The 144,179-nt window shown below is 42.8% G+C and overlaps 3 protein-coding genes across 3 annotated transcripts; 2 read left to right on the top strand and 1 right to left on the bottom strand.

Moving 5' to 3' along the window:
• Positions 1-37,097: 37,097 nt before the first annotated feature.
• Positions 37,098-38,575, top strand: LOC117732392. The gene has a single exon (XM_034535309.1). The coding sequence runs from the start codon at positions 37,210-37,212 to the stop codon at positions 38,221-38,223; it is 1,014 nt and encodes a 337-aa protein (XP_034391200.1). The 5' UTR covers positions 37,098-37,209; the 3' UTR covers positions 38,224-38,575.
• Positions 38,576-56,518: 17,943 nt separating this feature from the next.
• Positions 56,519-128,045, bottom strand: LOC117732355 (A disintegrin and metalloproteinase with thrombospondin motifs 20). Its single transcript, XM_034535254.1, has 39 exons — positions 127,955-128,045; positions 127,425-127,786; positions 123,554-123,722; positions 113,595-113,848; positions 111,404-111,487; positions 110,765-110,889; positions 110,633-110,673; positions 110,293-110,398; positions 106,772-106,918; positions 103,131-103,272; positions 102,642-102,746; positions 94,181-94,326; positions 93,713-93,894; positions 92,810-92,946; positions 92,521-92,638; positions 89,526-89,621; positions 87,255-87,421; positions 86,937-87,066; positions 86,016-86,142; positions 85,685-85,895; positions 84,769-84,933; positions 84,421-84,591; positions 83,368-83,487; positions 82,132-82,236; positions 80,339-80,503; positions 79,473-79,745; positions 77,642-77,803; positions 77,249-77,425; positions 65,697-65,864; positions 62,102-62,278; positions 61,081-61,251; positions 60,547-60,753; positions 60,268-60,397; positions 59,337-59,431; positions 59,148-59,242; positions 58,875-59,008; positions 57,262-57,353; positions 56,882-56,986; positions 56,519-56,608 (listed from the first exon to the last, which is right to left on the bottom strand). Exons 1-39 carry the CDS (start codon positions 128,043-128,045, stop codon positions 56,519-56,521), a joined length of 5,742 nt encoding a protein of 1,913 aa, XP_034391145.1.
• A 9,376-nt stretch (positions 128,046-137,421) lies between these two features.
• LOC117732425 lies at positions 137,422-140,128 on the top strand. The gene is made up of 6 exons (XM_034535360.1): positions 137,422-137,731; positions 137,907-137,994; positions 138,454-138,759; positions 138,857-139,126; positions 139,494-139,605; positions 139,702-140,128. Exons 1-6 carry the CDS (start codon positions 137,720-137,722, stop codon positions 139,826-139,828), a joined length of 915 nt encoding a protein of 304 aa, XP_034391251.1. The 5' UTR covers positions 137,422-137,719; the 3' UTR covers positions 139,829-140,128.
• The last annotated feature ends 4,051 nt before the right edge of the window (positions 140,129-144,179 follow it).

Raw genomic sequence — 144,179 nt, 5'->3', positions numbered from 1 at the left:
GGGACGTGCATTTGGAAAACGCACGTTTTCCGTCTCTATTTAACGCCTCAAGCCACCAACAGTAGTGTAGTTATAACCTTGGTTGCCAGGTTGAGTGAGGACATTTGCCCCAGTGTTTGTGTGGTCTTAATTAAGCTGCTCGCCTTCCATGTTTGCTCTACTTTTGTATGTGCTCCTGCATGTTTGCTTGGGCCCATAGTGAGTCAACCAATTTAGCTGAGATTGTTAGATTTAGATTTGAAGTTATGACTAGTCTAACCTACTATTTGCATATTGAAATATATATGTGAAATATATGTGTAAGAGTGTCTGTCCCATACACATATTCCATACAGACAATACAGAAAATAAATTCACATTGAGGGTCATTTAAACAATTGAGAGGGGATTCTTTCTTTAAAAGGATCTAGTTTCTTTGAGTTGACACAGGATATCTCTACTCCAAACAACGGCAGGAAGACAAACAAACAAGGGACCAATCGACACAGCAGCTGGACCTCTTGACCAGTCACCCGGCTGCTGTCCATGCTCAACAAACACTGGTGACCAATTAAGGACCACTGGTCAACCCCTGAGCCCCAACTTCACTCAGTCTGTTGACTCGATTTGTTGTCGGGCAGCTTGTCACAGATTGACAAATGGGATCACATTACTAACACAATCACGTTAATGCGTGAGCTGCAGATACAGCGGTTCAGTCCGGTCCTGATTGGTCGCCACGGTTTCTGTAGAATTCCGTAAAGAAAGGCGAGCAGCAGACTAGAGGGCCGACATGAGCTCCTACAATAACTTTATGCCATTGGTGTTTTGTTCAGTTTGGTGATCGAGCGTTCTGTGAATACCAGACAATTATAATTGTTATGCTACACTTTAGCTTTTGTAGTCTCTAATTGGCTCTTGTTCAAGCACTCCTAAAATAACTACAAACAGCCACTGAAACAAGAGAAGGCTTGTTTGCTGACAGCAATGCTAATTATGGAATTGTTACAGGGTGGAAGTGGCAACCCACTGCTCTCGGTAGTGTTGGGATGTTTTCTGGCCTCCGTCCCTGTATTTCTATTGGGGTTTGCTCTCATTGTTTGTTAATGGTCTGCAGCCAGAGTAGGAGGCAGAGGCTTTTTATTTTGCCAGAGCACATCTCCCCTATGGATCGAAATGTAATTACGTACGTTAGAGATCTTTAGTAGTCTGAAAACCTGCAATGTGTTGTTTCTACACTTGAGTTTATGCAGATATGACGCATTAGTTAGTGAGCTTTTAAGTGTTGGTAGTTGGATCGTGTTCATTCAGAGCGCGGTGAGCTGCTTCCCCTTCGCTTCCAGTCTTTGTGCCAAGCTAAGCTAAACGTCGTCTGGCTCCACCTTCATATTTACCATAGAGCCATAAGAGTGGAATCAATGGTCTCAGCTAACTCTTGAAAAGAACAAGAATTAAGCGTATTTCCAAAACTATCAATTTTCTCAAGAACACAGATGACATTCTAGTGCACATTGGGTTGGAGAGGCTCCTTTCAGCAGTTATTCAAAATTAATGTATTTTCCTGCCATTGTATCTGCCATCTGCAATCATACTTCTACTTTTCTCCCCAACAGTCATTTATGAAAGAGCTGCATTCACGAATATTTTTAATGAAGGTTCCACTTTATGATTTAGGTCTATCCCGAAGGAAATGTACATATGCAATAATAATCCTGCTACGTGAAGCAAATATTCTTTAACAGAGTTATATTTTGAAGCTTCAGATAACGCTTGGTGCGCTTATTAAATTAGCTTTTTAAAGGTGTACCAGTCATACAACCATCCAAAGGCTGGGGCGGAGGTGGCGCTTCTGCATCTGAACAGGACTTTGATCTTTGGCCAATTTGTAGGGATTTATTTCCGTGTATTTCAGCCGGGAATGTGTGTGTGTGTGTGTGTGCAGGTGGACGAGTATGAGTGATTGCACTGGTTGACGTACACAGTTGCTCTCCCAGTCCGAGTCCCACTGACTGAGGAAGGTTTGTGGGCCTCAAGACAGGAGAACCAGCGAGCGGGAGGGGGGGGGGGGGGGGGGGGAGCAAAAGACAAACAGAGGACAGATCTCAGTTCAACGCATTATCTTCCCTCGTTTAACAGTTTGGTTTTCATATGTGTTAGTGTAGGCGAGCTTCCCTATCTTTGTGTCCTCCCTGAGCCTTTCATTCTTATCCCAGACAGCGCAATGCTTCTGCTATTATTTCCCCAGCTGTGGATTGAAGCTCCTTCAGGCATGCTGCATTCCCCAGTCCGGTCTTCTGTCGCCTGTGAGATAGCACAGAGCACACAACCTGCACTATTAAGATTCCTTATGCTACCCAGATAAGGGAACCTCTGCTTTTCTTCTGCCTCTACTTTGTTTTCGTCTCTCTAAAGTCTTCCTTCCGCTTCCCTGTCTTTCAGGACCACTGATGCTCCTGTATTTGCTTCATCTTCTCCTCCCTGTCCCCGAGTTTTCAGACCTTGTCCAATCATAACCAGCAGGCCGGCTCCGGTGTTCGGTTTCTGTATCACTGTTGGTGGCTCTTTGACACTCTGCTTTTCTGGCACCCTAGACTGTAACCAACACCTCCCCAGGGATATCTCCCCCAGCAGTTATCCTCTTGTCAAAAGAACTATGGAAGACTGACATAACACTTCAGGCAAGATTTCATGAAAAGATATAACACAAGTGTGTGATTGCATGATTGCAACTCCAGGGGAGAAACCGATGAAGAAATTCACACCTTTATACACTCGGCACAAGCTTGAGATTTGCTGTGGTCGAGAGAGATGCCGCCTGGGAGATATTTGTATAATTTCTTTCCCTGCAGTATATAATCCCCTTCCAGCATTATCCTCTCTTTACTTGGCAATGGAAACCATTTGCAAAGGGCCGACCCGATGGATGGTGTCTGTTTCCCTCATAACGGGGGCTGTGCATCTTCAACAGCAACCCTGTGCAGCTTTCAGCAGCACTGTAATTTAATGTGGGCCCGTGGAATTCAGTGTCGGGTCATATTGCTTCAGTAAAATACCATCAACAGCTTTGTTCCGCCACAAAGAAAATACATTAACAAAATGAGGTCAGCCGCATTTCTGGGCGACACTTTACGCACTTCCCATTACTTCTTACAGACTTGTTGGAGGCTGAAAAAGGCCAGATAACCAGATTTACACCACAGGTTTAAGTATGAGCACTAGCAGGCGTAGGGTTCTGAAATTTAATTCAACTTCACCGCGATCGTGGAATTTGCTCTGATGACAGGCGTCTCTCCATGCAGATCAGTATCCTGAGGATCATCAACCTGGGGCTGTGCCAGTACAACTCTGTCTGCACCTCTGCCAGACCGACAGGCTGATGGGGGAATGTTTTTTTTTTTGGGGGGGGGGGAGTCTCTTGGAAAGGTAGTCTAATGGTAGCAGTCTCTCAGAGGAATCTGCACCATTCCCTACATTCCTAGGAAGGCAACCTGCTTCGGAGGAACATGTTTCAATTGGAGGTGCTTGCTTGCCGTTGAGTTTTCCTGCAATTTTGGAAAAACTAAGGGCCCCTGCTTTTTGCACCCCTTTCCACAATCGCTTAAACTCTCCTTTCTCCCTCTCCCTCTCTCTCTCTCTCTCTCTTTCTCTCCCTCCCTCGTTCCAACCCTCTCTCTCGTGGAAATGCGCCATTGACAGATCTTTATCAGCAGCCCCCATCCCTGCTCGGGCTCGTCGCTCGCCTTTGTTTTATTTCACCGACCAAGCGCTGAGCCAGGATGAGGGATTTGTGCGCGCTTCCCTCTCCAGCTCTGCTGCCCTAATGTGAAACTGGTGTATTTGTGGTTGTGACAATCCTTTTCCACTCCACGAATGTTGCTCTGGATGATAATAACATGGGTCCGTGCCTGGGGGACAACGCGGTGTGGTCGGGGTCAGCCACAGATGGTTGTGCCTGTGGAGGATATAAACAGCGGAAATGTCAAAACAACCCTCGGACAAGTAAAAAGGAGAGGAAGCAAAATACTGAGAAAGTGAGACAAAAAGGGGGTAGAAAAATGTGCCAGTGAGCAAGTTAAAGACAGATGGAAACAGGCATTACAAAGACGAAGACTCTGAATATCGCACGTGTAGAAGACAAGAACTGCCCGCTTGTCCTTGTTGGTGTGATTAGATGGTGGAGATGAATGGAAAGACTGTGGGCAAAGGGGTGCCACCTTTCCTCCCCCAGGGGACAAACAGGCTGCATGAGTCTCCAGAGAGAAGCAATTCCACTCAGGCCATGTCAAACTATACTAGATAACCCAGAAGGCACGGCCACCAAAGGCTTCCAAAGGTTGGAAGAAAAAAGTGTTAATTAATTTCAGCTCTCTCTATTGGCAGCAACTAGATGACACCATATGAGAAGCATGTGTGCTCGAGATAAAACAATGTTTTTGTCCTTTTTCTTACTCTACCAAACTATAGAATTAACTATATCTGAGCACCAAAATAGGCCCACATGTCACTTTAAGGACAGTTGTCACTGTCGACACTTTAAATAAGCGCATTCAACTCGAACAAACTAATGATGCTGTTATTTTTCTGATGAGCATTGTCTCCATAAAATATGTTTCAAAAGTCTTGATGAGCAGTCTGGTTCCTTCATAATGGTCGAGTGCCTTTTCTCATATTTGATTTTCGTGATGTGCTTTTTGCAAACCGAACGCCGAAGACCAGATGCGTGATTTGAAGGAAAGGAGCCCAGAATAGAGACGTGTGACACAGCCCATCGCACCATCTTTCAGTCTGGTGGCAGCAACTGCATGAATGTCTCCTCACAAAGACGGCTCGCCTGTCAATCAACGCTTCCCTAATTAGACACACTGTATCTTTGAATGCCGTCTGGTTTCATTTGATCCTCTTTGACTTCAAAATGAGATCTGCTTCCCTCACTTTAATGAGGTGGGGCACAATGAAAGAAAGCTGCATCATGTGCTACTCTTAATGACCCAGCTATTACTATTGTCGCAGCACATCGTTACCATTCCCAATGTGTGATTTCTATTCTACACTGTGCTCATTAAACGTGTCACAGGAGAGATTTCCCTTCTTAAGCCTGAAATAAGCAGACTTTGAGAGAAGGATCTATGTAATTAGCACAGAAACAGGATTTCCCCCTGAGATCAACCTCTAAACACACACTCTTGACTTTTTGGAAAAACAATTCAACACCTGTGCCAGGCAGGGAATTGAATCTGATATCCAAAGAAGCAATAATGTGATCTCGCATGTGTTTGTGCATTTGTGTTTAGGTGTAAATGGAAGGGTTTGTATGGCAAGAGGCCGGCCACATACACAGACACACACACACACACACACACACACACACACACAGGACCAATAACCTCCAGACTTATGTGACATTCAGAGACAAACACTATTGTAATATTTATCACTTATTTTAAAAAGCTGCCATGAGACGTAGATGACTGAGGCAACTTTTTTTTTTTTGTGACAATTTTGAATCAATCACTGAATATTACTCATGCAGTGCAGCCTGCAACAACATGGAGGCGTTGCTTCAGAGAAGCTGCGGTTGATTCTCTTTAAACAGAGCTGATTGTGACCTAATTATTTGTTGTTTCACACTTCAGATGAATAATGTTTTTTTTAAAATGTTTTCCTTAGTTTGAGTCCAACCTTGACAGTAAGCTGAAAGTCAAGGTGTGTCGGCATGTACATGACAGGGTGAATTGTCTTTTTGTATCCGCCAAACCTGCAAAATTACGTTTGCATATCAATTAAAACAATCACAAAATGAAAAGTCATAAAAGGTCAAAGAAAACTAATTAAGTTAACATTAACTGGGAACACAACGTTCTCCAACAATCACTCGCTCTGTGATTCAGACTATATGTAATAAGCTGTGAATCCTCGACAGGGGGGTTTGCTGTTGTTTCTAATAACTTCAATGTGATCGGGTCAGTCCTGCTGTACTTTCCCTGCTCAGTCTTTATAAATGATGACCCTGAATTTCTACATATTCATACTTACACTTCACACCTTGGATTCATAGAAGACTGCAATTTACCCGCCGGTTCAGCCGGTTCTCATTCCCATGGCGTCAAATACCTACACTTAGTCACGCCCCCTCTGTGTCTGATACCAACGCACAAGGCGCCCCTTGGTGTCCGTATGAGACGCATCGGGCTTTCACGTAAAGGACGAACCCATCGAGTCACTATGACACGCTCAGGGAGTGTGATGACGTAGTATAAGGAACAGCAGATAGATAGGGGTTGAGTTATTTTGATGTCACGTGTGTGTGTTTTCCAAACTAATGTTAAATTGTTTATATTTGACCTATTTGACCTATTTATTTGAAGGCCAACCATTATGTTTTTTCCTAAAACAATGTTAACCACGTGTCAACTACGACATGCACCTTGCGCTTATGTGTGAAAGTGGGTTGGGACGAGTTGGAAAGAGAACGTGTTGTCGGGTCACAATAGTGCTGGTGGCAAGAAGTAGTTTAAAAAGGAAAGTTCACCCCAAAAATCAAAAATACATATTTCTTTGAGCTGTATTGTTTTGGTGTGAGTTTTCCTAGTTTTGGAATACATAGCACTCCTGTATTTGTGCTCAAAGCGCCCCAAAAAGATGAGAGAGTGAACTGTCCCTTTAAGATAGCCTTATGTGTCCTGTGACAATTAACAGAAATCACACATGCTCACTAAAGCTTTGCTCTACATTACCACAATAGACACACTGCGTAGTTGTGGAATCAACCTTCAAAAATCACTGACCCTGAGTTTTTCTTTCATAAGCTCGTCATACAAAAGAGGCAGCAGCCACTTGGAGATCAGTTATAGCGAAGTCTGAAGAGCTGTCATGGTAACAAAGGGTGTTGCCACTCAGAGGGTGTACCATAACCTTTGTGTATACACTCCTGTCAACTGCCCTCTTTCTCTTGTTCAAGTGCTCATCCATCAGTTTAACCCGACACTCCCTCACTGTCTCATTCATAATCAGCGCGGTGAGGAGTGATCCGAGCCCCGAGGCGACCAAAACAGCCGCGAGCAACGGAGAGTGTCATCGCCCTCCGATGTTCATACTTCAGGCATGAGGCCTTTAAGACACTGCGCTATGGATCATATATGCACGGTCTCACACACACACGCACACAGCTACATGCTCTCAGGTCAGTGAGGTGACATTTGGAGTGTCGGGGCGGTGTCCATCACTGTGGATATAGTCTGTCACCGCCATAATGGCTTGGGATTTTTTAACATGCGCCCGCAAGAGAGAGAGGAGGGGATGGAGCCGGCTTGTTTCAGGGTTCACATTTTCTGCAGGCAATTTTTATGAAGACAAATTATCCTCTTTCAGCCAGCACAGAAACGGCAATTGAGTTGGACAATGGGGCCGATCAGGCCAGTATGAGGATATAAATACAGGGTAAACTAAGAGCATAATTCATTGTCGGGCCATACATATTGCTCTGGGTTATATTAGGCGACGGTTGAATCCAGAAACTGAGCGCAGGCCAAGAGAGGATCACGCTGCACAAAACATCCGTCTTTGAAAAGGCAAATATTCTTTTGAAAACCCATTTGATCACCCATTTTCGTCACTTGCTTGAAGGGAAACACTATTTTTAGACCAAGTCCTACATAAACTCACTTATTTGGCTCTTTTTGAAGTCCTACAAATTCCAAAAAAAAGCAAAGCAGTGCATCAACTGAGCTTCAAACTGGGGCAGGAAGCTTTAAAATCAAATCAATGATTTTATAATAACAATGGCTACGTGCAATGTCAAGTGAGTTGCTTATAGGGATACATGATTGTATAAAATGATCACTCTGCAGTTCTCCTAGTTTCCCGTGCAGGTAAGCGTCTTTTAGCTCATCGGTTAGTTTCCCCCGCCAGCATTGCAGTGATACTCATGTCTTAACAGTTGCTGAGCTGCACATAAAAAGGAGACTCTTCAAGTTCAAGCCGATGTGAACGGCTATTCATGACTTCCCTTCAGGGCAGTTAAACTCTGGTGAACATTACAATAAGGCATAAGAGTAAAATGAGACTGGTTCCAGTCTGTTATTATGGTTGTACCACAGAACAATGCCAGACAGATGTCACTGGGGATGAGACAAGCTATGATGAGAAGATTGAAGCCGTGTCATGAATGACATCGTTTAAGAGACATGAGTCACTCTGCAGACTGTTTTCCTCACTGTTGTTTCTCAGACTCAGCCATCCGACTGGCTCCTTTGCCCCAATAACATAGTTCTGGGCTGGCAGGGTATGAAAAAATGCTGAAGTAGTGAGTGTGTGTGTGTGTGTGTGTATGTGTGTGAGAAACAAAGACAGCAAAAAGAGAAAAGCGTTGACTGTGTCTGAACTGAATGTTTGTTCAATCTTCCTGATTAGATTGCACCACAGTGTGAAGAAAAAAAATACAAAAAAGGTTGTAATTTAAATCCAAATTAGCAAAAAAGTAGCAGCCGCTTGCTAACTTTTGGAAATGAGTCAGTGAATTTCTTTTGATGAGTAAACTTAAGTCATCCCTGCTGTTGCAAACCCTGCAGGATCTTTCTGGTTGTCCATAATAAAAATAAATATCAAGTGCACTGTGTCATAAAGCCAAATTGGAAACACAAGAAGGTCTGACACTTTAGATTTATGTTGGGTTCGTGCTCAGAGGATTTACACCATTTTGCTTGAGCAAAAGCCACAGCTGAAATAACTCCAAATGGTCCAAACCCTCAACCCTCAAGCCGTCAGCGCCACTTTAAGTAGTGCAAGAAAGTAGCATGAATTATACGGAACATTCACTTTTAATGTGCTGTATTGTATGAAGAAGACAAAAAAAGCCCCCCCCCCCAATTTTTTTTGAAATGACGATAAATACAGAAATATGTTGAATTATTCTACTATTGAGACACAACCAAAAGAGGGTTTATGTATTTTGTGTTTTACCAGTGATGCTTGATTCTACTGATCTTTGTCAGAGCCCGCGGCCTGTCCACCAGCTGTGTCCAAACAACCCACACCCAACCCGCTCCTTGTGTCTGGGAGCATTGACTCGAGCTGGAGGTGGTGGGAGGGAGGCGAGGGTGTGGGTCATCTCAGCGTGGACCAAAAGCTCCCCCTATCCACGCTACAGTAACTTCTGCCCTGAACTCATCCATCCTCCCCGGCTATTCATAAGGTAAACATATTTTGAGTAGGCCTGCTGCTTTAGAGTCATAATCTGTGACATTCTTTTTATTTATAGAAATGTCTTTCTTGGCACAGAAAAGCTCCTGTAACACTGGAGTCAGTCTTGATTCCCAAACCCAGCAGTAACACTGGGTTTCTAAAATACAGCTAGCACATAATACCCAGAACAATGGCATCAAGGTACTAGCCACAATATGTGTTCTGCAAAAATACTGGAGCAACAACAACTATTCAGCAAAAGTGTCATAGTGGAAAAACAAACTCCTGAAACTCTTGGTTTGGTCACTCTTTGACTGTCTTTGCAAAGTTAAATAGGCTTTGCACGTTGAGCGATATAATAAAAACAATCCTCAGTGTGCAAGATGGCTGGATAACAATATTGTTCCAGATCCTGGCCTCAATAAGGAGCCGGGGGAGCGACTGAAGGAGAAATATGGGAGAAAGAAGAGAGATGTTACAGTGCAGATGGTGTGTCTTAATAGATAAGGGATCAACTCTACTTTGAGAACAGGCAATACCCACTCAGGGGGGTGTGCAGCATCTGCAGCCAGACACTAATAGATGACTCCGAGAAATACGTTGACAAATTGAATGCCACCGATGAGTAATGGCAAGAGACTTGTAAGAGAGAGATCATGACAGGAAACTACACACTCAATTGCTCCCAAATGCACTGGTGCATGTGCACAGTAATAGAGAGGGGGGACGTACCTAAAATACTGAATGCCAAATTTTTGCTTTGCAATTTTGGTGCTGCAGAAAAATATTTGTATCCAAGAATTAGCAGCAAAGGTTTTATGACTATATTTTTGGAGAAAACTACTGTGTACGTTGTAGTGTATTTTAGAAAACCTTTTTTTTTATTCTGTTGAAATTCTGTTTACATCCCAACAGCAATCAATAAATCAAATTCTCACTTGACGACTTTCTTAAAGCGGCCATAGCCGATATCTTTATGTTGACAATACAATCATCATCGAATGCCAGTGTGAAAACTAGCGTATTTTAAACAGGTTGCTCATAGTGATGCACCTACAGAGAATTATCACCGCTCCTCTCGGCTTTACAAAGCTTTAGAGCAACGTCCAGCCCACAACTTAACTGTTTTGATTCTCACTCAGTCGTGTCGTTTTCAACCACAGCAGGAAGCTTTTTATTTTCTATTAAAATATGGAGGGAAAAAGATAGAAAAACCCTCATTACTGTAGCGTAGATGTTTGGTGCTGAGCAGGTAGACGTATGAGAGTGGTATAGTGGCCACGGATATTCAGATTTTGCACAGGCCCATGTAGTGCAGACCCCCTCTGGTCATGCATCTGCTAAAGATGCATGGTGGCTTTGTCCCTCTATGGTGTTTGACAGTAATCTTTCAACGTCTTTGTAAACTATGTAAACACAGAAAGTTGTGGCTGTGAATGGGCAAAACGTGGTCTGAGTCTAATCTCTCCTCACACTGGGATCTGGCGATACTGTATTGACAACTAAAAAGAAGCAAAAGGACCGAGCTCAGCTTTTCTAAATATGCAAAGACCATAAGAACCTTTCAGTCGGCTGCGTGATGAGAAATGTTCAGTTTTCCCCCCCAAACACCTTTCTCCCTGACTGCCGATGTTGCAGCTAAAAACATAGCGAGGCATTGAGTCATATGGTTTCACTTTCAGCAATATACTTTCCAACATGCTCTCTGAAAAAGCTCCTGTTTCCATTGGTGTAGGTGCGGTCTTCTATTTAGGTCACAACAGAACTCAGAGGAGAGGAATTCCCTGTGCATTCATGTGAGGGAGGGTTTTAATGAACTGCACTGAGATTGATATGGAGCGACTGTGACTGCTTCATTTTGGGAACAAAAGATACTTGACTGGGTACATCATACTTAAAAGAAATAGAGGGAAATTCTCCAGAGAATTTGATGATATTCATTGTTGAGAAATTAAATGAAATCTCTGTTTCAAAGCTGAGTTTATCCAATTGAACCAACCATGCTCAACTCTTCATCGGGTTATCATAAGCTACATACCAAATAGTTTTTCCTCAGTGCAAAAAAAAAGCATGTGCGGAAGACGACGGTGGAGGATCCATGAGTTAAGGCCAGTCAGTGTACTTGCAGTCCAGCCAGAGCTCCCACTCAAACCTCATGGACAGCTCTCTCCGCTGAATAAAAAGGATGCTTTATGGCCTGCCGGGTTGGCCGTCATGCACTGTGGCAATGTAGCTTATTCCAAAACAGAAGAGAGCAAGTCTCATTAAATGAAAATGGTTTGTGAGCGAGTTTGTTACATTATACCACAGTCACAGTGGCATTTAAAAGAACCCTGCATGTGTTCTTGTCTGTTCCTCTGTGGGTGAAACACGTGGGATTTTTACCAGCTGTGACAGCGAGTGGCTGGTATCGTTTCCACCTTGTGAGTCTGTGTGTGTGTGTGTGTCATCATGGCGATACGCGGTCCTGGAGATGCCTACTGTCGTGGGAACTACCACAGAAGTGGGTTTTGAGTCTTTCTGTGGACAGATGTTGTCAACGCAAAAGCATCACGACCGTGCAACATGCAATCATTATACTTTACAAGTGGGTAGATGAGATTGCATAAAGGAAGAGTTCGAAAGATGGGTGTGGTCCGAGCAAGGACGCAAGAAGTGGGGGCTAGGAAGTGGGGTAGGGGCCATTGCCTGAAAACTGGCCTCATCCAGATTGTTATATACAGAGTGTTGGGTATCTGTATCATTTCTAAAAATTGACTTATTTTTCTGAAAACTAAGTCGGAACTGGAGCTGTCAAAGGATTGTAGTAGAGTAAAACGTGCAATATTTTCCTCCAAATAGTACTGGGGTTGAAATATATGAAGTATCACAAAATGAAAATACTTGAGTAAAGTACAAGTACCTCAATACATTATTTGAGTACATGTACTGCCTAGTTTGGGAATTATTAAATTAGCTTAAAAAAAGGTTTTTGTCACATTTTGACCCCCATACCATTGGACTGTTTTGAGCAGCATTAGCAGTTTTCTGGGATGTTTGCGCATGAGTGGGCACTTTTCTGCGTGTATGCATATGCTTGTGTTCGTCCGAGCCGGGTGAGTGGATTAGGTCTGGTCTCTGGCTCTCGTCAGCACATGCCGGACACGGCGCTCTGAGGCCCTGCATTCATTCCATGTTGTTTTCATTCCCCCACCTTCGCTAGGTGCACAAAAAATGTTTTCTCAAGACTTTGCATTCCAGCCCCCCCCCCCCCCCCCCCTCCAAAAAAAGTGCTAGACCATTTACTTTTACACACTCACACACACACACATCTGGCCTTTCATTTGATAACCAACTTTTTTCAATTATGCAGCACAGCCGAACAATTATGAACCATTTCTTCTTTTGTGCTAAGCTGTTTTGGCGCAGAGGCAAACAAACTGTAGGTGAACCTTGATTAACCGCATATTTCCGAATCCTTCATTTATCGGAGAAATCTACATTTACCTTGGCCATTAGTGTTGCTGAAAATAACTGTATGAACATGATTTTCACTCACAAAAGGGGCCCTATCACTCTGTTAGCGCGGTAAACTGGAGGAGGAAATATCAAGGCCTGTAATTACAGTCAGATACAGAAGGTAAGGAAGTGAACAAACATTCCTGATCAGAGGGCAGCCTGGATAGACGACACACGAGACTTCCTCCAGTACACATTCATTTATTAGCTTTTCATTAGTGAATCACCCTCGGTTTTGATCCTTCCCCAAATAAAGCTACACAGATTTTCCAAGAAGCAGTTTTACGGTTTTCTTTCTCCTTTGTAGACAACCTCGGGTCACGATTTGAACCTTTAGGCTTTCAGTGTAAAGCTAACGAGAACACTCGCCACACCACCATGACCAACCACTCTATAAACACACACATCATGGTTTCATCAAGCGCGGCATAACATTGGTATTCCATGTTGATGCTAATGACCCTTCAACGGCCTTTTGCTTTGATCCTTTGACATTCTGGGACTGGGCAGCCGACAGGAAGCAGTTGGCATGCTCTGGCACATCCCGAGTCTGGCTTGCAGCTCTGCAGATGGTTTGAGCTGAACGTGTTGTGTCATCTCACAGCCCTTTTTTACCGGAATGAGACTTGGCTGAACACCTCCTGCCCTCAGCAAACCGTACCATCATATATTAACCGTCGACAATTACAGTGTCATTCTGTTTTTTTGGGCGAAGCCCGTATTGCTTTTGGGAAATGTATGTTATGCATCTGTCTGTTTAATTTGCGTTACTTTTAATCACACATGTACATTTCTTTGTACAGATATATAATGTTGCCTCCAAAATTCTGATTGTGAGTCATCTATATATATATAACTTCTCTGTGGGTTTCAATATTCAACAATGTGAGTAACATTGTGGGTTTAGTTTGAGTTTGATCAGCTTATATTATCAGAAAAGCGCCATCAGCCTTTTTACCCTCACACTTACTTCCATCGTCAGTTTAAGCACCACAAATATGCAAATATTTATAATATATAAATTTTTACCCCACAGTTGCTAACTTATCTGGCACAACATTTTGAACAGACTTGCATGGTTCCCAAACGATGAATCATAAGACCGTTGGTGATCTCCTGACTTTTCCTCTAACAGCACCACGAGCACGACATTTGTGGTTTTAAATTAAAAAGGTCTCGATTGCTATCAGATGGATTGCCATGAAATTTGGACATGCATGTTCCCCTCAGGATGCATTATGAAAACGGTGGTGGCCCCAGACTCTCCATGTAGCACTACTATCGGGACAAAAACTATGTCTGCAATGCTGCATCGTGCTGGCGTCGTCATTGTAAGCAAGTTAGCGTGCTTATGTTACAATTCAGCTCATATGCCTTTGTGCTGAATTACAGCTTCACAGAACTGCTATGGTTGTAGATTCTTAGTCTTCTTATGTTATACGCTCCTGGAAGCATAAGTATACAATTTTCCTCACGTTGGCATATCATCTCTAGACGTTGGGGGGATATTTCCTATCATACATTAATAGCATCAATGATACATGATTGTAGCTCTTCTCCACTGGATAACTTGAGTTACTTTAAAACATACTTACTTTCTAAGCATTTGTCAACCATTCTGATTATTAATCTACTTCAATCTAGTTCACTGGATAGAAATACAAAGGTAACCTCTAAGTAAAGCAGTTACATCCTTATACAGCTGACCACAAACACATGAAAAGACAACTACTCAATGGGTAATTGTGTTGTCATACGTTTGTGTTACACAAGCATATTTACGGAATGATTTTGTATGATTGCTGGTGCGATAAAGAAGTAAAGCCTTTTCATATCACATTTCCAAAAGCATGGATGGCTGTCTCATCGCTGGGTATTTGCCCCTATGACACCCAGGATCACACAGACGACCTCATACCAGAGAGATGCGCTGTACTGGCGTGGAGCTGAGATTCTAGCACCAAACAAACAGCCCTGAACAGGCTTTCAAAACAACGCTGCCAGTTCCGTTTCCCTTTACTGATGGTGTGATTTGCGTATGAGTTGTCTCCACTGTACCAGCAGGGAGATTGAGGCCGCGGCAGCCAGACTTTAACTGTTACACAGCACATTGGTCTTCTTCCACTGGTCTTGTCTCCACTTTTCCATTTTCTCCAGAAGCCCCCGAGCGTGGCCAGTTTTCCACAGACCTTTGAATAGTCCAGTTCTGGGAGCTGAAATACATTCCCTTCTTGCAAGATCTTGATATGATTCACAGCTCAGTTTCCAGCGGATATGTGCTAGCACGGTTTTTGCTGGAGTATTGGCCTTTAAGCAGGAGGCCCTACAGTGCTTTGTTGCGGTGGGAAGCAGCGCTGCTATCCCAACAGAAATCTCTGTCACATGGATTTCGGATGGCAGGAAAGCCAACAAGAGGGGCTTTCATATGAAATCCCCTGAACGGGTTGCTACTGCACCACCGTACTTCCCCCTATACCTTACCCGGCGGAAACGGATCCTATCTTTCCTTATCGTTGGGGTAACTTAACCCATATTTATTTAATTCCACCTGTTGACTGTTTGCAGAGGCAACAGTGACTCACATCATTACATCATATGAGCAGATGGAGAGAGATACATAATGCAACTCATAAAAGCTGAAACCTTCCCACGCACCAAGATAATACACCACAACACATCCAAAAGACTTTGGATGGACTAAAAAGGAAAATACTAAATGGCGAGCGGGGAAAGACAAGCATTTCAAACACTCACTTGACTCCATGAGTTGGACAAACTGTTGAAAGCCAGCTGAAGGCTAAAGCGGCAGCTCGGAATGAAGGGGAAATGATTACGACCGCACAGACGTTGGCTTGGACGTGACTGGTTGTTTACTGCCAAGAACAGCAACTCAGCCGAGGAAACGAGATCATTCTGACGCTCTATGAACGAGTCCCCTGCTCTCACGGAGCGAGCTACTTGCTGACCAACTTGAATTGAGAATAAATTGAAGTTTTACGTGATTGTAACGTGGATGAACACAGTGCAATACTCGCGGAACATAAGTCACTGGAAGGGAGGCCTTGCCATATGATATTCTCCCATAAATATGAACGCTGTGCTTTTGACAGGATAAAATCGGAAGCACAGACATGAGTTTGACGGGTTGCGTAAGGGCTCAGATAAACATCATGATGCTGGAGTTGGCTCGCCTTTCAGTCAGCAACACTCCCTGTGCAGCCGCGAGAGAAACGGTTGACCTCCTATTGAGATATTTCCGTGTCTCAGCAGTGTTGAACATGTGAAAGGTTCGAGCTTGTTGCTAACCTGATGTTTATGTAGTCCTGACTCCTATGGACACAGAAGCTCATGTCTCCCCCGGGCCCTTGAGGCGTCTGCCTGGTTCCCAACCAGTTGTGGAGGTTCTGCCCTCTGAGTCACAAGGTTCACCACTCAGTGAACTCAGTGTCTAGGGGTCAAGGGTCAAGAGCCCAGGGACAGGCCACAGCCTCAGCAGCTGACAGTTTTGCTTCAAGATCATACTCAGGAGGCTGATTTGTGAGAGGTTAACGTAGAACATGGGCGGGACTGTCAAACAAAGCCGTTTATGGCCCAAGTGTTTACCTGTGCCCTGCCCCTAGAACATAATTCATAGTCAATTTTAATACGACAACACACAGGATATTTAACAGCGATGACAGGAAGTTTCGGGTAACCAAGTTACAGAAAAGTGACACAATATTTTCAGATTTGCATAACAGCCTTTTCAATACACAAGTATCTCCAGGTCATGAAAGATGCACATATAAGTAAAGCTTTTAAACTTTTTGAAACTAGCTATGGTGAAAATCTAATTATCTCATAAAGAGGGACAACTAAGTGGTTCATTGCAAATCTTGTCAAGGCTTTTTGAAGAGCCCTCATAACGCCTGCTGACCCCGGGGTAGAGTAAACATTCCATTTGGCCTTCATGACTTGCCAGTAATTACCCACAGTGCCCCAGGGCCTTTCTCGCTGCCTGGCTAACTGGCTGGCTGGCCGGCTGAGTTTACTAGCAAGCAGACATACAAAGAAACATGCATGCATTTGCTAACTGGTTTACCATATATTTCTCCATATTAATGAATCAAGGTGCATTCACAAGGGGCTTGTAAACTCACCTTTATAAAAAAAAAAAACACTCAAAGCAGGAAAACAGCTTGTATGTGTTTTAATGGATGTGTGCAGATGTTTCCATTCTTGTGCAACTATACTCTTGCATGAGAAATGTCACCAACCCAGATGTGTCAACTCAGTGAATTGCATTATTGGAGCTTCTGCGCCTCCTCGCATACATTCATGAAGGTCTGTTGACCGCTGAAGGCTGATGTCGGTTGCAGTCTGCCAGCCTTGATGCTGGATTGACGCACCGATTTTGCCCATGTGCTTACACACTTTCTTGCACACACACACACACACACAAACACACACTCACACAGGTCTGATTGTCCTCTGTCCGGCACCACTCCCTCATTATCTGTATAACTGCATGTCTGAGACATTTTTGCAAAGCGACCAAGTCTCCACAATGCGGACAAACATCCCAGCCATGATAATTCACTTTTGGGGCATGCGTCTTTATCTGCCCTCACTAGTTTGGTGAAGATGGTGATCTTTTTCTCTTGTTAATTAAGCTTAGGAGTCTCATAATACTCTGGGAATCAAATCTGTCTAATCAAATGTTGCTTTATTGTCATGACTGCAATTAAGTAAAGTTAGCATGTTGTGCAAGGCTCACAATCATTTTAGGAGTCCCAAGATCCTGACTCCGTTTGAGCAGGTGATTCACAGTGGGGGATTGGAACAACGAATGAATGAACCTGGAAAGATGATACTAAGTCTGGGTGGCCGAATTAAAATGCACTGAGGATTTCAATTTTTGACGAGGCAGGGCTGTACAGAAAACCAATTATTATGAATGTGCCTAATCTGCTAATCTAATGTCAGAAAATGAATGCAATTATTATGATAAAATGTAGCAAAGACAAAAATGAAAACTTGACAAGAAAAAGAAAACACAAAGGATAAATGATGGCATAATAAAAACGTTTCAATTAAATGCGACTTGAGCCCCCACTACAATAACAACGCCATACCTCAGTTTTTTTCTTCTTCAGATTTACCCCATTTCAGCTCATCAGAGTGACCCGTTCTTCAGCCTAAAAGGTAAATGAACGCGTTGTTAGCTTGATGGATGTGCGTTTCCTGAGAGCCAGCACTCGTCCTAACTTAAAACCATACATCATTTTTAATTGGCTGTGGTAGACTGGAACTTGGATGGTGACAATTAAAAGGTACAGTCCCCGCAAATGATCTGCTACTCCGGCAAAGCCCCACAATCCCGTTACCTTAAGTTCTATTAGTGTTTTACGAAATAAACTAAGCGCGTGTGAGCCTTTAAGCATGTTAACTATCTGGAGAGGAGCTGGAAAAAAAAAGAAGAGAAGAAGAAGAAAAGAGTTTAATTCCTCGTAAGAGTTGTTTAATTCTAAAACGTTTAAATAAGCTTAACAACTCTTCAGAATAGGTTACCACGTGCTGTAGCAAGTGGTTTAAAAAGGACTAGGGGGAAACTGCTGAGCTGAATGCAGGTACTGTTCACGCAAGGCCCTCTCTAAATACATGTTTACTCAACCGGTCACATGGTCAAATCTAAGCAGAAAAAAAAGCCATATTACCGTTTCCAGACAGATTAACCCTAAAATTCAGGTTAACAGCCCTCAAGCGTAGGAAAGTCCTGCTTCACGTGCTATGAGGGACTTGTCGTTTCAGCGTTTGCCGCAATATGAATTTGGATCTGAGCTGTAACGACCTCTGTGAAGGTACATTTAATGTATATGAAATCAAATCAGTCGTTAAAGTCTTACAGACCGGAGAGTTCCTATGGTGTTTGGCAACATGTCAGACATTTGTCATTTCATATATGGTTTCAATACTGACCCCCACACATGCTTTCACAACCCTTTTTACTGCCTGTTTAAAAATAAAAAAACGTAACCTTGTGTAAATCGTGTCCATCGTCTGGTACAAAATTGAGAGGAAGGGGATAAGAAGAAAAAAATATTGCAGTGCTTGGCTGTGCCACATTAGGGGTGTTCGACAGTAAACATATTCCTGGAACTGGTGAAGAAAGTCTGATAGGGTGGATTTTCCATGCTTGTGTGCACCAGAGTCTGCGTAAATAAAAGGGCTGGTAGGGATCTCTCAAGGCTGTGCTCTCTCTGCTCAGACCTTATAAGGAGGCTCGCTGATCAACAGAGCAGTCGCTGGGACATTTGATCTACAGAGACAAATGGAGAGCACTTGCACTGGAAACAGTGGGCAGACTGTCTGGGGGAGGGGGAGCTATCATGGTTAACCATCCTGAAGGTGTCACTGACATTTCTTAAGGCGTTTTCCAGTAACTTTACTCTGAATGCATGGAGGGGTGACTGCATCTGGAAGATACGATGTGTATTAAATATAGTATTAATCTTTTCGTTGTTGTTGTGAAAAGAAAGCTCAATGAAGAAGCACATGAACATCTTTCTCAGCTGACTCTGCAACATGCAGGATCAGCTTACTTTGCCCCACAGGCAACAGTTGCTGATTCACTGAAGCTGCCGGGATGAGAAAGGTGCTGCAAATCTCACGGAGACTTCAAGATGAAAGGGGAAGAACATGTTCATTCCCAAGAGCCGTTGACAGCAGAACTGACTTCCAGGTTAGAATGGGTAAGGCTCATCCACGGGGTCCAGACCTTTTGCGGTATCCGCCAGGAAAACAGCTGGTCCTGGGCTCTACTTCCAGCCATTCTCCGTCACTTATCCCATCGAGCAAGTGCTGAGTCAACTCCGTGAAGTGCACACTCCCCTCACCGCCAACCACAATCCCAGACAGTTTACTGTTATCTCAAGCTGACACCATCAATGGGAACTTTGACAGTCTTGGATGATTGTAGGGTGACTGTGAGAGCCTACGTGAGGGAATTCTCAGGACATCTGTTTGTGAGAAACCCCCACTGTCGGTGGCATTTTCTTGGCCGTATGTTGAACCAGAGAGAGTGACGGTGAATGGCCTGATCATGCAGGCGCATGCGGGGTCTCTGGTGGCACAATAGATGTGAGGTAGTGAGAAAAGTCGAGCAAAAGGTGTAGGAGGTAAGGAAAGGGAGGTACACCAATAGCACCAGGCGAAACAATACACATGAGCTCCGTCGCCTTACATCGAAGCGACCCGGCACCCTATTCAGTGTGTGTTTTGATCACCGATCACTCAGTGTAGCCCCCGCGGTTTCCACATCACATGAGCCCAAGGGGGTGCATACCTGTGATGCAGAAACACTCCTAAGACATGGTGTTAAGTGAGCGACCGTGCTGGGCCTGCAGCTGCGTGGCTGACGAGTCCAGAAGGCAGGTGTGAAGACCAGACCACCTACAGTTGGAGCTGAGAGGACACACCGTTGAACATTCCCCCTCCCAGTGCCCTATAAACAGTGCAGGTGTACCAAGACTCAGCTCCAAGTCGTGTGAATTCCTCCCATCTCCTTCTGCCCTCTGTTTCTCTCTTTCCGTCTTCACATCTCCATGTAACACCCAATTATTAAACGGGTTTTGTACAAGCGTGTGGGTAAAGAGCAGTGTTTCCAAACCATTATGGCATGTGACCACTCATGCTGCAGGGCATTCTCATCATGTCATTTAGACCATAATTATAGGAGCGGGTGAAACCGTTCATTTGACTTGAGTTGGAGATATTGGCGATTTTGGACAGCTACAGTATTTCCCACTTGGTAGAACTGAGAAAGGGTCAACACATAGTAAATAAGTGGCTGCAAAGGCTTCATCACTGCCAGTGACATTGACATATAATCCAATATGTAAAAGGGACTAAACACAGTTTGTATCTGCTTTAACTTCTTAACAAAGCAATTATAAACAAAGCTACTTGCAACCCCTCGTCTATCCATATGTTTACTGGATGTGACCAGTTCAACCAAAAATATGTGTTTTTCCTGGTTTTCTTTGAATACATTTGAGATGTAACACGACCCAGTTCCTACTGTAGATTTTGGGGGAGTGGCTTTGGAAGGAGGCCTGAAACGACGCGCTGTCAGTGTTGCTGACTTGATGACTTTCTTTCTAGATTTAGGAACTTTTGGAGCAAGTGCTGCTAGGTACTTTTATTGAAAAGAGTTAAAAGTGGGTTGGGTTTTTCAGTAATATATTTTTTGTAAACTAGCGTACTCTTTTAGTTTTTTAACATTAGCAACCCTAGCTTTAACATGTCTTATAATAAATACTGATATATGCTGTTAGAAAGTGTAGGAAACTGTAGTTGTGCGTTGAACTTTGCATGTGGTTGGGGAAAAAAAGCACATTAAGAAGATTGAAAGATTGTGATTTTGGTTAAATGTTTATAAAGTAAAACACATAGTGTCTCATGTTCCAAGTCCATTTGGACTTTGTAAATATTTAACCAAACTATGTTTCTAACTTTAACCAAGTGCTTTGAGTGTTTAGACATAACCATAAGAAACGTTAATCATGCTTTAGTAGCAATGATATAAAAAAATGAAATACATTGTGAAGATAATGTATTCTCGTGGTTTAGGACACCAAAAATAAATCACAAGAATAATAATTCAGGTGGGATTACCATTCTCTTACAACACGTTGGCTGTTGCAGATTAGTAGTGCGGGCGTAAATTCTAGGAGACAGCATTAAGAGGCGATTGTTAAAGCTAATGGGGATCAATAAACAATAAACAACAAATTATTCTGCCTTGTAAGTTTTAGTCTCGTTTTAAAGATAAGAAAATAATTGAATGTTGTTGTTTTTTCTCGCGTAAAGCCCTTCTCTGCCCTGACGTTGTGATTTACACAGCAAGAGGCCCCTCCGTAAACAGAGGGAGCAGACGCACTGCTCAAGGGCTCCTCATTCATCTCGTCATCCCAAGGACACTGACAGCTGGCCTTCGTGATGGGACAATGAGTCCGAGAGGAGCTCCAGCAGAGAGACGCTGGCTAAGGGCCTTTTCTCACTTTCTCTCTGAAGGGGTTAGGGTCTTAATCCTCCTCTATTCTCTATGGCATTAGGATTAGCCAGACAAAGTTAATATGCACACCTTCAGGTTAGGGACTAGAGGAAGATCCCTGCTCTGTGGCTTCGAAGCCTGTCTGTTGTTTACGAACAACATGCGCCTTCACTGACCTCATTGGCTGTGGACATTCTGACCAGAGGATGACCACCCCTATTTCAAAGCCCTTTATGGAGAAAGAACAGATTGTTTGACTTGTCCATCTGCCCTTTACGCATATGCATTTCGTCACCACTTAACCCCTGGAGCTAGGTCATGATTGAAAAAGAATTTGCATTGATTCACCATGAACATTTTGTAAGAGTTGTGTCAACAAGCGCATAAATAGCACAATTTCACAGCTCACACTGCTGACCCTCAAAAGGGCGTTTGTTTGCCGCTGCTCAGCAGTATATAAATATTCAATTGCCTGTTAGCCACGGCTGCTGCTAATCCTCAGCAGAAGTCGCTGCCAAGTTGGAACATATTTGAGGGCAGCTGGATAATAAATCATAAGGACTCGAACACAGAAATATACCAAAGAGCTGGCTGTTTACGCCTTTTGTTCTGGAGCGATGATGGTTGTGACAGCGTGCTCGTGAGACACGACTAAATCCACCAAGAACATCGGGCTCTATATGGTCCGTGCGTGCTCTGAAGCAAGCGAGATGAAAGGAGAGCGCCACTCATTGCACAACAATGCATTTATTGTGGAATGGACAGTGTGTAATGATCTAAACATCATTCATATCTGCTGTTATGAATGATGTTTACTTTTGTTTATCAGAGTGAATCACTTTTTAAAGCTCATGCTCCAACATTTTTTTCAGAAGAGCAGAAAGAATGAAAGGGGGACTATTTAGCAGATTATTCACTTTTGCACAGTTTAAAATGGCTTTTTAAAATGGTTTAATACTCATCACCATGATTGACCGGTGCTGCATTGTCTATTCAAATGAGTAAGTAGCAGCCGTTCATTTCTCCATTCTGTGTCGTTCATGTCCGCACCACGATGGTCGTAAAATGACTTTATGTGTTAAGATTTTTAATACAAAAATCAGAGAGGTGGAAAATGATTACCATTCACAAACACTAAAAGGAAAATTGCATTCCGACTGCTCCAACTTTTACGGTACAACAATTCACTCAATCTGTTTATTGGCTGAAGCAAGTGGATACTGGTATGTTGTGTAAGTGAAAACAGGTGTCCAGAGCTGTGGCTGGTATTGTCTACATTATGTCTGTATCTATGCATGGAGTGTATTTAGCAGATTCTCTTTCTCCATCTACTGTAACTCAATCTCTTACTATTGCTTACAGTACACTATGCTTTACTTTATAAAAGTTTGGGAAATTGTTTGATCTATAATCTTGACCAGCGTTACTGTAGGTATCATACAGGAGATATTAACAAATATTTACAATAGACAACTTTGGTTAATGTGACACAGATAGACACAATATTCCACAGAGAAACATTGTGACGACCCTCAGGGTATTGCGGCATTTTTGTGTGACATTCTGAGTTGTAAATTGGCGCTTGTGCTCACACCACTACTGTCAATCATATCAGAGGGCCAGCGAGTGAGCATGCGTGTCTTCTTCAATAACATGTTTACACTGTGGAAAGGAAAATCTATATGGCTTTGAGAGAGAACTGGCTTGTTTCACTGAAAGATTTGTGATTGATGAGCAGCTTCAAACTTTGAATAAAAAAGATTTGGCTGAATGTGAATGTGGTCAGTACTACTTTGTCCCTTATTCATAGAGTTACAAACATTGGGAGTTTCCTATTACAACCCAGTCCTCCTCCAATAAACAGCTCTGCTGAAGCAGTTGAAGGTCCTGTCACTTTTTCAAGGCCACCTATGGAGAAGGGACAGTTACACTGTTTCAACACACTCACGTTATAATGAAACATGTCACAATTCATAAAACACTGCATTGTAAGCGAAGTAGGTAGAAAAAGAGTGGTGGCTACGGTCACAACACATCCTATAGAAAATGGCAGGCATGATCATTATCAATTTTCTCAAAAGATCACAGCATATACTGGCAGGAACTTTATCATATGAATCATAATTTGAAGTTGTGAGTCAAAAGATGGTATTTATGACTCATTAGACATCTTTAACCAAAACAATCAAATCAAAAAAGCATTGGTGCCCTTTTTCAGAAAAATGTGAGTTGCGTCTCAAAACCACCGGAGAGCTTTTCACTGGGAAAACCTCTCCATCTCCATACCTTTGCTTTACATAACCATACTTTCCCAGTTATCAGTGGAATCTCTGGAATGGCTAAACTGTGTGTTGAAGTTCCGATGAGATTGCCTTGATCCATCTGTAATCCCACTCAGAGAACATGTGTCCAACCATCTCAGGTGATAAAAAGAATAGCTCCATTCATCTTGCCAATGAGAGGGATACTGTGTAAAGCCGCGAAGTCCCTCTGCTGACCACAGTATCTGTCATTGGTCATTAGGATAGGAGTCGCAAACCAACATGGCTCAGATCCAGGTGAGACTTGATTGCTGATCGAGCCGTGCGGGGTATCAATAAAGTAACCAGAGCTTTGGACGGCTGCCTCAATCCACAGTGAAACCAGAGCGGCCTTTCTCACCAAGCCTTGTTTTTTATTACTGAGGGGCTTAAGGTATTGCTAGGTTAAGAGCAACTTTGATCATGACTGCTGGCTCCTGGAACGCACAAAGGCTCGAGCATAGGCCAAGGCAACAATTACCAGCCGACAGAGGGTCATTAGACAGAGGGCTGCTGCCCACGTTCCAGACACCCCAACCCCCCCCCCCCCCCCCCCCCCCTGACCCCAACCAACCAGGACCTTTGATAACATCAAACCCACTTCCACTTCTCCAAGCTTTGCCACAATCACGCCATGCAAGGCTGCCTAAGTACAACTCTCCTAGACTCCACTGAGAGCCAGCATTCCCCACAACTAAAGGAGAGAGGAGTGGCCCAACAGGAAGTGTCCAGGGTGGGCCAAAGTGGGAGGCTGTTGGCCTGCGGGTGGGTAGGTCTTAGGAGAACTGCTCGGATCTGGTTCAAATGCAATGATATCTCTCTGCAGTGCATTGCTTGAATTTATTTAGCTCTTATTGTTTTTCCCAGGGGACAGACACTTCCCCCCAAATAGCTGCAGGTTGAGTAGTCTTGTTGTAGATGCATTACAGATTTACTGTAAATGTGATATTTATTGTTATCCCTAAAGTATTATCTAATTGAACTTTAAGTGCACTACCTTTTTTCTGTAAATGGAAGATTTCACCCCAAGGGTTGTAAATGTGTTGATTTGATATTTTTTTTGTAATTTTAGGAGGATATAAGCTTTGTTTGATTACAAAATGAGTTGAATTAATTTTTACAATACACAAATTACATAATGCAACTTTAAATGTTGACAACATATGGTCACGGTTATGATTCCATCATTTTCTGGCTGAACAGCAGCCAAAGCTGGATTTATACTTAACGCATTTATAGATCAATGTCAAGTTTAATCTATTAATAGCACTGTAACACTACACAAATGTTTTAAATATGGTCAGAATGCGCTTTAATTATTTACCCACAGGGTATTTCAGTGCCACTGAAAAGGCGAAGAGAAGAGTCTTTCTTCAATGCATATAATTCAATTCAATTCAATTCAGTTTATTTTGTATAGCCCAATATCACAAATTACAAATTTGCCTCAGAGGGCTTTACAATCTGTACACATACGACATCCCTGTCCCAGGACCTCACATTGGATCAGGAAAAACTCCCCAAAAATAACCTTTGACAGGGAAAAAAGGGAAGAAACCTTCAGGAGAGCAACAGAGAAGGATCCCTCTCCCCGGATGGACAGAAGCAATAGATGTCATGTGTACAGAATATACTGTGTGTAAAGAAATTAACATTTAAATACACCCACTATTTACCACACCTTCATGCCTGTTCACACGTATTCCATCTTAAACATTGTTAAATGGGTGGACTGTGGTTATTCTTTAGCTTCCTGTGAAGGAACACACTTTTAAATACTTTAAAAGAGGAACAGCATAAATGTGTGAGCTAATGTACCAGTGTTTCAGATTAGCTTCTCTCGAGTAGGACCCTGTAACATCATCTTTGTGACCCAATTAATTTGCTTAGAGATAAACTACAGTTTTACACATGGTGGGTCACAGGCCATCCTAGAAAAGAATCAGAGACAAGTTTGCTTAAAGTTTACTTTCTGGTTATCTCCAATCATAATATGGGTGTGACAGTCTAAATTACAGCATGAAATCAACATGCTGACCTTTGACCCATCTTCCTTGACCCCATGTAAACTGAAGCTACTCACCAAATGTCTGCAAGGTCAGAGCAGGGTCAATGTACCTGTAAACATGGAAGTGGAATGGATTGCATGGCCGAGCTTAAGAGCCAGATAACATTTGACTTTTATTAGAGTGGTGAGGGTCAGGCCACTGAAAATTGAGGGGAAACCCTGCTATCCATTTTGATGTTATGCTTCAAGATTAGTTTGTGCAAAGTATGACTGGGTCTTAAACTGCCACCAGCTGTGTTGAGTTCAATACATCCTGCCAAGTTTGCTTGCTAATCAACCAGCTTGTGGAGCATGTTTCTTCTGTTAAATATGCTTGTGTAAGATATGTAGTCTCCCATAAATCTCTGAGTCGCCTCTCAAAATTCCGACTCGGCAGTGTTTGTCAGTGAATACGCAGCATCGACATAATCAACAACACTCCCTTTGGGTCTGATTATGCCGCAAAAGTATTTACCAGTCCCTAGAATGTTTTCCACTCGGAGTTAGTGCTTTCAGCTGGCCGATCATCATTGATCCTCATAAAAAAATGCTTATATCGTTCATACAGCAAGCAGACCAACAGTATTTGGTTAAACTCACAAAGATGACTGGCAGGAAATATGTAAATAATAGCTCTATATTTCCCCGGGTCTCCCACAGAAGCCACAAAAAGTTGACATTTTGGCAAAATTGGGATGTAAATATAGAAAGTGTTTGTTGACAGCGGTTCATCTGCGACTGCATGAGTAAACATCTTGCTATAGTTCTCATAATGGTGGGCGAAAAAATAGGGGATTTTAGTCCAAATATATTGAGGTATGATATTCTATCCTCCCACACCTTTTCAGTGAATAATTGGTGGGGTTCATCGCATCCTGCCCTTTTTTTTATGATGACAGGCATGTCACTCCACCTCCAATGGCCATTTGAAAAAAGCTACTTCCATCCTAGCTACAGACAGAAAATAATACAATAACAAATGTGGTAAAAAAAACATGTTTCCTAGTATGCAAGCAGAATGCTCGAATTTAAATCAAATTTGATGTGGGTACAAAAGTAAAATGGTGGGTTTATGACCAAAACAAGCATTTGGCTTCATATTCCATTTGTCCAAAACGTTCTCATTCCCAACTCGTTTTGACATCTCACAAAAGTACTTGGATATGTTCTGGCAATAAAACTACTTGATTTGACTTTGTTATAGATTGTTTGGGTGAAACTAGTTGAAATAACTCCACGCCGAGTTTTGTTTTCACACAGGACATGAACAGAAGTCTTCTGAGTGAAGGTCCTTTGTTTGTTTGTCCTGCTCACTCGCAGCGGACTAATCACCCTTGGTTCTACGTCACCAGACATTGTCCATTTACAATAGGGCTAGTTGAAACCCCAATGCGCCACATACAGATGCTAAAGGACGCCTTGTCAGAAAAAGGTATCTGACCCTCTGGTAATAAGACTAGAGTGAACCCCATCTACTGCTCTCCAGTATATTCTTCCTTCACTCGGTCATTAACTGATTTGATTGCGGTTCATCCACTTCCTATGACCACATCTCACAAGTTCCACAAGCTGTCCTCGACACCACCACATGGAAAGACCTGTAGTCATAGCAAGTGCAGAGGCATTAGCTTGCAGTGTAGTATCGGCCAACAGTTTGCAAGCCTTTTATAAACAAGCCAAATTTGATTGCATTTTGAGTATGCTGAGATCTTTGACACTGTCCAAAGAAAAACACCAAAACATTTACTTTCAATCGCTATAGGCAGATTTTGTAACTATAAGCGATATTTTGTCAAGGCTTTTGTGAATGTTATCACAAACAAAGCACACTGAGAGTTCATAAAACCTCTGCTATCCGCAGATTATCCTTGAACTCTATGTTACCTGTGGTTGGTAAGCTATACTTAGCAGCCATGCTTGACACTGAGATAGGTCATGTGACAGGCATTGTTGGCCTTTATTACAGTATTATTCCAGATTAGAGAGGGATTTCATTACTTCTATGTCATTTATTAGTTTTGACTATAAATGGCAGGTGATGTTGAGAATTTCATTTGAATTACCTGAATAAAAAATGTACTCTGAAACAAACTGCAGCTACAGTAAAAAAAAAAAAAAGAATCTGCTCCAAACATACATGCTCCAAACAAACAGGCAGAACTATTCTGTGTTGCTGCAGTGACCTTTCTAAATGATGCTTTTCTATATAGGGGATTTTTCTTTGTCAAACTTTCCCTCCCTCCCTATCTCACTCACTTTTGGCAAACGAGCATTGTAAAAAAGTTGCGTATCATTAGATCAGCAATAGTTGCAAGGCCTCTTCCCCCATGGCATGTTCAGGTAGACTTCTATGTCTAGATTTACAGCTAGACTCTTATCAGAGACAATGCTGTGTTACACTGGGCAGATATAGTCACATTTTTCAACTCTCCATTGACAAGATTTACTATTGCGCCCGCTATCTCTGTGATGTATACAATCCACTTTGAAATTCTCCAAATTTACTGTAGCTCGGCTCCTTCTGGCACAACACAAGGCTGAAATATGTTGAGGAATTTGCTTGGTGTGGACTTTTGCACGCCCCCCTGTCAATCAAAACATCTAATCGTGTAATATCTGTAACTTTTAGAGATCCAGTCAGGTCTTGATCTCCTTTTTGCTTCATGAGAGTCTTTACCGGGACAAATGGTTAACAAGATATCCAGGTATCAATCTAGGTATACATCTTCAAGAAGCAGTTATGTATGGATCAGGGCATACTCTTCAAATCTATGGATCAAAACAATTTTGCTAGAGCAGGCAGCAACATCTCCTAATTTTAGTTTGTTCCATGACCTAAATTTTTGGCAAATAGTAAGTAAGCCCAAATGGAGAAAGCTATTGTAGCTTGTGTGTTCAAGCTGGGCTTGGAAGCAAATTTGACAGTGGCCAACGGTGGAATTGCAACGTCCAGGTCGGTCACATGTAATCCTAACACACATTTCCCCATAAACTTACATACTTACATTGGGAAAGAGATGTCTGTGACTCATTGGATAATAGGTCCTAAAAGTTGTGAGTGTTATTGTTCTTCCTCAGTTCATGTGGATTAACCAGAGACTAAGCTGGCTCATCTCAAACAGAGCTGAATGGCAGTTGTTGAACTTTTTTTTTTTTTTGCACCCATTTTTAAATCTTTGTTTTAGAATGCAATATATTTGCAAAGACTATAATGGACATATGCTAGTACTCCGGCCATGCATGTTTATATACTCAAACAACCAAATGGGAAATTCTACTGTTCCCTTTTCCTGTTGGGCCAAGGTCCAACAAACTATCCTCTTTCAAGCCGTCCATTCAGCCAACTGGCTCTTCCTCCGTCTTTTAACTTTATCCACCAACGAAACACAGAAGCTGCAGTATTCAAGGAATGTTTGGCGAGGTCGATGCTGCGGCACGATTACAACCCATGAGTTAAGGAGCAGCAGGATTACAAGGAACTGACAGAATGCCTTCTTCCTGCATTTAATTAAATCCCCCTTTTCTATCTTTCTTTGTATCCACAGACAGCCAAGTCTGTGCTGCCAGGGGCAGGGCACCACACCATGGTGCGGTAAGCTGTTTAACCTACATGAAAGTGTCACGGCTGAATAGAAAGGATGAACCCTTCTCTCTGGTCACCATATCCTTCTCCAAAATCATTTAACGTTAAGCTTTGTGCTATATGAATCTCTGGTCTGCTCAGATAAGATGTACTCCACAGGAGATGTTTCAACGGGTTTGTGGGTTTGATGATAAAAATTGTGGTACCTCAAAATGCAGATTAGCTTTTCTGAGAATATAAACCATCTAAGACAAAATACGTCTCTGTGTATATTTTGGTTAGTGCACATTTTTCTTTTTTTTTCCAGGTGTTAGACTACAATTCTGGGATTTCACAGAACGTTTTTAATTCCTCATTTTGGAAACCAATGATAAAATAAGATTTGTATTAAAATGTTTAATATTTAATCTTGCGCTGTCAGTTTGCCAAAACAAAACAAAAACAGGAAAGCCTGGATGTCTGCCAGCAGTAAGATTGAGAGGGTTAGACGATGTTGAACCTGATACAAACTAATCTCTGGAAAGGCTCCATCCTTGTTGTCCTCACATTACAGACATAAGAAGACATCGGCCAGACACTTCAAAGCATTGGGAGGAGAACAATCACTTTTAGAATTAGTGGTTTCCTTTCGGCTTATCCTCTCTGCTGAGAATTTCTTGAATGTAAATAGCTGTTTGCGCGGATTTGATCAGTTTTGACCACACCCCTCCATTGCACAAGCCAAACTGTCTCGTCTCACTGAAATCCTTGCAACCTTATCGCCAAACCAAGAACATAGTCTTTCCATTAATCTGTCAGATTCAACTAAAAGACATGACCGACAGCTTTATCTCCTGGATGCGAGTAGGTTTTTGATCTCTTGATCTTTTCTCACATCTGAACCCACATCAAAGGCTTTAAGCTATTCAAAGAAGGTGGAGAATATGGCATCCTGCCGTCATGTGACCTAATCCAAGCCAGGCGGAGGCAGAAGAAAGGAATCAAGCCTGATAAATGGCCTGACATACAGACGTAGCTCCCGGCATTGCCAGACCCGTCATGCATTGTAGACCATTTAAAAATCCCTGTCACTGTGCTATAGTTCAGCTACTTTTAAGTTTGTCTTGTGCTTTGAATGCGTCGGTTTTTGCACATACCAAAACACATACCAAGGTATCAGACTTGTCATCAGAGTAAAGGGAGTTTCAGTGCTTAGCCCCGTTTTCCAAGAAATACGGAATGTAAAAAGGTTTCCTCATTCAATGATTTGTAGTATATCTTACGCTAAGTCATTTTGTTATTTTTTGTGTGCATTTTTTCTAGAAAGGTCCGGCAACACGAGCAATCAATGAGCTTGCTTAAGAAACAATCTGGTATAGCATCAAATGAGTATGTTTGAAAGTCTTTGTTAACTTTAGGCAATAACCCTACCGGTTAAGATTAGGAAAAGATCGTTTTTTGTGACAATAACTACGGAAATGGCGTTACTTAAGGAAGTCTTTGGGGTGAAATTCCTGTGTATTTTACCTTTATAGCTCTTACTATGTCACCTGTCCTGGCTCACGATTACATAGATTACAAACAAATTGATAGAGTGCAGTACTTTTCTTAGATAACACTGAGCAGCCAGGATTTATCTACGACAGCCACACACAATTTCTCATTCATCATTGTGTATGGATTTCGGAGAATGAAAAGAGGTAGCTATTGTTCATCAGCTTTTTAAGCTCTATATACAAAAAGTCCTAAAACCCAGAAATGAGTTAGCATTTTTAAGCACATTTTTGTACTCCCAGATCAGTCAATTCCAGGTCCACTGACAATTACTACCAAACATTTCATCTCACAGCTTTTAGTCACATTTGACTCATTCGTTTGGGTGCACTGGTATGCACAGATATTATTACTCACAGATTTCCCACTCAACCCAACTCAATACATGGGTTAAACTCTGTGGCTTGTTAATGCAAGTTTTACACATTACACAGACTATTTAGGCTTAGGTTGGCTTTGGACTGCTGGCTTTAAGTTTGGGTCGGTTTAATACCAAGTCTCTCTAACAAATGCTTATAAACTCTTGAGGCTTGAAATCTTTCTTCCCATTGAAAACAATTCCTTCTCTTTCAAAAGTGAGGCAGTCTGTCTCAGACCTCCCACAAAAGTGAAGCTGTGCCATTAAACTACCCACCTTTATGAACCCCACTCCCAATTAGTGGGCAGGTGTTTGAAAAGCACCTGAAAGCCACCAGGATCTTGTTGGCATTACCCGTTAGCTCAGTAAAACAAAACGGGAAAGATGTAACAAATACATAAAGAAAAACTCAAGATCCACAAGAATGAAGCCTACCTGGATTATTTTAATTACCTTCCCATTGTTAAGACCACCTAAGACCTGACACTCCACTGTTTATTGAAACAAAAAATGGTGATGGTAGGAACTGTATAAATTACAGAAGGACCATTTTGAAAGGATTTCTGATTTCCTCAGCTAGCTTTCTGGCAAAGCAGTAGTCCCAGACATTTGAGTTCAACAGATCTTACAATTGTAGGTTGTCAACATGATGGAACTGTCCATTTGTCAATGCGCTTAGTCAAGCTGCTCACCTCCAGCTGTGCAGTGATTTACAGCCCAGTACTGTGTCTATTTTGACTAGTCTAACCCGCACTGCATATTAACTTGTTCATTTAAACAGATATACAAGCATTTAACCACAGGTTTCCTGATTTATACCATCACACCCTTTATCACTGTATCTCTGACGGTGCTGTTGCGTGTGTCTATTCTTCACTTTTTTTTAGAAAAGTTCAACAGCATTCATCTGCAGGTACATTATTACATCAATTAAAGATCTGATGGATATTGGACAGTAAAAACGTGTTGTGTAATATAAAGTTATATATAAACAAAGCCATTGAATTAAAAATAGAATGTTTTTACACACACAAAACAGAGGCAGAGGAATAAAAGGAGAGATGAAAGGATAAAAAGCCAAAATCACTGTGCAGAAGAATGTCCTTTTATTATAACATTCAGTTTTAGCAGCATTGTTAGCACACAGGAAACAAAGGGAAAGACCCTGGAACAAGTTGGATGCTTCATCTGTGGTGGATTAAGAGTTCATTGGTCATAAAAGCAAAGTGCCGAACACAGGATAACCTTCAGGCAAATATAAATGATGTAATCTGTGATGAAATCTTTGAAAACAAGTGTTTGTTCATTCGCCCCAGCTGTTAAAAACCCTTGTTTTAACAGAATTTCTTGTGTTGGCATTAAAGGACCTACACATGTTCTGTTAAATGTTTTTTAAGGGCTTTTTTTTTGTATAAACTTATAATAGTAAGGAATGTAATTTTTCTGATTAGACTACTTTAACTTAATGGTGAGTTATTCATATTCGGAGCTTATGGTCAGCCACAAAATGTATCACCTAAATATCCTACTCAGTTTTCATTGGCTAGTAAGACACCAGAGAACAGATGCCTTGCAGCCATAAAAAAAAAAGGAAAAGGGGAAACAAAAACAATCTTCCTTTGTTGTTTGAACTTGAACTCCAGCAGGCTGTTGTGAGGTCGGTTTTGAGGTTATCGGTGCCAGAGTGATTCCCCTCTATGCCGTACCTCCCTGCATACATCAAAGATTCTCAGCATCAGCAAATAACTGGTCAACCCAGTGAGCAAAAACAGCTGGGCCAGAGCAAAACAAAAAGATGATATAAGCGGCTTCCTCCTCGGTGGCATCAACAATGATAAGCCCTATAGACTCTATTGTGTTTAAAGCGCAGTATCCACCAGCACCACCAAAACCAGACAATTCAGAGACCCATGTAATGCAAGAGGAAATATAAATGGTGATCTCTTGAACTCTGTCAAAAAAAAAAGGTCTGGCTTTTGTCTCTACAACCATTTTGGGGAAGTAGTGGGAGTGACTTTAAGTTGCAGGGACTGTGATCTGTGAAAGCATTCAAACATGCCTTAATGTCAGCAAGGGAGAAGAGGGGAAATATAATGGAGCTTTGCCAGATGAGATTGGACATAAAAATGATGTACATCTGAAAAGATTTCGCTCTTGAGCTAAAAGCCTGACAAATTGTGTCCTTGTACTTCTGTAGCCTGTGTCAAAGATAGGGAGAGCTCATTTTAGATGACAAACTACAGCAGTGTCAAAGACACCAACAACATTTCTGTTTCTCAAATAACTAACTAATAACTAACTAAATAAAACAGTACAGGCTGTGGTGAATGCAGACCTTACATATGGAAAGGACTTTTTTCTTTTCCTGGACGGTACCCAAGGCCGAGGTAAACATTTTCATGGGATGTACAATTTCCCTTTGGATTTAGCTGACTTTGCTCAAGGCCTGGCCAAGGATCAAACTTCAAAGGTTGCCAAGCCAGGAACAAAAGTTCTTATTTTTGAAGTCTTGGTAGCTTTTTCTAAAGAGGAATAATCAGTTACTTTGGTCCCCTAAGTCCATACCATCAGCCAGAGTGAACAGGATTTGAAGGCGATAAAAGTTTAGTCCATTATCACCTGGGTTTCAAACGAATGACACGATTAATGGAATTGAGCCGCAAGGAATTATGCAGGACCATGCCTCCATTGCAATCTATTGATTTTGATTAATTATAAATGTTGGTGTGACCATGGCCCATAGAAAGCATCTGTGTTCATCCACTTCAAAGTACTTTTAAAGCTCAGAGTGATATTACTGTCCCCAATTATATTGACTTTGGAGAGCAGGAGGGGCCAGCCGGACCTCCTTTGTCCCACAGGGTCCATACAGAGCCACAGCCACGTCTGGTGAAAGTGTGAGTCAGGGATCTCACAGCCAGGCTGCTACGCCTCCATCTGGGACCCTGAATTAAACATCAGCTAGGCAGACAGACTCCCTGCCAGAAGGCTTCAGGGACCCGGAACTGGGGCCAATTAACCCATGCCCGGTCTATTCAGACCTTACTTTGTAGCCAATTAAGAGGGCATATTACAGAAGGGGATCAGAATGGATGATAAATCGGTTGGGTTTCATTTGACATCAAGCACAAAGTGTACTTTTTGCATAAAATTATAGTGACTGAAGGGGAGCCCTTGGCAATGATTGCAGTCATCATAACATCATTTCATAATGCCCTGGATAATTATTAATATTAACTAGGCCTACCCAATCTATTGTTTCCCTAAAGCTTCCAAGAGCTCCAACAACATCTACTGTTGCACACTGAACATGGAAACTCTTGCCTTGACATGATGGCACTGTGTCACATGATGTCACGATGGAATCAGACACAAGTTTATTTTCACTACAGCTTGGTTCCTCTTTTTCTGAGGAAATACTTTTGCATATGAGAGGATAGGGAAACACAGTGAATGGCAGGACCGAAGTGAACAGAATCAGGACACAGTTGTAACTGTTGTATGTGGCCCAATCTAAAGCTTCCAGTTCAACAGCCTGGTGTGTTGCTATATTTCACTATAAAATGCACTATTGTGCAAATTATGTCACTAAAGAAGCGTAACGTAAATAAGTTAAAGATGAAAGTTGGCTTGCATATAGAATTTGATACAATGCACAGGTTCACAGGGGTAAAACCAAAATGTTTCGCGAGAATTATCAACTTCCCTGCATTTTATGGGATGTTCAGCTCCTGAAGCCACTCAGAATCAGAATGTTGGTCTCCTGTAGAGCAGTTTTCTTTATAGGAGTGATTTATTAGTGAAAAGTGTTTGTTTTGTGATAAATAAGAACCGTTAAGAACAGTTAATGGGAAGATGGACCATTATTTAATGGCCTATTTACAAAACTGCTGAGACGGGGAATGTAAAAGCTGGATTTTTTAACTCTTCCAGCTCACAACCGTCATTGCATTGCAATGCAAGTTTTTGTTGCAAGGTACCGTATTGCAGAATTTTATATTTTTTTAAAAGTGGAAAGTTGGGAATAGACACCTCCTTTGGCTCGTGTCAGCTATGATAAACACAATCACACCATATGTCTGTTCTGCTTGTTCCCTGCATATACCTGCTGCTTTCAGCTCAGCACACACACACACACACACACGTGCATATTAAACACATGTTCTTATTTATGAGCTGGCGAGGAGAATTCTTGGAGATCTTTACAACATTTCTAACTAGGAATCCCCTGCATTCAGCCCTCAGTACGGCCCCCTCCATCAACCCATTCCCTCAGGGTAGGAAAAAGTGTAATGTCAATGAAAAGAAAAGAAAACAGGTGTTCTTTTTGCTATGGCAATCTTTGAAGGTGCCGAGAGTTACAGAGAGATTGTGAATCACTGCTAATTGCATGAAATTATAGTTGTGGGGTTTAAAATTAACTCATTCTAGTGTTGACTTATAGAAACCATGAATTATCGAATGTCACAGGCATTTCTAGATGGTTACTGAACAATGACTCTACTTTACTCAAAGGCAATTTATAGAGAGCTTACTTGATTATGATGATTGAGGTTACATTTCAAGAGCAAATTATTTGATTTAATAACTTGAAAAAATGCCAACTCAGTTTCAGATCCAGCAAATTAAAAAGCAAAAGAAAATGTGCCACTTGGGGACTTTTAAAACCACCGAGCCAAATGAGGTCAACTAGGTCTGGCTGCAGCATTGTTTATGGTTTGTTAAAAGTAAGACACTGTTGTGAGGCTTTCTGTAGAACAGCTCTTCTCTCATGAGGAGATTTATTGAAATTATTTAATTACATTTTTAATTGACTGCCTAGCCCCATATCTAATTACACAACACACACTCTAGTTGAGTAGCTCCACTGAAGGCACCAAAACCAAAGCATTTGCAACAGTTATTTAGAAGAGCTGGTGGCCTCTCATTATTCAATTGCTTTATCGGAGAAGGCAGCCCCGTCCAAACCAATTTAGAGGTGACAAATTCAAGTCATGTATTCTTCGACAGGCAAAAAACAATAACCAGGATGAATAATGCAAAAGTCAGCAGGGAAATATCTGACTGATGCTACATCTTGGAACTCCTTTCATAATATTTTTGTAACTTAATATACTCTGTATCTTAACTTGCTGATATATTAAACTGCGTATTGGTGCCTGCGTTCTGTTTGCAGAACACAAAATGTAGTTATTTATTATGAGTTATTGAAAAGAACAGACGATATATATTCTTTAGCCTAAACCCCCTTTTCCAAACCTTTTCACTCTTCTCGATTCTTCTTGTTATTTCTTCCTCATTTATGCATGTGTGTCAGCCTCAAAAGCTCTAAAATGAACAAACCAGAAACAGGTTATAGACAAGCATTTCACAAGACTTACTCCACTAGGGTTTATTTAGCAATAATTTAACCACAATTGTTTTGCCATCAGGTCATGCTTGTTGCTGCGAATTTTAAATATATATTCCTGGAATTTCTTCACGTGGGCAGAAAATGTTATTGACAATGCGTTTCTTCATCTTCAGAGAACCGAAAGCAGACTCTTGACTAATAAAGTTTCCTTCCCACTCAAGATTCACTTCTCTTCTGTCAAAGTCAGTTATATTTTGAGCGGCTTCTTGACCGGACTGCTTCTCGACGATCAAAGACTAAACCATCGTTACGGTCAAGCGGTTGTGATACCACCCTTGTGTATAATGGCGCGTTTTGCTGCCACACTCGGTGTCATCATCCTGTCGGGATTCATCAACCTCACAGCAGCAAACAAAGACACTTGTGATCTTCATGCTGTAGTCGGACAGAGTCTGACTCTGCCGTTTGTCTACGAGGAACTGGCAAACTCACATGTGCTGAGATGGACTCATAATAGCACAATCATTTTATACAGACAACAAGGCAAAGTGTCCGTTGGAAAGCCGGAGGACTTATCTGCAACCGGATCTCTTGTGCTGAAGAACCTGCAATTCTCAAGTGCAGGGGAATACCAAGCGAAGTTGTTGAATCCCAACGGTACACTGGCTAAGTCATGGACTGGTCGTCTCTGTATGATGGACAAGGTATCAAAACCTCAACTCGCCTACATTTGTGACCCCAAGTCTGGTGCCGTTAATCTCAATTGCCACGTAGCTAATCCTCAGAGTTGGATGTTCTCATGGATGCTCAATGAAAAGACCTTAACCAGCGAGACAAGACCAACGCTGAGCATTTCGCTTGCTCAGCTGAAAGGGGAGATGAGCTTTACATGTAGTGTGGCAAACAAAGTCAGCAAGGAAAAGAGTGACACTGTCCGCCCGAATTGTAAAAGTCCACCACCACCACCAACAATCTGTTTTAAATCCAAAACTGTTGTCGCAGTGCTAGCAGGAGGAGCAGGTCTGATTCTGTTGTTGCTCATCATAATCATCGTATTATGCATCTGCCACATACGCATCAAAACCCAAATGCGACGCAGGGATGAAGGGGAGATGAGGATGCATTCTCTAAACAAGCGAGTGCCTGACTCTATCAGCCCAGAGTATGAGACTATGCTCCCAACTGAGGACTCTCCACCCCTGAGACACAATCTTTCCCCCATAGACTGTTACAAGAATGTTTCTCAGCCTGAAGAGCAGACTGAAAACAGGCCCGCACAGCTGTCCACAGATGCTGCAGGACAACCTTCACCTGTGCCGAAGCCGAGGACGAAGAGCCCCCAGACGACAAACATCTGAATCTACCTCCCTCTTTTTTTTTCTTTTTTTCGCGTTTTTAACGTACCAAAATGAAAGAAATTGATTCAGAAAATGTTCTATTTCTGTTCCCAATTTAATATTATATTCTATCAAGACACGCTGTGGGCCCGGGAGGCAGAATTGTAAGTAGTAGCATCTTTATTTACCCAGAAACATTAAATGTGATATCATGCCTGATCTATGTTGAAGTTTTGTTGTTAGTGTTTTCAATTTAGCCTTTATAGAGGTGGGGGTAAAGGGTTGGTGGGGAATATAAAGGGGACTTATCAGCTTTATTATGACTTGCAGTCAATGTACTTCTGTCTTATAGATAAAGCAATAAAAGCATGAAATGACCAAAACCAACAAAGATTTTGTGTGTCTTTCAACACTTTCCAAATGCGTTAAGCCTGTCTGTTGCACTCAGCCACAAGTTGATTGTTTCTAACTGAAGAGATGAATATTTTAAAGTATGGTATGAGAACTAGTGTATCTTAACAATGACGTAATGGACAAAAATACAACCGAAACACAACTATTCACCATCTGACTTCATAGAAGCATTGTATTGAATGAAGATTATTTTCTCCACTTTCATCTCTCAAGATTATCAATTTAGTTTTTTGTAATATATTTTCTGTAGTTTAAATATATGGCGTTTGAAAGAAATGTGGTTGTCGAGATGATCTTATATTTGTTTGGAAAAGTAGAAGAACTTATCCGTGTCCAAAAATGGCCTTTTGTTCCAGCTTCTTACTTGTCAGCATTCTTGCACTTATTAAAATTTGCTTGCTTGCAAGAAGTTATTAAAGGGGGGGGAAAAAAATCAATAGAGGAATGGATTAGCTAAGGCAAATATCTATTATCTCCAATGGCTAAATGGTAATCCGCACATCAAAGTGTTTGCTGTCCCGCCTAATGCTGTGTGACAGCCACATAATGGAATCCCCATGAGCGTCATCGCCTAAAACTTACAAGCCAATGTCATCTTTTGTCAGGCCCTGCTCCTCTCCTGCTCTCTTTACATGGCAGACATTTCAGTCCAGCCGGCAGGGATTTGGCAGTAAAGCTGGTATCTGCTGCTGGAACAATGCCAGTTGTCTTTCTTGAGAAACACAGAGACTTGGCTGGCAACAGGCCACATGACTTCCCCTCACCAGCCAAAAAAGTGCACCACATACATAGACAAACCAACTCATACATGTGTACATACTAATAATAATAATGCATACTGTATTATTACTTACTGTACACACACAGGGCTATATTTCAAGATACAACTTAATGATCTCTTAACATCTCATATAACTTTGCCAGATCTGCCCTGGTAATGAAAAGGAAATACCTCTGAAATGTGTTTAATCAGTGGCTCTTGGAGTCCAGAGGATGCAGCCTTTTGATCTTGGAGTGCGTGTGTCCAGGAAAAGGGTCAATTACCCATGGAAAGTATTTATACTCATGTCAGATCATTCTTATTCCAGTTCTCTTATTATCAAGGTGCTGCCGAGTCTGGGGAAAGCAGCCTACAAACCAAATCAGAAAATCAGAGGTCAGCCAGCGCAGTGGCCTTGTTTTTATCAGATTTGTCTGAAAATACAGAGATGATTATGACCTATTAACATTCTTGAACCAAGTTAGCACTCCTTGACCTCAGTCCTCTTTCTGAAACGTAAAGCATACAAAGCAGTGAATGAGTTAAGGCCCAATCAGTCACACAAGTTTGTGGACAAAGCCATGTTGCCAATTCGTGTTTTCTTTTTACACTTTACATGCAACTTGTGGAATGTCTCTGCGCTGTATCTGTCTGTCTGCAACACACCAAATCATTTAAATTGGATTAAAAAGGAATCAGGCTGCAACAGACTTTTAGTGGAGGCAGAATAATTTCCAGACCTCAGCAATGTTTAGCACCTCACAGACACTGGATGTCTGAGGCCAACGCAGTGCTTTGTGGGAAGGAGTTTCTAACATCTGACTCTAATCTCACGGTAAATAGGGTGAATCTTTGAAGGGAAATTGTACTTTTACCTCTGAATGTTTAAAAAGGATTTACAAAGTGTGTGTGTAAAGTTGTTCCTACGTTTTTAATAACTGCTAGTTAGTTTTAAACTAGTAATTTACAAAAATATTTAGCAAAAAGGACCAGTCAAAAGAAATGCATGTAAAAAGAAAGTTACTGCTATCATGTTGTTTTTGGAAGTAATGTTTCATCTTGTGATGCTGCAAAATAACTTTAGCTTAGTCCATTGGTTCAGTTAGCTACATAGCAGTTACATCAAATCAACAATCAATCTTTATTTAGGAACTGGTTCATGTGGTACAACCACAGATTTATTAAAAGAGCTTTTGATTTGGTGCTCAGCCTTGGTGCAAATTTTCCCCAGTGGGCACTCGTAATATTGCAGTGAAGAAAAAAATATTATTAAGTCAGGACACCTCGGACAGCAAACAAATGGCAATTAATGCTCTTGGATTATTCATTTGTAATCCATAAAAAGGATTTATATTTGTAAAATTTTCCCAGAGCAAAAATGGTATTTACGTGACATCATCCCAAATTAAAGTCCATAGGTGGAGTCGGAACGTGTGGGCGGGACTTGTTGGGGAAATAGTATGTTCAGCTGCACACAGAAGTTACATCTTTTATGCGCCAATTCTCATTCAAGTGAATTGGTGCCATCTTTTAAACGTATGATACATCCACCATGGGTCCAACCCGTTCTCTACTCAGTAAACAATAATATTCCTTTATTGATGTGGGGGAATTTACAAACATCATATTACATATTTAGATGAAATTGTTTTGGTCTCTGCATTTCAACCCATCCTTAGTAATTAACTGGGGGTTGAGTGTCTTGCTCAAGGACATTTTGAAAATGTGAAATATGTGGAGACTCGGGATTGCACTGGCGGTTTCAGGTCAACCACTCTGCCCATGAGCTACAGCCGCCTGTGGTGAAGCCTGACCGGAGTGGCTTTGGAAAGTGGTAGGAAGCAGATATTTTGTTTATTTACGTAACAAATCTGCTACACGTGAACCAAACAATAACAAATCAAACAACAAGTTTAACTGAACTGAATAAAGGTAGCCTAGATTAACATAACCTCTCGTGCACACAGCTACACAGTAATGTTCCCTCCCCCCCCCATAACAGCTAAAGGCATCAGGTTAAATACAGCCTCCAATCAGCAGGAGTAATCTACTCTGCACCACGAGTGCAGGTAAAACCATTCCCTCCCTTAAATATGCTTAGTCACAAAAGCTATCCCCTCAAACATTAATTTCAAGTAGAACACCTTTAAATAGACTTACATCATATTTACATCATATACACATTCCTAACACATTAGATTCAACCTAAATCAATACCTTACGATAATCTACAACATGAGTGTGTGTGGCAACATAAGGAATTTACAATAGCGGTGTTAATTGAAGACAGGCCCTGTGTAGCTCTTTTAGATTAAGGAAGTAATCGCACCCTAGTCAGACAGGACAGTCATTTTTTGCGGAGGCATAATTGGGGTTTTCTGTAGTCATGGTGACAAGGTAGCTTACACCATAGCTGAGGTAGATATCCAGGTTGAAGGGCAACACCGCCCCATACAGGCATTACAGGCCAGAAGAGATTTACAGTGTGTTTATCAGCAGGGCAATTCACACAGAATTGTGGAAGATTAAGACAAGGACTCCCGACTGGAAGATCTTTGGTACGAGTCCTTAAAGAACCTAAAAGGTACTACACACATACATTTTGCACAGGTTTAGTACCCTTTGTTGAAAGAGATCAATTGATGTTTTACGTGTAAACCAAAAAGTTCAATTGACAACAAAGCCTGTCCTATAGAAGTATGACCATTGTCTGTGCTCCTTTGTCATAGTTAAACACGGATAGCTTGTTGAATCTCCGTTCATAAAAAGGGATTTCCCTTGCAGAGCAGTTCTTTGCACCCTTGCCAAATACTCCATCATTGTCTACTTTGACATGGTGGAAGAGACTCCTGTAGAGGTTCCATGAAAACCCGTGACGAATAGGCTTCCTACACATCTCTAATCTGTAGCCTAACCATGTTATAATTCTGTCATGGATAACTTGAAGTTACAGGAGGCACATGTTTTGAACAAGGCTTTGGAAGAAAAATAACTAAAGAATTGCCTTGAAAGTTTTGATAACTTTTTTTGGGGATTCATTTCCAAAGTTATTTCTAATGCCTTCTGAAACAGGTCATTAAAATTGAGTTCATGGGTTTGCTGAGGTCATGGAAGAGAAATCTAAACACGCAAATCAGGCCACGTCTCCGTGTAGTGAGGCCGAGGGGCAAATGCACCATGTCCGATGGCCAAGGAAATGAAACATGGGGCGATGTACAGGAAGAAGAGATGGACAGAATCAATGTTCAGGCCACACTGATGCCAGTGAGGAGAAATGATATTCCCATCATTTGAGTCTAATGCCTATCGGCAGCTGCTCTGAGCCAAAAGGAGGCTGGCGTGAGAAAAGAGCAATGGCTGAGAAAAGACACAGACGGGGAGCACTGCTGCCATTTGTAGCCAATGAAGGACTGCGACAGCACCAAGGTCGACAGACGTGACGCCGAGCATCACCGCTCCCAGCAGAAACTTCAGAAAACATGAAGATACGATATGCGTCCTCTGGGAACACGGAGTAACACTTTTGAGCTGCAGTGTTGTCTTCTGTTCAGCTACCAGTAAGATGCTTCATGAGGCCTCATTCAATACATGAACAATTTTACAGCACTAGAAAATGGTGGGAATATAGCCGATCATTGTAGGCTAAAGAAAACTAAAATTGTCAATAAGGACATTTTCATATTCATTGTAAGCCAGGACTGGGCCAATCGGTTATATAGTATTGTATAGTATGGGTAATGATGAGGATGAAAGGGCGTCAATTTCAAAGTTATTCAATACATAAGTAAATTAATGGTTTCAATATTGTCGTCTAATAAAGTATTTTTTAATGAAAGCAGTTTTAATATGCTTTGCATGAAGGTGTGTATGGTCCGAGGCAGTTCTAAATGTGTACGCAGACTACTGACATATTCAGTTAAGAAAATATTCATTAAGCCCAGATTTGTTTGTGAATGAGGTCCGTTGTAACTTCAGGAGGTTCCTGCTATCCCCCCCATTCTACCGCACCACTCCCAATACGGGTTATGTCAAAATCAGAAGAAAATAGGAGCCGTTATGTCTTCCCTCTCTTTTTAATAAGTTTCACCAGCCAGTCTTTATTTAGCATTCATTTAAATGTTATTCTACTCTATTGCTTCACTTAGTTTGACTGTGGTTGGAGGTCTCTGCAGTGGTGCAAAGGATACATTGATAAAGGGTGGATCATGTTGTCCATTTGTTAGATGCATAACACTTAAAATTCATGACTAAAACAGCTACAGTATATATAAACACATTATTTGCGTCCGATCTATGACTCTACGTGTACACCTTGTTCTGTTTATCAAATCGTAATAATTGTGGAACCATAGGCACCACAGTTAGCCCTAAATGGATGTAGAAACCTCTACATCTGGCTTAAGGTATATCTGACGGCTTGTCTCCATCTTGGGAGCTGCTGCAGATTCCAGGTGAAGCTCCCGTTCAGGGGATGAGTCTAAACAAACATTCCAGTAGAATCAGCTGTAGACAAAAGAGAGGGGTAAACTCCAGTCCGCAAATGCTGTAAAGCAGGCCTATCATTTCCACTACAACCTGAGCTCTGTAATAAAAATGCTTCTATCAGCCAAATTACCCATCGTGGGCTAGAAGAAAGATTCCACCTCCTGCTTTAATAAGCATCTTGTGTTCACAGACTCAACATTCATACAGAGATCAAATATTTCTGTAACATTCTTAGAGATACGAGGCGTGTGTGCGCCTACACAAAATTGCAACCTGGTAAAAAGACTAACGTTTTTTTTGTGTGGTTTTTTTTTACAGCCCACTGTGATGTGTATTTTGTACAATAAGACTTTTCGCTTTGACATGTGCAGCAAAAAGCATTTAAGATGGTTCGCAGAGATAACTATAATACCTTTTGAGGAACACCCAGAAGAGATCATTTGGATAGTTTGAAGCCTTTGTCATGGTCTACGGGCCTATCTCCTCTCAGAAAAAGGATCCCTTAAGCCTCATTGTGCGTGTGGATTCACGCAGCGATAACAGCATGTCGGTGACGGGCCGAGCAACAATAGTTGAAGATGAGAGAAGGGTGGAGGTGCGACAGAGGGCTTCCAACACAGGGTGTTTTTCTGTGGCTATGCCATCGAGAAGAGCATCAACACAACACTCCAATGGTCGCTCTGTGTGGCCTTGGTTTCTTCAAAAAGGTACAACATGGTTTCTTGCAGTGGTCTCGTATGTGAAACTCGCCTTGAAAAGTACTTTACCATCAAAATAGATAAGAGCTTTGGACAAATGTGTGTTTGCAGGTTATTTATTGCTGCCATGGAGACAAACCAGTTGAGGGAATTACTCAGAAAAAAAAAGTAATTACACCAATTGAAGTTGAGCAAAGCAAAAAAAGAAAGAAAAATAGACATTACAATATTTAATATATGAGTAGTAAATAATTACATTGCTATTGTTTGAGCAGCCCGGTCTCACCAAACATTCCACTCGCTTGAAATATTAACGTCGTTCCTGCTTTTTGCTCGTCATTTTTCGCCATGTAGGCAATGTAAATGCATGTGCGTAAATATGCTACGCTGAGAGAAAGTTGAATAGTATTAAAAAGTGACAAAGAAGACTCATGGTTGGAAGAGAAGGAACACAGTACCGTCAACCAGGAGACTAGTGTTCAAGATCGATGTTGGTGTCCTAGTGTTGGGGAGTTATTTTTGAAGTTACGCTCGTAATGTTTGTGACGTGTTTTCCATACTTGTGTTACGTTATACTTAGTTAACATACTTATTTCAAGCCCTACCAGGAATTTCTTTCTAAATGTAAGGGGTTGTCTTCCCTATACCCAACTGTGGCCATTTCAAAAAAGTCATGATACGCAGAAAATATTCTGCTATTTATACGGCTTCCCATGAGATTAGGTTGGTATGCGACACATGGCTTTTCAGTCTTTGCATTTAGTCCTAAACGCAGCATTACCAGGAACAAAGTATGAACCACTTTAAAGTGTTTATTTAGCCATCTGTGGTCAGGAGTGGTCAGAGAGGACAAAACAATAGAAAATATAACAATAAAACATTACTATATCACATTAGTACATAGAATGCACTGCAAAAGTCATTGTAGTGACTTAAAAAGAAAGCATGCAAGGGTTGATCCAAGCTGTTTAATTATAATCCATGTAATCATGTGTCTAATAAGTCTTCTGGGCCAATTGATCCGAGTCAAATCGTGTCCTTATGGCGACTGACAGGCAGTCTGGTCTAAGTGGCCACTGATTCTACACTGTGTGCCAATAAATGTGTCACAAGCAGCTGGGTGGTGTGGTCTACGTTGTTGAGCTGTGGTACCATATGGAGTGCTAAAACTGAATCAAAGATCCTGCTGCCATCATGGCATGTGAGAAGCTCATGGATCTTTCTTCCAGGACACATTTCCTTTTGGGATGTCCGTGTGCAAAATGGAGACATTGGAAGTGGATGTTTCAGAGCAGCCACCACTTTGATTTTGCCTAATAATTGTTTATAGAACATATTGTCACAGCAGACAGATTGTGAGATTAAGAAACTTCTTTTGCTGTTGATCTATGCCACTAACTGAACATTAGCGTATTAAAAAAAGGCAACAATGTTAATCCCCTTGAAAGATGCAGTCCTCACACGCCAGACATTCACAATCAAGCGTCACGTGCATATGCCGTTTAAAAACATTCGTAATTTTTTTAACACCACCCGTTTTGTCAGCCGAAATGATGACGACGCTTAAAGTTGGTAGATTCGCACTGGTTCTCTCTACTAAAAGCCAATTGGATTTTTCCATTGGATTTTGATAGTTCTAAAATAATCATTTAAAATTATTGCAGAAAATAAGCTCCGTGCCAAACAGACATTTATGATACTTACACAAGATAATCTTCACGGACTACTTTTATGATGTTTTAAGTATTAATGCAATCGGCAGAGCACAAGTATACACAACGGGGCTGTGAAGCAAACTTGACAGCACAACGATGTTTTGTAGGCCTAGTCTCAATTAGCCACGTTTTAAGACAAGTAACTGCTGCAAAATTCATGAGAAAAGATATTGCAGAACAACAAGTTTAAATATTTTAAGCTCGTTTTAAAATATAGACCTCATTTCAGGCATCTAACCCAAAACCCAATGACTTCCAGAGACGGGAAAAAACTACAAGCAACGCAGAGGTTGATTTATGCTTTATTAATCTTATTTCTAAATAGGCCTATTATTATTATAGGAAGTTTTGAGGATGAGTTTGGGGAACATTATCACTCTGTTGGGAAATTAGTTTAGCTGGAGTAAATGGATTTATCTTCCACAAATCCTATAAAGAGCCGCACATAGCTACTTACCTTACGTCCAGAACTGGCTTTCACACAATGAATGTGACGGACCCGAAATATGTCAAATTTGCTTCCAAATGTGTGTTCTATAGATAGTTAAAGAGCCTCTCTGCTCGTCCTTAACTGAAGTTCATAAAATGCATCTATTGCTCCCAGAAATCCTCATCTCAAAGCTCATTATTACAGGCACTGCGGATGGCTAAAGTAGTACTTGAACATAATATAACCGCATACTCTGTGATGAAATTAGAACATCTTCAGATGCTAAATGGAGAGCTTTGCAAGGGACTATAGTGGGATAAAAGCTTCTCATTGTACTGGTCTGTAGAAGTGGTTGTGTCTGTCTTTGAGTAGCACTACCGTGAGACAGACTGGATGGAGTGCCCCTTTGCCACACTAATAGACACACCTATTTGAGTGTGTAACACAATGACACATATAGATACGTATACAAGAGATAACTGGACACACTCGCTGTCTGTAGCCCAGACAGGAAGTCCTGCTGAACACAAGACAGCAGCACTTAGACTGGCCCTTATTAATTAGAGCAGGTAGACAGAGGGGTGGAGATGTTTTGGGGGGAAGGACATTGTTGGGGTTTTGAAGGCCTTTTGAAGGATGAAGTACGGATTGACAATACCGGGTCTTTCTTGTGGGTTAAATACGATCACACCCTCATATGAAAAAGAATGACTGATAATCTCAACAGAGGGTATTTCGTTGAGTGTTTAGGTGTCTAGGAATTTCCCATTTTTCTCTTGTCCAGAGATCGTATCTTCCTTTGACAGATGAGGGGTAGTCTGCGTGTCTCTCGGGTACGAGAAACCAGAACCTAGTATTTAGTCAAGCGCAAGCGAGAAAAAAGTGGCTTCTGAGAGCAGAGGACCTTCGGAGAAGTGATTGATGGGAGTTGACCCCGCCACATTTAGGTTTATGGATCAGTGCAAAATGAGATGTAAATCCCTTCCAAATGGTCTTACTTTCCAGTGTTTGATCCGACTGATCACTCTTTGCTCTCTCCGCTGCCTCTATGTCTGGAATATGTCTTTATCAATCTACCATTTAAAAAGTTGTATACAAGCAGTCAAATGGTAGAGTGGTAAGTTGATTATATACACTCGCTAATGAAAACAGTGCACTCCTTTTAGCTTAGAAGCGAGGACACCATTTCCAATTTATTTATTTTTTTATTTGAAATTTAAAAAAATCACAAAGTAGGTGATAAAACAATGTTATTTTGGGGCTGAAAGGAGGGCCTGTGTCTGTGACCCCAAAACAGAACACTAGGGTTAATGCATCATTCACTATAGTTGCATTGTCGATGCTGAGGATTGTCAGGAGGTGACTTATTTTAAGTGTGACGCATCCCCTCTAGTTTAAACAAATTCCCCGGTCTTCTGCAGGAGGAAAACAATTGGGTACGGGGAGAAATGTAATCTATTCTGAGCTATCTCCACAAGAATTCCTTCATGACCGCTAATGTCTTCTTTATAAGCTCTGCAAACCTTTCCACTGAATAACTACAGCTTGTCACTTCTTTTTCGCACACAGTATCAAGGCCCACAAGAATGAAATTGTATTTTTTTGTATAGGAGGAGGATTTCTTTTGCTTGTATGCTCTTTTGTCTATGTCAGCAAACAACAGGGTGTGTGCCAGTAACTGAATTGTACTGTATACCTCACAGGCCTCTTAGGTTAGTGTGAAAAGCAGGCGAACAAAGGCAGCATTCTATTATGAGGTTTATTATAACCTGGTGACGTGAGCCACAACAGAGTGTAAACATCTCCAGAAAGCTCATTTGATTGGAGTGTTAAGCTGTTAAAAATAATTAGCTCCCCCCTTCCCCATGTTATCTAGTGTCTTTCATGCCTGCAGGACCGATCCACAGCTCACAGCTATAGCCGCTGTCTGTCCTTTGCCCCATTCACACTGACATCGGGCAACATTTTCCAGGCTGCGTAGCAGCATAAAGTTTTACAATGGGGAAAGTATTTTCTGCAACGAAAACTCTGCCACTGGTCGTAACGTGTGCATTTCCAAAACGACTGTCGCTAGGCTTTTTTACGGCTATTTTGCTTTGTTCTCTGTGAGAACCACAGCTTTGCTTGAGAAACAAAGAGCACTTCAACTGAATAATAGCTACATGCCAGATATCGTATGTCGTAACAAAGACCCCTGAGCAGATATGAACATCCTGAGTGTCCTTAACGTGTGATTCACACCGCATTGTCACGTTCATGGATTAAACAATACAAGTCCATTTTTCACCACACCACATGTGCATATGGGCTTTTGGCACATTCATGCGGACCCCAGGGGTCCAACACCAACCCCCCCCCCCACCCACCCCCTTCATACCTCCTCCAGTTGGACCGTGTCAGTCTCTGACAGCATACCGCTCGACCATGTGCGGTAAAGAGGTGGTCAGCTTTGGACCAGGGCTGCAGTCGGCCACACATCGCATGCAGCTGTTACAAAATGGACACTCTAACACATGTAACACAATACCTAAAAATGACCTCATTCAGTCTGAGCCAGTTAAAGTCAAAGCTGACACGATTTCCTTCAAAAGCGCTGGCAGCCAGGCTGACGGTACAGTTCGTACAGCCCGCGGGGCAAAGTGCCAACGGCTTCTACCCCCAAACGACTGATATCCCAGTTGGCAGGGGGAGATAACTGTGTACTTTTTCATGGATTTTAAAGCAGACATTATGCATCAAAAGATGAAAATGATACTGCTCAAGGCCAACTGTTCCACTATAGGATGGATGTGTTAGTAAGTGAGTGAGGGATGGCAGGGAGTGGGATATGTGTGTATGTGTGAGGTACACAAGGAGTTAAGCTTGCCTAAACAACCTTCTCGTACTGCTGTGACTTCCCACAGGGAAAATTGTTTTTGAGAACAGTTAAACTAGAAAGTTAAAGGGTTCTGCTCACTGCTGTTTATACAGGCCAGATACAGTACAGCTCTGAAGGGAAGTTTCCGAAAAGGCTGGAATATAGAAAAGCTGAAAAAACTTGGAAGGTAATATCCACTAACCAAATATCCAGTAACCAATCTTTCAATCCCTTATGATATTCACTTCGCTCCACACATAATAAATCAACTTTATGCAGACCAGTGTACTCTCAATATGACCTCACAGATACCACAAAGTCAGTGATATGACACATGGTAAACAGTATGAAAGACATGTATAAGACTAACTACTAAAAAACTAAAGACTGAAGCATGATCATTACCTTGTTTGTGCCTTTGGTCACATTTAATGTTGCATGAGCTGCTCCAGAACAATGGAGGACAGCCAGCCAGTGGTCGCGTGGTGCTTTGCCTCCATCTCCTGGTCGGCAACAGAGATGCATTCACCATATTACTTACTTCAGTTCAATTGAAAGCAAATTGCTACTGTGTTGAATTGTAAACTCTAACGAGGAGTTAACGTGAATTGCAATTCACTTTTAAATGCATTTCATAAAGACTGTGATTTCAAATATATGAACTCAAAAATAATTCATCTTCTTGCAAATCCCTGTCGTTATGTCTTTTTTTTTTTTTTTACAGATGGCACGTTAACATTTCACAGTAAGAGAAGCACAAAACAATAACATGGGTGATGGCTGGGTTGGGTTGACCTGCGTTGGTGAAAGCATGCTGGATCACTGCACACTGTCAGGGCTCATTGATGCAAATAAAACAGAGCCATCGTTAATGTTATTAATAAAACAATCACAAGTCTTTATGTCTGCTGCGGTAAAGCTCTACATTGTATAACGATACGCACATAAATATATTGTTCTCAGGATGAAATACAGCAAATAATATAGTTTAGAGAGGAAAAGAGTTGTTTCTTTCAGTCTTTTTAATGGCTATACTCAGTAGGTCCATCAGTCAGCACCAGGAACGGACGTAGTCTGCTGCACATGGAGAAGACTTTCTGGAAAACAATCTGAGGAAGCCTGGTGCTGTTATTGTGCTAAACCATAACCTGCTTATGGAATCAGCAGGAGCCCCATCAGAAACCTGCTCTTGATTGTGAGCTAATGCCACTAACAAATCCCTTGAGCCTGCGTTGTATCACCAGCTTTAGGTGAACATTGGTCCGACATGAAAATGCGACTCCTCACGTCCAAAAGCTACCAGCAACAAGAATTACAATAGTTAAACATTCATATCTCAATCAATCGTCCTTTTTTCAAAGCAGACCCTTTTGACTGAAGAGCACACAATGGCTCCTTTCTATTCAAGTGTCCCAGTGACAGTGACAGTGGATAGTCGAAGATATTGTGGCTCAAATCTTATTCTGTGAAGAAGAGCTATCGTTTCAAAGGGATATTTTAACTTCAGGGTGGACTAACAGCAACATAACAAATAAAATAGAACTAATAGAATCAACCTGAGATTAGCTTACATACTCAAACAAAAATGATCATCCTGAGAAAAATACCTTCCCTAAAACCTCGCAGGTTCACCAAAGAGAGAGAGAGAGAGAGAGAGAAGGGAGACATTTGTCTCTGTTCTTATTAGTCGTGCAAAACATTATAACACAACACATCACAACATAACATATCAGAGCAAAGCATATCATAACATAACATAAATGTCGCCCCACTACACCATGTGGCAGGTAATGTTGTACTGGAAAACCTTAAGAGAGATGTGGAAGAAGCAAGTCAATAGGCAGGTAAAAATGAAAAGAAAGTGTAAGATTATATTAATAAAACTAAATTAAACTGAAGCAAAAACAACAGAAAAACACAATAAAATCAGCAGTCTCTATGCAAACTGCCACCTTCCCCCCTACTCTCCCCTGTGATTTTACAAATATAATACCATGTAATTTACTGCAGAAATATCTGACCTATCCTCCTACATCTTAAAGGTGTGCAGCCCTGCTCTGCTAGGAAGACAAATGTATGCTAACCTGTTTGCAGTATCCCTGATTGAGCAGCTGATCCTATGAATCCTATGAAACAACAATAAAAGAAACTAAAGAAACACAAACAGGCACAGTGAATGTAATATCTTGTTTAACGCAATAGGGGTCACTGTTTTCTCAGTTAAAAGAAATACACGTTTCATTGGTTAGATATCTCGCAGAACATAAATCCCCAGAAATATTACTATAATGTCATGGTGTGTTATGAGATGTGCTGAATGTTACTGAACCAGTTAGCCGCATACGCCTGTATTTTAAGTGGATGTCATTTTGCTGTAGTAGTTTCATAACAAATACGTCCTATAGATTCTACTGTACACATTTTAACGGCATGTATGATTTTGCAATTTAAAAATGAATAAACACAGCATTTCACAAATGAACATAGTGAATGATTAAGTGTGTTGCTGCAGTACGTCGGTGCAAACCAGGTGAACGGTGGTTTGTGGATTCACTCTGTCGTGCAGGTTGCAGCTGCAGATTGCAGTGGAATGTCTGCCCCGTTACCTCAAAGCACTTCATGGTAAACATCAATCATTAGAGTCTTTTATGAGGATTCTCTGAGCAGGTTTGTGTTTTTCAGCTAAGTCATTAAAGGTGTCTGGTTTATGCTCACAGCAAACAGACCAGCTTTTTCCTAACGTGTCTGTAACCTGGAGAATCTGGAGGGGCCTAAGCACAGCTTGGTTCCTTTTGAGGGGAGTTGTTGTCGTTTTGTCAGGACATTTCTAATTCCTTCGATTAGATATTAGGAACCAAGGCAAGCTTCTGGCAAGAAATCAAAGCAGTTCTTGAGGGATCCGAAGTATCTGCTTTCATTTAATGTACAAAGCCATCTCAGTGCAATGAGCCCCGAAAGAGTGGCTAGTATAATAAACAGACTGCCTTTAAACAACCTGAAGTACCTGCACATTTTATCTCCCACTCATTTTGGTGACATAATTCCTTGGGAATGGTACTTTCCACCTCTTGGTGACGTTTTCAAAACTTAGTGGGAACTTAGCTCACTCGTTCATTTGACATAACAATTCGGTGAGTCATCGGGCAGGAGACAGCTTGAGCTGTTTCCAGAACCCAAGAATATGTACTTCAGTGATAAATGGATTTGAAGGCATTTGTTTTGTTTATATGTCTCCTAAGTAGAGCTGAACTTGTGTTGTGGAAATGCAACCTGCACCACTAAGTGAATCCACATGGAGCCACAATGTGGTGAGCACCCAGACAGCGTGACCTGCTGCCCTTCTTTATTAATCAACTCTCTGCGGTTTAAAGAAACTCTGCTATGGTGATAACAAAGAAAAAAGGGTTTACTCACAGTGTAATGTGGCCCCCTCCTTTCATAACAATTTTCCTTTTGTGACATCACTTGGATGTTTGAACTTCACTGCCCAGAATTATGCATGTGCAGGGTCTTTTTGATCTGTGGTTAAGGGGGATTTTCTCTTTGGTTACCTGAGAATGTGCTTATAGTTTAAGATCCGATCGTTAGAGCAGGGTGACATCACAACTACTTGAGGTCCGTTATGCAACTTACTTACACGAGTGTGACGTGCAACCTTAAATGGGCTTTTCAGGAAAGTAGGAGACAAGTTGTGTCTCGGTAAAGCTTTTGAAATAAACAGTATTTGTGTATTCAAAGAATCTATTTTCTTAATGACGGAAAAGGAGTAGGCCTATACAGTTTTAAGTGAACATTTTTGTGTAAAACATATGTCAGACACAAATGATTATTCAAGCACATCATTTGTATGTTTCTTAAAATATGTGGGAGTCTACAGCCATGCTAGCGGTTCCTAGCTAAATGCTAACAACAGCAGGCTAACATGCTCACAAGTGCAATGCTAACATGCTAATGCTTAGCAAGAACAGTGTTTGCCGTGTTTTGACTTTGTCATGGTGCGAAGATGAAAATGCTCAGGATCACCAAAGTGATATTAATTTGGGGAACATTGGTGTTTGTAGCGGGTTTCATGGCAATCCAGCAAGTCGTTACCCAAAATATTAAAATGTCAACCTCATGGTGGTGCAAGAGGAAAAGTCAAGGGACCACAAACAGCAATAGGATTCCTCCTCTGGGGACCATGACAATGTCTTTACAAACAATTGTGGAAATCCGTGTTAAGATATTTCTGTCTCAACCAAATGGTCAGACCGACATCATAAATGAACTTGTGAATCAGCTGAAAAGCATTTTTTATTATTACTTATTTTTAACAGCGTTAGTATTGTAGCAAGACATACAGTATAGGAACGATTAGAAAGCATAGCACCAGAATCAATCATTCATTTCTTTTACACATGCTACATACATACTGTAGGTACATATGAATCTTAAAAACATCTTTGGATAAAGCATGGCAAACAAGCACACTGTTTCTCTATTCAGTACCAATGCCCATTCAATATAGCACACTGTTTACAATTCAAGTAGGAATATTAAAAATACACATATATCATAAGTTACAAAATCTTAACGGTTATTACAAAAAAAGGATTACATTTCTACAACATGTATGGCACATAGTGCATCAAGTATTCTTTAAATTTCTGATACAGACCTCATAGAACAATTGCCCATCATAAAAACAAATGATGGCCAAAGGTTTTCTAGCTGCTCATTGACTTATTTATTTTTCAGCCATTCTTTAAATCAAAAAAGAAGCTACATTGTCTGAGAAGAGAAACATCTGCATCTACATTCTAACTTTGGTTAAAGCTTCACATCAGTGTACCAGCATGTTAGGTTGGTAGCTGTAGTGGTCATGTTGAAAGTCACTTGTGATGAGTTAAGTACTACTGAAGGGCAGATTTCCTCATGCAGTGGTTTATCTGACATATCTGGCAACCTTACAGCTAGATTTTCAGCTACATTAATGAGAGGACCGTTACATGCATTATAGGCAGATCCTACATCTGCCAAAAAAGCTAAAAGCCAGTGTTTTTCTTCTCAAGATCAGAAGTAATTCCAGTAGTTCAAAAGCACCATTCAAAAGATCCTCATTTCAGGTTAGTGGTTAAACACTACATATAGTAATAGGCTAATACTTTTTTAGCAAAGCAGACAAAGGACAAAAAAAACGACAATGGCTTCTCCGCTGGTAGTAGTCATTGTATCTTAAAACATAGAACATATCTACAGTCATTACAGAATAAATATGGTCAACATAAATATATTACAACACATATCTCAGTAGAGTATGGATATTTGTAAGAGGTAGGGGTTGCAGGTACCTACAGTAGGCCCAATGGAGGGTGTTAGATGAGACGTCGCACCTGATAGTGTCACGGTTTAACAGATAATAACTTGCTTGTGTGGAAAAAAACTATCTAAAAATAACTGAATCCTCATAGTTTAAAAAACGTACTTAAACAACAGGAAATATTGAAATATTTCAGCTATTTCCTCTTCACAGCGCTAATGTTTATTCTGTCTCTATGTGACAGTTATACGTCAGTCAGTGTATTTGCAGTATTAGTTTTGTGAAATACCCGACAGATGACAGCAGACAGACTTTAGAAATACACAACAATGAAAACTAAAATGATCTGTAGTTGTTCTAAAGGCTCCTCATGCTCTCCTAAAGTTTGACCTCGGACATAAGGCAGGTCATATCAGTAGTTAGTTGCTAGCTTACCCTTTCTTTAAGTCTTGCGCCCCCAAAGGAAAAGTTTAACATTTTGGAAAATACACATATTCACTTTCTTGCCGAGAGTAAGATGAGAAGATTGATGCCACTCTCATGTCTGCACGCTAAATGTGAAGCTACAGCCAGTAGCCAGTTAGCTTAGCTTAGCATAAAGACTGGGAACAGTGGTAATCTTAGTTGGTCCTGCACATAATAATTTATTAGCAGAACTCAATCAAACTAAATCCTTTTTTGGGGGGTTCGGATTAAACAAATGACATACAACATGTTCACTAATGACCTTTAGAGCTGCTCGTACCCAGCTTTTGTAACTTGAGACGGAGCCAGGCTATCTGTATCCAGTCTTTGTGCTAAGCTAAACTAACGGCTGCTGGTGGTCGCTTCACATTTACCGTAATCAGAGTGAAATCTTTTCATCTAACTCAAACAAAAAAGTAGAGATTAAATAGCAAAATGTCAAACTTTTCCTTTAAACCTTTTAAAGGCCAAAATGATCTGCAGTGTAGCTCATGTATTAGTCTTAAAAAGTACAATGTTTTTGTATTACTTCTTTTTTATATTAACCAATTGACTGTTACACTGTAAAATAATACTATTTCAATGTTTGTTTGGAGCACTTTTTTTGACCAGAGGATTGCATTGATTAACACAAACATACAGTATAACAATTGTTATACTGTCTTATTGATTGAAAGTTAATTCTGTAAAAAAGTGTTTTACCAGATGTATTTTCTTTCATAGAATATGCTTCACGTCACAGGATAGCCATACGTTTTTTTTAAACATGAGGATCTCTTCCTTAAAGTACCAGGTTTTACTACTGTTAACGCAGTTGCTTTCCCAGTGTTTTGAAATGTTCTATCCTTTTGTATGATGCTAAATAAATGCACAAAAATAACATTGTAGGTTCCAAAGCACAGACGTTTTTTTGATAGCGATTGCAACACTGTTGGCATGCAAATATAGCTCTTCTTCAAAGTTAGCCGTTTGGATGAAGGACCAGACAGTGGCTTTGTAGCACTGCACAGTACTGTACATAGTGTCTTGTATGCTTTAGCTGCCATTTGGGAAGTGGGTATGTTTCAGTAGGATGATCACTGTTAAATGCTCCTCCACCACACTTACAGATGACGACGAGGTCCAACAAATCACTGTTATTGCATGTTTCTAGTCTTCAGAATAGTTTAGGGGTTTTGGTCCCTGCATGGCCCTCAGTGGACTTGAAGGAGTAGGCCGTTGTGAGCCTGGGGAATGCACTTCCCACAGAAGCCACCACAGCGGCCGTAGATTCTTGCTCCGTCCTACATACAAAGACAAATGAGAAAGGAAAGAGTGGGCAAAGGGCAGCTTTTTACGCGGAGAATGAACGCTTCATAAATGTCATTGGGGATTCCTCTTTAATGAATCAGACAGAAATACAACATGGAAATTCCGATGACATTTCAGTGCAACTATCTCCCAACATGAAGCACAATTCCAACAATATATCTATTACATAATCCATTCCTTAAGAGTCAAATAGCCTCGGGCATACAGAAGACATCCGTTATATCATTCTACTGCGAGCCTCTTACCTCAGATCTGTGAACTTTGATGGAAACATAGTTGCCCTGTGTCGTCCACTTGGTTTCTTCAGCCACTTTGAGACCAGTGCCGATCAGATTAATGCTGAACTGGCCCTGAAAACACACATCAGATTTGAGTTATTATTTTAAACTCTTATTAACCCGGGAAGATGGAGCTTATGAGCACCTTGAATAGAGTAATAAAGAAGTTTGACGTTATTGCCCAGGACAGGGTGTTTTCACCCAGGCAGGTCCAGGGGATTATAGCAGAAAAGGTTTTGTAAAGAAGTCTCTTCTTTGACTTTCAGGCCACTAACAAAACATATGGAACACAAATGGGATGCATGAAACATTTCTATGAGGTTATAATGTAAAGTATTTCACCAAACCTGTGGACACTTGGCTGCACTATAACAATCTCCCGCCGTAGCAAAGGGCACAGGTCGACCAAGAAGAGTCTGGGAAAACTGGAGGTCTGTGACTGGTAAACAGCAAAGATACAAATCTAGAGTCACAATGTGCAACAGCAGAAGTAAGCATAGACGGTTAGACAGCTGCTCGGAGGTAAACAACCACACAGAGCATCTGCAGTTGCAGTTTATGCAAGTCCGTTTTTTATTGCAGGGTTGATGTTACTTCTGTCACATCGCCGGATGTTTTTCTCTTTCTAAGACATCAGTCTACAACACAAAACGTCTTCCATTGATATTTGAAGATTATTGTAAACCTTAAAATCACCATGCAAATATCCTTACATTTTTAACAAATGTACATCACAAAGTTCTAAATATCGTAACATTCCACATTTAAATATCACAGAATAAATGACCTTCAAAGTAATATATATTTGCTATCTGGTGTACCTATTATATATTGACCACCTAAATGTGTCCAAAAGAGAATCTAAAAGATTTGATAAAAGACCCTTTGAGTTTATGAGTTACTGAACAAGGAAACAGATCCACGATGAAGCCATCAGAATCAGGCACGGGTTACAGCAGATTTGTGAGGATCTGGTTATGTGTAAATCAAATCTCTGTTTTACATTTCAAATCAGCGATTCAATCTAAACCTTGTTTCCCCGACTCTCTTGTTCATTACCATTTACCCGGCATTGTCACACATGAGAACCATGACCGGTACCTTTTCCTGCCCTCCCTTCACGTGGCCCTGTATAAAATGATGATAAAGTTCACGAGAGGCTTCCCTTCATCTTGAACTCATTATCCCCCCCTTCAGCTCTCTTCAAGCTGCCTGAAAGCCAAATGAGTACCATGCAGAGGGGGGTGGGAACATGTGCTGTCAGGACCCAGACCAGACGAGGAGGATGGGAGGATGAGTGTGTATGTTCTGATCCAACTTCCCCTCAGCACACACACATACACACATGCTGTTCACTAATCCACAAACTCTAATCAAAGGCATACTTAGACGCAACAGGGAAGATGGAGCAGACTATAATAATGAGCGAAGGAGTATGGCCTAAAGATGTGAGTGTATTCGCGTGTCTGTGAACGTGTGATCGCTCGTATGAGTAAGTGTTTAATATGGACGCAACTGCATGCATGGGTGTGTGCGCTCGCGTCTCCACTTCTCCTTGTGTGTGCTCGCCAAAGACAGAAATGTGCGAGGCCGCATCGCATATTGTCTGTCTGTGCTTTTAGAGCAGGCGTGCATGTCTGCACGCTGCACGTTGCACGTTGCACGTTGCACGTTGCACGTTGCATTCCTTTATCCGTGCGCTCACGTGTATCTGCCCGAGAGGCCCCGGGTTTTCAAGTCCTCGCCCAGCGACGTGAACGCCGACCACTGAAAGGTCATCGCTTTGACTTCCGCAGAGAGAGAGAGAGAGAGAGAGAGAGAGAGAGAGAGCAGCATGCTGCGTTTGGGCCGAGGTGGTATGAAGCACTAAGGGGACGAGCCGTCTGATGGGTTAAAACAACACCGATGTGTGGTCTCATTACAGTAGACCGAGGAAGGCAATCACACAGTAATTACTCACTCATTATCCTCAGGGAGCTCAGGTCCAGACGAACTTTGTGGAAGAGCGTGTATCCAGCTGCTGAGTAATCATTCCTGCAGTCGCAGTCCTGTCTCCGGCTGCCGTTAAACGGACATTCAAAGGGGTTCAGCAACCTTTGTTTGAACAACAAGAAGCATCAGGATACATTCAAGACAAACGCAGGATACTGAACACGCCTACAAGCACTATATCCACATGCAGCACAGTCATTCTGATTTACACATCACATATACGTTGCTGCATGATACACACCTGTGCCCATACACCTCGGAGTAGTTGTCTGTCTGACCACTGCGCAAGGTCACATACTCCTTGGGGAAATCAGTCTGCATCTCAGCACAGTAAATCTGAAGCCAAAGACATTGAGACAATGAACGAGAGGCTGTGGGTTGAAGCTGCAGCTGGAGTCATGGAGGAGCATTTCCGACAGAATAGGCACACCTGTAGTATACGGGACTTCACTTTGAGATAGTATTCGCCGTCTATCTTCACGCCCAGTCTCATCTGGATCTCTCGGCATGAAGCGAATAACTGGCCTGGGTGAAGAAATGGGAAGGGAGGAAGGAGAGAGGTTTCAGTTCAACTGCAAGGAAACAAGAAACGTTGACAGGAACTCTACTACAAGGTCAACAGCTCTGTTGTCAACAAATGCAATGCGACAGATTGCACAAGGTGATGAATGAAACACATCTATACAAGCAGCGACGGTCTCCTGGCTCTGGTCTTCTTAAATGAGAGCTGCCGTAAACATCTCATTACTCGTGTTGCTGTAGAGCTCATATCAAGCTGATTAGCTGATTAGTATTAATACTTGACCGCAGTACTGGCTGTCACCCGAGCATATCATTTTAATTTCGGCAGTGCCTGACTTGGCAGAAGCCAAGTCGGCAATGAACAGCCCAATGCGCAAGTACTAAAAAATCTGAAATGTGGGGGAGCGAACCGACAACCTTTGGCCCGCTGCCGGGTTCTACAGAGCTTACAAGTCCACAATGACGGCAGCCTCGGCCCCGGCTCACACCCCTGAGCCAGACTCGGCCATTTCACACTATGGTGAAAACCGCTGAGTGTCTATTTATTGTTCCACTAAGTAATCACTCCAAGAGGCTTCAAGTGGAGGGCGCTGTTATGCTTATTGTGTTAAAAAAAATTGAGTGTAAACACAATCAGATACGGTGTTGGTAGCCATATACAGCACAGTCAAATAAATACCATCACTCTACAAACTCCTGGATCAGATGATAGAATTTTAGAGTTATGTACTTAACAGCTTAAAAATACCTCTTACGGTTGAGAGGAGAGGAGAGGAGAGGAGATGACGGGGTAAGAGAAGAGAAGCGAAGAAGAGAAGAGAGAGTGGGTTTCCACTCACATTCTCTGGCTTGACATGCAGCTTGAGACTCCGGCCTTTCTGAAGGTCGGCAATGTTTGGACGGTTGACCTTTGGAGGTCACACACTCCACTCTGCGCTCCATCACTCCGGCCCCACAGGTCTGCGAACACTGGCACACACAGAAAAGCATTCAATCCCACGGCTACAAAAACAACGATTAAATAAGCTGCGGGCAGAGATCCAAATCCGCATATCATCAGAACGCACAAGTCATTCAAATCAAAATGTTTTGTGGAAAACATAGCTTTTCTGTTTCACCTTGCTCCATGGGCCAACTTTCCAGTAGGTTGTGTGTGGGCAGTCAACGAGGAGGCAAGGCCGGGAGCCAGGAGGGTGGGGCTCGGGGCAGTGGGTGCCGGCAGAAGAGGGCGGGGCAGCAGCATACGGACGCCGAGCCCGAGAGGAGGGCATCGCGGAGCAGGAGACGATACGCTGCTGGTAGCCCACACCGCAGCTGGCAGAGCACTGAGCCACACAGACACAAGGACACTGACGGTTACTAAAGACGGGCATGAGTAAATGTGGATTTATTCTTATAGGCCTCAGTGATACTAATGTGCTATTAATGAGAATATATTGTCTGACTCATTGTCCATGATTTCTTCCCTTTCCTAGGCCGATTTCTGTTGAAATATAGACTATTTGTAATGTCTAAATCCTTTATATCTCCAGAATGTCAATTGTTCATGAAACAAGCAACCTGATGAGGTCACATTTGGTTCTGAGAATTTAAGATGAGCATTTCTCTGTATTGTCTTTATTCGCTGTATTTATTACTTCTTCTCTTCCTACCTGTGACCATTCCCCCGTCATCCACGTGTAGTGGCAGGCAGCGCCTTTGCAGGCCTGGTGTGATGGCGGCCAGGGCGACGGTTTACAGTAATCATCCGGGACGGGTGTCATCGCTGGGCCCATGCACCCCACCTTCCTGCTTCTCGTGCCTTCTCCACACGTTGCATTGCACTGCGAGGACAATTTAGATTTAGCCGGGGGGAAGAAAACAGAGAGAAGAAGAGTTGGCAGAGGGGGGGCAGTGTTGTACAACATCTTTAACTTCTCAGACTCCTGCTCGCCTCCTAAGCTCTCCAAATAAACACGTCTCTTTGGCGTAGAGAAAATTAAGTGTTGTGTGACAATGCCGACATTAGCTCGCAAGAAGCGCAATCCCAAACATGTGTTTAGGTTGAAAACGTTGCCATAAAAGATAAAAGTTAAGCTGTTCTCCCTTGGGCATGGTAAGGGTTTATAGGATAATTTAGAAGTAATGATATGGAGAAGATTCTTACAATTTATATATGTAAAAAGTCAGGGCCATACTGTGACAGAGCGAAGGCTGGAGTGTTCTTGAGGCAACACAGACAGGAATCTGAACACTGCAAACATTCTGCAGCAGAAGGACACGGCGCTATGTCCCTACATGGTGCCCCTCTTTTATGCCTCACAGTCGAGGACAAAGCCCGGGACATTAAAGAAAGATGAGCAAAGAAAACTGCAATCTGCTAGCGTGACACACGGAGCAGTGATATTCAGCAGCACAAAAGACGATGACGGCCATGAATGCCCTGAGGTTTGATATGATTTGCCGACTGATGGTTATCACCAAAGCCCTCATGATTGATGTGAGAGAGAAGGGGTACATGCAGGTCGTCCTTTTAACGGTGCAGAGACAGACAGAGAGAGAGAGAGAGAGAGAGAGAGAGAGAGAGAGAGAGAGAGAGAGAGAGCGGAGATCTCAGCCAATAAAAACCTTAATGAGATGGTTAGACATCTGTTCGTGGGGACCTTGTAAAGAGGAGAATGAGTAAGTACTTACTTCTTCCCATTCACCAGCGACCCAAGTGTACTGGGTGATGCATTCTTCATGTTGGCAAGGCCGGACGATGGCGAGACGCTGGTGAGCGTCACACAGATCCTCTCTGACCTGACCAGTGCCTTTGAGTCTGCAGTAAACATCTCGCTTCTGCACTCCGACTCCACAGGTGACCGAACACTGGCGAAACAGAACACACATCTGAATGAGAAAGGGGCAGTGAATGGATCGTAATATTCCGCGTACATATCTGGTGTTGCGCTTCTGAACAGCATGCGGCCAAGGATGTAACGGGAGAATTATACTTATTTGGACAGCCATCCAACCTCATTTCTCTCCCTCCGCTCATATCACACCTGAAGTTCGCAGATATCTCCACAGCGCTAACAAAAAAGGTTTCAAATAATTTGCCACTTTGAAGGCTTGGGTGTTATCTGAAAGATGCAACTGAGGTGCATAATCGGAAATTTAGTATCCTGTGTTTTGAGAGTTTGACCAATAGAGTCCGGATGCTGCGACCTCTGCGGCATTGACTTTCGTCCATCTGTATTTGCCGCAATTATTTCCAAGAGGCTAACTACGGTACTGCAACAAGAATACTAATGTTGCCTAAAATATACAAGTCTTATAGTTAATCTTTGAATTGTTTATGTTTGATGTGCTAAAACGAGTCATAAAGTCAGCGAACTGACTCAGTAATGGGAAGTATTTTAACGTGAGCTACTGCAGGCCAAATGGGGCAACATTAGCAAAATCACTGAGTGTGTTAATTACGTACGTAATTACGTTTGCAAGAGAAGAATTGTGTTATTTCTTCTTTCATATGTTGTGACGATATATATCAAAACGTTTGAGTGGTCTGCAGTGTCGGTTGTACTGCTTTGATGCCCCTGAACAATGTACTTTATACATCCAAAGGCAGTTTGACGCTTCTTTGTGCGACGTATATCTGGGGTCACACGAAGGTCTATCTCAAACATCTCTTTGATGTGCTTTGAGGAGCATACCTGCATACTGAGGAAGCGCTTTGTAAGGCTTGAGCTGATCAGGCTGATTTCTCTCCAAGTCTCCTCCAGACCTCAAAGAACAGTGTCAGGCAGGCCTCAGCCATTTCACAAAGTCAGATAATCTGTGCATTATTCAGCAAATATCACATTTCCCCAAAACGTCCAGACGTATTTATGTTGTTCGTTTCTATGTGTGGTTGTGTGTTATCATTACGGAGTGTGTGTGTGTGGTTGAATATGAAGGGGCAAGCACAACAGGAAATCTGACCTTAAAATACCCACATTTTTTATTTTTGATGTGTTCACTGTGAAACCTGATACTGTATTCCTCCAAAAGACTAGCAGTGTTCTATCAGTGGCGGTATGATTTCATAGTGGTGTTGACTGAGTCCCACCAGACCGTATCAACCTTTTTCCCCTTGTTTTTCTTTTGCCCAGGAAGTAATACATCCACCTTTGAGACAATGGCTTTTGATGGATTTGTATTTGTGATGCAGCCTTTGAAAATCCAACAATGTGTCCAAACTGTCCATTTAACATCCGATAATCCACAAAATACACTGAAAACTACTTTCTACTGAAGAGATAGAGCCTATTTCTGCAGATTATTCACTGAAACAGGAATATTGTTTTTTTTTAATGTATTTAAAAACAAAACAAAAATTCCATTCACCTCACTTGTAATATGGTGGAGGCAAATATTTCAGAAATGGATATCTGAGAAACATGTGCGAACAAAGCCCCAACTCAAAACTATCTGCATTGCGACATAGCTCGGGACACAAATTAGAAATTAATTTATTGTAAGTTGGATGAGAAAACTCTGTAACAGCAATCTAAAATATTTCACTGAATATATATATATATATATATATATATATATATATATATAATCAAATGATGGATAATATTCTTGTGTCATTGGCTCAATAGGCAGTCCACAGCCCCCCAGCTCCTCTAACATGTTGCCCATTACACAACCAGTTAGAGGTGACTAAGAGGCTCGGGTAGCTGTGGAATAACTAACAGTGGGTGTTGAGGTTTCAAAGTTGTCACATGCATGGATATTAAGATATAAAACATATATTTAGGTCCTAGTTGAGGATTTTATGGTTGCTGGTGGTATGCAGAGGAAGATGATTGCTTCCAGACACCAGTGAGAGAGAGAGAGAGAGAGAGAGAGGAGGAGGAGGACACGCTCAAAGAGAGGGGAATGGTAGGAGTCTTGTGGAAGGAGGAGGACGTGGGTCTTCATGGACCTTTTGGGATTCAACTGTTACTTGGGAAGCAGGAGGGATATAGTAGATTTTAAAACAGGATATGGTACATCTTTTAGGAACATCTTATTTATTAAGGAATAATGATATTATTTTTCAGGAAACATTGTTCGGCCTGTGGGTGATACCACTGCTAGCACTGAATCGTTCTGCCAGAAAGGGACTTTCTAAGGACAACTTAACTTTTTATTAACTAAGTAGCATATTCAATGGTCGCCATAGTCAAATGGCGACCATGTGACTCCTCTCATGAGGATGAAGATCGACACTTCGATATGTGTATTTAACAATGGTTCACACATGTTTGTGATAGTGGTCACGAATAGTGACAAACCCACAAATAATTAAAGAGCTTTACGGCATCTTTTTAATCATTGTTTTAGTGCTCCAGCTCCCCAACTATACTGTTTTAGTTCATTCTCGCTCTGACTTAGCAATATAAACGTATAAGTTGATAATACGTCAATGCTGAGTTCCAGATGTTTCCCAAGCAACAATGGCCAAAAACAACAACCCCTGATTGCAGCTTTAAGAGGCAACCAGTGCAAGCTCTTAGTATTTATATGGTGTCTGATGGCTCCTCAGAGTAATCTGACAGAGCAGGACAAAGAACAACCGATCATTCCTCCTCTCATTCGGCTCTTCGAATCGAGATGAATTTGGCTCGGAATATTTCCGTCCCCGTGGGATCTCGATATAACTTTGAGCCAAAACTGCGTTGCATGCATCTCCTTTTGTTAGCAGCTACTGCGGCTTGACTGTGCCTTCACCCCCCCTTAGCGACACCCCCATGCGTGGCCTTTACCCCGTCAGTGTGCAGTGGTACAGAAACCCTGCTGTGCTACAGGACGTGTGTCGCTCTTAACATCGTGCTTTCGTCTGTATGGGAGGCCGAGCGCGTTTCTGTGTTCCATTAAGATAGCGTATTTTGAGCAACCCGCTAATTATTAATATAAGTTAGTGCAAAATACGTGCTGGTCAGTGTGTGGTCTGATGAGAAGCGGTATGGCAGATTGCTCTTCACAACCATTTGTCTGAATCATTCAAACCTATATCTATCTTCACGTCAAAGTGCACTGCATAAACAGTTCTACAAAGCTGGCCTGCTGTGTTTAGCTCACACTTGTTGAAAAGACACATCGCTCTTGACCAAGAATACCCTGAGTGGTGATTGCCGTGTGTACATGTCCCACATCTGCAAACCTCTGGGAACCCGTCAGCTGTGTTATGGCTTGTGTTTCAGCTGCTAGCAGTAGTTACTGCGAGTGCGGTCCCCACCACGATAGAGGAGATGGGGAAGAAGAGCAAACATACCTCCCGCCACCTGTTGGCCTTCCAACTGGGGCACCCCCGCGCCCGACAGGCCTTCTGCGTCCGCGGCCGAGACAGATGACCGCAGCGTTCCTCCTCTATTTTGGTTTGGTTCTGATAAACACAGGCGATCTCTCGCTGCTTGGTCCCCCGACCACAACTCACTGAACACTGGAGAGGGAAGGGGAGGGAAGGGGGATGGGTGGAAAGAAGAAAGCATGTTAGCAAAGTTCGCTTGGAGAACGTAGCTCTCGATCTCTACTGATTGGGATCACAGTCATGGTTACAAAGAGGTGTTACAAAATGGCACCAAAAAAAATAATTTAAATAATTAAAAAAACTCCACAGAATGTAGCCACAAATGGAAATGAACAGAGCCATAACAAAATGTTTCTCTCACAACATAAAGACCATTTAGACCTCGACACAAGAGCTCTCAGTGCACCCTCGTTGCATTTCACGGCCAAGTGAACACACTGCAAACAAATTGAACCGAGCAACTGAAATGGATTTCACCCAAAAAGCTTTTGTCAAACACTCACACGGACGGAATGCAGTCCAACTATTTAAACCTGTAAACAGAGGAATTACTTTTTTAGAGCTGCCGTGAAGTGGAGGCCGAGGCGAGACGAAGAGAAGATGCGGAGCGAAACACCGATGCATGCACGCGGCTAAAGACCATCATCTGGTACGAATAAACCAGAAATACTTTCGGGAACGGCGAAGATCGCGCATGAAAACCAGACACCCTGACAGCTCTGAGGTTGTAGATGGAAATATTCAGTATTCGGTCCTCATGAGGCCAGACAGCAATTAGGATGCCCGCTGTTTCTGCTTGACGAGTGAGCGCCCCCATTCAAAGCAGCTCTAAAAATGGGGTGCTGGAATCGAATACACAAGACGAGGAGAGTTGCATTTTGTCTTAGCATATTTTCCAGTCCAGATAATAAACATAATATTGCATTGTCCTCTAATTATGATCTCAGAATGTTGCATAACACCACACAGACACACACAGTATATGCTCATAATACTGATCATTCTACAGCCGATGGACCCCGGAAACCTCAATTTGCAAACGTCTTGAGGATTTTGTCTTCAGTTTCTCGGAGCCGAAAGGCATTTATTCATCGTTTAAAAATAATACACTGATCGAGTATCCATTCGAACCCTTCGAACAAAGCCCTTTTTCTTTTTTAAGTGTGGTAAGGGGGCACTGGTTGACACTGCACACACATGCATCATGCACATTGCAATTACCGAGGCATTTTAAACACAGGGTCGGCTCAGCTGTACGGAGAACATCAAAGCCGAGGCCGGAGCTGAGTGACTAGTCGTGAGCGCGGAGGACTCACACACACCCGCTGCACACTCAGTCAAAAATGATAACACAACTCCCTCTACCTCAGACAAGAGCAGAGACCGGCAAACATGTTGGAGGCTGAGAGCTGGCCCCTCCTTACTGCTGTAAAAGCAGAAGAGGGGGTGGTGGTGTGGGGTGGGGGGGGAGAAGAAGAAAAAAAAAGGGAGGAAGAAAGGAAATCGCAGCCATACGGGCTGTGCTCCCTCAGCTGAACTGTATCTGCATTTTAACGGTGCGAGAAAAGACGCTGTATGGCAAATGTGCTCCTCCCTCCACCCTGCCAACCTCATCTGTCAGCCATTAGTTAATCAGGGCTGGTAACACAGAGCACAGAGAGCTGGCACAGCTTGCGGGACCAGAGGACAGCTTCACCTCTGAGAGCAAGAAGAGGGCAAGGACTCAGGGACCCCTGCTTCTCGGTCCACAGCTGGGCTGCTTCACTCACCAGCACCCACTCAGGTAAGACTATTCCACTTATCACCTACGCTCAGCCGCTGCGAGTGCGGCGAGGTACCGTCGGGCTGCTTTATTCTCTTTAAAAAAAATAGTGGTCGGCTGTGTTTGGAGAATGTCACATTTAAAATGGATGTTTTGCATGTCCCTTTGAAGGCTGGTGTCGGATTATTAAAAAGCATACGTTGTATCATGAAAGTATTTTTGGTGTATGTACTTAATCTGAACTATATTTACGTCATATTCAGTTATAACATATGTTGGTGCTTTTGAAGTGTTTTGAATATATGGGTTTCTAACTTTAACATGAAGGAGGGGAACAACTCCTTGAGAAAAACACATACATCAATGGGTCACAAGGGAAATGAAACAGACCTTGAGACAGACCTGCCCGCCCATGTTGTCCCAGTAATTAATTTCACATGATTAGGCGAATTAGAGCTCATCTAATCCGGTGAGCATAATGTGGATTACCATAAAATGGGACGACTCAACCGCTTCTGTGAGACAAGTTTGTCCCAAGCAGAGCAGAACTTCTGCAGAGAAAGATATAATTGATATTCAAAGCCATACGTAATGAGCAGGCAGCTCCAAATGATTCTATACTTAGTGGCTCTAAGCGGCTTTCTTGATTTGATAGTTTTCTGGAACAAATCACATAATCACATAATTGAGTGCTAAACGAGAGCCAGCTAATTCATGCCTTTTCTGAAACCATAAAAACAGCCGAGGGCGTTTTTTAACATAGATGTCAGACAAAATGTGATTGCGTACAGACATGTCTCCCACAGATAACTTCTACCTGGATAATCAGACTGACATGAGATACTTTTCTTTTGAGCATTAATGTCTTTGTCTCAGACAGGGAGGCGTCAACCTCGAGATGACCCCGCCCAGTGCATTTCTGTGAACAGGTAAGCCAATAGGACACATGGAAACTGTAAGGCATCCGAGAGAAACTTGACGGGAGTTTAAATAGCCGTCACTCAGCCAACGTCGCTATCAAAGCAGCTAATTCTGAGCAGAAGGTAGATTCCACAAAGCCAACACGGATCAAAGCGGCCTTGTGTGTAAATGTGCTTTTATTTGATTAATGATCCCTATGGCTTCAAGCATGGAAACGGTGTTAATGTGAGAACTATAATTACACTTTCGTTCAGTGATTAAAGCAGAATTGAGTGTTTTGAAAACCATGTCGGGGCTCAGAAATCAGAAAGACCATCATAAACATCATCGATCATCGTATTTGTATTTAACATAATTGCTAGACTAGGTGGTTTATTCCCAATTTTAGCTTGTTTCTTAACCATGATGATGAAACAACTTGTATTATGGAACACACTCCGCTAATAGGACTAAAGCCAAGTTAGTAATGTGACCATTTAGAAGGAATTATGCATTAAGTATAAAGTTCAGACCACAAATTAGTTTTTGTTGTTGTTATACATTTCCTATATTTAGTGGTTCTAAGTGAGACCATATCTTAAAATGTGAGAGCCAAGGTCGAAATTCCAATCCAATTGCAGCACGCTCGCAATGCAAGAGGATGGTAATACCGAGCATATGGTAGCTGTAGTTACACTCTTCAAAGGAGATCTGTGTCGACTCGGAGCAAGAACAAACTTGCAAGTGAAGACTGTGAAGTAGAATCATACCCCGTTGTCAAGGTCGTGAGATACAGTACATATCTACGGTACACGGTAAACTATGCTCATTCAATCTTAATTAATCTGCCCTCCAAACCATGCAAGTTGTAATAGTTGGGAACCGAACGCCCTTCAAGGCATTGTCATGTCTTCTGTGAGAGCTAATCGTTATCACAATGTCCTCGGGTGCATTTATTAAACTGTAAATCAGAGAAAGAAGGAGACAAGAGGGAACGAGGACATTCAGGCTGCTTGTTTTTTTTCCCCTTTTTTGCATGTTTTGCAGTGAGGTTTCAAAGACAGGAGTCAAAACAACACATGTTGTCAACATGGGAACAGCTGGTAAGAGCGGCGTCATGGGGCAGAGGAATGTCAAGAGTCATAGATCTTTTATCCATCAGGCCAAAATAGCTCGTTTGAAACCACGCACAGGAGCAGTGTGAAATTATCATATCCCAAGCATCACGCTTACCTTTATTCATTTTACCCTGGCCAATCTCACAACATGCTTTGAACTATAAAAACCATATGATGAATAAAAATATATATATATATGCCCAGATATCCACGTTCAAAATACAGTTCTTTTACTGGCACTACAGTACAGAGGAATGTTTAGATATGAGCAGCATTAATTTGAGAAAGGAACTGATTGTATGACATAGTCTCGATCAATGCAGTTCCTGCACTTTGCCATGTTTCAAGAGTTAAATAAACAACCGGTTGAGGAGCCACATACAGTTTCTCCAACACAGTTTCCTTTTTAAGTCAACAGCACTCAGGAAAGATACACCAAGAAACCATAAGTCAAAACGAAATGACAAAACAGAGTTTTTACGCCCGTCTAAACATTCCACTGAGAGCTTTTTCCCATAACTATGTTATTCTGAAACATCAAGCAATGCTCACATGTGTACTCTGCTGCAGATGGGAATAAGGAATAGATAGGAGGGGGTGGGGGGAAGCTAATTATTGATGACAGAGCTTAAAAAATACAGCAGATCAACAGGAAAGTTATAAAGTAGTTAGTTAGAGTCTAAGTCGCTCTTCCCGCTAAGAAAAAGAATAAAAACATAAAGAAAACGATGCAAGAGAAGAAGGAGAATACTATAGTTAAAAGAGAGAAATCCACACCTGGTATGCTTGTATCTTATTACCACATATGCACAAGCAAAACACTAATTACAATATTCCTTTCATGGCAGCATTATAGAGAGACGATAGAGGGCTCTGTTGGTATTGAAGTGCAAATTGCAGTGTTTAGCAAAATTGCTACTGCTTTGTATACCTAACCACCCACACACCGTTGTCCACTGTGTCTATTTCTGAAGCTCTGCTAAACCTGCGTTTGATTTCAGTCCATTGGGCCTTGACATCGGACACATGCCTCCACGTGATGAACCCGAAAACGCTTTATCAGTGAGAGAAAAATAAAATGATTCCTGATGTGCCCTGCCTGGTCAACACATTTCCAGAACAATAGCAAAAAGGGTTTGAAAACGTCTACAACATCAGAGATAAACATCAGGTTTTGATTTCAGCCCCTTGAACTCAGCATGAAGATTTGTTTCAGTCAACCCAAATGCATAATGCAGCGGTTCGTAATGCAAAAATACCGCCAATCCTAGACAGCTTTTGTCACTTTAACAAATGAAAGAAGGAAAAGTAGTTGAAGTGATTACTGACACGGTAATATGAAGCTATGAGTAATAATAGCAATACAAATTTAAAAAAAATACTTATATAGAGCTGGAAAAAACAAGTTGATTCATTAATTCGTCGATCAAGAGAAAAATGCAGCAACCATTTTGGCAATTGTTGAATTAATCCAATTTTCAAGCATGAATGGCAAATATTTGATGGTTTCAGATTCTAAAATTCCTAAACATCTGTGGACCACTGGCCCTGCCAACATATAACCATGAGAAAAAAGACCTGACAGGTAGAAGTACACCACGCAGTCAACTAGTACGGTACAAGTACCGCTTCATCTCTAACTCTTACAGTGAAGCTAAACAGCCCTATGCTAAAGTTTAAATTAAGGACTATTATTCCCCTGTTACTTAAAGTGGGCTTGAACATCCAATCTATCACTGTCCCTTCAACAAGAGGGGAAAAAGCTCTTTGGCAGAGATGTCGAGTCCCACAAACTCCATTTCACTCCATCAACGTGATAGCACCGACAGGCCCAAACAGGACCAGGCCCCATCGAGTCTGATGTGGTAACCTGTGAGAAGAATATCCATTTAAGTAGAGTCTATGAAGTGGCTCCTAGAGGCCTACAACCACTTTATAATACTTGACCAAACGAGTTGAGGAAAAGCAGGCCCACTCAACCTGTGTCAGAGTGAGGCCATGTTCCCTATGAGCCCGGGGTAGACCGATCTAAATGCTTCCAGACTTTCACGGCTTGTCTCTTTTCATTCCATCTCACTACATCTGCTCCCACCTTGGATCACCCACAAAATAACATCGACCGTTACTAGATGGGCTCATCTATTAATTTCCTCCAATGCCCTACGCAAACATCATTGTGGTTCGGAGTGAACTCGGATTAACTTCCAGGTGGGGCTTTACTTCTACAGGGAAAGCACTAATATCATCTTTTAACTGCTCTACACTACATTTAGAGGATGACTGTGCAAGTTCTGGCAAACACAATCTACATTACAGCAAGTAATATGTTAAGCTTATCTTCATGTAATTCAACTGCTTGACCCAAAAGAGGCTTCAATTCCTAATGTGAAAGCCATGCTGGGATCCAAATATTCAGAATCTTTAGATAACGTCTCAAAAGCTTCTGTTTTTTTCTGGCCTCCAAAGTCTTAACGGTTTGCCAAAATCTGCAGGCCATAGTGGGAGACTCTTAACCAGCAACTCATCAACTGAACTATTTTGCTTTCTCTTAAAGGCTGAATTGAAACAATATCTCCCTACGACTCAGATTTAAAATCAAAGCCGTGACAAGAGCCGTGCTCGTGAGGACCACAGGGGACCGTCCAGCCACCGCTTCAATTGCTCACACTCGACTGGCACATGTGCAGGATCAGGAAACACAAGGCCAATGATGTCACGGCCAACTGACCCCAGGGTGACAGGTTTGCAGAGTGTTCTTGCCCACTGCCCTGAGGCCAAGGTCAAGTATGTCAATGCTGTGCATGTGGGTTTCATTTGAAGCAGCATGATTAGGTCACAGATGCTCAACTCCGATCCCCCATGCATGGGAAAGCCACTCTCGACAGGAAACGGTATGTTTTTGTTAGCAACAAACAGGCATAAATTACTAAAATGATGCCTTGGTTGCCAATGTATCACACACAGCCTTATTGTTGATACTTGCACACGAGACATTGAGATTTATTTTAAGGTGGGTCATTAGTTAATGATATTTGCATTACTCGTTACATCGTATATATGTTGCACTGTGTCTGAAACCATAAATCTCTGCAATAAATTTGATAATTGTTTTGTGTCTTTTCTTCTTTATGCATGACAAATGTGTTTAGATTATTAGTGTTTGTAAAATTAATATAGCTTTAGCAATCATTCATTCATTTTAAAGGTGTCTCTGAAAGATTATTAGAAATGTTTAAAGGTCCAGGGATTAAAATAGCGGCAGAATATTTTTGAGGGATAAACTAAACTATTGATTTAATACCATTTGAAAAATGTTCCTATTTATTTAATTTTTAAAAAATGTTAATGTCCTTCTAATATTGAATGCCATTATAAAATATTACTCTTGATGATCAAATGTTGTCAGGCAGCAATGCACATTTAGGAATATTTTAAAGTTATTAATTAATTATTAAATATTAAAGTTATTCCCTTGTTAACAAGTATTTTGGTTTATTTCCAGGAATGTAACCAACCTCTGAAACATGAGATGAAACACAAAGGCGTGGCTGAAACGCTTTACAAGTAATGCTACTTGTAGGATAGCTAACTACCTTACAACAGTATATAATAATATGAGATATTTAGAGAGAATATAGAGCATTTGTGAAATGTATTTGAGAACTTGATATATATTTAAAATTAAAGTATTTAATTGATTAGCTACTACTGCAAACTGGTGTGATTTACATTGATTTAGGCAAAGAAACATATTGTGTGGGTACTAACAGAAGAGGCCATTACATAAGGTAAGATGCAATCTGAAGCCATAAGAAATATTTTGACAAAGTTACCTAATGCAAGAACATGGTATCATCCTCTTGACTCTGAAAGAGCATCAGCTCATAAACATTGCCATTACAAAATGTGTTTAAATGGCACAGAGGCGTCCTGCAATATGTGATAGAGGACACATATGTAAAAGAAATGATATACGGTAATCATTGCTGTTCTCTGATTTAACCATTTTATAATAATGAATGTAGGATTTTGCTGTTGCTTTATACAGTTATATGTAGATATAATCTGATGTGGTCTACTTTGAGTTGCTTGAAGTCTATGTTAAAGTAACTGGAATCGCTACATTATCCGAATATTCTGCCTAATATTACTTCTCACACGTGTGCTTTACTTCAAAGAGTGACCTCAGAACAATATAAAATGATTAAATCAGCAGTGTTCTGTAAATACTGGCTTTCCAGGACTTGCATTTGGATCTCCTCAACTAAACAAACCTTGCCAGCATGCATTAATACCAATTATTGTCGTAGTAAAAGTAATACTCTGCAGGTCTCCTGCCAAATGCATTACAGAGTGCTCCAATAATGCAATGGTAAACAGATGTGCCACCCAGCGGCAAAGTTTGATTTGGACTGTATACTGTCTTGTTTTCTCCAGGGACATTATAAAATGAAATGTTGAAACGCATAAAAGGAAAAGGCCTGCAGTGTTTTTACACCACATTATGCAGAGGTATGTGAAGTACTACAGATAATTTAAATACAGATTTTTAAATATGCCCCCAAAGACTGAATTATTATATAAGGCTTAAAAAAAAAAGGGGGGGGGTAAAGAGAATAATGTCAATTGAGGGTCAAATACCAAAATACCACATAATGCCCTACAAGTCAAGTCTTTTCTATGAGTTTGTAATAATTCACCTCACACTATATACTGCAAAAGCCTGCTGGATATATTGCATGCCCATTTGCCACAGCATATTAGTGTACTATGAAACTACTGTATATAAAAAAAGACCTGCTGTATCAACAACTGTGAAAGCAATAAACTATATTTCCAAGTGTTACTCTTTTGCAGTGAACTGTGTCTTGTTTTGTTTTCGAGTTCCCTAGAGAGACGTCCGTATAGGATTCACATGTGCTCATAACCTTGAGCTCTTCCTCTAGAGTACAAGTTAAAGGCACAGACCTGTGTTTTGTTTGCCAGCAAAATATTGCATTTAGAAACAACACAAATTCCACAGTTATGTTTCTTTAATAATCTTTACAATGGGGGGGAAAAAGCTAATTCAACATGTTTATGTATTTATTTATTTTTTGCACGTGAATGAAATAAATAGCAATAAGAACAACAAAACCAACCAAAATATGAAAAATAAAATAGAATTGCGCCTTCGAGTTGGGCAATTTTGCACCACAGGGGTTAAAAATAAGAATGGACTGAGAGGGTGGGGGGGGGGGGGAACTGCCATGGCTGAGGAGTCTTGGTTGCAGTGAAAGTCAGAGTTGAGAACGACACACAACGAGAGAAGCAAAAAGAAAAAAAAGAAGGAGAGTGCACACATCCTGACTGAGAGGACGTGGACATAAATCTAGACCCAGCTGCAACACTTCACCTGGAATATGTGTCATGATAATGTCATGTTGCTTTAAGCAGAATATAATTCAGGGTACTAACATGTTATATTTAGAAGAACCTGAAATCTGCAAAGCCGCACAGTGCCTGACACACACTCAGACTTTATATGGCTAAAGTACCGCGGCTCCTGCATTGAGTGAGAGCTTTACAGTTGCAGAGTTATCTACGTTTTCACAGCGCTTTTAAATCCTGAACTGACCTTAACATGTAACTTAATACCCAGCTGAATAGTAATATCTCACTGCCTCGTTACAGCTATGACCACGCCTATCGCTGATGTCATTGTGTACTGACACGCCTACATCGCTGCGGCAACGGGAAAGCCTTACGACCTTGCCAGAGGGATTTAGATGTTGTGATCTTATAAACTTCCAAGAACCAAATGTTTTCACCTGCCAAAATTCCCGGCAGCATAATGTGTTAAGTATGGATTATACACTAAGCTGGCCTTCTATACGGAAAATGTATGTGACGCAATATGTATGTTGCTGATTCGGTCACATAAGGGAAATGGCCAGCAGGCATTCTTTAAGCTTACTATATTAAAAGGCCCCAACCAGTAATGGTCAGGTGATGTGTGTGTGTGTGTGTGTGTGTGTGTGTGTGTTTGTGTGTGTGTGTGTGTGTGTGTGTGTGTGTGTGTGTGCGTGTGTGCGTGTGTGTGTGCAATGACAAATAATTCAAGTAAAGTGTTACATCGATCTAAACTGGAACAAAAACATTAAAGTTGCAAGAATTAATAATCTATTGTAAACAAATAAATAAGTTTAATTTTTGAAGAAAAAAAAAAAAAGAAATCCTTCAGAAATACAAACACTGGCCAAAGGAATAAAAAGAGACACAGCAACAAATGACTCTGACTTTAAAAGGAGGAGGTATCTGTGTGCTTTAGTTTGTTTGACGAACAACGACGAAAGCTGAAAAAGAACCGCTCATTGATAACCCCGATTTACTGCATTGTATTATATTCAATAAGCTGCACTGATGCTGCCTACCTTTAACAGAATAAATTCATTTATTCTTAGTCTGGAAATATGATGAAACTCTATCTTCTCGATACTGATAATGCACCATTATAAAACGTTATAGAAAGTTTAATAGCACCTTATCATAATGAATAACAATATGACTTTTATTGTGGCTGTTTGCAGAACGACTGGATTAAACCTCAGACTGACTTCCTTTCACAGATATGACGTTAGGATTAAATCCAAAATTCCCACCGTTTTAATCAACACATTGGATGATACATTTTGACAAACCATTGTTGTTGTGACATATGACAAAAGGTATTTTAATAGTTTATAAGCATTTATGCCTGTTTTCCTATGTGATGAAGACTACATCATATATTATCCAATATACTTTATTAATACTTAAAATAATTAACATCTATAAGAAAAATGTTTTCCTATAATGTTTATTTTGTTCAACCCCTTGGCATTTTAAGGCATTTTAAGTAACATTTTGGGATATTGTTTTTCAAATGTATTTGTATTGTTTATTAGTTTATTTGCTTTTGTGATAATGTAGATTATTTCAAATAGTTTAACCTGACAGATATGAAGCCATTTTAAATTGCATTTCAACTTAAGTAAAAAAACACATTATCAAAAATACAAATGAAACATGTATTGAAAATATTTTCCTCTGTACAAACTGTATTTACTCATAGAGAGATACGAGAGGTCTGACCAAGAGCACCAGCAAAAATATTAAATAAAATATTCAGTAACCAAAACTAGCTACTTGAAAAATAAAATCATACTGTACAAAGAAACACATACAAAATACACCGACAGTCATTTGTTGCTGTTCCATAAAGGTCATAATATTAACTCTTATACACAAATATACACTTGTGTACTTCGGATACAGGGGAAAAAAACAACAAAGAACATTTACTTCACGCCTCATATATGAAATAAATATGTTCTAGAGTTATGCCTCTACAAATATATGGCATTGTTGGACAACACTGTCCTGACTTATAGGTCTTAATTTGGAGCCTTGGCTCAAAATGGGATTCATGTGTTTTTAATGATCCCCTCAGTGGAGCAGCATTGTGTTTTTGTGTATTTCTTGATTCTAATCAGCACTGTGCCCCTGCGGGGCCCACCTGGGTGGGCTGGCGCTGGCTAAACAACAGTGGACCTCGATACCCGGCGCTCACTTCAGGATCTCCCACAGTTTGAGGCTACAAACACACTCAGTACACATGTCTGAAGTCATCTGAGCCCACACCGCATCTACTCACAGTGACGCGCCCTCAGTGAGGAAGGTAAGTGTTGGAGGAAAACGAGTTAGTACTATCGTACCGGCTTCCATGGTTGGCGGTGCCAGGAGGCAGAGCCCGGGCAGGGCTGCAGGTTGCATTGCTCCATGTCGGGCGGCTTTTCCAGGATGTCGCAGTTGTAGCTGTTTAGCCTCTGGCCGCTGGGCCTTTGACAAACCACCAGGCGGGTCCTCCTTCCACCCCCACACGTCTGTGTGCACTAAGGGGTAGCAAACAAAATAACAATGTATTTAGTACACAATACAGCAATTATATAATAATGTGTCTTATAATGAGCTTTTTCTGAACAGTTTCAGCTCTCAGATTGAGAACGTCCCATTTGGAGACCCAACAGACAATAAGGATGAACACGCAAAACGTGTGGGACATGTAATAAAGTTCACAACTGCGTTTCGAACTGTCAATATGAGCTCACCTCTCCCCAGACACCGAAGTTCCACAGAGGACAGGGTCCGGAGTCGCAGCCCTTGGACTCGGCCGGTTTGACCCTCTCATCGCAGTAGCTGCTGCTGCGTCCGTCGGCATCCTGGCACACCACCACTCGCCTCTGGAAACCTCCTGCGCAGGTACTGGAGCACTGCAGAGTACAGGGAGCACCAATGAGGACGATGCAGATGCACACACGGAGGTACGACACCTACTTTATGCATAAAAGGTCTATTATGAGGAATAAAACAAAGACGGATTTTCTTCTTTTTTTTTCTTTTTTTCTGCCACGTGTCAATTATTATTTCTCAAGGTTCACTTGCTGAATTATTTCTGAAACTTTTGACTATCCCACCATTTTTTATGCTTACATTTTTGGCAGATGTGAAGTAAATTCCTTGGAAAAACAATCTATCCGTAATATATGACCTTTTTATATAACTGAAGTGTTCTACTGAGTCACAATATGTGACACTTGAGCACGTTCTATTTGCTGAATACGGCGATGGGATGTGGTTGAAAGCTCAGAAACACTCGTCTTTCATCTAACATGTGTGTGGTCACAATTGTTCACAATTGTCACAGATTCCACTGATTTAAATTTAAATGTGGTGGTTTAAGTGTTTACGAACCAGAAAGAATCTGGCACAAACAAAAAAGAAATACACATAAAAAGCTGTTTTGCTAAATTTACCAAACAAAACAGACCAAACCCAAGTGCACACTGTTCTAAAAATGATCTTCTGAAGATGGAAAACGTCATTCCATGAAGGTCGTTCTCAAACACTAAACCACACAGCCCTGCACAGAGCAGGAGGTGCACTCTGCCTCCAATTACAATGACACATCCCCACTGTCAATGTGAGTGAGCACATTCAATGCTCTCTACAGTATGTGAGCCTGAACAGCTTCCAGTCAAGTTCACCATGTGAGACTGAACAGGGCACTGGGATGAATGCCTCTGCTGGTGGGGGTTTGGAAAATAGAGCAATGTTCTTCTTGTGGCTTTCAGAAAAACAAGATAAAACCCCAGAAAACACATGTCCTCGTGAAAAAAAACTAAGGATTGATCTCCAAAAGAGAATTTCACAGTAAAAGAATATTCAGGTCTTTTGATGAAGTAAGAGACATCTAATAACTGACTTTTGTCAAAATGAAAAATGGCAATATTAGGTGCAAAATGTTGTCAATTATCCTCAAGCATGGAGCAGAGTGATACAACATGCTTCGCGCTATTTGTTATAAAAGTGGGCGTACCCTCAAGATAAAGCACAAATTCAGGGTGAAAGAGCAAATTACATATAGAGGCTACAGACATGTAATCAACTAAAAGTGATTAACAAGTGATTGTGGATGAGATTAGTAGTAAGAATCACCAATTAATGAACTCACGTGCTCCCTACCATGTAAATCCCCAAATATCTCTCTGCGATAAGTTCTGGGTCCACAAGAGCAATTTCATGGCAAAACGGATGCCGAAAAAACATCATGCAAACAAAACTACACAACTCTAATGCACCAATGCACATATTTAAAGATTCCCTGCAGACCGTAAAAGACCAGACACAGTTAAACACGAAAAAAAAAGAAATTAACTGGAGCCTGCTTTTTTTTTTTTACAATTTGATTCAAGGCCAAGGACATTCAGATCATTCGGAGCCTGAACTGCCACGAAACCCTTTTGGGTTTGTTAGTGCCAAATTAATTTCAGCTCAAAGAAATCCATGCTCTACAACTACAACTGATGTTATTCTACCGGCAGACGAAAAATGCTCACGCACAACCCTATTTCCCCCAAAAAGACGACGTGGTGAACATACTGCGCCCCAGGGTCCGGTCCTCCACTGGTTGTCCGCTGAGGGCACATTCCAGCTGCTGTGGCCAGGATGGCGTCCGGGGTCCTGGGGATATCCGTAGGGCTGATCGTTGATGCGCTGGCGGTGGTAGATGGAGGGGCACGGGGGGGCGGCGGCGCACTCTTGTTCTGTCGCGGGCTTCTCGTCCGGGTCACAGAAAGACTGGTCCACTGACTGGTGGTAGTTAGAGCAGACCACCTGCCTGGTGGCTCTCCCAACGCCACAAGTCACTGAACACTGGGGGACAGAGAGCCAAGGTGTTACAAATGTTGAAATAATGAAACATTATTTCAGATTTTCCTTTCATTTTTTGGCAATTCTCGAGTGCTAGATTTCTTGTATAAAGGGTATATTCAACTTTATAGTTTGCATTGTTATGAGAACTATGCTACTAAACTGATTTGATGCTACGTGACAATGTGACTGGAGGACTTTGCAAACATTTAGCAAATCGCCTGCCATGTATTGCTTCATGATGTGAAGCCTTGAGATATGGAGCCCCACGAGTAACTATGAATGCAGCTGCAGTAGAGAACTAAATATGACATGGACGGATTTAATTTAAGACTTTGTCCTCCGAGAAATCACATTCTGGCTGTAACATTTTAAAAAGGATAATCCCGCCACTGGTCTGACATCATGCAGCGTTTCGTCTCTCTTGTCGTCGTGACAACAATGAAAACTGTCCCACGGCGGTACTTAGAGCCCATTTTGTTTCAGGATGATTTTTTTTAAACATTGTGGTCGAGTACTGAAAGTCTCTGCAGTGGAAAACATCTGTATGGATTGGACACAGCGTTAGAAGTTTTTTTATTTTTTTTTTTACTCACAGGAGACCACTCCCCGGCCCGCCATTGGCCACAGGGAATGAAGCAGGCCGAGGACTCCGGGGGACGGGGCAGGTGGGTGCAGTGTGACTCGTCAGCAACTCCTCCCTGGGCATCTCTGCAGCTGACGTAGCGCGCCCGCTTCCCCTTGCCACAGGACACCGAGCACTGGAGGACACGCAGATACAAGCAGAACGGAGATCAATATTTGTGTTGTGTGGTTGTTAAAGTGATAATATCAACTGTCTACTTCTCAAGACTGAAGTCAGTGACTGCTTGTGAGTGCCATGTCAGTGAGAGCATACTAGATTGTGTCCAATACATGTCATGTATCTATGGGTCTATTGTACCTGTAGTACACAGATGATTACCCAGATATCTTATTGTATGAAGTGGCATTGTTAAGCTGCAATTATGTTTAATTTGAAGTGACCAAATAGCCTTTTGTTTCTTATAAATAATTAAATAAATGAATAATAAATGCGTCTGCCTCCCTAATGCTTTCGAGTCATACGTTTTTCTGTGCTGTGAGAAAACGCTTGATCACTTTCTGTGGGTTGACAATATTTCCCACCGTAATGGAAAAAGCTAAATTCAAGAAAGTTGTAATATCTTGTATTAGGATGATTAGATTGAATGAAAACTTGTTTCAAGGTAAAAGGCCTGGGTTTAGGCTGGTACGTTTGATGCTAGCAAGTTCCTCTGGATTATGCAATATTATGCTTCTATGTAGCTCACTTTTACTTCCTGACATCAGTGTTCACATCGCAATAAGTAACAGATGAGGCGACATGTTTGTGGATCCTTTAGCTTGTGTCACAAATAAAAGCGTTTATGATTGCTTAAAATCCTGTCGGTGTCCTGAAGTGACTCCCCGATCAACTTTCAGCTGCTCACACTCTATTGTAGCTGTACCCCTACCATCTAAACGGGACATCCCAGTGAACAGGGGGATGAATACCTAATGCAATCAAAAGGCTCCAGCTCAAATAGGCATGTTAATATCCATCTCATATCAATGACTCTCTAAAGAGGATGGCAGTTCCGCTGCTTATGGGGGTGGGGGGGGGGGGGGGGGGGGGGGTATGTATGGATGTGTACGTGTGCAAGTGGTTTGTATATAATCTGTGTGTGTGTGTGTGTGTGTGTGTGTGTGTCTGTAAGACCACACTGGCGCTGGCCTCTTTGACATGTGAGCTCACACCGACTTCCAGATTGACAGACGGGGTTCAATCTTAGAAACCGTAGACTCGTGTTTAGATGAAATCTGGTTTTCATTTGCGACGAGTAACAATGCAAAGTATCAGAGAGACAGAGGGGCCTCTCAGCCCAGACAGTGGAGCCTGTGTGTGTACGTGTGCCCGTGTGTGTGTGTGCGTGCGTGTGTGTGTGTGCGTGTGTGTGTGTGTGTGTGTGTGTGTAGATGCAGCAGGGGGTAAAATAGACAATGCCAAAGAGGATCATGGTCCTGTCGATGTCGATCTAATAAATGCAGGAGGAGCCAGTCATTACTGGAGTGCGGTTTCCTTCAATTACACACGCAGAAATACACGCACACACATGCACATATTTATACAAACTTTGTCATCAGTATTCTTATTGTTCACGCTTTGAGAGGTAAGTCAGATTCCAAAGCCCCGCAGATCAGTTCTCTCAGGCTACACACAGAAAGATGAATGACAGGGTACAGTAATGTGTTTCCCATTCAACAAATAGAATTGCTTTTGAATATTCTTTGGACTGCATATGGTGAACCCACAGACTGTAGACCGAGTAAAGCCAATGTGTTTCCTTACCGCAGTCCAGGAGCCGTATCTCCACTGGGTCAGGAGTTGAGCGGAGTTGTTAGGACGAGGTGTGCTTTGCACTGGAGCCCAGGGACACACCTGCATCTCACAGTCCTAGAAGCAAAAGAATGGAAATACAGTCAAATGAGTATTTGAGTCATGCATCCCCTACATTGAAGCAACGGGAGTAAATATCCCAAACATATGCCCACGCGCCCTTGGATTCAAAAGATCCAGGTTGAGGATGTCTGCAGCTAAAAAATATAAATGCTTATGCAATGTCTGTGAATATTTTTATTATATATATTTTCATTCCAACAGCTGAGACAGATGTCACCTATTTGGAGCCTGAAAGGTCACGAGTTCAACAGTCTGTCCATCAGTGTCTAAGAGCCCCTTAAACCACTCAGGTGTGTCCACCGTGACACAGATGTAGACGTGAAGGTCAAAGCAACGCAGAACAGCCAAGCACTTAAAGAAGCTGCTGATATTAATCAACTTTTTTTTAAAGTGTGCATGGAAGGTCACATGCTTGATTTAGGAGCGCCGTCAAAGAGTTAATTTCAAGGATACTGTGCAGGTGAGTGGCTCGCCCTTCAACCAATCGCCATATGACGGACAAGAGCTTGACGTGAAGCGTGACAATAACTGAATGCACGTGGTCGAATCCCTCAAAACCTTTTAGTCTCTCTTTGCTTTTGGCTCTCCTGCCGACAACCTTCCCATTTGGTTCAGCTCTACGCCTCCCACCCGCCTCCTTTCCGGCCGCAGCAGGCAGCTGTTCGCTGAAAGGTTCTACGGCACGCTACCTGGCCAGTTAGCAACTAGCTGGTGAACGTCGAGTTCTTTGAAACCAGATATTTCCCCTCATCGGAGTTAGTGGAGACTAAAAAACAGAGGTGAAAGGAAATGTTGGAAGGAAATGAAAAAGGAATGATGGACTAATCTTGTGCTGGCAGCTTGTTCCGCTTCCTCCAAGTGGCAAAAAAATAAATAAAAAAAATCCCTTGTTGCCGCTTTTTGGCACTATCTTTTAAGATTGATATTAAGGTTAAAATAACCTTGGAGGAAGCCTAAACTCTTTGGTCAACACTGATTTAAGTCTTGCATTTCTGGTCGCAGTTCTTTATACCCTTATTATTGTAAACAGCAACCTGCAATCTTATTGGACACATTAAATCGAGGTGAAAACAACCTTTAGTCTGGAGACAGTGTGAGCCGTTAGCAACAGTTGCTTCTTCTTACCTGACTGTCTCTCGGCCTCGCTGCAGCATTGCACTCTCTGTCGTCTACCGTGTCACCGTAGCCCCCCGACACACACCTCACAGCTCTCATCTGGTAGCCATGGCCACAAGTCACTGCACACTGAAAGACAAACATGCACACACACACACGCGCGTGTAAACACAAGGAGAGAGAGAGGACCAGTCAACCGCAAGCTATCTCAGACTCTATCTAAGTATGTCAAGGTTGATATCTTAGACGGGGCCTCGTTCAAGATTCAGCTCAGCAGAGCCGGGGTAGGACCGACACACACACGCACACACACACACACACACACACATTAATTGAGCACATGCGTCCACATACACACCCTTGGTCTTAACTCGACCCTTTACCCAATTCTGAACTCACATACGAGGCGATCGGGCCACATGCAGGTACAACACGAGAGGAAGTGCCACGGGGGTAGGTTTATTTGATCAGTAAATTATACTTACACAGGCATTGACGACCTGATATATTCCAGCTCTGTAAACACCGCTATCTGACTTCATACAAACAGGTGACGGGGCATTAGACCTAAATGTATAAACTAGACTATGAATGGCTATTCATACACGTTTCATTCAATTTGTGCTTCCCCCTAACAGGACTGAATCTATAGAGAAATATTTGGACACTTAGAAGATTGAATGCATATGAAGGTGTGTGTGTGTGTGTGTGTGTTTGTCAGGTTTAGTCTGACAGGATATAAGGGGCAAAGCGAAAGCATCATGGAGGAAATGGCAGCTGGACTCAGAGCACACTCCTCCGTAACTTGCCGGTATATCAGGTTACACACTCACACTTAAACACACAAACTTGAAATATACACCGTCACTGCCACACACACACACACACACACAGAGAGAGAGTAACAGATACGAGTCAGGATCCTAGACAGCAAGCTACACATGAAGCTCATTTCCGGGGAAACACTACATCAAGTTGCCTCGCCCCAGTGTGTCTATGTCTTATCGGTGTGTGTGTGTGTGTGTGTGTGTGTGTGTGTGTGTGTGTGTCTGCAGGACTCACCGCTCCCCAGATGCCAACCTGCCAGGATGCACAGTCGGGCAGCTCGCAGCTCCCCACAGCAGGAGGTTTGCTGGATGGGTCGCAGAGGTGCTCGCTCAGCTTTTCCTCCCCGGCTCCCAAGCTGCAGGACACTTGTCTGTGTCTCATCCCCTTACCACAAGTCACCAGGCACTGGGTGGCAAAATTGGGGGGGGGGGGGGGGGGGGGGGATGGTGTTGGGATGATGGTGAAAAAAGGTAGAGAAAAAGTAATGCTACGCAGCCCATTTCCAAGGACTGATAAAGATGCTGCTTTGTATGTGTGTGTGTGTGTGTGTGTGTGTATTGTATGTGCGTGAGAGTTCCCCACCTCACTCCACTCGCTAAAGGTCCACTTGGGACACGGCTGGTCGCTGCAGGTTTCAGTGAGCACCCTCTGGTACTCGTTGCACTCCCTGTCCACCAGCCGTCTGCCCAGGTTGTTCATGCAGTAGGACTCTCGGTTACGGCTCCCACGTCCACACGTCTTAGAGCACTGCGTACAAGAAAACACATTGAACATGTTCAGCCCACTCCGTCACGCATTCATCAATGGCATCCTTTCTCCAATGATGAAATGGGAATACAATTAGAGTGGAAATGAGAAATATTTTTTTCAATAATTTAGATTTGTTTCTGTCCAAAAATGATGTTTGGAAAGTACAACATACGTTGCAAATAAATAAACATATAAGCATAATAAATAAACTATGCAGTAGTGATCGTCCGCTATTAGAGATATCCAGCATGATTTTCTTCCTATATTGACATTCCTATATTTAAAAAAAACTGATTTATCAACCCTAAATATGTTCGATTCACCGAGGTAAAGACATTGTAAATCCATCTGTCAGCTTATCAGAAGCGAGTAGCCGACACAACCCGACGGACTGCATTCTGGGATTATCTTTCTATAATTACAGATTTGTTTCCAACTATCACTCCTCGTATTAAACTCCCTCCTCGGCGGAGGTCTGACCGCATTTGGTTTTTATTCCTATGAATTGTAGGGGATCTGTTCACACTGATAGAAGAAACTTATAATAGTGAACAATAATAGGCCAATCAGGCCAAAACTAATTATTTTAAATTGAATTTGAAAGTCCGGTTTTACAGTGTAAAAAAAGAAATCTGGCCTTATAAATGTAGTGTATGACCCCTTATACACAGTACATACATTATCAGACATTAGAAATATATAAATAATACATAAATATTGATTAAATATGCCTGTAATTGGTCTGTACCTGGGACCAGGCGCTGTACTGCCAGCTCTTAAGCAGACAGTCCCCATGGCAGGGCTCTCTGGCCTGAGGTTTGGCGGCGTCTCCACAGGCGCCGGCCTCCATCCGGTCACTCTGCCTCTTCACCAGGCTGTACTTCATGCACTGGACGTCCAAACTGCGGTACCCCGCGCCACACTTGGCGGTACATTCGCTCTTTCCGGCGACGTGCCACCTGCGGGAGTGGAGGTGTCGGAAAAATTGGTCCGTTGGAATTTGTTTTGTGGGTGCACGTGTGTGTGTGTGTGTGTGTGTGTGTGTGTGTGTGTGTGTGTTTTTGTGCATTTATGCGCACCTGACTTCACACTCAGTGTTGCAAGGCTCAGCAGCAGCAACGGGACGAGGTAAATGTTCACAGCGCTGGTCCGAAACCTCGAGGAGATCACTCTTACGCACACATACGACCTTTCGTCTTCGCTCACCTGCGCACACACACACGCGCGCGCGCGCACACACACACACGCACACAACAGACACGTGGGGAAAAGCAGGGTTCAAATCAGAAAACATCTGGCAGTCAGCTCGATGGCTAAATATCACATTTCTTCACCTTTAACAAGTCTGACCAGCTTTCTGACATCCAGTCCTTCAACATGCAGCCTGAGGGGGCCCATGTCAGATTGACACCCCACAAATACATCTCTTTACTGGAACCCACTGTGCCCTCTGACCCACTGGGTGCCTGACTAGCTTACTTCTAAAAAGAGAAATTTGAGGGGCTTAGTTGGGTTAAGGGCCAGCCAAAGGGGAAGGTGTCGGGCGATGAGATCGGCCGGGGTCACATCGGGGTTGCCGGGAGGGGTATTTATGGAAGGAAAGGATACTTTTTTGGTGAGTTCAAGTGATGCAAGAGAAATCCTAATCCTAATGTGCCCTGACACTTGTATTCATGTCCATGTAATACGGTGTTGTGTAATAAGAGCTCAAAGACACATTATGGTTCATATACATGTCCCACTTTTGGTGGTAAAGTGTTATAGTTTATGTCACGAGTAGCTGTACAATTGCTTGTTAGCTGGACACCTTTATTCACAAGAACACATTTTCCAATTTGTGAAATGACGTTGGGCCTAAAAATCCCATTGAATATGTATTCATGAGTGTGCGTATCAGAACTGCACAACATCCTCCGGATACTTTGTGCAATTATAAAGCCAAAGAGAAACAATCCCATTCTTCACGTGTGTGAATCCGGGAGCCAAAGCTGAGGTCTTACCCTGACAGATGCGGTTGCACTCGAGCCAGGAGCCTGAAGGATCCCACACAAACTGCTCCCTGTGTTCCTCGATGGGTATGTTGAAGGAGTACCGGACATCTGGGTTGTGGAGGTTTCCCACACACAAGACCTGTGGAAAACAATGGTGGGAAAGGCAAGGTCAAAAGACTTAACAGTGCGGTCCTTATTGTGTCTACGTCCACACAGAGATATCAACCCTTTTAGACAGATAGCTCGCTCAGTATTTTTCGGGTCGGTTGGAAGATCGAGACGAAAAAAAGGAGGAAAAACAGGAGGAGGGATGGATTATTTAAAGACCTGCAGAATGAGCACGTCCTCGATGCGGTCGGTGCAGTTTATGCGCTCTACTTTTGTGTCCGAGCCGCTGTAGTCGATGACGGTTCCCTTGAAGGTGATTTCCCTTTTGAACATGGCCACCACAAAGTTCCCATTCAGGAGAGAGTTGGAATGGCTGTCGGATAATGCTGGAATAAGAAATGGACACAAAAAAAACAACAACCATAAACAACGCGGAGCTCCGAATGTGAAAGAACTCCCCACGAGTAAAGGAATGTTTGCTTCTCGCAGATTTGGGAATGTTTACGAGACGTGGCACTTATTATTTCAGGCTATAAGTTAAGTAAACTGTCCTTGAGTTGCCAAACTATTGTTCTGCAGGGGAGGTATGCTGAAACACTGGTGACACTAAATTGCAGCTATTTGAAGTTAGACTGCGTGACTCTTCGTAATGACTGACATTAAAAGGCAAACAAAGGATCTCAGCTGACTGCAAATACAAACAAGTACATAAACATACACACGCAAATAACACACAGGAACACATGGATAAACACTCAAAGTTGGCAAACGACCTCACAAACCCAAAATGATCTCTCTCTCTCTCTCTCTCTCTCACTCTCTCTCGACCTCAAACATTATGGTCCCAAGAAACATGCAGTTCATTAAGATCTGAAAGAGCATGCTGAAACAATGTATGTGACTATGTTCCAAGAAGCAACTGGTGTTTACATTTAAGTCTACACATTGTTGGATGCCAAGCTAGTTATCTTTAGTCTGAGGAAGGACTGTGCGGTTTTGTAAATGATCTATAGACTATGGTTGTCATCGCTGACTTTAAGCAATGCCGTAAAAAAAAAAAAAAAGTGCAGCCACAGAGCCACAAGCACCACATGAACTTAAACGTACATGAACATATTCATGTTTGTTTTTTTATGTACACCTTATTGCTTGAAAATGAGTCAATGTGACATGGAGGCAGATTACTGTTCCAAATACCTGTGCGTTTCGATACATATGGGTGAAAAATAAGAGGAGAAACCAGCCAGGAGGAAGGTCTTGGGTCTTAAAAAGGTGTTAAGCCATCATGCGCTTCCAGAAAAACAGAAAAAGACATTTAGGTGATAGCTGTGAAGAGCACTGTCTATTCATTACATCTCTCCAAAAACCTTTCGTTCTTTGACTTGAGGGACCACAGTAAATGCTCCACGAAATGTGTATATGTTTTATGTTTTATACTTTCCCTGAGAAAGGTCAATATTATAAGATTAAAAAATGTATAAATCAAACAAATCAGACAGGTGAGCATTGAGCTGCTTTCTAAAGGCGTGCACAGTGTCCAAGCCCAACAGGAGAGCGCTTCAAAGTTAAGGAGCCACGACTTCAAAAAGGCACATGCGGTGGGTGATCTTCTCCAAGAAGAAATGTCTTCATACTGTACGAGTCCGACTTCCAAAAAAAACGTCAGGGCGTTGCATATACCGACCATGTGCAATATCAGGCACCGCTCGCGCAGTGTGTGGTTGTGGCACTCAGCAGCTGCGGGAGTCAAGCTTTTCACAGCGGCATGGCAACGAGGCCCTAGCCAGATGTGTTTTCTGACAACTTGACTTAAAACATCTTGAACCTGACTTGAACCATCGGAAAATGGGCGCCCGCCCTGACAACATAGGCAAAACTCATTTTTTCTCTGTCTGTATCTCTCTCTCTCACGTGCAAGAGCGCACACACACACACACACACACACACACACACACACACACGCTCTGAGCCCGGTGGGTCCATCCAACCCTATACCCCTATATCCACTTTCATGCGGCCTGGGCTCCACATGCCTCTAATTAGCACCTATTGCTGCCTCATTTATCTTTCTCAGGGGCTGACACTCCATTTGCTTTCCCAACCAACCCTCTTCCCCACGACCAGATGGACCAACGCCCCTCCTAGTTTCCACCATATAAACTCAGTACAAATGACAGTTTCCTTTCCTTTATGAAAACAGTTTGACAACAGTTTTCCGTACTCTCCTTCATTAAAAGCCTGCATCTACAGCTCTGGGTCACCAAGCATGGGTGTTTTATGGTCATGTTAGGGGATAATGGCATTGACCTATGAGATGAGAGCTGAAGGGGTGTATTGTGTACATCTTATTAGGCTGGACTGCTTCCACTTTGGATTGATTCTCCCAAGATAACCTGCAATTCGATACAGTGTTGCTTAAAGCCACATCGTTACGCTGACACACACACACACACACACACACACACACACACACACACACAGCACACTCACCGAGGTAGTTGTCGTCCTCTGACTTCCCAGAGTAGCTGACCTGTTTGATATCAATGTTGGTGGCTCCGGCTGGGATCCGCACCACTGTGTTGTAACCTGAAGAAGAAAAGCAGAGACAGAGAGTCACAATAAATTGTATGAAGTCTCAAAAGGGAACAAAGTAGCCACAATAAAAGCAGTGAGTGGTTTCCATAATAGCTTCACGATGTTACACCAAATCTCAGTCAGGGAAGTCCGGTTCCAACCACTGAGGATTTAAATATCACACTTGGAAAAATACAAGAAGAAAAAAAAGGTCTAGTCCTCTCAAATAACCTGCAGGAGGCCTTGTTTTAGTCTCAGAGGCCCGACCGTGAAATGATATGTAATTATTCCCTGGACCTACCTTTGGCCTGTAATTACTACACCGGGCCTGTTGTCCCGTGATAAACTAACATACAAAACGAGTGAGCGCGAGGGAGAGCGAGCATGTGAAAGCCAAGACGTGACAACAGAAATGTGAAGATAGAGACAGGGGGCAGGGTATGTAAGCTAAACACTTTTTATGGACGTATCTGCAGCAGCATGTATTGAAAACTACCATACGACACTGAATGCTTTTGGAGATTCGTACTCTTCTTTACTTACACTTTGATCACACTGTTGTGTATTTAAATACTCTTTAGGTCACGATTTGTTGACAGGTTTAGACATCATTCGACATTTGCTGATTTTAGCTTGTTTTATTTTCAAATTGTTTTAATTTTGCAGAAAAAAAATATATATGAATGTGCAAGTGTAAGGTTTTGAAATTAAAAGTAACATTTTTGATACTGGCAAGAAATTCTCACATCAAGTATCGAAAGATTTCTAGCAACACCGGTTCTACAGATTCTGCACATTCTCATAATCTCAAGATAAATAACAAATGTATCCTTTTCGGGTTAAAGAAAGGAGCTCGCAGATAAGACACAACTCAAAGACACAGTTACTTTTCTAACTGCTATTTAATCAGATGAATGAGAACATATTCTTTTATGAATTACAGGGGCAGAACAATGTCACCCTTAATGCACTGTACTCATGCTGAGCAGCTGTGTAGATGCAACCACAACGTTGTACTTCTGGCCACTGAGTAAAACCAATAAAATCTATTAAAAGATGAGATTTCCACGGGTGTATTACATACAGTTGAAAACTATCAATATTCATCTGGTTCGTTTCAATATGAGATTTCAGCTTGAGAAATTGACCTTCCAACTACTTACTGGTGCCTTAAAAAAAAAAAAAATAAAACCTGAATGGCATGAAAGGAAAGGTGTGGGTTGGTGTGACATGACGGTTAGCCTGACACCTTGAGCCACTCGGGGGCAGCACTTGGTTTACATATCTACCTCTCATCAGCCATGTAAATCTTCTCTCACACACACACACACACACACACACACGCACACGCACACACACAGACACTGTATAGTCATCACATGCCACGTAAACAGTGACTGAAAGACGCTTCCCATTTGAATTAATACTGTACAGGAAGCTACTCCGACTACTATTGTGCTCCTTTATTCCTTCACAATAAACCCTCTTCACCACAACCCACACAATCTATACACAACTTACTGTTTTGTGTGTCACGTCCAATCCCCTCACTAAACACTGGGGACAGGATAAGCTCATTTTAAAAAAAACACAGGGGTGTATGAGCTTCAGAAACACGCCACTAGCAAGAAAGAAGATGATGTATTAATAGCCTGCAGGGGAGCATTAGAAGGCGTCACAAGCTCACCCTGATGCAACTTGTCAGACAGTACTGGCTGGGTTTATGACAAACATCTGCTTGCTTTGCACTTACTGTGATTAGATTATCATTATTTCCATTGTGAAACATTTAACCTCCAAAGTTAGTTGTTCTTGTTTCAATTGAAAGCTCTCATTGCTTTAGCATCAAGGGAAGAAACCAGAAAATATAGAAAAGCTGAGCCCACTTATACATCTCAGGTCAGCTTTAGGAATTAACTTACTTGAAACTTGGCAATCTAAAGATTGAAAGAGACCGAGCAAGCAAGTTTGTATGTGTTATAATACTGGGGGAAAATACCAATAATAGAAATAGCTAATTAAACATTAAAACATACAAGGAATATGTTAAAATGCTGCGTCAATTCAAGGTTCAACATTCTGAAACTTGCAATTGACTTGTGAGGACGTGAATTGACTTTGACTATCCCCAACCGCACTAAAAAGAAACACTGTGGTTCGTATGTGAAGAGAGAGAGAGAGAGACAAAGGAAGAGACTAAGAAGTAGAGAGACAACAAACAAGAAAAGGACAAAAGGGCCAGAAAGACAGGCCTAGACCCAGGAGCAGAGGGGTGTCCTGCCTGGGCTGCACTCCCTCTCGTGTTTCCTAAGGTCAAGCCAAATAACCAGGGCTGAGCTCAGTGCCCCCCCCCCCCGCCCCCAACAGCTCACCGAGCGCAGAAAGAAAGCAGATGGATAGAGACGCTCAAACTCAGTGCCAAACTAATGCCGAGTAAACATGATGGAGGCCACACCCAGGGCTTTTATGTTAATGCTTCTGCTGTTTTGCTGCCCAGACCCGAAAAAAAAAAAGGATTGGATGCAATCAGCAGTTGGCCCGCGCCGAGAGAACCGCATTATGCAGGACAGTTCAAAGGGGCGGTGTCAAGTTTGTGTTTCGCTTTCTGAAGACCTGAGAGAGTTATTCCGTTTTTTGAAAAAGCTCTCCGGCAGATTGATGCACTGCGTTCTTCCAGATCCGGCTGAAGCACGTATTGTAGCTGAAAAGACAGCCTAATATGTTTAAACATAACCAGACATGGCATCAGCACACCAACACGCGTTGCAGCCACGTGGAACTGAGGTCTTTCTCCAGCTCTTCTGCGTATCAGATAGGTGACCCGCAGAAGCTGCTGACACACAGTCTGTTCAATAGCGACTCCTTTCTTTGGGAACAGTCGTCTATGTGTAATCTGAGCGGGGCGACTCACCGTACTGAGCGTCGTTGAAGGTCCCTGCCAGGGTTTTACACGACGAGTTGTCCCCGCCACACACTCCGCACTTGTCATTCTTGGCCTTCGAGTTGAGAACGTGGTCGCAGCCGGCTTGCTGAAGAAGCAAGAAAAGGATTTGTGATTTGATGTAAAACGTACCTAAAAATGACGAGTTTGATTGTAAACTCAAGCTCCATCCTTTCCGTTAATCACAACACAGTGTTACGTAAAATGTGTGTGTGTGTGTGTGTGTGTGTGTGTGTGTGTACACGTAGGTTCACTATACCCTGCAGAGGCCTTGAACACAGATGTCGTAAGTATCTGGCCCACATGGCGTGCCGTCGGTGACGCGGTCCTTCAGCTGATAGTACGCCATAGTCCCAGCGACCCGGCAGAAGAGCTTACAGCGATCCTTCATTAGTACTGCACGGGAGAAAGAAAACAAAGCTAATGAGATTAATACAATTAAAATCCTGTGCAAAAAAACAAACAAGATGAAACGCCTCAAGATGACTTGCTGATGAAACAAAAACACATTTTTCCATCCCATACCTATTTGACGTCTTTTTTCGCCGTTGCAAAAGTTCAGAAGACACTTGCTAGATTTGACAAATTTGTATCCATTGTTTGGAAGAATCACTTTGTATCTGACAGCACAAGGGCTCTGGGGCTTGGTCCGTTTGCTTGTGGAGCATCAATAACAAAAGATGAGTCACTTTTTGTAAGTTAGACAAGGTGGTCTCTGCCAGATGGTAATCTCATGGAGCTGAGCTGGCCATCTCGGGGGGGAAAAGGAATGAGATTTGGCATGCAGGAAGGAAAGCTGCCAGGAGGTCCATATGGAATGGGCTGCGTGTTGCTTTAATGTTGCTGTTGTTTCGTGTCAACTGAAGATTCAACCCTTGCAGCTCTTAAGGTATGACAAAGAAAGTAGAAAGGAGCTCGCCCATCCACCCATTCCATCTTCTCCCCTAATGCAGTTGATGTCACGATGTTGCATGCATTGGCCTCCACATCCCTCCCACGCCGCAATGTGGTTTGGTTAAATGCACCAAACATACTGTATCACCGGCTTCAAACTACACCGTACAGTTGGATGTAAATAGTATCCATCTTTTGATGTCGCAGCTCGGGCGAGACCGCAAAACATTCGAGATTGCACGCTCTGGGATGACGTCGGTGTACTCACTGCCACTGTACTTGGGGACCCAGCGGACGGCGGGGGGGAGGCCGTTGATGTTGAAGTGCTTGCCGTCGAAGTGGGAGCACTGCTCTTCGCGGAAGTCCTTCTGTCCTCGCGGACACGGCTCGGTGTTGCAAGAGCGGAACTTCATCCTGCGACCGACGCAGAACTTCCCCCCGTTCCTGGGCCTGGAGCGAGACGAGACGGAAAAAAACAAGAGCACGACGCTTATTTCTCAACTCAAAAGGCCGCGTTCTTGGTTCTCGTTTGACTTTATCACTTCACACGTAGGAAACGAGCTCTCTCTGACTGGCTGAAATTAATCTGACGTGCAGGTTTCAAACTCAGTTGTTTACAACTCTTATTGAGGCACGACTGCTCTCTTTTTTTTATTGCTTCTCATACTCGGGAGTCGAACACACATAAACAGTCTGTAATGGGTGTGATTGTCATAACTGCCGGATCCTTTCTTACTCAGGTTTGTTGCAGTCTCTGGCATTGCTCCGGGTTCCTCCACCACAGGACCTGGAGCAAACACTGTAGGGCCCCCAGGGCCCCCACTCCCCGTGGACTGGCTTCAGGTCCAACTCCTTGTTTACGCACATCCCGTGTCTGCAGTACTGCATGTGAACAGACACACACACACACACACACACACACACACACAACAAATGACTGCAACTGCCACAGACCTGAAGACAAACACAGATTGCAGGATTGATGCAGGCACAGCTGGGGGTGGGGGTTCATCTGTTCCTTCTTCATCCTCTGTTTAGATGTCAAGCTATATTTTTGAAAGAAATCCTAATTCTGCTATTGTTTACCCTCGAGGAAGGCGTCCAACTCCTCCAGCTGTCCAAAGAGAAACGGGAGAGGGAAGGAACGGTGGGGATAGAGACACAAATAGACATAGTGGAAGACAGGAAGTGTCAATGAGGGAAACCGCAAACTGAAATGCACAGTATGTGGGGAGAATACTTCCTTCATGTCAACCAAATCTATCATTTATTTGGCGGTGTTCTTTTCTTCTAAAAATCAGATGATGTTTTTATTTGCATGAAGGCACACTATTTTCCACACGGGCTCTCTGTTTCTCAATAAGCTCATTGACATTGAAATTGTGTCAACACAAAAATGTCTTAAGACAACCATTTTTTTTTTTTTTAGCCTGGGGTTGTAAATACAGAATTGAATATCTTTCACACAGTACAGTAGATCCACTTTGACATAGGAAATAAGGCGCCCGGTATCAAACAGTGTGAACCCACTAACCACCTTTTGCCAAGAAGTGCTAACACTGCTTTCATAAGCAAAGCACGGCAGGCCCATTTCCCTTTGTGTGTAACCAAATCCCCTTCTCGGTGGCTAAGATATCGGAGGGTCCTGTTCACTGAAAGAATGCAGGACAAGACGCCGTCTGTCTGGGTACGTAGCCAGCCGTCCGGGGCACACAGGCACGGGGAGCAGTGGCACCATGATAAGGAAACTCTAGAGTTGTGATAACAAGAAGAACAAAGTTCCTTACTGGCTTGAAATCAGGAACTCCGTTCTGCTGTTCGGCTGTCTATCTCCTCGGATACAAAGCTTTTAAACTTAGGAGGAGGACACCTCATTCTCACAGGTCTGAGAGGTTCATGCACAAGTTGTTACTTCAATTACCAGTTCTTTGCAGAGGGGAAATGCAACTCCCTATAATTTCCACTGGCCACATGCCCGTTCCACTACAAGATATTCCTTCCCCTTCTCCAGATAGATAAAGACTCTTGAGACCTGAGAACAGAACCGTGTGGGATTCCGCTTCACTGGATTTTCATCATTGCGCTAATAAACCAGGGAGGATATCAATCAGAGTCATCTCCTGGACAAATGGCTAATCAGTGTCCGCTTCGACATAAGTTCACAACTAGCAGGCGTTGCCTTCGGTGAACACCTGCAAACAAACACATGCAAACAACACAGAAGATGTGGCCTCTACAAACCTGGCCCAGTTTGCAGGTCTAATGATGGAATGTAAAGTCTGTGCACAACGACAGACAGGTGTTAACAGCTGCGGGGTCTGGCCTAAACAAAGCCACACGCAGTTACATAATGCAGACCTGGTGTCAGTCTCTTCCTGCCTCGTCCCACTGTAAATGCAAAATGAGGCCGCTGATCATTTTTGTTGGAGCGCAAACAATGGATTTAGAAAAAAACTATTCAAATAAAAAGGGACTAAAAAGGAATGCGGTAAACACCACAAAAAAAGGCAACGAGGGTCCTTGTTGGTTGAGCAACCACCTCGAGACAAAAGAGCTAAACAATCAGAGTTCATGGAATCGTTAAAAAAGAAAGACTTTTTTTTTTAAGATTCGTCATAAAACGTTTACTCGAGAGTTTTCCTTTGACCCAACACAGAGTGTCTCTCCCCTTATAGCCATCGCACCCCCTCCCCCCACCTTAGCTTAGGGACTGTCAACCGGGACCTGAGCATCCCTTATATACCCCTCCCTCCCCCACATCCCCTTTATCCCCTTATGGGAAACCGCAAGGGCCACGCAGGGACCACCACAGTGCAGCCGGCCCGGCAGAACCCGAGGAACTGTCAAACACAAGGAGGACTGTCTGTCAGAGAGGACCAAAGCCTGTGTAAGCCTCTGAGGCATTCCACTCCCCCCGCTGGCACCCTGTGTTTACAACCGTTTTGTTTGGCTTGAAAAGGTGATGTGGGTGAAAAGAAGAAAGAAGGAAAAGGGGGAGTGGAAGGGAAAAAAAAAAAACATCTGTGTGAGATGATGCGTGCGTGCGTGCGTGTGTGTGTGCGCGTCTGTGTGTGTGCGCGTGTGTATGTGTACCTGTGAATGTGCAGTAAGTGTGAGAGTGATTGCTTAGAGTCTGGAGGCATCTGGGGGTCACGCTCAATTCCAATTAGCCTCTCTTTCCAAAGTGCATAAACACACCCTTGGAAAACGCTGAGGTGAAAGGCAAAGCTCAAACAAGCATTAAGGACACCGGCAGACTCTCTCCTAGAAAGATTGTCAAAATGTGCCCTCAATTGGGAATGTGGTGCGACATTTGAAGGTCTTGTGAGAAAAAAAAACCTGTCCAGCTGTGTTTCAAATGAGGAATTCCACAAAGACGCACGCCGACTCGCCAACCAAGACAAGTGCATATCTGCAAACACATACATAACGCGTAATGCATTTTTTTTTCCCCCATACTGTTTATAGAACTTCGGGACTCTTTGGGATAGATAGGATGTCTATGCAGCGAATAGGGTTACAGATGCCCTCCTTAGCGCCACCTATCGTCGGGGAGTTTGAAAAGGAAGACGAACGCAAAACAAATAATGCACATCGGGAAACGTTTGCCACTATGCTCTCAAAACACACCAACTAAAGTTTAGTAGCCACCTCATCCACACACAGAGAAGTCCCCATCATGCTAACACCAACAGTGGGAAGCGTATCTCAGGACGGCAGCATCTGCTCTGAGCTCCTCCGCTGGCTGGTTTGGAAGTCGGTGCCCTGTAATTGCCGGGAAACCGTTGCAGTGAGCACCTCATTTCTGAACACAAGCCATACATCACTGCAGGAATGAGAAGGCAGAGGACTGATTCGAAAAGCCCTCCGCTCTTTCATTTTGACGCGGACATTTCCAAAAGGCTTCACCTTTCATGTTGCGGTGTCTTTCTCATGGCTCTGTTGGGGGAGGGGGAGGTGGGGGGGGGGGGGGGGGAGGAGTCCACTCCACAATGCTTAATTAAGACAGACTGCAAGAAAAACTGAAACATCTGAGGTCACCTGTGGCGCAACATGGACCACCGCCGTTGAATTCCAATCAGTCGCGGCGCTCTATTACAAATCGAATAACTTGACCTGCATGTAAGAGACTCTAGAGAGCCATTAAGCTATTCAGTGGTAAATAATGATTTGTGTTGCTCATAATAAGTCAAATGGCATCTACTATTATAGACTGGATTTACACAGATTTCTTTTTTTTTGCCAAGGCATAAATGTGTTCCCTGTTCCATATTTCCTTTTGTGTTGAAAGGGTGTGAAGAGAGGAGGAATAGACATGCCAAGATGGAGGCGATGGCGAGCTAGAGAGAGCAAGAGAGACGACGTGATGCAACCGTGACAACAACTAAATCATTACCTAAATCATTATTATGAGAAAAGTGTATCGTCCAGCTATGTCAATCTACGTATATTTTCAGCCCTTTTTAGCTCATTATTTTTGTTTTTAAACCTATTTTATTTTTTGGGCCACTTACAGCGATCATCATATAAAGTAGATATTGCAAAGTTTCAGCCATAACTCATTTATACGGAAATTAATACGTCAGATGTTGTCTGTGTTTGTAATTTTGTAATTATGTACACCTTCTGCCAATATGCATTGAATCCATCACCGTGCATGCAATTTTTTTGATTTCCATAACATGCGTATACATTTTAGACTCATTTTGACACCGCATCATAAATGTGCAAATACATCTTCCTCCCTCCCCACGGCCAGCAAAGAAAAGCTCCACTCACTGACTACTGGACACAGTGATTCCACGTGAATGTCAACACAACACTGATTCCAGCCTCGCAATCCCAAAGTCCAGCATAGACACACACACACACACACACACACACACTTGCACACAAACACCCCGTCCCCGCATCATACGACAAGTCTGTCAGGCTGCCAGGGAGTTCCAGCCAACACTCTCCGCTTCCGCCAACAAACTCCATTCTGCCCTGGCTCCACTTTTCAAGACCTCACTATCTCACTCTAATTGGCTGAAACCAGAGCAGGTCGTCATTCTTTTCAGAGGAATGCTCTGGAAATCAAAAACAACTTCCCATTTGTTCACTTACACTAACCACTCAATTAAGCCCCCTATTAAGAGAATCTGGGAAGCTTTTTGGGCTTTTTTTTTTTACGCGTGAAGAAAAGCTCAGCCAGCAGGCGCCGAATTGAATGAAATCTAAAACATCATGTTTGTCATTTTTCAACAAATTCCCCCAAAAAGTTGGCAAGGGAGCTTTCAGTCGAGGCCTCATTCAAACTGACAATAAAATGGTCACACGTGAGAACAACAAGGACTTTGGCAACAAAACACCACCGTTTATTCAAGCTCTGCCCTCCGCCACCCACTGAGAGTGATGGTGGGGATGTGGACTCAGGGCTAAGCGGTCCCCGGCTTTGGCTTGTCAGGCCCTCACTGACCATGCTGGCTCGCCCCTAATCTACACACACACACACACACACACACACACACACACACACAAAAAAAACACACACTGACACAACAGTGTATGTACTTACATTAAAAGTAGATAATTCTGCAAAAATATAGATGCAACACACACACACAAGTACTACATGCATGTATGCACACACAATCAAAACCCACAGACACACACACACACACACACACACACACACACACACACACACACACATACACACACACACACACAGACGCAGAATCCTTTTGAAGAGTGAGAGCGACCGAAAAAAAAGGGGGCGGGGAGGGCAGTACGGGAGAAAAGAGCAGGAGAAGAGAGGATGGAGGGAAGGGAGGGAGGGTGGTGGCGGTATTTATAGACAACAAGTGATGGGATGCCCTCGTTAGTGCACGGCCCACTGAGCCAGATGACAGACACGCCGCCAAAGGTCATGTGACCGCATTACTCACTCCGGCGCCCCGTGAGAGAGACCGTTGAGCAACGGAGAGGCAGTGGGGAAGAGAGAGAGAGAGAGAGAGAGAGAGAGAGAGAGAGAGGGGGGAAGGAGTGGAGAAGCAGAGAGAGTCAGAAGAGAAGGGAACAGAGGGGGAGAAAACTACCCATGAACCCTGCAGTGCCCGTTGCCCGATTTCAGCTGAGCTGTATACAAACAAACTTCTTTTTTTTTTGCACTCTTCCTTCAGAGGACGTGCCTCTCTCCCACTTTTTCGCTGCACTGACCTCAATAACCCGATGCGGCCACACACTTAGTTTCGTAACCCAACCGAACAGAAACTCTCAGCAGACAACGCAGGTGACAGCCAGCCGGTGAGAAAACTGACTTTGTGTTTTTTTTTTATTTATTTTTTTTTACAAGAGATGACGTTTCCCCCGTGTAATCGCTTGAATGACATGGCAGGCTTTGGTCTAATGATAGGCTTCCAAAGAGATCTTTAAAGGAGAGCTGTGGTTACTAAGACAATACCTGCTGCTAGTTTCCCCCATAGAGGCCATACATAGTTGTAATCCTCCAGATCGGGCCCCCCCCACACACACACACACACACACACACACACACACACACACACACACACACATACACACATACACTCCCGCTCAGGGCTCTGCAGACAACCTCGGAGCACAGGAGCTCGATGCGAGACCCTGTAAAGCCTTAGACCTGAACCTCATGACTTCTTTGATGAAGGAGTGAGAAAGGAGTGAGCAGAAGAGGCGCGATCGTTGCGGTTGCATGCGAAGTCGTCCCCCTGGAAAAAGGAGAAGAAGAGACGGAGAAATGCAAGAACGCAAGAGAGCCACACGAGAGGATACGAAGAAAGAACGACGCAACGCTGACGCAAGAGAGCGCGGAGGAATGATGCGGGTTTGTGGATTATCAGACTTTTGAGGCACACACAAACACACCATACCACACGATACCACATAAAAGAGCTCTTGTATGGGCAGCTGAGTGTCGGTGCAGGGTCTCAATCTCTTTCAACTCGAGCCACTTCAAACAGCCCCCTGCATGACGAGGACACTGGGCCCTCAGCACCAAAACAAAGGTGGGGCCTCCGCTCAGACACACAAAGAAATAAAGGACAACTGTTAGTGCATTTGTTCATATAGAACATTAAAAACAATTAAAAACAATTTAATAAATTACACTACTAAGGATCTCATATTGTTTGTGTGGTTTTATATGGCAGGAGGGAGACCCACGTCTGTTTGTTGGTTGTTTGATGGACTATCAGGAAAGTCTGTGCAGACATTCGCTGTCCCCAGAGGATTATTTCTCGTGGCCTTGAGGATATCCGATCTTTTCCTCTAACGCTAATATGAGACTAGCATTGTTGGATTTTTAGTCAAATGTTTTGACAAACATTGGTTGCATTTGGATTACAATTCGGTACGATCGTGTTCCCCAGAGGATGATCAACGGGCGTTCAGATGGCGAGGATGACGTGCATCTACATGTGGTTAAAAAGTAACAAGCAAGTGTTGTTGCAGCCTTTACTCGACTATGTGTCGGCGTTAAGTAGGTCCGTATTACAAGTAGTTATATGTAACTTAATAATACTTTGACCTTTTCTGAATGTCCAGGCCTCTTTGAACCTGCGAATGACCTAATCAATGTTTACAGGGCTCCAAAAAACAAGACATCTATTTCAATCTCGCTAAGTCAGCTCAAATTGGGTTAAGGTGTTTGCAGCTTATTAAAGCAAAGCACTCGGTGTGATTAAACCATCGCCGTGTCTCCTCGAGTGTTTCTCCCACATACGGGCTGAGAGCAGTGTGGGAGCTGCGATCCCAGGGCCATTACATTTTAGCCTGGTTGTTGTAGTTGGATTAAGATGTTAGCTATCCCCCGTTAACCTCTTCTCACTAGACGGGGCTGATCCAGGACCTAACATGGTGAGGAGGGAGACGGAGCCAGATGAAAGGATAAAAGGGATATAAGACATTGCAAAAGACTCCTGGAGGGCAGAAGGTTAAAGAGAGTAGAGAACCCTCCTTCTCTTTCTCCTTCCCTCATGCATGTTCCGAATGCTAAACACCATGCCGCTCACCAAATTCTCATCCCCTTGTACGTCCTCCTCACTCTCCTCCCTCCTCCTCTCCCGCCTCCTGCACTGCAGAATCACTGATGTGAGGTCTTTTGTGAGAGCGCTGGCTGGCCTCAGCTCTGTTACGGCCTGACCACTGACCCACTCGCCCGCCTTTTTAAGAGGTTTTAGGGTCATGGGTTCACAACAAGGTGACTCAACTGTGAACGGCGGGTGGCATCCTCTTTCAAAGGGCCCACGTCTTCACCTTTCCCTCTCAAGACTCTCTCTCTCTCTCTTTCCTTTCCTTTCTCTCTCTCTCTCTCTCTCTTTCCGCCCCCCTGCCCTGCAGCCCTTCTTTCCGTGTATCCTCAGTGACTGACCCGCCGTCTCAGCTCTAATTAGCATAGCATCCCAGAGCGAGGAGAACATGAGGGCTAATGGGGGTTGGGGCCCCGTAACAACACAGAGGGTAAAGCTTCAAGTTTCTAACTAGGGCCATCACCTGACCACATTTACATGGGTTTCTGCAACCAGAATGTAATGCATGATAAATTATTCCTTTTTCTTGGTAGAGGAAGTGAACTAGAGGGTGAAGGCATCAGAATTCCAAGCAGCCCCACATGGGAGGCTTGACTTGTGTCTGCAATGCATTTAGTCTCAACTGGAATGAGGCAGAGGAACACAGACGGATGAAATACATGCAGTGTTGGAATGTGAGGATCCCAAAACATGAATTTAAATCGGATCCATATTTTGTGTTCGAAGCAATGACAAAAATCTGGCTTCACGGTAGCTGCAAACAGTTCATCATGTTTTTTCTTTTTTTGACTCCACTTCAGATGCTAGATGGGTCGGCTTTACGGCTTCAGGGTCATTAAGTGTGTCAATCAAACGGCAAACTACCCCGTAAAAAATAGGAATTATTGTGAGATGCATTTCCTCCCACAAGAGGACATGGAGAACACCTTTATTTAGGTGTGAGCTAAGGACACATTGGTCAGAGTTTAGCAGAATTCAGTTCAGCAGAATATACAAACAACTTATCTGTGCAGCTGTACTGAGAGCTAAGCCGACGCCCCCAAACCGACGGGCCTGGAACATCAACTGCAGCGCCACAAATGTCATAAAACGTGTTAATATAGGAAGAAAAAAAAAAACTGCGGTTCCACATGTGGACTAACTTACCATTCCATTTCCACAGTCAGTCCCATCAGCCAGGGGCATGTGCTGTGTGCGACATCCTTTGTGGTCCCCCTCTGCGCTGGTACACCATAGCCTCTTGCACTGTTTCTGTGTGTGTGGGGGGGGGGTTAATTAGCATGAGCAATTCATCTTTTTGCCAGAATAGAGAAAGAGCTTGTCTATAATGTGAGAACAGAAGCTTTTGGGGGAAAAGATTGTGTGGATTGCAGATGGAAATATGGTTGTTGGTTTCTTCAAACAGTATTTCAGTCGAAGTAGCTTTGAACGTGCCTGCCATGCATTCTGCGTGGCAGATTTAATTTATTCTACTCTATATTACAGTTTCATATCTCTTGGCCTTCATGGACAACTGCTCTGGTCACAAGTATCTTGGAGTAGACGACAACTATCTTAGATCTACTTCCACCTGAAGTCTTAATTCATTTTTTTTTTTTGTGTGGTTTCGCTCGCTTTGATAGCAAGCCAACTCACCATGTAAGGGCAAATTTGGGAACCGGGTCCAAACATCAGTTCACACTGTCTGTTGGCGTTGTAGATTTGACCAGGGAGGAGGGTGGGCAGCTCGTACGTCCGGCCTCCCGGCTCATCGAGGAGGCACTCCCCATAGCCGGTGCTGAAAAACAAAAAGTAAGAATGAATGTACAGTAGATGAAAAATAATAATAATACAAGACGCACACTTGTACACACCCACAGACACACACACACACACACACAGGCAAGCTTTCATGGTAACATTTCTCAGGATAATCCAGTATCAAAACGTGCCGTCTCTTTCATAAGAGGGCAAAGTAAACCTTTCCATGTCTTTTGTTGGTGATCATCCTCAGATGTGTTTCCCCCCTGTGGGTGGTCTGTAAAGTTACCCCACAGAGAGACTGATATCACTTCCCCTCAATGGCCCGTTAGTTAATGCTGTCACTATGTAACTGGAGTCAGGCGCCACAGACGGAATAAAACAGCATTTTTGATACAGACTTTATCTGTGCTGAAGAAGGGGAAAAAAAATGCGAATATGGAATCCTAAAGCACCCGATTAAATTACATAAATCGGTGCCAGCGCCAGCATTGCAGCATAATGACAGAGTGCGCTGTGCCACACCCTGAAGCCACGACACAGTAACCGAGACAACAAAAGCACAGCTGGACCGAATGTATGCACCGACGTCCTGCGTGTAAAGACATCGGCCTTCACGGTTGTGAAAAGGCACAAGTCAAACACGTTAGCGGAGCCAGTCCGAGGCTCAAAGGATCTCTTGTTGACTTTTGAGAAAGGAAACTGGCTGATGAGACACGTATAGATGTGCAATTATGCAACATGTCTGCGCCGCTCTGACAAATTTAATCCGGCATCGGGCTTCTAAAACACCTGCTCCACGCTGATGTGAAAGGCCAATAATTACACAGGATTATCCAGAGTTACGGTCACTTGTTTCTTTCCCCGTTTCTTTCCAGCCATAATGTCATAAACTGCAGCAAACAGCGCTGGGTGCATGAGAAGAATACACCTACAGTGGAGGATACCGTGAATGAAAACCATGGAGCAGTCTGTCAAGGAGTCCGACAGACATTCCCATATTACAGCATCTTTCATCAGTTGGTCATCTGTCTAATCTGGAACGTAATGGAATGATTATTAAGTCCAGGACGGACAGACAGACGGAGGAAGAAGGGGTCAGTGTGGTCATTTTTTTTTTTTTTTAAATGAAACGTCTTCTTAATAAAAAAAAAAGAATATTGGCCGTTTGGATTTGAGATAGCCAAGCAATTCCTCTCTGGCACCAGAGAAGATTGCACACCTGGCAGCCATTGGGCTTGAAAGTAAGTTTATTTATAAGATGACTTTGAGCTGGCTGTTGTGCGCTTGTCGAAAGAGACTAAACAATAATAGTTTGCATGCACGCCATGCTGGGTTTCCTTCCGCACGCAGTGCGAGAACACTACTCAAATGTCAGATGGATGATGGATCTTTTTGCAAAGGAAATGACACACAGAGCATCACTACACAGTGTTTGATTCAACAGCGCCAAGTAAGCTGCAGCAATGCGGTCTTGTTAAGAGTTTTGTCTCTGACAGCGTGTACCGATTATTGCACATGTGAGATAGAGGACAGGATAATGATCGAGCTTTAGTTGAATTTGGAGCAGCATACCGAAAATAAAGATCCATCTTGATTTTATTAAGGCGAGACACTCAGCAAAAATATTGTCTTATCGTGCACTTTTTGAGATTTAGGGCTGTTTTGCTTTCATAATATGTCTGGCCGTTCTCTCGGGCTAGTGGAAATAAAACTTCCTAAATACACTCTCAGGGGTTTATTTTACTACACTATTAACGTCTGTAGATTTGTGCACATATCATTCATAGCCTGATTTCTATAACATTTTATTGATTAAAAACATGGCGAAAATGTATTTTGTATGGCTGTTTTATGTCGTGATAAAAAGAGATACCCAAACTTCCCTCTGTAAACACCTGCCTCACTTGCATATTCAAACATACCTTTTCAGTAAACTTGTAATTGTATTAATGTAAGTAATCCACTGTGGAAGTTTCATGGCAACATCTATTAGTCCAGTTTTGTACCATATTCACTTTGTCGTGTGTCCCCCTGAACATAATGACAGATTAAGTATTCAAAATTGACTTCACATGGAAGTTCTTAAAAGTTGCGCGAGCAGTTTGGCTAATTTTTGAGGTGTGTAATGGAAAATGATAGGGCTTGCCCACTACTACTGATTATGTGGTTTTAACACCCAGCCAACACAACAATTAGTGGGTGGCAACAGCCAGAGATTTGCATTTTAGTTTTACATTTGGATTTCGAGGCTTAAATCAAACGGATCCGCGAACGAGGGAATGAATAGTTGCTTTATGTAGCAGTTGATGCATAATAACGCCGCACAACAGCAGGATGCTTTTCATCAGCGCTCAGGTGCAGGAGTTCAGTGCACATTATTACAGCAACAGTGGGATAAGGGGGAGGAGGAAGGGAAATCCTTTTGAACGGGAGGGGGGGGGGAGGGGTTATTTGAGAGGCGCCGCGGCCTTTCATTTTTTAAACTGGTAGCAGAGTGGTGCAGATTGAATTTGCTCTTCGCGGAGAATGGCCAGTCAAAACACTGACGTACTTGACCAGGGCGGCCCACCGCTGAGCGGGACCAGCACTGTAGAAGAAGAAGCACTTTGAATCAATGCTCCTCATTGTCGGATTTTCAAAAGCACTTGGGACGACGCTCTCGTGGGCCTTTCCCACCACCGCTGTGGCTCCCACACTGAAATGCTCTCTTCATACCTGCATTGGTTGTTATATATCCCATATATAAACAAATGTTGAAGTGTATGCATTTCATATTTACGTCACACTCTAGTAATTCGCCACGAAAAAAACCCCCCACAGCTGTCCGGACCAAATAATGAAGAGAATGTTCTGACGGCTCATAGTTGAGGTCATCGCTGGCTGGAAACGCTGTTAAACACAACCTTAAAGCTCCATACGAGGCGCTGGCCAACAGTGCGCTCTCGAGATGCATCTGGTCAACAAGGCCGTCCTTTGTGAAGGCCTCCACAATTAACAGAGGAAAGGAGGCAAAGATTGAAGGGTCATGTCCTGGGAAGATATAATTATAACTGACATTTCCCCATCTTAAAAGGGAAGCCTTTCACCGGGATCAGTGACCACAGTGCAGGTTAGGAATTGCTGAATGAGCCGTTGCCCTGCGCTACGTTTTTTTTTTTTGGAAAGCAGGCTAGTGACTAGATTACTGTTTGCCCAGCATCTTGAGAGCGCGGCTCTGTCGGCGTGGGGAGACAGCCGAGGGGCTGCGAGAGATCCATCGCTCAGGTTATCCGGAGAAGACCCCCGGATTCAAACAGGAAATACTCTTTCAACACCAGGCAATAACAAGTCCACACAGTTTACATTGCGCTGACCTGTTCGACAGAGCACTGGGAGAGACGTTGCAGCAGTTTGTTTAGCCGGCCACGTCACAACAAGTGAAAAAAACTTAATGGCAAACTCAAAGTGTGGATCTGATGATATGAGATTATAGGAGAAATCCTTTTTAAAATGCTGTTTTGCAGGTTCCAAAACTGAGGTAAGCAGGTACCTACTCTAGAAACTCTGTGATGTACTTGCGGCTGCACTTGGACCACGACCAGGGATTGGTGTCATAGTTGAGGGTGGGAGCCATGACATGGTACTGGTGCTTCATGCCCGCCTCCCGACACTTTGGGTTGTCATCGTGAGGCATGTTGAACCTGGTGCGGAGAGGAAAAAAATGAGGGGGGGAGGAGGGTCAGCGATGGATAGAGGGATACAGGGAACACACACAAAGTGATTATCAGCTGCTTAATGGCTCAGCCGTAACACCGGAGGATAAATGTCACAGGATTTACATTCAGTCCCGTTGGGCCGCCACAGCCACAGACGCGTGTGAAAAATACCACACACACAACGCATTGGTTTGTTTCTTGTTTTATATATGTATTTACACACATTGTTGTGCTGTCTCCCAAAGGTGCAGACAGTAAAAATCTCCAAAAGGCTTCAAAAAAAAGTCCTACTGGCCAGTTGGTGGTGCAGCTTTTCAGGTAAAAATCATTCTTTATCCATCAGCATCATCATGGCCAACATGCTAGTGAGAACCACCTCAGCTCACCCCTGAGAGGTCAGAGGTCACCATCTCACATTCTCAAAGAGCTTGCCTCTTTTAAGCCACCCCTCTTTATCAGTGACCCATTTTTGTCTTTTTTAGGGGGGTTAGGGGATCTTTAGGTGCAGCTCAGGACTGTGGGTCAAGTTGTTATAGTCACACATCTGTAATAGTATTTGATGGCCATGCCCCCTACCTCTAATAGGGGCAGAAACAATGTGCATCAAGGAAATGTTACTTTTTAACATGTAAAAGTATGAACAATAACAATTCCTTACATTTGAGAAGCTGAAACCAGCAAATGTTTGGTATGTTTGCCTAATAAATTACTTTTAAAGCTTACAAGCTTATCAAAGTAGTTAATTTCAGCAATTCATTTTCTGTTGATTCACTAATCAGTTAATCAGCTGATTGTTTCAGCGTTATAAACAATAAAACAAGAGAGACAGATGTATAAATTGAAGTACACAGCATGGCATCTGCAGATTAATGAATTAAGGCTCGCTGAATGGAGTTGGCAGTCTCATAAAGCAAGTTGATCATGTCCAGAATAGCACGGTCCAATGCAGATGTCCTGTTTTGTATTGCGGTTTGGTGTATTACCATAAATACATGTCTATGTACAAACACAGGGACTGTATGCAGCTGTATGATGTCTAAGATGTTTACAACAGGATGTGGGCCAGTCCTGGGCTCTGGACTGTGGCCGAGGGTCAATCCATACCTCCACACAAACAAGACCTAGCCATGCTGGCATGAGGCCCACCCTACAGGGGCCAAGGGCCTGAAGGCAAACACCCAGGGAATAATTAAGCCTCTGGCACAGTAATGAGCTCTGCACATACACCAAGCGGCTGGCTAATGCTGACAGCATCAAACCAGGCTCAAATGGTATTTGCACTCTTAACTACTAACTATTCTTTGACATCAGGGTGATGGAACAAGTTTAAAATGAAAACAAACGATACTTTCTTCTTTTTAGGCTTTCTTATTATCATTAAAATGTATTTGTGACGAGCTCCAAAAAAACGTTCCCACATTATGATGATTTAGTGGACACCGATCTGAAGGGCAAAAACGAGAATACGGACTGGAAATCCCGAGAAGAGAGCCTTTTAGTGTAATTAGGTCGTAAATCAGGATATTTTGTGGCTCTCTGTTTGGCAACCTCAAGGGCCAGATCAATAGAGGAGTCAATCCCAGCTGGAGGGATCCAACCCCAGCACTTAATTATTAGCATCCAGGCTGAAATGTGATTAGTTAGGGTCCACTCACTTAAAGTGAGAGCTCTCAACAAAACAAGCTGCTTTTGTTTTCTGTTCATCCCATCCTTCATGCCATGCCGTCATGCAACGAGATTTTTCTGGACGACAACGTATTTCTGAGCTGAAATGCCCCGTAAATAACTGCGAGACTAAGACAAATTCCTGCAGATCGAGTGAGAGTGTGAGTAAGAGTTGGAGCAAACAGCGCAGTCTGCAGGAACAGCAATTATCAGCACATCAACAGAGACAGAGCCCAGTGACGACAGTGGGGGAAACGGATTGCTACTTCGTCAGTGGATTAAACGTTGTAGCTCCTCCGAGTGTAACAAACCATCTTTGACAACAATAATCTCACTCATTTCATCCACTAGGTTATGCGTGATCGGGATAACGCCGGTGAACGTTTGTGGTGTGTTCAAGATGTCAAAGAAGAAAACCTGTGGACTTCTCATGTGACATCAAAATGTCAGAAAACTTTATTGGAGCCTCGGCACCGTCTAATAACAAACTCGATTATATGTGTCCCCTTTGAACGGCTATCAAATGACACCGGCCTGGCCTGGCCTGTGGTGGCTATTAGCAATCTCACACATCCTTTGCAGTCATCTGAGAAAGGCCTCCTATCCATTAGTCTAAATCTTTCTTTAATCTGCAATGCTCTTGAAAGGCTCCCACTACCTAACACTGGATTTCCCAGAGCGCCAAACACTACGGAGAGCTCACGCCTGCGGGGGGGGGGGTCGGGGGGTGGGTGGGTGGCTGGGGGGGGGGGGGGGAGTGATCTCTCCACTGGAAGAATGTGTGAGCGGAGACAGAGGAGGAAGAAGAATATCTTTCATTCTTCACCAATGGCTCACACGACACTGATCCCGTTTAGTCGCCCACACCAACGGACGAACGGCAGACCGGAAAAGAAAATCTCTCACTCGCTTTCACGATTCATCTTCTTTTTTTTTCTTCTTTTTTTTTTAACACATGCCCTACACGCTGAGACGGGGAAGAAGAAGAAGAAGAAGAAGAAGAAGAAGAAGAAGAAGAAGAAGAAGCTGCCAGCGCGTTACACTTCACGTCTAAGGGCTAGTAGCGCTTCTCAAATCGCACCACGTTTAAATTAACTTATAAGAGAGATACAGTGATGACAAAGTTATTTGGATACATATTATACATATGAGTCTTTATTTACACTTCACATAAGTGGCATTATAATCAGTCAGACAGGCGTGTTGGGATAACACGCCAGATACACATGACGGCACTGTGACATCCTCGGCTTGTTTTATCAGTCTTTGCGGCTGATACGAGGAAACGAGCGAGCTCCCGAATACTAAACAGAATATTTAGCCTTGCCCTGTCTGATAATGTGTGCCACTTTCAATGATGTATTTAATGTACATAGAGAACAGAAAAGCTGCAACCTTGCATTTTGCACCACATATCCACACTGAATTTCATCTGAGCTGTCGTCCACTCAACACAAAGCTCTGACACATTAAGGGTTAATTTCTTGAGCCTGTACAGTAAGGTATTAAAGGCTGGCATGTTATTAAAAGTCGAGTTTTCACTTTATTATCTTTTGCACCTGGGACTGCTGCGCCCTATGTGTCTTGATAAGAGGGCTTTTGTTAGTCAAAGCACGCTGCGAGGGGCGAGTTTGAGTGTGTGTGTGTGTGTGTGTGTGTGTGTGTGTGTGTGTGTGTTCTGTGCAGCAACTTACACATGGCCCAGCTCATGAGCGATGGTGAAGGAGGCACTAATTCCATTTTCCTCACTGATGGAGCAGCTCCGGAATTGGTCGCACATGGTCCCCAGCTCTGCAAGCCCTACAGCGACACGTAGACACCATGAAACCATCAAATCGTGTATTCTGTAAGAGAGATTAGCTGCCTCCATCCCCTTGTTTCTACCCCTCTGTTCTGTCACTATAATATTATGAGCTTGACAGCTTGCCATAAACTTATTACCGCACCGTATATGAGCTGTGGTTTAGCGAAAAAGCTAATTGGAAAGGACTTGAGGTGGAGATATATTTGTAAAAGTGAAAGGCAAAGGTTTACCTAACGTGTCACATTTGTCTTTGGCACGGCAGATGTCCTCCCTGAAACAAATAAAAACACACAATGCTGTGAGACACTTTTCGGCTTTTCTTTTTTCAAATTTGAAAGCGAGGACGGGAGATGAGTGTGTACCTGGTGATGAGGAGGGCCGTGTCATGGTGCGAGGGATGGCTGTCATCCTTGAAGTTTTGGGTCTGCTGCCAGACACAGAAGTTGTGGAGCGTCGTGGCAGCATTGAAGCTCACTGTGGGCCCTTCCTGTTTTTGGTGAAACACCATTGCGGATGTGACCAAAACAAAGTGGGAAACATATTGCAATGTAGCTGACTTGAGTGCATCTTAAAAAAAAAAAAATGGGGATACATCACATTTTTCAACCTGTCTTATGATCCAATTTGTGTAATTTGGAGATACTGATCATGATAACGTTTTAATTTCTTCATTGGTCAACATGGGCCAAGATCAGGAGCCCCCTTACGGCTTTCCAAACAATGTCCGTTCCCTTTAATTTAACTATTTAAGAATCAGTTACAGGGAGCAAACAAACTACAGTGAGCCTCTCAAGCAACCTCTCGTTCGCAGGTGGCTAGCTGCCTCACTATAGTATCGTTTGTCCTCCATGGAGACCTCTCTTGAGACTTGAAACTGACAAGGCAGGCAGTGTCCTTTCAAAACGAGCCCCTCAGAGAAAAGGCCAGGCCAGGGACACCTGCGCTGACGTCAGCCATAGCGGAGAGCTGGATACAGGTAGCATTCAAGTCCCCGCGCTCACCTGTTCATTGTGGACGATGACCAGCTTGACAATCATGATGTTGATGAGGTTTCCTACGCTGGGGTCCTTGTACACTGCTGCTACCTGTAACAAAGACAAAACACACAGACAAAAAAATGCAAACCTCCACTGTATGAAAGTCTACTTCTCTTCACTCAATACGCGGAATGAGAAAATACAGCGATTGCTTTTTTTTCTTCTGCTTAAGCTCACATGAGGTTTAATCAAAATAGCATCAGATAATTCAAGTTAAGAGAAACAAAAGAAAAAGTCTCCTTAAGGGTAAGTTTAATCAACAGGGTATTAGAACCAATTACAATTCCCCCACGGACCTTGGCAGAGAAAAGATAAACTGAAATCTGGACCCAGCAACAAACGTTAAAAACCCCAGCAAAGCTGAAGCACCGAGCCCCTCTGTGAGGACAGCAACACATTCCCTCTGTAGTCTTTCCCCTCCACTTCTCTTGCCTTTCTCGTGCACCTCTGTCACGATCGGCCAGCAGTCTCCTGAGGCCGCGTGCGGCCTCCTGACAGGAACTCATTAGGCCACTATAAACATTTAGCTTGTCTTAGCCTGGGGGAGGCGAACGTGGTGCAGGCCTGTCCAGTTTGGGCAAAGGGAGTCTGACTTTGCAATGCTCAACGTCCAGCTGCCACACAGGACATTGTTCTGTATTATCTCGTATGCAAAAGCCTACAATGGACCACCACTACAGTATCTCACACAGCCAGTTAGCTCAAAACAAGCTCTGACGGGACAAAGTAATGTCAGCAGGGCCAAACCATCAAGGACACAGGTTTCACAATATAAATAATGTTAACAACCTCACTTAAATCGAACACAATGGATCAAACGTGGGTTTTGGGTTTTGCTCTTAAACTCGTTTTGTTCTTAAACTTGTTAAACTGTGGATAAGAAAAGTGACTGGAGAAAAAAAGGGTGTGTTTGTGTGTGTGTCTGCACCACTGGTCTGCAGACATGAGCAGAGCAGAATTTATGTTTTGACTTCAAACCTGGCACTAAAAACTGGGCTGGCACATTCAACACAGACTGTACCCTCACAAACTTATTTAACACTACTGACAATCATTACTTCGTTGTTTGTTAATGAGTCTTTTGAGCGGTCCGTCATACGAGAGCGAGACACACAGCAGAAGGTACACACAGTTCAGTGCAATTTATAACCTATCCTGCTTTGACACGACTACTCTAATATATGCAGAGACAGTCTGGCTTTCCAGGCAGCTCTCTCAGTCAGATATGGGGCTCACAAGGAGGTCAAGGTGCTGAGTCAGGATTTCACCAATTAACTGGGCCACTGTCGTTGGAGCAGTAGCATGCTCGGGTCACATTAGGGTTTACGACCAAAATGTCAAACAGTAACATCTGAGGCTGGAAAAACACAGACCTGGACTGGGGGATTTAGTTCCATATTTCTTCACCAAATTTCATAACACATCTTGCCTCCGTTATGCCGTTATGAGATCGTTTGGGTTCTATTGGCCCCAGGTTTTGAGGTGTCGGGTTTCTGAGATTTCGGCCACACAATTAAATACTTCACTGTTTTCACTGTTCGTAAAGGCCTATTTCCTGAGAGCAATGGAGTCTATTGTTGACTAACAGAATATTTGTGTTAAATGTTTTCAACTGCGTGAACTAAATTATTTTCCCCTCCATTGTATGTATTGTGGCGTTTCAAATGTTGTTAAAAGTTTGTAGCCAGCAAATCTTTCAGGTTGAGTTCAACTTTGGTACACATTAAAACGTGAATGTATGGTGACAGGCTAGCATTAGCATGTTCCGAGGTGGCTGGCGTGCTAGCAGTTAGCTGGCCAGTTAACCAACTAGCATGCAACTAGTCATGACGTCACAGAGCTTTAAGCATCACCTACTTCACAAAGAAGCCAGGGTGAATTGTGCTGTGCCACTTTCTGTTGTGAACAGGTCTTTAAGATGGAGGAGATCTCAGGAAACATGGACAGATGCTAACAAACCGAGCCTATCGCAGCTAAATACCAATGCACATGGATAAAATGCTGTATGCACATCCATTTGTGTACAAATGGCACAGTAGCGTGCATGTATTACACATTCACCGCCAATGAGAACATTTCCCCAAAACTCATACCAATCATCGAAAATGTCAACATTGAGACAAAAAATAATGTTTAGAAACATTGTTTTACTTACTACTGACATGATTGTTAGGATGTAGTGCTCTAGGTTGCGTCCATGGTGGCGCACCATTTTGGCATCCGCTGTCACCATCAGCTCGACGTAGCGTGGGTAGGAGAGGAAGCGCTTGCGTCTGCGTGGGGCTTTGGGCTGCGTGCTGGTGGAGCTGTTGTCATGAACGTGTTGATCATCGATGGTGGCTCTAAGAGAGTCCAGCTCCTCTCCCATGCTCCATAGATTCTCAAAAGCAACCGGCCTCTTGGAGTTTTCTGTTTGAAGAAAGAAAAATTGTGAGTGATGATGTGGAGAGGAACATATTTATTGGATTTAAAATAATGATCATATGAGTGAATTGGATGATCAAAGACTCAAATTCTTCCACACTGGACACCCACTGCTTTATGTTCTAAAGGCATTTCAGGAGAGAGCGTGGCACAGTTAAAAGCCGAGGGGTTTTAGCTTAGCTGAATTCCAATGACATAACAAAGCGCGCTGGACTTCTATGGCAAAAACCCACCATAAATTAAATCATTCCAGTGCTCGGGGAAAACCGTTGTACCAAGAGACACAAGGTCAGTGGTGAGCTTTGAGAATACGGGTTTTCTGGTCAGGCAATATGCACGCAAAACAAGAAAATAAGCCAAACAAAACAGAAAATCCCAGAGACTAGCCGGATATAGAAATCCTCGAATTCTCCCACCTCTCTGAGCCTGGAAACGTATCATCTGGAAATTAAGTTCAAATGTGGTCGACCGTGATAAAAGGTAAAGCCAGATTGAAACATTTCCCTTCATAGGCTTGCGGTGAACGACACTTTCAACACCAGCCGCATATAAGACGTACTGTGGATACTCAACTGGCATTCTCTCAGTGCATGTGTTGAGCTGGCTATGAGCAGTAGATTCCTTCACCATGACAGAGGGAAGTTTAAAGAGGTAGACAGAGGCTGACACACAGAAAGCGTTAAGAGATGGTTTCATTAAGACAAATCCGCAAGGGTTAAGGTGTAAGCCAATTTAATTACACGTACACATGTGTGTTTCCTAAGACTGTCGCCTTTTGAAAAGAGTTTGGAAAAAGCCACAAGTAGAGAGAGAGGATATCTGGTCTCCACACAGGCAAGCTCCAAATTGCTATAAAAATAAAATGAAAAAAAGGAATGGTAATTTTGTTTAGGACAAATAGCTGCGGCGTTATTCTGTTACTGACCAGAAAATCAGCCCATGCTGAAGGATATTTCTCAAGAAAAATCTCTTCAACATCATCAATCAAGTTAATGACAAACACATCAAAAATCATCTGCGTATTCGGAAACGTCAAAAATGTTTAACCGCAATCAATTATTTATTAGCATTGGAAGGATTTCAATAATAGTTTGGTAACAGGCCATCTGAGGACTGAGTATTTGCACGCAGGCTATTGTGTTGTCAAGATTTGCCGCAATGCATTCCCATATGTGATGTGGTGTAAAAAAGACTACTTGCAGCAGTGGCTGCCATCTCTCAGCTGCAGAAAGAAGGATTGAAGCAGCTATCTGACAAAGGGACAGATAAAATGAATAATAACTCTGTGCCAACACACAGACAGCTGGAAATATATACTTGTAGTTCTTTGACAAACTCCTATTCCTTTGTGACTAAAATGCATTGCTGCAATGTTTGCGAAAAATGGGGGGCACATTTTTCACATCCATTATTATCCACATACTTATATTTATGTGGCCCAAATGCACCCAACACTGTTATATCCACATCAACAGTCATAGCATTCTGCAGTGTTTGTGTTGCTTTGAAGGAAACATGGATATTTATAGAAATGAACAATTTTTTGAGAAATGAATGAAACATAAAATGACATTTAGTAATTGTGTGACTGTCAGTATTTACGAGCCAAGCATATTTTGGAGTCCGTCATCCTAAACAACCTCCTCAACTTTGGATAACCCGGCTATAGTGAAGAGTTCTATTGTCTTCTGTATACTCAATCTTTCCAGACATTCGCACAGAGAGAGAGATTGTGTGCAACTGTTTGGTCAGAGGAAAGCAAACAAAAAAACAAAAAAAAAGTAAACTTGCTGAGCGCTCCGAGATTATTCAAGTGATGCCCCCAGTGGGCACACGAGGCGGAGCGTGACTCCCTGGCACAAAGGCGCACATCTCTTGCTGCCGTGAGGCCCAGCCCCACGCCGGTGCCAGCATGCAAGTCAGCGCCAAGACTGTCAGTGCACACAGCCTGGGCAGCTGGGCCAGGACAGAGCTTTGTATTTTCCAGGAAAAATCTCTCCAAAGCCAAACCCACTACACTAAACCCCTTAAACAGACTCATCACCACAGACAGTCTGACATCAAAGGGATTATCAAAGCACAGAAGAGCATCTACATCAACAGAAATTGGTGCTAAGTCTCAGAGCAAGCGAGTGTGAGATGAAAAAAGAGAGGAAGAAGAGGAGGAGGAGGAGAAAATATGGTCCCTGTTGTAATAGCCTTTGAATCAGTGCAGATTAGCCACACACAACCTTTCCCAAATCGCCTTAGGTCCAAATCCCCCTCTCACTAGGTAGTGAGCTGCTACTTACACCATGAGAAGACAGGGGTGACTACCCTGACCTGCCGGACACACAGACATGACATCTCCGTCAGGGCATCGGGCATCAAATCAGCCTCCCCTACACATCCATCTGCGTCTGAGTATTTTACAGGACATCTAAATGTGAGACGTTCAATTTATTTTTACACGAGCAAAATAAAGCTGTATACTTCTCTTTATAACAGAGAAGTATACAAGGAGCCGAGATGAGTGTAACCATTTATAAATGTTGTAAATTGGTTAACTCCAGCACGCACATCGCTGAAAAAGACCAACATCACATTCGCTTTTATGCTCAACGGCCTACTTGTAAACTTGCAAAGCTCTTTATTGCCAAAAGATAATCAAACACAATGCACATCATAAACAATGTTTATCTATTCACTCAGTAACATGCAGGTAAAACCACACATTAGGACTCAACAGTTTCATACGCATGTCAAGATTCCAGCATTGGTTTGAACGTGTACATACGTGTACACTTATTTTACTTTCATTCGTGAACATTTTAATAAGTATGGAAGCATTTTTATGCTCGCATTTGCACTTTCTGTTTGAGCCCATTCATATAAACACAGCCTGTCCTAAAGGATCTCATTGAGATTTCAATCTAGATCAAAGAGTTGCTCTTTGACTCTCCTTCAGCTCTCTGTCAAAAGTATCAATGCCAAGAACCCAACAATGGGGAACACACATTTCACTGTCGAACTAATTAACATTCTTTTACAATGGCCCGCTGGGAGTTAAAGCGCCCTTTTCCCCGGGTGCCAATTAAATGGACAGTATACCTTACATTGAGTATTGGTAGTGCCCTGGTTCTATACGAGGTCATACACTCTGGTTACTGACAGTAAGACTCAAGGGGGGAAACATGTTGAAACTCCTGTAGACAGAAGCACAATTAAGTGCAATTCTGTGGCGAGACAGAGAGAAGCAAAGGCAGCTAATTGTTGTTGCTGAAGAAGGCTTTTAAAGTGAAGTGGCATGGCTTTTGACCTCATTGGGAGACGGTGGGCTTTGTACACTAACAGTGCTCTCAGAGTTCAGTTGTTGTTTTCAGTTCAGAGACGTGCTTAAGACAGCACGGTTGTGAGCTGAAGAATGTGTTTGGAGTAGCAGACCTCCTCTGTGGAGACAAAACACTACTTATAGATGAGGAATACCATGATGGGCAGGGGCCTGGAGTGTTTTCATTTGGCACACTCAAACTCAAAAGAGTTTCTGACTCTCCGATTTAAAGAAATTCATCCCCACAGATTGTAGATTACATGATTTATGGATGACAAATATCCTCATAAACAGTTTTAATAATAGTACATTTCTAAAATGGGCTGAAACGTTCCCTCCTCGATGGAGGTAACCGAATGGAATTTCTTAAAAGGACAAATGTGAGTACTTGACTGCCGACTTGATTTAAGACTTTTTTGAAAACATGGCTCCTCATTTCTAGTCATTATTTATTGTGAAGGGAATCCACTTTGGGATGATTTTAGGGCTTAAATACAAATTAAGGTAAGAGGCTTTTGAAAACCGCAGCATCATAAAACCAACAATTAACATCACACCTGACTTTGCCATCTAACGAGAACACAAAGAGGACACTTAAAAAAATAATTCCAGTTCATCACAACTTGGATCATATTTTCTAAAGTCTGGCCGTCATTCTTGTCAGTAATAATTGTGTTGCACTGATTGACTCCTGGGAACAGCATCGCTCAGTCAGACAAATTAACTTTGTAGTAGCAATGTTGCCGTGCTACTAGATCTCAGAAATTACCTAGGTGAGTATGTTATCATAGAAAGGATGGACATAACTGTGAGCAATGCTCCTCTAAAGCAGTCAGCGAAATTTAACATTTTCAAATATCCCCCAAAAACTATTTAATACCCAGAAGCAAAAAGTTCTGCCTTGACAAATACAAAGCATGTCTGCAGTTTTGAGTGATTTCTGGCCTCTCAGATGATAAACAGCAAGAACCACAGGCGACTGGCCAGCTCCCCAGTCTCTCCCCAGTCCACATCAGTGGGAAACTGTTGTTCATCTATCACCCGCTCTCACCTCTGAACACCACCCGTGCCACCATGCAGTCAGAAACTGTCACTCAAGTTGATTTTACCATCCCAATCAGCCCCCATCTGTTAAGAATGGCCAGACAGTAGACAGTGGCAGAAAATAGCCCCAGCTGGAATCTGTCACGGGAACTCCCGAGACAACACAACGCATTGGGTTCAATGGGGTTGAGGCCTCAGGGCAGGCAGACACATGGCAGCTATTAAAGTTATAGACTGTCTGTAGTTGCCCAGCCCTGTCCAAAGTATCTGTTATTTTAAAACATGATGCCAATGAGTGCAATGGGCCATATTATTAGCTCTGTCATGATGCAGTGTCATGAAATCTGAGGTCACGATGGGACAAAGCATGATGCCTGAAGAGAAAACGTGCACATTACTCAAAACCAACACACATGTTGGCTCACGACTCCCAGTCCGTGTATGGCAGAACACATTTTTCAACTCATTTGACAAAGAGGAGTAACATTATCACCTTTGCATTCCAAAGAATACTCCATGTCCATCCATTCAAAAAGGACAATCAAAAGACGAAAGAAATTCCGATTGTTTTTCTTCTGTGTAGGCCAATAGAAAAGCAGGAAAAGCTACTTCAGAGAAGCAGGTGTGGAAGAAGAAAAGCAGGCAGTGGGAGTTGAGGAAAAGGCTGGGGCCTCTGCCAAGCTCTGCAGCAAAAAAACGACACGCACATTTAGCCCCGGCCAGGACTGCTCAAACACATGAAGAAAGAAGCTCCGTTCTTCATCCCGCTTTACGCAGCAATTCCCAATACTCAGCGGGAGCCTTCGTCCACTGACAGGCCAGGGAGACGAAATTCACTCCTGACACACATGCAAACCACATCTATGGATGCACACAAAAGGGCAAAAACAAACCTTTTTTTTTGAGCATGGCAACAATAGGTACTTCCTGGAATGGGGGGACGTTCAGTCTATCCAGGGGGCATGGGGGCACAAAGCAAGCCTAAGCCTTTTGGAGGCATCTGACATTCAGAAGCTCAGCACCTTCTAAAGCCAAGACCCTAAAGGTGAGAGAGGTTGTCCGAATGATCAACACCCGTCCATCACTCCCTGACCGGCCACCTCCCCTGACCCCTGTCAAGAGCCGGAGCTGAGAGGAAAACAAAGAGCTTAACACATACATAGTTGCAAGTGAGGCCCAGCAAACAAGCCAGCAAGTCCAGTAACTACGCACCTCTAGGAGTGGAAAAACTCAAGGTCACATCCACCCGTCCAGTGAGTGACTCCAAACAAAGAGGGAAGTGAGGTCACAATCAACAAGTGCTTCCATTCACATACATGAAAGCGCAAAGGGAGAGCGGGCAGCGATTCAAGTCGGCTAGTTCAAACCCCGGGGCGGGGGAGGGCATTTTCCATGTAAATGAACCCATTGACCAAAAACCTGACGCTAGCATTTGAACTACCATGTATACACAGTGGGCACCGAGGGGGGAATCCTATACAATGATTGTGTTGAGGGTCAGCGGGACACAGATGCCATGCGTGCCAAGTATTGCCGCATCAAAGCCGATCACGTCGCCGTCCCAGCTGCCCTCAGTCAGCCATCAAGAAATCGGGTGAAGCGCGAGGGAGCCAACAACACTGGAACACTGGTGTTTGGGTTTACGGCTGGAAACGTTTGCTGTCAAGCCGTCTGTGTGCAATTCACTATCTCTAATTCAGACAAAATATGACAGCCCGCGACTTTAGACACACAGCCAGCGACTGTGAGAAAGAGATACCTCCGTCTCTTGCTTGTCTTCACATGGCTTTTAGAGAGCAAAGGGAAGAGACGGAGCGGGAAGAATCTGCCCCTATCTGTAGCCACCCTCATCCCCCGTGGCTATCTATATCGAAGGACGACGCAGGGATTCACGTGCAAGCCCGAAGACAGATACCCCGTAGAATGTGTCATTAAAGGTCGGAGCTGTGTTGTGATTTGAGCCCAGTAAGCTTCTTCCCCGGGGGCTTTTAAAAGCCAGAACCAGGCACAACAAGGCCCTGTGTGACTTTAAAACATTAATCACCCACTCAACAGCTATCTACACTGGAGATATTCTAAACAGCAGGGAAGCCACCCAGGTTGGCTGACACAGACAGGAGGCTGATACAGTTGCTCGAAATGTCCGTCAGTGAGATGAAACTAAATGCTCCCGTTGTTCGGATCCTTTTGATTTGCGCTCACGTTTCTTTGGAAACTATATGTTAAACTCACATCCCTTTAACTGCACATACGAATGAATGAACGAACGCGTACAATGGGGAAAAGCATCCGAAGACGAGGTATCGTCATGGCCGCTGCAATAACAAAAGCTCATTTTCCTTCAAGGTAACACTTTAAAAGCTCTTATCATTGCAACTTCTGTTGCTGACACTTCACAAGTAGTGACGGCATATGTACGAGTAAGTCGAGTATGTGTACGTGCCAGAGATGACAAGCGCAGAGTTAACAAAACAAAAGTTACTCGTTTTTTTTATTCATGTAGAAACATCGCCTTCCTCTCCTTTCAACACGAGCTGTGAAGGGACTGTACAAACTCTGGAAAAGTCGTACGGCCTCAATAGATACAGAAGTCCCTGTTATTGTTCTGGCACTGTCTGCAGCGCATGAAAACAGAAATATGACACATCATTTGTGAGGGAAAAGCTTATCTCACACAAAGGTATCTCGCTGGTGATATACATTCTGTTTCCTGGAGGGCTGCTTGATAAAAACGCATCTCGTTTCATCTCTGCCATGTTCAAAATTATGTTTTCTTCCGCAGCTGAAGAATAATAATCAACACAGCCACTAAATAGGCAAAAGGCTGCCCGGCTAGCAGATTAGCAGGCGTTGTTGGCCATTCAGCACTTTCATGTGTTTGGATTGACGGTGATAGTTAGCATGTTTCAGACAGACAAGGCCCATAAAGTTCCAAACCTGCCAAACCCCTCAGCACTCAAACTCCAAGTGCCAATTTTGATTTAAGGCAAGAGTCCTCTTCACAGGAACATAAAGTGGAGAAAGAAAGAGAGAGAGAGAGAGAGAGAGAGAGAGGGCCATAAGATGACTGACCCTGACAAAGAGTGCTTTTATAGCTCCTCAAAAAGAGGAGATACTGGGAAAGGAATCCACCCCCACCCCCTCCCCACCCCGCTAACACCACAAGTCCTGCAGTCTATCATCGACATGATTCGATAAATCTGAGTTTTTTTGTTTCTTAACTAAATCTAAAGTAAATCCATTGCTTTCGATGGTTCTACTGAAGACAAAAATGCACTAAACTGAAATAAAAACGCATCTTATTTGTTAACCTCCGAGTTATCAGTTCTTCGGGTAAATGCAAGCCCACGAGGAATCAACCTTTTAGAGGGTTGTAATGTTTGTCCGAGAGGTGTGTGGATTCGGCTTTTTGGTATGTTGGTATGGTGATGTTTAAATGTATTGCATTATTATGAAAAGTAAGCTATTTAAAACATTTTGGATTGTTAGAAACATCTTGTTGTAGCTCCAGTACCAGCTGGCAACTCTGTATATATGGTTCATATACACCTGTAAAAACAGGACATTTGATGAGTTACACTCTTCATAATCTACTATCGTATCTTCATAACCTGCATATTCAGTACTTAATCAACCATTTATCAGCAGTTCGATGTTCACTGTGATCCAATAACCTACGAAAAGGAACAACATTCCGTTTTAAGGGCACAAGAAAAAAAAATGTATCTGCTGCTTGGAGATCTCTTCCCCTGCTAACAAGGATTTCTTTCTCTACACTTCTTTCTCTCTCAGCAATCGGGCTGTGGTTCGGAGCCCCACATTGAAACACAGATTTAGTCTGAAGCAGAACATAAAGAACAGAAGAACTGTACACATGTGGTGTGTATTGGACACGAGGGAAAGGAAGACCTTCAGAGAAAAGACCGTAAGCCCACAGAGCTGAATGTGTGCCGCGTGTTATCTCAAACACATTTAACATTAACACATTTAAAAGTCCAAAGCCAGGAAGCAAATTCCCAAATCAAAGACCAGGAGCATCCACTACAAATGTTATGCTAAAAGCACAACACGTGCCAAGCCAGTGTTTACATCCAAACGGCTAGTAGCAACGTGTACTGCACTCCTTGCCATAAAAAGACAGGACAGGCCTGTTAGTCTTGGCTTAGTATGGCCTTCAAAGAGCACATTTATCACCGCATCTGGAGAGGGGCCTATCAGATAAAGCTGAGGAGCCGCAGCCAGGGACACCTCACAGTCCTACCCGGGCCCGACTGGATCTTTTAATCCTGCTGCTTATTGTTTACCTGCAGCCCTTTGATCAAGACCTACAGGTGTCTCATCCATGTACGCATCTTCCTCCCTACTATGTCGAGCTGAATACCCTTTCTGGCTCATAGTTGAGGTTATCCGTTGAAGAGTCAGGATGTTTCTCATTTGCGATTATGTGGGACATAAAAGAATAACTGGCTCAGGCTGAATGATGAATATGGAGGTTCTTGCGAGATTCAGTCAGGGTCATTCACCACGCCTCCACTCTCGCTTCTTAAGGGGGAGTATATACTTAAAAGTGCCTCAGAGTGGGGGGCTGAGAGACCCTCCAGATTTACCACACAGAGACTGAGAGAGTGAAAGGGCAAAGCATATTAAGGAGGTATTGACCTCGCCCATCAGGTCAGTCCAAGTTCTTTAAACCGCCGCCACACACAATAGCCACCAACGGGCGACAATAGCTGGGTTCAGACAACAAGCAAATCAAGTGGGCTGCACATACAAGATTTATTACATCACACCACAAAAGGCCGCCCATGGAGCTCCCTGCAAAGACGACTCTTAAGGGCCTTCCATCGCGGTGAACTCCACTCGGTCACCCCGCTTTCTCTCGAGGGCCTCTCCGCCACCCAAAGGCCTCAAACATAAACATTATAATGAAATTGGGGTAACTTTCAAGCAGCCTCCCATGCGGAAAAAACCTCTCCAGTTCTTTTCATCGCGACTGCAACCTGAAATGTAATTATTCCCTTCCTATGAGCTGCTGCCACAGGGCCTGGGATTGAATGCTCCAGCAAGAACGTGAGTGGAAACACCAGGCAGTGTTGCAGTGCATTTTGCTTCAATAAGTTTTCCAATAACATTTCTTAATCAAAGCTGAAACCTTTTGGGTATCCCGCGAGCCAAACATCGTGACTGGGAATAATGTCCTCTTTTCAGGACCGTGTTTATTGCTATGGCTCAGAAGGTGAATGCAGGTCATCAGAAGGTACAGTAAGTGTTTGTGGGTGAAAGTCAGACAGACAGTGGTTACAGGCAGTGCATTTATGCAGTCTGTAGTCTGTTACCTGAGGCAGCGCAGGGCTCCGTGTTGTTGTCAGTATACGAGATGTTCCTCTTCCTCTCGTGCCGATAGACGAGATGAGGTTTGTTGTGCTCTTCGTCATATTCCTCGCCCGCAGCGTTTAAAAGCGGCTCCAAGAAGTATTCACCGTGTTGTGTCGTAAATGTTCCAATCTAGAGCAGGAAAAAGAAAAGGGACATCGTTGTTGGCTTTGGTATGAAGTAGGCGCTTGCGTATATGTGCATACTACACTGCATGTGTGTAGGTTTCATTTACAGATTATGGCATAGTTTCATTCATTACATTACATTACATTACATGTCATTTAGCTGACGCTTTTATCCAAAGCGACTTACAATAAGTGCATTAAACCATGAGTCCAAACTCAGAACAACAAGAATCAAGCAAAGAGGTGGCGGTTTAATTGCAGTCCTTCTGTGTTGCCTTTGGGTACCAGTGTGCACATTACTTACATGCGCATTTTTGTTTTGACAGGTGCACATGGAAAGAACTCACAAAGAGTATATCACTATCACTATCGGTCATTGTTGAAATTGCAACCACTTATGAGACATTTGAAACCCTTTATACATTTATCAATGCATAAGCAAGTCATCATGATTCGGTAAATCATTTTCACACCTTGATGCACGGGATATTCAGAGGGCTTGCTCCGACTGTGAAAATGCATTTCCCCTCACGACATGACACTGGGACGAGTGACATCATCATACATGGACAGAGCTGCTGACAGAGGAATGCTAATATTGATTTGGCAGCTCAGCCCCTCACAAAGCTTCTTAGCTAACTCAGCCATGAGGCACAATGGTGTTTGTATGGTAATTTCATGCGCGCACTTAAACAGGACATTGGACACCGGAATGTTATCTTTACGGCGGCATTATTCCATAACCATCCCCATGAGTGATGGACGTCTGACAATGGAAAACAAATCGGACATGGAAAACATGTACAAACTGTATGTGTGTACCTTTCCATGCCGCCTCTTCGAAAGGTGAAGGATTAGCTGGCTTGCACCTATCAAAAGCGCTACAGGCCTCGAGTGCGACGTGTGTTGAGCGCTGCAGTGTAATAAGCTTTTGAAAACAAGACACCGGATAGGAACAACCACACTCAAGAGCCCAATGTTTCCTATGTGCTACAACTTTCCTGGAATATTACCATTTCTTCAGTTCCGACAGGCCAGTGTGGATGAATTAAACTGCTTATGCAATGCATGAATCCAACTTGAGTATTGACAGAACCCAGTAAGGGCGTGTGTTTTGTGAGGCCAGGCGGGATGCTTTTTGTACTTCGTCATTAAATGATGCAGAATGTTGCAGCTTAAAAACTAACACGTGCCGTGTTTCTCACTCAATGTAATGAGGGATTCTGAGAGGTGTACCTGCATCTTGTAAATCCCTATCTACGGCGAGTTAACTTTAATTAGACGATTAGAGTTGAGCCCCTCTAAAGTTCTCATGTGGTGTTAATTCGAAGGCTGAACAGACAAATGTTCTGTGTAGTCAATGGAGGGGGCAGAGTTTCAGGGTTTTCCCAGCATTAGCTCAGCAGCAAATCTGGCATAAAGTTTGGACAGACACAATGGTTGCTGTTCAGTAGCGGGTGCTGAACTGGACCTTACATCTGAGGGACTCCTATTTGAAGCGGGGTCACCGCCATGACATGGAAGAAATGATGTTGGCACACATCTGTTTCAGTCAAAACCCACAGAAACGCTTTCAAACCCAGTGGGAGTACGGGAACAGTAGCAGTCAATCGCTTAAGTTAAACAGGACATAATGGTGTCATGAGCCCGATCTTTACACAGAGGTGCATCGCTCGGTGCCGGAATGAAGATAGCCTCATTTATCCGGACAGGCTGACTCACCACACACTTCCATTAAGCTCCTCTTAGACATTTCCCACGGTGTGAGCGGACCCTAAGTTCCTCACAACCTTCATTGGCAGTTGTCTCCTCTTCACAGCATTTTTCCCCCTTTTTTTTTTTGGCCATCACAGCTTACTTTGAAAAGGCCAAAAGCCCCTCATCCCCGCCTCCCTCCCCGATTCCCCCCTGGGGACGGCTTTGAGTAACTCTGGACAAAAGGGGAACCTGCTTTTTTCTAGAACGACCCCTTTGTTTTAGGGCTTAATTATTCCTTAATGACCTCAACCCAACAAAATGTGCATGGCCATCAAGCCCCAGTGATCAGATACGGACACATTTATGACCCTATAGCCTCTGGTGCTGTCTCCATTGTCCTGTCATTCTCAATTGACTGATGATGCGGATAAGCAACAAAGATTTCTTGAAAAAGGATGCAAACATGTTTGGATAAGCGAGTCATACATCAAAGTTGGGCAGAGGGGCAATTAAAAGTGTATTACCCTGATCATTCCAGCATACCTCATGCCTTAAATTGTTATATAAACATGAAAAAAAACTTTATGTGGTTTGGTGGTGGTCTCTGTTCTCCAAAGGTACACTGAATGAGAGTTAACTCCCACTGGCATGGATCACAAAACATCTTTTTTTTTATTATGCCAAGTCTTAACAGGAGTACAATCACTTTATGCATTGAGAATGCACTAGATCAACATGCTATCCTGGTACCGTACACAGGGCACCTATCTAAAATAAGGATTATGTCAGTGATAGGGGTGTTGACGGGGAGGGAGACTCCAAGAGGATGATCCTCCTGTCTGTGCTGCTGAGTCCAGCCAAACACCCCCAACCCCGCAGGATCCGGCTGGCGCAACTGAGGTCAACCCCCTGCCCCTGGACCAGTAACCTTATGTGACCCATGAAGTCATCCCCTTCAACACTCAGATTCTCTCACACAGGAGTCTGCAATCTCAATGACTTTAGGATCCTCAAATGGTATAATGGGGCCATAAACTCATTAAACCCAATAACTCTATTACAGCCCCATAAGATCTAAAAGATATGATGAAAGGGCAACCAAAAAGCAAACAGCTGCTTTAGACTGATTTATGATGTCAACTGATTGGATTTTTTTTTCTCCCCATGAATCAATTACTTCTGTATAGCTCTGAAGAGTGAAACAAGACTATGAAAAATAAAACTCCAATCGCAAGTTCCCAGAAACCTCAGGTGACATCTTCAAATAGCGTGTGTTATCAGACCAGCAGTCTCTGATACAAAAAGGTATTCAACTCAAAACTGAGAAAAGCAGCAAGTCGGCACATTTAGGAAGCTGGAACCAGCAAATGTTTGGCGTTTGAGACTCATAAATCACTTTGGCATTCCAGTCGATCCACTAATCAATTAACTGACCACTAGATTTAGCATGTCTGCTGTTTTTTTTTTTTTTTGGGGGGGGGGGGGGGGGGTTGTATGTGAAGGTTTAGAGGTTAATTGTAGCCGCCAAAGAAGTGGTTGATAAACTAAAAAGCACAGCCATCACACCAACGCTCTTCAATGTGTAAATCCCACTGCCCTCTATCTCAGTGCAGGTCACACAGCAGGGCAAAGTAGTGTCATGCTCAAGGGCACTTCAGTAGCACGGAGGCTTGCTGCCACACCAACCCCCAGTCTCTAACCACCACCACCACCATCACAACAACAACAACAACTACAACCCTGATGCCCAGACAGACAGCACTGCGCCCTCTCCTCCCCGGTGACATGTGTCCAGTCACACTTGCTCTTGTTGCACTCTCTCCCCCACACACACACACACACACACTGCACTTTTTTTCTTCTTTCTTTTCTCCTGCTTGTTATGGGGGACATGCATGTGGTGGAAGACCTGTCAGCATCGCTCGATTAAAGCGTCTAAATAAATAAAAAATAATATATATTTTTTTTTTAAAAGCAATCTCCCAGCTTGTGAAAGCTTTATACTCACGAGGCCAGTGCACAGGCTGAACACGGCCGGGTACTCGCTCCTGGTGTCGACTTGCCCTCGGAAGAAGCAGTGGCGCATGTCGCTCGGCTCGTGGGAGTGGGAGTCCGCGGCGTTGCTCTGCTCCGCTCCCAAGTGTGTCACCGCGTACGAGGGGGCGATGAAGCCGGATTCCGCCGTCAGGTTGAGATGGAAGTGGTCCCCGAACGCGTCGATCCTGTAGTAGACCCGCAGACCCGACAGGTCCCCGTTCAGACTGCGCCGCCTCCTCCTGTAGTGCAACTTGTGGGGGAACGACTCTCCGAAGTCGTTCACGCGCAGCGGCGTGATGATTTCGTACGATGACAGCTGCTTGATGAAGCTTTCTGCAGCAACAACAATAACAACAACAACAACAACAACAAAAGGTAAAAGGGAGAAAAGCGGATAGGCATCAACGCAAATGCACGCTGACAGCACCGACGTCTTAAACACATGCGTTTCCCAAACACTGGAACTCCTAAAATCACAGCAACAAAACACACACACACTACCTTGTTTCGGATGCAATCGGTGTTGCAAAGTGTCCCGGACCAGCGCTGACAGATGACACATTAGTCCAACCAGCCAGATTGCAAACTGCATGATTTTTCCTCCGCGAAGGAACCCTGGCTGTCGTCTCCCCAAAGGCAAGTCACCCTCTGTCTCTCCCGGAGCCGGCTGCCCCTTCTCCCTCTCCCTTTCCCCCCCCCCCCGCCCGGCTTGTCAGCAACAGGTCGCGGGATCCGCGGAGGCTCTCTGCAGCGCAAGTCTTGCAAAGTGCACTGGCCTCATCGCATTGCTCCACATATGCATCCACTGCCCTGCTGTAAAACTATTTATGACACATTCATATCTCTCTCTCTCTCTCTCTCTCTCTCTCTCTCTCTCTCTCTCTCTCTCTCTCTCTCTCTCTCTCTCTCTCTCTCTCTCCCTCTCCCCCCCCCCCCCTACAAAACAAATCGCCGCCTAATGTAAAATGCAGTCTATACTGCAAGGAGGGATCAGTGCCAAGTACGCTTTCCCTTAGCCATCCCTTGAACACCCCGTGCACCCTAAGCGCTCTCAAACCGCGAAGCAACGCCCCCACCGGCGGCCGAGCCAATGGGGAGCGCGCCTCGACCACCACACATGGGGCAGGCTCGAGTGCTCCAGTGTCAGGAAAAAAAAAAAAAAGCCTGGAAATGAAATGCACTCAGTCATCGTCTGGAATTATGGGTTTGAGGTTTGTCCTCGATCGTGATTATTGCTGATACAAACTGCCATGCAATTATTTTATGTCATAATCTCTTGTGATTTTATGAATAGTGTTGCCATATTTAGCGAAAGGTGTGAGAGGTGTCTGAGGTTTCTGAGCAAATTGTCAGTTTATAGTGTTTTTTTTTTATATAATAAGTTTAATAAGTTACGAGAAAGTCATCAGTATCAGCCTCATATCTAGTATTGGTCGTGCTATATATAATAGACCGCATATAATAACATCTTTACTTTCTTTTTTTCTTCAGACTGTCACTTTTACCATCCTGTGAGTGAGCTTGTGTTGAAACTGGCAGAGAGAAGTGTTTATTCAAGCTGATTATCCTTTTTTTCCATGGGCAGGATAGAAATGTATATAAATGAATTACAAACACCCTTCAGATCAATGGAGTCGAGTCACTGTGTTATAGTTGCCACTGCTTGTGTATTATGAGGTGTAGACATGTAACGTAAAGAGCGTTATAAAGAAAGGAAAGTGAACCTAATAAACTGGGAACTGTTTAACATCCTCTTGCATATCTCTAGTGGTATAATAGTCTCAATACAGGCTACACCAATATACGTGTAATTGTACCATATGCATATTTTGCTGCAGCAATATCACCAGTGCACGTCTGTGATCGTGTTGATATACTGCATACTGACCAGAGTCAACTTTACCAATTGATTTTTTGAGTTTGAGTTTTAACTGCGTTGCACATTAATATATTGTTTCGTCTACTATGAATGTATCCACAGTAGTATGTCGTATTTAACTCGTGGGAAATGATGAGGCAAAGCACAAAAAATAATTAGCCCAGTGCATTATGAGCCATTCTTCACTGTCATCTCATGGAGGAAGCTCGACTCCCTTGGCCACGATGTGGTCAGCTTCTCGTTAATCATTTGAGCACGTAAAGTCTTCCACAAAGTTGACGGACGTGTGAAAGGGATCTCGTTTTTCCGCGTCCTTTGAAGACTAATGTCACAGCATTGTGAGTAATTAGACTCGGTGGGCTCACCGGAAACACTTTTGGTTGGTTCCTGTAAGCTCTTTCTTTGACACAAAACATCTAGTCCCCAAGTCATGGCTATTACTTTTTTAAAAGTCTCTCTCTCTTGGTCGTCTCGTTCTTTCTCTTTTTTTTCTCTCCCTCTCTCTCTTTCGCCGAACTTAGTGCTTTCATGGACACATTTCAGCTATAACCACAGTGTGGTCAGTGGTTGCCCAACCACTGGTTTGCCACATCAATCTTTTTGTGTTTTTGCTGACTATTTTATATGTCCCTGTCATCCCAACACACATGCTGAAGTTGCAGCTACAATATATAAGAGAAACTCTTTAAACTAATTGATGTTTTGTTTCTTTAAACATTGGACCATTTTATCACATGCGGGTTCATTCTTACGTAGTTACATAAATGCAGCTCAGAACTTCCTCACCAGGTCTCTATCTAAATGTGTCAACGTCTGCTATAACAAACCCTTAATAAGTGAGTTCACACTGACATCTGGAAACAGTTCAAACTTGCTTATAAAACGACAAGATTCACATGTTCCACTTTCCTCCGGTCTCCGGCTTTTGTAAAAGAATGGAGTCGACTCAAATGCTCGGTGTTGACGCTGCATCTGGAGTTCAGAGCTCCTGAGATAAAGTAATTCATCTCGCCACTGCAACTCATCTGATGCCTCCCTGATGTGCTATTCATCCGGCCTCCGGGCCCTCCTGTGAGGCGATTCATTTCACTAAACCACTGTCACTGTCCTTTCATCATCAAGAGCAACGTGAGAATGTGCAAAGATGATTGAATTTGACAAACATAAACCCAGTTGAGACAGCGGTATATTTAGCGTATATAATAAACCCTTTTTTTTTTTCTTTTTTTTTTTTTACGATGATCTCAAATATATGTTTTTCACCTAATGAAAAATGGTATTGGAACCAGAGAACTCTGAAAAGCTTATAGTGAACCTTTCTTGGGGGTGAAAATAAAGATGAGCCCCAGATGTGCAGCTTTCTCAGACTGTAACAGCCACTGCAGGGAGGTTACCTATTGGATCTTGTACTGCATGGCACACAGGTGCCAAGGCCTCTAGCTATCACTTTTAATTAATTTCACCCAGCCAGCAACTAACTGGCTTTTATCACCTGAGGGACATTTTAAAGTTAGCCATATGACTGCTCTCAATAGCTGATTTAGGGTTAGTGCAGCTACCCGCATACTCATTAATTCTCCACAGATGCCAAAGTTAATGGATAAAACATCCCCAATTTCTGCCAGATGTACGGTCGGGTCCCTGCGCATGAGTCAGTGTCTGCTTCGGGCCGTTTCACATCGTGGAATCCTCCAATTTGGAGTGTGCTCTCACTGCATTGAGTCCAATCATATGGATTAATTGTTGTAAAGAGCACTAATATTCATGAGACACCATAAAGCCAGTGATGCTTTCATCGCGTACAAGACCAGCAGGAAGTTATGCCAACAGTAGCCTCTAAATGTGCACATTTTGAGGCCATTGCTTCACAGATCAAATGACATTGTCTTAATAACAAAGTGCTTATCCCCTCAAATGCTTCCAATCTACAATGATATATTGTGGACTGGGCCACAGTTGAGGTCAGGAGAAAGAGGAGGTTGAGGTTTGGTTTAGTTATTAGTGCTCTTTCCCAAGCAAGCAATTGATGTCTACCGACAATATGATATTAAGAGGCATTATGGCGATGATACTAGCACTTCTTCTCCTGCTCCATCATTTTGTTTTGATGTCCATTATACCTGAGTGCACTTATTTCTTTTGAATGACAACTGGATAAAGCAGAGCGTTGTACTTGGGGAAAAAAAAACCCAGATGTGGCCAAGGGTTTGTGACCTTATGGGAGCAATCAATGGTGGTAAACCACTACGCATCAATAGAAATCATGTATCAAGTATAGCACATTGTATTTTATGACGTTTGATGGTTATGATGCTGACCACAACACATTAAATGACATTTCGAGCTTTATCCTTCCTTAATACTTTATTTCCATTATGCACAACATGGCTAATTTCTTTGGCAGTTTTCTTACGTTTCCTATTTGTATGCAGTCTGTACAAGAAAGCAGTTATTTTTCAAAATTAATGTCGCCTCGATCTTTCTGTACTTAATCAGTTATTTGACACTGATTTCTGCCATAACTGCAATACAGTGCTTTTACTCCATTATTGCCATCAATTAACCTACTCTGCTATTTCTAATTCAGGGAGATACGTCATGCACTTAACTTGACAAAGGATTAAAATAGGTGTTTGACCCATACAAACGTAATGCCATACTAACTAATATCACATTACACCCAATCAACATTATGGAAATTCAACAGCAGAAGTTTTTGCCAGATATGTTTAGAGCTCTCCAAGAATCACTGTACAAAGCACCGCTCAGCCATACTGTACACTCTAACTGAAGGCAGCAGCTTGTCCACTGACATGTCAGGTGATTTATCATCTAGCCCCCCCCCCCTCTTCTACTTTACCCCAAACTTGAGCAAAGCGCAAGCCTGAGAGCACAAACAGCTCCAGAGCCACTCTCCCTCTCATGGTTCACTGGGTTTGAACTCCCCAGTCATAACAGCGATCCATACCTCCTGATCCACACCAGGGCCTTCACCAGCCACTCCTTGCACCGGGGCCGGTCTTTGCTCCATTTCTCCATGTGTAACAGGTCTCCTCTGCAGAGTTTTGTGCCATGAACACGGGAGAACCGTGAACTGGAGGGTGACCGAAGAAAACTGCACTACATCGCAGCGCGTCGTTGGCCGTCGTGTTTGACAACAAGTTCACCGCGACGTTCCACAGAGCTGCAGGGAAATACTCTCCAGCATCGCACAGTAGGCGTAAGATAAATATGTGTATTAAACTCCTCCTGTTGTTTTATAATCTGCATGGTGCAATGACTTTGAATCTTCTCAGGATACCTTTTATTTATTTATAATCACTGGGGTGTATAAAGCAGGTTACTGTGTCACTGAAGGAGTTACCATAACATACTGCCCCCCCCCCCCCCCCTCCTTTCTATCCTATCTCTGCTCCCACCCTCCCCCTTGTTGGACCGTTCAGGTGGTTCTCATGGTGCAGTGATCAAGGAGCTCGGCCACCTGAGACTTGTGTTGGCTTGCACCGCAGATTAAGGCCCCCCTCTAAATAGGCTTCCGCCCCCCGTTGCCGCAACGAGGCTTCATAAGCCGCTGAATTCCTAGTGCCCTTTAAACACAGTGGTCTGTCAACCTCTTTCCTGCTCCCATTGAGTGAGGCATTGTCTGTTTCAGCCCCGCAGACAGCTGTAAAACAATGTCAAAGCAGCATTCTCTCACCACGGCGGCGCTGGCAGCGTCTCATTTATGAATCATCATATTATGGCAAAACAACAAGAAAGGTTGACAGAAAACAAGAAAGATTACCGTTTGCCGAAAAGAAACAAAACAATGAGGCTATTTATTTGACATTGTGATGACTGTAGTCATGTAAATAAATGACGTCGCAAATGCAGATCTTGTATTTTGACGTCCTCTTTTCATGGAAGGGTTGGGGTTTATTATCGTGATGCTGAGGTCGTTACATCACAAGCAAAAGCTTCTGTGGAAATAAAATGATCCGTTACAGGACAAAGAATTCCTGAGGATTGTCGGAAATATAAGCGAGAACGAACTTTGAAACTGTTCCTAATAGTTAAATCCCAGATAACTGTCAATCTTAACGACTTATGTATTTATCTGTTTTATTGTCTCTTGAGGGCAGAATTCCATGAACTGAACATCATGTGTTTGCAATTTTAAGGCCTTTTAAAGTTGTTACGGCTTGCATTTACACACCCAGTATAGCTGCGTATCAACATTACCATCCGTTTGGGCTCCATGTTTCTGGCCACCTGACAAACATAAGTCCAATATTCATGCTCCTTCATCTTTTTCAGTCGCACGCATTTGGGAAATACATTTGGGTCTTACGCTTGCCAGATGCTCTGCCATGTTGACCAGCTATTTTTCTGTCTAGAAAGTCTCCTTTTAGCTCTGTTTTGGTCTCCACCAACCCCCGGCTCTTTAGTTGCTGAATGCTCCACTATGTTATGTAATTGGAAGGCAACCGTGAAGAAATTCATGACATACAGTAATTGCTGAAGACTATAATGCACCACTTTAACCACACTTTGTGTCACTTAGCAGCTGTATCCGAGTTAATCAGGCACGACTAATATTCAATATTCTGACGTCTGGAAACAAATGACATATTGTCTTGGAGAAGTTTGTTCCTAATCATTTGTATGTTGTCCCTGAGTACGAGTTATTCATGCAACTATGCAAGTGATTAATTCATTATCAGTTTGTTCATGTTGCTACTCCACATGTTTTGTCCCCTATTGTTAAGTATTGTTTATGCGTTTTCTACCATTTGAAAATAGTGTCTCACAACCACAACCAACCTCCCTTTTGCTCTCTGCTCTGAGTGCTATTCCGGCCCCATATTTGCACCATATGTGAGCCCTATATGCCAAATAAATAGGTTTAAGTTTGGAAGCAATTGTCTGATTTGAAATATATATGCAATGTTACAAACTCCCTCATCTGGACTCTGTGAATTCTCAGCTGGGCCCCTCATGGGTAATGTGTTCATCATCCGACAATAATCCAGCAGTTGCTGTAAAACAGGAATATACTGTAGACAGCATATACTCAAGAAACGGTTGAGAATACAGTAATATTACTGTAAAAACAGCACACATATTTTACATTATAGGTATAAAAAGGTTCAAATGAAAAGCGGGGCTTAGTCCGCAAGTGTGTAAAAAAGGTCAGGTGTCATGAAGACCAAATTCAACGATTGTATCAATTACTCTAAAATGGGGAGACAACTAATAAATTCAAGCGAAGTGACATCATGTTTTAAATTGACTTGAGGTGTCACAAACTGTATTAAGACATCACACTCATACATGCATTGGGGATGATGATCTAAACAGGAGCTATGCGAGCGCTTCACAGACAGGACGTATACCAGCACTCACAACTCAACGTCTCATGACTTCTTCTGAGTGATTAGGTTTCACGGAGAAATGTATTCCCTTTCTGCAGTTGTCTGCAGGCAACCAACCGTGCATCTATCCCCGCCATAGAAAATAGTGGGTGCTGATTTCTTCTGACATTTTTCTAACATTCCTCACAAGCAAGTGTTTTCAGCAGGGAATTCCTACTGCAGTTGATGGGAAGCACGCATATTTATATATATATATATATATGAAATGAATCAGATTTTCGTGTTTGATGTGTCCAGTTGATAAGAGGAAACATTTAAACGCCAGAACTTCCACACAATCTTCCTGCATTCATCAGGTTTGACTCAAAGTATGGCCGGGAGGCAAAATGCTGACCATTTCACTTTGCAGGGCTCTCTCTGCCTTTTCCCTCTACGTGTCACATAGTGGACTAATCTGGCCGTGATAAGTGGCACAGGCCAATGCCAGAGACAGCTGCCTAGTATTTGGGATATTAACAGCTGTGCGCTCCAAGCGGGCAGTGACTCATGTGATTTGATGACAGTCCAGTAGGGGGGTCCTTGGATCTTTCTGCGGGTCCACTTATAGTTTAGTACACACATACAATTCTGGAGATGGAGCCATGCATGTGAGGTCATCGGGAAAGTAGAACCTGGTGTGAGCTCTTTTTTTTCTTTTTTATATTTCTGGCCAGTGTTGTGCTTTACTCGACAACCCATCACATGTGATTTGCTTTTTTTTTCTATACATGCCGAGTACAGATGTGTCATGACAATGTGGAGGATTTGTTGTCAAGAGGCAGTGTTGAGTAACAAAGGTAATGAAATGAGAAAGTTACTTTTGCATTTCTTTAGTTAATATGTATTGAGCGCCTTTTGTTTTAATAGTTTCTTTCCAATGGTTCTAGAAACTTGAATGTATTCGTTTTACCATTATAGGCTCACGCAACTTTGACTACAATCGATGCATATTGTATATGTATCGTGATGGACTACACGAGTCAAGAAAAAATAATAGAGTCCTCTCTTGGTTTTCATGAATTATACAAATTAATGCAAATCCATGGGCTGCCTCAAATAAACACACACAGACAAAAATAAAATAAAAAAATGATTCACTGTCTAGTGTTAGCTTGGAATTTTTTTATTTGTGTCTGAAGAATAGAGCAAGAGCCAGAAGGTGATTAGCCATGAATCAGCATAATAACTGGGAGCAGGGGGAACAGCCTGGCTCTGTTACTAACCAATACATCATAACGCGTTTGTTTCATCTGTACTCAATGACAGATGGAAAAAGGACAATTTGTGGTTGTAAGAGAGCGACTCTGTGTCACCGATCTTGATGAACATGGAGATCCGTCCACTCAGCACTTCTATGCGATCACTTTGTCCAGCTGTTGGTGGCAAAGAAAAAGTTACAGCACATAACTGCCTTAAATCAAACAGTTATGTTTGTAAATGACTGTTTGTGTATGCATTACAACCAATGAGATACAGCATGTTAACAAGTGGATTGTGTATAGCATTTCTCCTTGTACTTTGAAAACATACAAACCTGAGTAGTATTGATCTTCTCTTCTAACTCTTGGAAAGTCAGGAAATACATTGTCATAGTTTTTTTTATATTCTACATACTTGTTAAATGCTACTCTGTTGTTTTTAATGTCCTTTTTATATTTCTCTTGTTTAGCAACGTGTAACCGGAGTCCAAAGCCATCCATGTGTACACACACATGGCCAATAAAGCCGATTCTGAAACACAGTGACCTGGGTTTCCCAAATGATAGCTTCTTCTTGCCCCCAGTGTTTCGTCTCCCATATACATACATACAGCATATAAGTTCCTTCTTTCACCACACCACCCTCTCTTTTCAATCCGTTGGCATGGGTCAGGGTTAACAGGTGATGTTTATACATCTCCTCAGAGATTACTTTACACCACTGGCTTCTAACTTGAAGGCCTGCTGCCCTCGAGATGACATCTATTCTGTTTATACACACGAAACACACACACTTACATTTCCTGTTCCCTCGTGAGGTTTGGCATCGACTACGGTGAGAATCGGTTTCCAAACCAGCACCTTTGTGCACACCCTTTTTGTGCATATAAATCGAGCTTTGCATTAATTTACAAGTGCTCAGACACATTATGGCATTTAATAATTGATATCCACCTGTTTGAAAGGAAGAGGAGAATTTACAGGATTACTTTGAGTGCCCGGACAACTGCTGCACTATTTGTGACCAGCAAACAAAAATAACAGTGAGCGTCACATGGGGTGGAAATAGATAACACCGCCCAATCAGAGTGTGGCGGGGAGGGTTCACGTCCTGCACGGGATGCCCAGAAACAGACGAGGTTGAGTGGAGAAAATCTGCGATTGCTTTCATGGGTTACTTGATCTTGACGCTCCATTCCTACACTTGAGAGCATTGCGTTACACATAAACTAGCTCTCTGGTTTTCAGGACACACATTCAAGTTAAAGTCCTCCATTACACTGACATTTAAAAAGGTGATTCTCATTCATCATTTTTACATTATGTAAAAGTGTTCAAAACAGATGTAGCTCACAGACAGTGTGTACACATACACCCCTTTCTCTCAGCCCCACGACCCTTGGAAATGAGGATGTATAAGTCACGCAATGTTTGATCTCAATCTTTATTGAACTGGAAAAAGGCAGCAGTATTTGTTGGCTGATGAACATTAGAACGTCTACTGTGGGACGGAAAGAAACTAAAGAAGGATCTCTCCTGTTTTGACAATGTTCCATTCTGCCATTTTATAGTTTTTTTGTGTGAGAGAAGGCAGAGATAGCAGCTAAATGGAGGCGGTGTTTCCTGCGATGAGCCACCACTAAACAAATAGCAGAAGTGCATGTGAACTGTGCAGAGCTGGTGTTGAGGTGTTGTGAATTTGACTTCCGACTGCTGAAAACAAAAAGGAAGTTATCATCAGAGTGCTAAAAAAAAGAAAGAAATACTATCGTAGCTCAATACGACACTGATCAGTATGGACCGCGGGGTGAGTTCATGAGTTGTAGACTAACACTACGTTTCCTTAATAGTTGATATGTATGTTAAAAAAATACAATAGTGCTGTGTTAAAATATAATATATTGAGTGGACAAATACATATAAGTTTGATTATCAAATGTAATGTTTTCCATTGATTAATCAACAATGAATGTGCTTCCAAGTTCCTCCAGAACACAAGGATGACTTTGATCTACTCGGTGATTCTCTGCCTCTTTGTTGAGGCTTGGAGCATAAGGCTTTGTATCAAAGGTATGATGCATTATAACTCCAAATACATTAAATATGAATACATTCCACATTGAACCATTAGGAACATTGTTGTAATTTTGCTTTCAAATTGATTGAAAACTCTTTTCCTTTCACACATTCAAGGGGAATCTGTTGACCTAAAAATTAAAAAATTAAAAAACAGCAGCCTTAAAAAGGAATAGTTCAACATTTTATTATTTAAATTGTTTACATTTTGTTTGTGTATGGACTAAACCAATAAGAGACGTTTACCCCTGCTTGATTGCACCTCGGTTCTGGATGCGCGACATGAGAATGGTATCGATATGCTCATCTCACACTTAAAGAAAGCCAATACATTTATTTTACCAACATTTTTAGCTATTTCTGAAAACCCCCACCGCATTCTCAAAGGCTCAGCTAATTGACAGGAAAGTAGCTCGCAACAGGTGACAATGTTATCATTTTATTTATTTTCAGAGTTAACCAAGAGACCAATTGTGTGGACTTCTACCATGGCGGAGGGACAAGCTGGCACACTGACATGTACGACTGAAGCATTATGCAGCGGAAGCCCACAGGTCCACTGGGAATGGACTAAAGCGGATGGACAATCCATATCGCTACATGGCGATAGTTTGCTGTGTTTAATTGTGGACTTTTGTTATAAGGCTATTAATACATTAAAACTCACTCCTATCGCCGAGGACCACAACACCGACATCACATGTGTGGCAGTTTACGATCACGCGGTTGTCAAGACAACCGTCCCCTTGACTTTGAGATGTGAGTACAATGTGACATGCTTCCAACCCCCGACTCGTCTCTATACTGGTCATACAAATTACTCGAGTAATTTCAGAAGTACGTTTCTTTCTTTCAGTTCCTCCTAAGATCCAAAACGGTTCCCAGTGCATGGTTGAAGGGAAGCTTGTGGTCTGTGTGTGCATCAGTCGGGGGAATCCTCTGCCACTGATCGCCTGGCCTTGTGACTCTCTCACCAACTTCTCAGTCACCAGCTGGAGCCACATCCAGACAGTTCACAGCACCATCACGATGCTCGCTGCCGACCACAACGCCATCAAATGCATCAGCAGCAACGAACTGGGCCGGATCGAGTATGAACCGGCGCTCCTGAACTACGCGAACAACAGTGAGTCGTTTTTTTCATATACCGCTTTCTCTCCGTTTCCATCATGCAAGACATTTCCTCTAAAACATCCTTAACAAGACAGTTAACATTTTTAAATGATTCATTTCAGTAAATATATAATTTGTTACATGGTGAATTTATTTAAAATGCATATCAAAATAAGCATTATGCAGCAAAGAGTGGTAAACACTCATGTTTCAATGATCTACATTAAGTATTGCGTTGTTTGATACTAGAATGGTAGACAGCGGATTTAGAGAGCTTTCCTTGATAACACTAAATGTTTACTTGCTGCTGACCTGCTGTTGAAAGCTGCAAATTGGTTACATTGTTTTTTTAATAGAGTTCAAACTATGAATTTCTTTAGATTGGTCTGATGGTATGAATCCCAAGCCGCATGCGGCCCTTCCTTGGATAATTGCTGGTGTGTCTTTAAGTGTGAACCTGGTCCTCCTCACCACCCTGATCACCTGCACATGGTGAGAATGTGAAATGACCTTGATTGCACACCCGAATACTAACGTCCATAAATCAAAAGGATTACGTTTTTACAATATTTTATTCTCCATTTTCAGGGGTAAGAGTCAACAGAGGGAACCGTGTGATGAAACGACCTATGCTACCTTGAATCAAGTAGATGATGGGCAAGAATATAGTGTTATTACACGACGTGCCAGGGCTTGTGCCACCCAAGAAATCTGATTGGCCATCTTTTATATTCAAGTACAGGAATTTTAGAAACCGTTAGATACTGTAATGTTAGTAATAAGTAAGTAAGAGACAGAAATGGTAAATAAATGCTATTGATTTGCTTTTGTGTGCGTGCACATACTTCATGCTAAGCCGGCATAAATCAGGCCCTCTGTTGGGCCACCCAAGTCAAAGAAGTCTTGACACGCCACAGACCATAATGTCCTACTGCTCGTTGAGACCCAATTGCTTTAGTCTTTGAGTTATGTATTGTTTCCTTTATTAATTTTCATTAAATCTTTGAACTACAAATGAGTACTATTATTTTGATATTGACCAGATACTGGGCAGTCAAGTCTGTATGTGGAATTCATAATATTCCACTTTCAAGATATTTTACCATGTTGTATTTAAACAAAAAAAAGAAGAGGCATTTCTAAGAAGTGTTTAGAAGTGTGAGATTGTGTAACAGTGATTAACTTCCTCTCATATCGCATGGCCCCAATAATGTGCAAAAAAGGTTTCAGACACAAAATAACACAACAAGTTCAAATCCCCTCAAACTGTTTATTGTTTATTCGTCAATTAATTAACCAAGCTTTTATTTTCTTAAACTAAATAATGTATGGATGAATTACAAATAGTGGCACCGCCTCCAATGACACGATTACTGGCATAAGAAAAGGAACGATGATATGCAGCTTTTCAAAAGCTACCATGATCATGATTACTTGAGGCCATCAAGTGAAAATGGGGCATGGCGGATCATTTGTCTCTAAAGCAGGGCTCATCCTTTTACACACTCACTGAGCTCACTGCTATTCTACGCTCTCATAAAAAAGCTTTTCGCCTCATTTCATTCCTTTACAGCAGGATTAGGACCTTGTAGCACAAAGGTGTAGCGCGCACACACACACACACGTACACACGCACACTTTTGTAAAGACCAAAAAATGTATCTTAGAACCACATCCTGTGTCTTGAACTCCTCTCTAACTCCTCCTTTAACGCCTTAATTAAAGCAATAGTTCAACATTTTGAAGTGTTGGATGACAAGATGAATACCACACTGTACGATAAACGCACACAGACAACGTCACACTGTGCTCACAGGACGGGTTCAGCGTGCCGAGGTGTCCCTTGATGAAGTCCTGGTACTCCCAGGCTGAAAGATGGCAGCTCTCAGAAGACCCGGGGAACTTTCAGCCACAGATAACTCAGAGATACTAGGACATCTAAAATTAGTGTTGTCAGAACGTTCCTGGATAAGGAAGTTTGAGATTTCACACTGCACACTGGTGGTCTCTTTGTCCCAGTCCCACTGCGGCCGAGTGAGTAAAGTGTGTGTGTGTGTGTGTGTGTGTGTGTCGGCGAGTGAGCCAGAGATGACACACACACACACACAACAGATACAGACACTGAAAAGAGAGCCATTTTGTGTCTATGAGTGTCTGTCAAGTGTGCGTTCATAATGTTTTAATGTCGTCAAGGTGTGTGCACTTGAGTGTGTAAAAAGAGTGGGACCGTAGTGGATAATTAAAACGCAAAAGTTAAACTGTGCACAGGATAGCATGCATCAATTTTTTTTTTTAAACTCACACTAGCATACATACGAACAACAAAATCACGCCCCCAAACCCAGTGGAAATCACTCACAACATTAGAAATATACAAAAAAATGCACTACTGCATGTTTCCACCCAAAAACTTTTTGAAAACATGCATTATAATCAAGATTTTTTTCTTTTTAAGCTATGCATGTCCAGCACTAAAAACAAAATGTGGTGCAATGGTGCAAATGCTCTGGGGGGGGGGGGGGGGGGGGAGTAGAACATTAGGAGATGAGTTTTGGGAGCTATTGTGATTATTAGCGTGACTGCAATCAGCTGAAGTCAAAAAAGTTATGAGCGAACAACGCCGTGTGAAGGCGGATTAGTCGGTGCGTTGATATTTACCGACGCATTTTATGTCATAGGAACAAAACTTTCACAATCTCTTTAGCTTCAGACCTCAAACCCCAAAAAACCCCGTTCAAGGCAACTGAGAGTCATGTTGGGTTGTTAAACTATTAGACCACCTCAAGGCTGTTCACAACAATGGTGATCAGGTTTCTACATTTGAATTTGGTATAAAAAGGCGGTCGAGGTCCATTTGACTTTTTGTTTACTCTCGCCAAGACCGAGACTACCTGCTGCCAACAGGAAATGGGTGCCACGCCTGGCAATCAGCTGTCCACTTTCACCTTATCTTGAGACATATGTAGACAACCAGTCTCCGCGGCTTATTTAATCATGTTATCTGGGTGTGTGTTTGTGTGTGCATGTGCGTCTCTGTTGTGCGTGCAGTACAGGTGTATGTGATTTACATTTGGTGCAGCAAAGTCAAATCTGACGCCGGATTATTGTTGCTATCTTACACGCAACTCCTAATCTTGGTTAAATACAACCGCGATGAAGACTGCCATTCTCGACGTGTTCATTTTCAGTTACAGTTGTATCAAGTAGTCCCGTGACTTGATAACGGATATGACTTGGCAAAAAAACAAAACAGATATGAATATGAAACTTGTGAAATTGTGCAAGAGAAGAGTGGCTGCACAGTTTGGTAAAAAAAAGAAGAAAGAAACGTTTGTCCCTTTCCAGATCACTTCATCTAACATTTGAGCTGGGATTGCACATTTTTAAAAAGGAATACATTTTATGATGATCCATCACTCATAACAACCGCCAATACGTATCAGCAATGTGCATGAGCTATGACATTTGGCAGGTTCATGACATCACAAAAAGAAAAAAAGTCATAGGCCGGTTTCAAATCCCAAACTGCATAAATCCTGTGGCATGAGTCCATGAAGCAGTCCTGGGGAAGGAGGATAGTGTTTGGGGGATAAGCCCCAGCCCAGGTGGTCTTCATTTAACCCCCTACCCCCATGAGGGGGCTGTGAGCTGCTGTAAGAGCTCAGCACATGGTCATCACAGCTTCCACCCGGTTTTGATCTCCCATCCATCCACCTCGACTCTGTTTTTCATATACGTTTCAGAGGTATCCACTTGAACGCTGCCGCTCGTGAAACACAGTTTGAATCTTTATTAGGCTTGTTAGCCTCCGTGATGGACTGCATGTCTCATCATGTTGCCTCTGTTTTGCAGCTGTGGTATCAAATTATGACTGCAAAATTAGAATGATAATGATGAAAAGAAAAGATGAAATGAAGGCATGTATATAGTGCTGTTACTTGGCATGTAAACTGACCTGAATGTGTCTTTTGTTAGAGGTTAATGCAGTGTTATGGAGAAAAACAAACTAAGACTAATTCAAAATGTCAAGGAAGGAAAAGATTTAAAAACATGAACGAACAATCGTGATGACAGCGACAATAAACAGGAACTGAAAAACTGAACAACAGGACAAAGTCAGGTCAAAGTTAATCAAATATGTCCTCCACTATACATCTTCCCCAGCTCCTTGAATGGGCGTTCCAGGTATTGTGTCCCTCTGCTAGTTAGAGTTTAAAGTTGTGTAAACAGGACTAAATGGCAGGGAAGCTGCTGAAGATCTGAGAGAAACTCTGATCAAAGGCACCTTTACATGCAGCCGGTGTCAGCCCTGTGCGTGTGTGTGCGTGTGTGTGTGTGTGTGTGTGTGCGTGTGTGTCAGAGTGTGTGTCCCTCAATGAGATGACAGACATAGATCTCTCTGGTGTGGTTCCTTCAGAGGCCCTGTTGCATTTTGACAGCCTCTGTTTGCACAACACAAGCCGAGGAAAGCACGCTCACCTGCGCCGAAGCTCCCGCAACACCTCACGTGGACTCCCCCCGCTGAACTGAGGCCACCGTACGTCCTCCAATAAGTGTAAAAAAGGAATAAAAGCCGATCTGACGCTCACATTTTAAAGAAACACTGGAAACACATCAATGGGGATGGTGAATGGACAAATTACTCTGCTTCTGCTAACTGGACAAGTGGCATGTGAGTGATGGTCATGTTCCCAGGTAAAAGCTTTGTGAGTTAAAGACACCTTTATCCTTGACACCTCTTGAGCAAACAAAGAAAGGGAGAGAGAAGAAAGGGGAAGGGTGAAAGAGAGAAAAGCTGAGGGGGTTGAGTTCAGGACAGCTTCCCTGCTCAGCGAGAGCTGCCTTTGAAAACCCCCTTTAACAAAAAGAAATGGGGCAAAGTAAATGTCGGTCCAGGAAGTCCAAACTCTGGAGCGTTTTTGCCGATTATTGTTCGAGGTGACATTGCATGAGAGCGCTTTTGGGCTGCTTCCATGCAGTCCAATCCCGAGGTAAAGGGACCACCCATTAGCCTTGCCTGAAGAAATGCCCATTCATTCTATTCACAGACCTGCCTGTCTCTCATG

Source organism: Cyclopterus lumpus, chromosome 6, assembly GCF_009769545.1.
Source record: "Cyclopterus lumpus isolate fCycLum1 chromosome 6, fCycLum1.pri, whole genome shotgun sequence".
In the NCBI taxonomy this organism is placed as follows: Eukaryota; Metazoa; Chordata; class Actinopteri; order Perciformes; family Cyclopteridae; genus Cyclopterus; species Cyclopterus lumpus.
This window is presented reverse-complemented; position numbering and strand designations above follow the sequence as displayed.

What these genes read in the sequence shown, in the direction of transcription:
- LOC117732425 (XM_034535360.1), top strand. An exon ending in CATAAGGCTTTGTATCAAAG is followed by an intron (nt 137,995 to 138,453) that starts GTATGATGCATT and finishes ATTTATTTTCAG; the next exon opens with AGTTAACCAAGAGACCAATT. An exon ending in CGTCCCCTTGACTTTGAGAT is followed by an intron (nt 138,760 to 138,856) that starts GTGAGTACAATG and finishes TCTTTCTTTCAG; the next exon opens with TTCCTCCTAAGATCCAAAAC.
- LOC117732355 (XM_034535254.1), bottom strand. Translation starts at nt 128,045, where the DNA reads ATGCAGTTTGCAATCTGGCTGGTTGGACTAATGTGTCATCTGTCAGCG. An exon ending in GGAGCCCTGCGCTGCCTCAG is followed by an intron (nt 113,849 to 123,553) that starts GTAACAGACTAC and finishes TTCTTCAAACAG; the next exon opens with AAAACTCCAAGAGGCCGGTT. An exon ending in ACCGCCAACCATGGAAGCCG is followed by an intron (nt 65,865 to 77,248) that starts GTACGATAGTAC and finishes TTCCCTCTCCAG; the next exon opens with TGTTCAGTGAGTTGTGGTCG.
- LOC117732392 (XM_034535309.1), top strand. Translation starts at nt 37,210, where the DNA reads ATGGCGCGTTTTGCTGCCACACTCGGTGTCATCATCCTGTCGGGATTC.